The 144,179-nt window shown below is 39.9% G+C and overlaps 1 protein-coding gene and 1 pseudogene across 3 annotated transcripts; one reads left to right on the top strand and one right to left on the bottom strand.

Moving 5' to 3' along the window:
* The first annotated feature begins 29,622 nt into the window (after positions 1 to 29,622).
* RNF182 (ring finger protein 182) lies at positions 29,623 to 98,456 on the top strand. Of its 2 annotated transcripts, none has more exons than XM_053603521.1 (2): positions 29,623 to 29,756; positions 95,331 to 98,456. In XM_053603521.1, the coding sequence occupies exon 2, from the start codon at positions 95,555 to 95,557 to the stop codon at positions 96,296 to 96,298; it is 744 nt and encodes a 247-aa protein (XP_053459496.1). In that variant the 5' UTR covers positions 29,623 to 29,756; positions 95,331 to 95,554; the 3' UTR covers positions 96,299 to 98,456. The 2 variants fall into 2 exon arrangements, with proteins under 2 accessions (XP_053459496.1, XP_053459495.1); XM_053603520.1 differs by lacking the exon at positions 29,623 to 29,756 and adding an exon at positions 29,991 to 30,131.
* On the bottom strand, positions 68,622 to 70,456 carry LOC128594586 (importin subunit alpha-1-like; annotated as a pseudogene). Its single transcript, XR_008382600.1, has one exon. The product of XR_008382600.1 is annotated as an importin subunit alpha-1-like (transcript).
* Positions 98,457 to 144,179: the final 45,723 nt, after the last annotated feature.

Raw genomic sequence — 144,179 nt, 5'->3', positions numbered from 1 at the left:
ATTCATACCTTAAGCAGTAGGTGATGACAACCAAGGGAAATTTATCTTGAAGAACAATGCCTGGGATGGGGAACAAAAAAGGTTACTTGAGAGTCAGGATCCTGGTGAGACGAGGCAGTGGATAAGGGGTTTGTGTGTGTGCACATATGTAGGGGCCAGTGCTCAAGCTCAGATGATAATTCAAGGACTTTCTACCTTGTCCTGGGCATATCTTTTTCTTTCTTTTTTTTTTGAGACAGAGTCTCACTCTGTCACCTTGGTTAGAGTACCATGGTGTCCTAGCTCACAGCAACCTCAAACTCTTGTGTTTAAATGATCTTCCTGCCTCAGCCTCCTGAGCATCTGGGACTATAGGTGTCCGCCACAACGCCTTACTAGTTTTTCTATTTTTAGTAGCAATGGGGTCTAACTATCGCTCAGGTTGGTCTCAAACTCCTGAGCTCAAGAGATCCACCCACCTCAACCTCCCAGAGTGCTAGGATTACAGGTGTGAGCTACCACATCTGGCCTCTTTTTTCTTCTTAAATTGACCAAAAGTGACAAACGCTAGTTCAGTGCTTGTCCCTGAGGCCACATCAGTGAGAATGAAGAACCAGGACAAGTGGATTGAGGACAAAGGAAGAGAAGTTTATTAATTTGTGGGCACATGAGGAGGGCAGTGGACTACCATCTCATCATCTTGACTTTAAGCAGAAAAATAGGTTTGGTTTTTGTTTGGTTTATTGAAGATCAGATGGTGGTTAAGAGGCTGGTTTCATCTCTGGGCTTTTAATTCTGTTCCTAGAAAAACAACTGTATGCCCATATGAGAGAGTAACACAAGTATATTCAAGTAGAAGGAGGGGAGAGGAGGGAAAGGGGAGGGGAAAGCAAGGAGGGGATTGGTAAGCTCCACTTGATGGACACATTGTACAACACACCCCATGGATGAAGGGCTCTACTGACTCAACTACAGCTGAAACTTTACTTTAGAAACACAAACAATGTAACATTCGTATACTCATATTAATCTGAATTTAAAAAAAATTAAAATTAAAATTAAAAAACTGGGAAGAGGGTTGGTGGCTGGGCTCAGACCTACATGATTAGTGACACAAGTTGTGACCTCTGGCTATTGTTATGTAACTGTATAATTGGTGGTTTCATTTGACCTTATCTCCTTAAGATCTCATGACCCTTGTGACCTTTATCTAAACAATCTGTTGAGCCACCTCCTGTGGTTTAAGATACTAGAAAACAAATAGCAAAGAACATTTTCCTGCCATTTTGATTGTTGGCCTGGGGCATGAATGAACATTTTTCTGCCATTTTGATTACTGGCCTGGGGCATGAATGCAGGTTTTGATTCCACCAAAGGGTGGCAGTTTCAAAGGGACAACTTGTAAAACATTTTGTTGCCCTTTTTCAGATCTTTATCTCTGTTACACTAGGGCCTGGTGTTTGGGCCTGCCCACAAGACATTTCTAGCTAATATAGGAGGACAGTGGATCCCCAGGGGGAAATGAGCTTACAGATATCTGAGGTGTACTGTGAAATGAACGAGACAACAGGCTAAGCAAGCTTCCCTCTGAGAGCAGATAAGTGGTGCTCAGCAAATGCTTATGTGTTCCCTGCAGTGGACCGAGGGCCACCTGGTAAGTTCTAGCTAATGGGATGTGGGTGGAAGTAAGTTCTCCTCCCCTCCCATTTTGGGTAGCATTTTTCTGATTTACAGTGAAGAACTCTAAGACTGTGGAGTTGGGATGTGGAAGCAGCATGGGTCCCAGTTGGTGCAGAGCAAGGAAAGTTGTCTGACTGTGAATGAAGAAATAAAGCTTAGTTGCGTGAGCCATTGAAAGTTCCAGAATTGCTTGTTACTGAAGCATATGTTCTTCTCTCCAATTACATTATTATTGTAATAATAATCACATAGGTCAAGAATTTAAGGTAAGCATAGTAAACAACTCCGAAGAGATGAGTCGATACTTGTGACATGACGCAGACAGAAGTTATAAAGGAGAATGGTTCAAATACACCTGAGAGATGGGACATATAGTAGAAAGCATTAGTAGAAGAATTACTTAATGAGCTGTAATGTCAGATCAAGAAACACTCCCAGAAGACAAATTACCGTGGAGATAAGAAATGAAGGGTAAGGGTGGCGCCTGTGGCTCAAGGAGTAGGGCGCTGGTCCCATATGCCGGAGGTGGCAGGTTCAAACCCAGCCCCAGCCAAAAACCACAAAAAAAAAAAAAAAAGAAAGAAGTGAAGGGGAAAAACACAACAAAACAAAGGAGAGCCAATATGGATAATTGATAATCATGAACTGTGAATTGAGGTCTACAAGCAACTCAAATCTGTGCCTGAGTTGAAAAAAAAATAGGAAAAAAGAAAAACTCAAGAAAAATATATGATTGGCCTCAAGAGATCTGGGTTCAGGCCTTGACTCTGATGCAGACTTGCTGTGCACCTTGGAAGAATCATTCAGCCTTTGAAGCCTCATGTCTCTAACTATAAACTCTCAAAGAGGAGGAATGTTTAGTGAAGAGCCAGACAGCCTGGGATTGAATAATAACTTAGTCAACTTCTGACTCTTTTAGAATATTAGTTTCTTTTTTTTTTTATTTATTAATAGTTTATTTATCACTCATATTCATAGCTCAGGAACACGGGTCAGTGACAAACGTCTATGTTAATCAGCCCAAAGAAATTCTTTATATTTCAAAATTACTTTACGCTCTGAAAGACACCAGCCTTCCTCATCTCAAAATATTTCACAGAATCATAATTTCTGTAGAAATCTGCATATGCCTTCTTTCTTGGTTCAGCCACAGCATACTTATAGAAAGCTGCAACCCCCAGGGATACAACAAATGCTCCAACAATGTGAATCCGCAGGCGCCTGGACAAGAGGACACGCATCTGAGGTTTAGCCAAAGCACTGGAAGCCATGGTAGTCACTGTCCTTGATGGGTATGCCAACGCCTTGTGAGTAGCTGAAGAGAAAACCATCTTCCCTCTTCACGGGTGAAGGACTGGGCCTGATCAGAATATTAGTTTCTTTACACATCACATAAAGGTAATCATTCATATCTTATATGTTCCTGGCACACAATATTTCCTTAGGCTTCCCGTTTCCTTCACTTCAGGAAGATTCTAAGTCTAAAATTAAGATTCTAAGTCAACACAGTTTTCTCACAAGTGAAGAAACTGAAAAATAGAGAAATTAAATAACTGTCAAAAATAATATTTACCAAGTAAATATCTGAATCATGACTGGTACTCAATTCCCTTGACATTAAGATTGTTGATGCCCCAAAGAGCTATCACTTGTTACTCTTTTGTGAAGTTGAACTTAATTGTAGGAAAAATATGTCTTCTTTTGTGGAAATGTTATTTTTTTTGGTAAATTATTCAGTTTCTCACTTAGCCTAACGTAGTCATTGAATTTCACAAAAACTGAGTGGGAGATGAGTGATTTGCTCCAGAGCGTCAAAAAAGTTAGTAGCCCTGAATTTATAACCTTTTTCTTTAAAATAAAGGCAGAGGCTAAGTGAAAAAATAAAAGTGAATAATTTTATATGTCAGGTCAGTGATAAAGGAATGTTACTCCTTTTACTATCTCATTAACAGCAGTGATTGCTTTCTGCTATCAATGTAGTAGTTAATTAGAAAATCTGAAATGTATAAAGAATAAAAATAACCAAGAGTGACACCTTTAAACAACATTGCTCTCAGCTCTGGTAAATTTCTTTTTATTTTATTTTCTGTTGAGATATTTATGGAACATGTTTTGAATATATAATTTTATATTTTGCCATTTGTCCTTAACATGGTAACATAAGCATGTTATGTTATCACCTAGTCTTCTTTTTTTTTTTTTTTAATTTTTTTATTAAATCATAACTGTATACAATGATATGATTATGGGGCATCATACACTCACTTCATAAACCATTTGACACATTTTTATCACAGTGGTTAACATAGCCTTTCCGGCGTTATCTCAGTTACTGTGCCAAAACATTTATATTCTACATTTACCAAGTTTCGCAAATACCCCTGTAATATGCACCACAGGTGTGATCCCACCGATTCCCCTCCCTCTACCCACCCCCCCCTTTCCCACTTCCCCCTATTGTTAAGTTGTAGCTGGGTTATAGCTTTCATGTGAAAGTCCCAAATTAGTTTCATAGTAGGGCTGTGTACATTGGGTATTTTTTCTTCCATTCTTGGGATACTTTACTAAGAAGAATATGTTCCAGCTCCATCCATGTAAACATGAAAGAGGTAAAGTCTCCATCTTTCTTTAAGGCTGCATAGTATTCCATGGTATACATATACCACAATTTATTAATCCATTCGTGGATCGATGGGCACTTGGGCTTTTTCCATGACTTAGCAATTATGAATTGGGCTGCAATAAACATTCTGGTACAAATATCTTTGTTATGTTGTGATTTTTGGTCTTCTGGGTATATGCCCAGCAGAGGAATTACAGGATTGAATGGCAGATCTATTTTTAGATCTCTGAGTGTTCTCCATATAACTTTCCAAAAGGAATGTATTAATTTGCATTCCCACCAGCAGTGCAGAAGTGTTCCCTTTTCTCCGCATCCACGCCAACATCTCTGGTCTTGAGATTTTGTGATATAGGCTAGTCTCATTGGAGTTAGATGATATCTCAAAGTAGTTTTGATTTGCATTTCTCTGATGATTAAAGATGATGAGCATTTTTTCATATGTCTGAAGGCCGTGCGCCTGTCTTCTTCAGAGAAGTTTCTCTTCAAATCCCTTGCCCAGCCTGCGATGGGATCCCTTGTTTTTTTCTTGCTGATGCGTTTGAGTTCTCTGTGGATTCTGGTTATTAAACCTTTGTCAGAGTTATACCCTGCAAATATCTTCTCCCATTCTGAGGGCTGTCTGCTTGCTCTGCTTACTGTGTTCTTAGCTGTGCAGAAGCTTTTTAGTTTGATCAAGTCCCAGTAGTGTATTTTTGAAGCTGCTTCAATTGCCCGGGGGGTTCTCCTCATGAAATACTCACCCAGACCAATTTCTTCAAGGGTTTTCCCTGCATTCTCCTCTAGTATTTTTATAGTTTCATGTCTTAAGTTTAAATCTTTAATCCAATGAGAGTCTATCTTAGTTAATGGTGAAAGGTGTGGGTCCAATTTCAGTCTTCTGCAGGTTGCCAGCCAGTTCACCCAGCACCATTTGTTAAATAGGGAATCTTTTCCCCACTGAATGTTTTTAATTGGCTTGTCAAAAATCAAATAGCGGTAAGTAGCTGGATTCATCTCTTGGTTCTCTATTCTATTCCAGATATCTACTTCTCTGTTTTTGTGCCAATACCATGCTGTTTTGATCACTATCGATTTGTAGTAAAGTCTGAGGTCTGGTAGTGTGATTCCTCCTGTTTTGTTTTTATTTCTGAGTAATGTCTTGGCTATTCGAGGTTTTTTCTGATTCCATATAAAACGAAGTAATGTTTTTTCAAGATCTTTAAAATATGACAGTGGAGCTTTAATAGGGAGTGCGTTGAAATTATATATTGCTTTGGGTAGTATGGACATTTTGATAATGTTGATTCTTCCTAGCCATGAGCATGGTATGTTTTTCCATTTGTTAACATTTTCAGCTATTTCTTTTCTTAGAGTTTCATAGTTCTCTTTATAGAGATCTTTCACGTCTTTTGTTAGGTAAATTCCCAAATATTTCATCTTCTTTGGCACTACTGTGAATGGGATAGAGTCCTTAACTGCTTTTTCAATTTGACTGTTGTTGGTGTATATAAAGGCAACCGATTTATGAATGTTGATTTTGTAACCTGAGACGCTGCTGTATTCCTTGATCACTTCTAGGAGTTTTGTAGTAGAGTCCCTAGTGTTTTCCAGATACACAATCATATCATCTGCGAAGAGCGAGAGTTTGATCTCTTCTGACCCTATATGGATACCCTTGATCGCCTTTTCTTCCCTAATTGCGGTGGCTAAAACTTCCATTACAATGTTGAAAAGCAATGGAGACAATGGGCAGCCTTGTCTGGTTCCTGATCTGAGTGGAAATGATTCCAATTTAACTCCATTCAATATGATATTGGCTGTGGGTTTGCTGTAGATAGCCTCTATCAGTTTGAGAAAAGTCCCTTCTAGACCAATTTTCTTGAGTGTTCTGATCATGAAGGGATGCTGGATATTATCAAAAGCTTTTTCTGCATCAATTGAGAGAATCATATGGTCTTTGTTTTTTAATTTGTTTATGTGCTGAATTACATTTATAGATTTACGTATATTGAACCAGCCTTGAGACCCTGGGATAAAACCAACTTGGTCATGATGTATAATTTGTTTGATGTGTTGTTGGATTCTGTTTGTTAGGATCTTGTTGAATATTTTTGCATCTATATTCATTAGTGATATTGGTCTATAATTTTCTTTTCTTGTTGGGTCTTTTCCTGGTTTGGGGATCAGGGTGATATTTGCTTCATAGAACGTGTTGGGTAGTCTTCCTTCTTTTTCTACATTTTGGAACAGGTTGAGTAATATAGGTACTAATTCCTCTTTAAAGGTTTGGTAGAATTCTGACGTGAAACCATCTGGTCCCGGGCTTTTCTTTTTAGGGAGGTTTTGTATAGTTGATGCTATTTCTGAACTTGATATGGGTCTGTTCAACATTTCCACTTGATTCTGGTTAAGTCTTGGAAGGTGGCGTGCTTCCAAGTATTGGTCTATTTCCTTCAGATTTTCATATTTCTGAGAATAAAGTTTCTTGTAATATTCATTAAGGATTTTTTGGATTTCTGATGAGTCTGTGGTTATTTTGTCTTTGTTGTTTCTGATTGATGATATTAGAGATTTTACTCTTTTTTTCCTGATTAGGTTGGCCAGAGGTTTATCTATTTTATTGACCTTTTCAAAAAACCAGCTTTTTGATTTATTGATCTGTTGTATTATTCTTTTGTTTTCAATTTCATTTAATTCTGCTCTAATTTTGGTTATTTCTTTTCTTCTACTGGGTTTGGGGTTGGAATGTTCTTCCTTTTCCAGTTGCGTGAGATGTCCCATTAAGTTGTTAACTTCCTCTCTTTCCGTTCTCTTGAGGAAGGCTTGCAGTGCTATAAATTTCCCTCTTAGAACTGCCTTTGCAGTGTCCCAGAGGTTCTGATAGCTTGTGTCTTCATTGTCATTTTGTTCCAAAAAATTGGTGATTTCTTTCTTAATCTCATCTCTGACCCAGCTATCATTCAGCATAAGGTTATTTAACTTCCATGTTTTTGTATGGGTATGCAGATTCCTGTTGTTACTCCATTCAAGTTTTATTCCATGATGGTCCGAGAAGATGCATGGAATAATTTCTATTCCTTTAAATTTACTGAGGTTAGACTTGTGACCTAAAATGTGATCAATTTTGGAGTAAGTTCCGTGGGCTGATGAGAAGTATGTGTATTCAGTTTTGTTGGGATGAAATGTTCTGTAGATGTCTGCTAAATCTAAATATTGGATGGTTAGGTTTAAATCTAAGATTTCTTTGCTCAGCTTCTTTCTGGAGGATCGATCCAACACTGCCAAGGGAGTGTTGAAATCTCCAACGATTATGGAGCTGGAGGAATCAAGTTACTCATGTCTGTTAGAGTTTCTCTTATAAATTGAGGTGCATTTTGGTTGGGTGCATAGATATTAATAATTGAGATCTCGTCATATTGAGTATTACCCTTAACAAATATGAAGTGACCATTCTTGTCCTTCCTTACTTTTGATGGTTTAAAGCCTACTGTATCTGCAAATAAAATTGCAACACCTGCTTTTTTCTGATTACCATTTGCCTGAAATATGGATGACCATCCTTTCACCCTGAGTCTGTATTTGTCTTTTAAGTTGAGATGTGACTCTTGTATGCAACAAATATCTGGCTTAAGTTTTTGTATCCAGTCAGCTAACCTATGCCTCTTTAGAGGACAGTTTAAGCCATTCACATTGATGGAGAGTAAGGATAAGTCTGGTGGAATTTTGGGTATTGAGTTTTTCAAAGGTCCAGTGGACATTTTTAATCCTTTCGCCAGTGTGGAAGTTGGAGTTTGATCCGAAGTTTCTGAGTGAGTTTACTTTTGTGGTATAGGATTGGGTTGGTCATTGTGGAGGATAGGTCTGAGAACATCCTGAAGAGCTGGTTTACTTATGGCAAATTTTTTCAACATATGAATGTCATTGAAGTATTTAATTTCTCCATCATAGATGAAACTCAGTTTAGCTGGATACAAGATCCTGGGTTGAAAGTTTTTTTGCTTTAGGAGATTAAAAGTTGATGACCAGCCTCTTCTTGCTTGAAAAGTTTCAGCAGAGAGATCTGCAGTTATTCTAATATTCTTACCTTTGTACGTTATAGTTTTCTTTCGCCGGGCTGCTTTGAGAATCTTCTCTTTCATGTTAACTTTAGTGAAGCTAATTATGATATGTCTGGGAGATGGCTTATTGGGGTTGAATCGTACTGGGGTTCTGAAGCTGTCTGCTATCTGAATTTCAGATTCTCTAGGCATGTCTGGAAAATTTTCTTTCATAATTTCATATAGAAGGGCCTCTGTGCCCTTGGCTGCAACTTCATCAGTCTCCGAAATTCCTATAACCCTTATGTTATTTTTTTTCGAATTATCTGAGAGCTCTCTGAGTGAGTGATCCGTTTTTGCTCTCCATTTCTCTTCCTCTTTGAGAGATTGGGAGCGTTCGAAGACTTTATCTTCAATGTCAGAAATCCTTTCTTCTGCTTGCTCCATTCTGTTACTGAGGGATTCTACTGTATTTTTCATATCTTTGAGGGCTGTAAGTTCTTGTTTCAGTGTGTCTAAGTCTTTGGTGGTTTTGTCTTTAAATTCGTTAAATTCTTGAGACAGTTTTTGAATTTCTCCTCGAATTCCTAATTCCATTTTATTAATCTTGTCTGCAAACCAAATTCTGAATTCGACTTCTGACATCTCAGCCAGTTGTTTATGAATGGGATCTTCAATCATATCTGCCGTATCTTTTCTTGGGGGGGTTGATCTATTCTGGTTATTCATGTTACCAGAGTTTTTCCGCTGATTCCGCCCCATGGTTTACTCCCTTTGGTTTTTCCCCTGGGGTTTTATCGAGGGCCCGTACAGTGTTGTGGCCTGAGAAACTGGGGCCCTGTCTGGTGTGGTGGAGCAAAGTGGTTCTGTCTTGTTTTCAGCTGGTTTCTGTTCGATCCTATTGCAACTTCTACTCTGGCTTGAAGTCTCAGCTGTGTGGAAAAATCAGCAATTAAGTCACCCCGCCTGCCCACCTCTGGCCCCAGTTGGAAAAGGAGAATCAAACCTTCCTACAATCGCACACCCAGGGCACCACCTGAAAAGTCCTCAGTCTATTAGCCCAGTTCAAAAGGTCCGAATCAACTGTCTCAATCGGCACTTGTCTCAGGTGGAAGGGTTCAAGAGGTCTCTGGGAACTGGATCACAGGGGCCTGGTGACTCCTCTGAGACAGCTCACCCCAGTGCAGCGTGGAGTCAGGAGGAGCCACCCCGCAAACAGAGCAGTCTGGGAAGGTTGACGTCACCTTCCCCACTTTGCCCCTCCGTGGACCCAGTCACTGGTATCTCTGCAGATGGCTAACCCAGTTGCCTGCAGTGAACAGACACTCCAGGGGTTTGCACCTGCCTGAATCGCGAGGAAGTCTGCCAGGCCCCCGCAGACTGCCGCTATGTAGCAGGAGGAGATGGGGCCTGACATCTTTGAGTGTTTGATGCAGGTGATGGGAAGGAGGTGTTCACTCAGGCTTAGCCCCGTCCCTGATGGATGCTGCTAACAGAACAGAACAGAACAGACAACTTTGTGAGGTTCTGTCTCTGTTCCTGTCGTCGCCTACAGGAGACGGGCTGTTTTGAGTTCAAACGTCTTTGCTGCTGGAGAATTGCGTCTGAACACCTCTCTGGGTTGGCCCCGCCCTGGAGGCTTCTGGGTTTGTGAGCCGTGTCACCGGTGGCCTCCTCTGGTTGCCCAGGGAGACAGGGGGTGTGGCCTCAGAGTATCCAGAAGTGAGCGTTCTTCCGTTAAAGAAAAAACGGCTGTTGATCTACCTCCAGGGAACTGCTGCTCTGGTGTGGGCACTCAGGCGACCCTTTTCTCCTCTGTCCCGCGCCCCAGAGTCAGCACTGAGCGGCCGCAGTTTGTGCTGGGTCCACACCCCTTAAGAGATCCCCCAAGAATCAGAACTCTTGGGGGATGGGCCCCCAGAGCCGGATTGGGAGTGGGGCGGGGGGAAGCTAGAGTTTCATTCAGTTTCACGCAATACTACGGTCCGGGGAGGGCTCCTGCACTGCACCGCAGGGAAGTGCCGCCAAGGCTTGATTTCCCCTCAGCGGAGTGCCCTCTCCTCGCTCACGTGTCCCAGAGTCAGCGCTGACCTGACGCAGCTCAGGCACTGTGCACTCCCCTCGAGAAATCACCCAAGGAGCCGAACTCCTGGGGGATAGGCCCTCAGACCCCGAGTGAGAGTAGGGGCTCTCAGCTCTCAGCGGGGAAGCTAGAGTCTTATTCAGTCTTGGGCCCCGTATGCCCGGGGAGGGTTGGTGCACTGCACCGCAGGGAAGTGTCGCCAAGGCTTGATTTCCCCTCAGTAGAGTGCCCTCTCCTCGCTCACGTGTCCCAGAGTCAGCGCTGACCTGACGCAGCTCAGGCACTGTGCACTCCCCTCAAGAAATCACCCAAGGAGCCGAACTCCTGGGGGATAGGCCCTCAGACCCCGAGTGAGAGTAGGGGGTTCTCAGCTCTCAGCGGGGAGGCCAGAGTCTGATTCAGTCTTGGGCCCCCTATGCCCGGGGAGGGTTGGTGCACTGCACCGCAGGGAAGTGCCGCGAGGCGTGACTCCCCCTCAGCCCGGTGCCCTCTCCTCACTCGGCGCGCCTCAGAGTCAATGCTGACCAGTCGCAACTCGGGGACTGTCCACTCCCCTTGAGAAATCACCCAAGGATCTGAAGTCCTGGGGGACAGGCCTCCAGACCTCAGTGGGCGGGAGGGGAGCGCCGGGGATTCAGGGTTGCCGGCAAAGGATTCCCAAAGTTTTATTCAGCCCTATGTCCGGCAGGAGAACGCCACGGCACCCCAGTAGGGGAGGTAGGTCCAGTTTTTAGAAGGTCTCTCCCGTGGAGTGTAGTGGGAGGGGCTTTAATTTCTGCCCGCTTGTTCAATTGTGGGGCTCCAGAGCTGGTCTCATGGGGGAGGGGGACTCCCGTCCGCTTGGTGGTGGATTTTGTACCTTTTGTTTGCGTCCTTGTGATCACAACTTGCCTCAGCGGTGTTGATGTGCGTTCTTCAGCCTTCTCTCTTGGTGAGGCTCAAGTCCACCAGAATACTTACTAAATTCCTGTCCCTTAACTCTCCTTCTGGACGGGAGCCTTTGTTGAAAGCTGGCTTCAGTCCGCCATCTTGTCTCCCCGGCTCATCACCTAGTCTTCTTAACACAATGGCTATGTAATGTTTATTGAGGATGGCAGTTTATTTAACTATATTTCTGTTAATCACTGGGTTGTTTTCAACTTATTGCTATTATATCAGCAATGTAGCAAATATCTGTATGAGTAGAATTTTTTTGAATTAAAGATTACTGGACGAAAGAATATAAGCAATTATTATTCTGTGACACACAGCAATTCTCCAAAAGGATCATATTCATTTTACATATAAACTATTGTTTTAAACTTTCAGGTTACTTATTAATTTTAAATTTAATTATGACACTTATGTATATTTAAAATGAAATCAAATAAGCATTTAAAAATTACAGATGTAATATACAATCATGGCAAATATATTACATGCTGCAGAGATATGTAAAATTAAAAGTGAAATTACCCCATAATGTTATCTCCCAAAGTAATTACTGTTTATAGTTTGTTGTATATTCTTCCAGATTTTTTGATATGCATATGCTGACATTTATTGCAGTCATTATCAGCATTAAAAACACGCACAGTGTTTTTCATCTTGTTTTTTTTTCGTTTATTGTGATATCTTTGACATCTTGTCATACTGGCATACGCAGAGCTACCTCATTCTTTTTAATAGCTGCCTGGCATGAACATAACACAATTTCTTTATCCCATTTCCTTTGATGGACATTTGGGTTAGTTCCAAGTTCTTTTCCCGTTACAAACAATATTGCAATGAGAGTTCTTGTATACATGGTTTATGTTTAATGAGCATTTACTGCTGTGAAAATTGTAACTTTGAAAATAATTGTTGGCAAGATGTTTCTCACTATGCTGAAACATACAATATTTAAACAGCATTTAAAATTTTAAATTTGAATTGAGTCATTTCCATTAAAACCAGGTTAAAATCACAATGATCTTTTCCTCTTATATAGGAGTGAATGCTCTTGCTCCAGATGGAACATAAAGCTCCTTAAATTGAAATTCATTGCATGGGGCTCTGATGGCCCTTAACAGATGGAAGAACAATCTCATTTGGGTGGTTATGTAATTCAGTGATTATCGTGGAACCCTTCAGATAGCATGAGACAGAAGGTGGACAGAGTGAGGTTCTGTGGCAAAGGAAGGGGTTGAGACTGTGGATTCACTATACTTGTTTCTTTGTATTTATTTGCAAGGTCAGTAAGACTAGAATCTGAGATCAGAGCAGTGTAGGTGGTTTGGTTTAGTGACTAACCTTGTGATCTCAGAAATGAAACATCGGGATGCCAGTTGGAATTCAAATAGTTTCTTGTTAAATGACTGTTCAGAGGGTCGTTCCGTCTCTCTGAAAGCCTCATTTTTGTAAGTATGCCAGATGATGCCTCTAGTAGGAGGGTATGAGATTAATATTTGATGGCTATTTATTGAATGTTATGTGCCAAGAAATATTCTAAGTGGTAGAAATACAGGCGTAAATAAATAGATGAGAATCTATTTTCATTTTCCTCAAAGGTGATCTCGTTACCTTTCTTAGCTAAAAGTAATCAACTGATATATTTAATCAACATACTCCACAAAGTTTAGCCTTTATATATGTCATCTTCTTGGTAACACAGGCTTTCACTATGGCAAATTTGTTACCCAAATCAAAAGACCCTTCTTTGGGCTTATCCATTCAGGAAGGTCTATTTAAAAAGGGGCTGCCATGCTAAAATCAGAAGTCATCATTTCAATACACATTGAAACTCTCCCTCCTTTTTTCCTTCCTTTCTTTTCCTACAACAGTACCCAGAACAAGCATCTAGAAAGCAATGGGTATATAAGTAGGTATAGAATAAATTTTGATTGATTACATTTCTGCAAATGTTTATTGTCTAAATTTTAGTCACTAGGATAGCTTTTGAGTGTACAAGGATAAATAAAATATGATTTCTACTTTCTAAAATCTCATATCTAGTTAAGAGATCAACACATCAACCAGAAATATAACCAATGCCATAAGAATTATGTGCTCCGGGTATCTACCTCCATCTCCCCAACTAATGTTGCTATTCCCTCTTTCCTTTATTCTATGAAACCTACCTCAAACTTCTAAGTTTATCTAAAATTGGCAGACCAAATAAGTCAAAACTAATCTGTGTGTGAGTTTGGGTTTTTTTGTGAATCAGAGATTACATTTTCTCTCCTTTCAAGAGTATGCTTCAGAGGTAGCACTGGTAAATGTTTCATACTTGTTTGCAAAGCTGATATAAATATTTCAGGACACAGTTGAGCTTTTCTCACTAAAGCCCATTTTCCTGTTTTTGTATGCAGGCTGTAGAGAAAAAAAGTACTATTTAAAATAATTGTGGAGATTTTATTTTATTTTTTTTGTGTGTGTGGTTTTGGCCAGGGCTGGGTTTGAACCCACCACCTCCGGCATGTGGGACCGGTGCCCTATTCCTTGAGCCACAGGCGCCGCCGATTGTGAAGATTTTAATTCCATGGCAACCATGACAAACAGACATTTTCTGGTATAATAGGTTTTCATGAGGTTACTTTTAGTTAAAACAATAATAATTTTTGTTATTAAAATCACTTATAACCTAATTTTATCTCTATTTTTAAACTTGTTCCCAGTTAAAGACTATTGTGAGCTAGACAAATCAGAATCAATTTATTTTTCAAACCAGTAGCACAATCTGAATCACATTCTCAGACAGATTTGATATTTATAGTAAAGTTGCTAGATATCCTAAATCTTCCTCCTTATATTTCTGCATGTTAGGAAAAACAGTAAACAACACGCTTCTGTAGTACTTTCCATAGAATTACATTTAAATGGGCCATAATGGATATATGAAATTTTAATTTCCCCTTAGGTCACTTTTAATGTTTTACCCATAGATGGCAGCAAGTGACCAGGCTGCTAAGCTACCCGGCCTTCTTGTCAGTCCTTACCATGTAACTTTTGGTAAAACCTTAGTAAAGGGAAAATGTGGAAAAGAATAGGTCACCTCATTCAGCTGTTTGAAATGTGGCTCTTTTCTTTAGATCTGGAAAACTTTGTTCTGTTTCGATTCTTCTGTCTGAGGCTTACGAGAAGAATCCCAGTAGCATCCAAGGAATGTCCAAGTCCGATCAGGGAAGACATGAGGACTGCGGTGTCCCTGCATTGCCCAGTGCTTTCCGCCTTAGTTCCATCACCTCTGAACATTGGAAGTTCTCCTGGAAATTTGGCCTTATTTGTTTTGTCCCTGTGAGTCTGCAGTTCTTCTCTCTTATGTTTCAACTTCACAGCAAACTATATCCTTGGGCAGTCCATATCTTGAGTCCTGCTATGCACCGTTGGGCCCAGGCAGTTGGAGAATCAACCTGCAGATGACTTTCAACAGGATGACTTAAGGGAGCATAAACTGGTTAACAGGTTTATATACATTTATTTTGTGCTTATTATTTGTCTAGCTCTGTGCTATATATCATCTCATTTGCCCCTCACAAGAACTTTACAAATTAGATATTATGAATCTCATTTGACTAGTGAGGAAATGGAAGTAACTTAATTTGTTCACAGTCATAAGCCCAGTTTAAACTGCTTTGGCAGCTTTAAAGAGCATCCTTCTTAGGATGAGGTAAGCCTTTGACCTTTTCCACTAAGGTAAGGAACATTCACATCTCTTGGTAAACTGCCATGTGTATATCAAGAGATGTGAATGTTCCTTACCCTTGAAGACTTTACAGTGGGAAGGCCTACACACATGAAAAAGACATTAAGGCAGCAGAATGTGAGAAAGACCAAACTATGATAACTGGGGCCTTTGGAAGATACTGGAATAAAATGGTTTCTGGGTTTTCATAGGAATTGAAGAAGCCTGGATAGAAATGGAAGCCAAATGGGGTCCTGTAATAAATAAAGATGTAATATCTGACTCCTCCAGTTTCCCTCAATTGGTATAACATCAAGCACTTGAATAATATCCTCACATTGCAAGGGCCAAAGATGTAGTGAACTGAATTCTCAAACTCTTCAGAAAATCTGGGATCTGGATCTACTTTTAGAGTGTCTATGGCTTTATAAAATGTCCTGAAGCATCAACAATAGATACTTTACAAGAATTCATAGTTTACGGGTGGCACCTGTGGCTCAAGGAGTAGGGCACCGGTCCCATATGCCGGAGGTGGCAGGTTCAAACCCAGCCCCGGCCAAAAACCACGAAAAAAAAAAAAAAAAAGAATTCGTAGTTTACAAATTGCCTATAAGCACATGCAAAGATACTCAACATCATTAGTCATTAGGGAAATGCAAATCAAAATCACAGTGGGATACTACTTCATATCAACTAGAATGGCTAGAATAAAAAATCAGATAGTGGCTCAGTGCCTGTAGCACAGTGGTTAGGGCTCCAACCACATGCACTGGGGCTGGTGGGTTTGAACCCAGTCTGGGCCTGCCAAGCAACAATGACAACTACAACAACAACAACAACAGAAATAGCCAACATTGTGGCGGTCACCTGTGGTCCTAGCTGCTTCAGAGGCTGAGGCAAAAGAATCGCTTAAGCCCAAGAGTTTGAGGTTGCTGTGAGCTATGACATCATAGCACTCTACTGAGGGTGACAAAAGGAGACTCTGTTTCAAAAACAAATAAATAAATAAATGAATAAAATCAGATAGCAACATGTATTGGTAAAGAAATGCAAAAACTGGAATCTTCATACATTCCTGGAGGGAATGAAAAGTGATGGAGCCACTTTGGAAAATAGGTGATTAAACATAAGAGTTGGCTGCAATTCCACCTCTAGGTTTATACTCAAGGGGAAGGAAAACTTATGTCCACACAAAAATTTGTACTTGAATGTTTATAGCAGCATTGTTCACAATAGCCAAAATGTGGAAACAACTTGAATGTCCACCAGCTGATGAATGGGCCTGTCTATATGATGGACTGCTACTCAGCAATGGGAATGGGTAAAATACTGATTCGTGCTACAACATAGATGAACATTGAAAACATTATGCTAAGTGAAAGAAGCCAGTCACAAGAGACCACGTACTGTATGATTCTATTCATATGAAATCTCCTGAGTAGGCAAATCTCTAGGGATAGAAGTTAGATAAATGGTTGCCTAGAGCTGGGGGGGTGGGGTTGGAGGGATAGGCAGGTGCTAGCTTAATGATAGGGTCTTTTTGTTAGTTGATAAAAAAGTTCTAAAATTGTGGAAAGGATTGCCTATTTCTATAAATATACTAAAAACCATTGAGTTACATACTTTAAATGGGTGAATTGTATGATATGTGAATTCTATCTCAATAAACCTGTTAAAGAAAAAAGGAGCCATAATTCATTACAGGTAATCACTTACATAGAACTTATTTGCCTGGTACCGTTAAGCACTTTGCATATGTTAACTCTTTAAATTTTCCCAACTATGTTGCCCAAGTAGGCAGTTTAATATTGCCTATTTTACAAATGGGGAAGCCAAGACACAGGAGCATAAAGAATCTTGCCCACTGTTACTTAGCTCACAAGAGAGGCTAGCTTAGAATCTCTTGTGTAGAAGTGGGAAGCCTCCAGAATTTCTGCTCTTAATTATAGGTCATACTGCCTGTGAGCTAAGAGATCTTTGTGTGTGATCACCTAGTTAAACTCTTCCTCATTTTATACACAGGAAAACAAGGCCCAAGTGGGGTGAGCTTGCACGGAGTCAAGCCTACTGCTCCCAGCCTGGAACTCCTTCTATTTCATCACAGCACCTTGTGCTAAATGGTTGTGCAGGACCAATTTGGGGTCATCCACAGACAGAGGAGACAGTCTTTTTCTTAAAATTAATTATTATTATTTTTGGATCTGGGAGATTGAAAACCTGGAACCCCCATATACTGCTGATGGGAATGAAAAGTGATGAAGCCACTTTGGAAAACAGGTTCCTCAAATGATTAAACACAGAGATGGCTGAATTGCTCCAAAATGCATAGATGGTAGCGGTGGGGGTGTTAAACAGAAGAAAATGAAGGAGCAGACAATAAAATTGGTTGGAGATTTTGGGGCTTATAGATATAAAGAGAAATAACATGCAAGCATGACCATGAATATTGCCTATTTCATTCTTTATTATGTACCATCAGATGATTTCAAAGGAACTAAATTTGCAGAAAAATCTTGCTTTATGTTAGAGAGGTTCTTTTTTATATGAGAAGCTTTTATGTATTCCACATTCTACTTCTGTTTCCGTGTTAGTCTAATGAGAAAGTGAGTGGGAAAGCAGGCTATGAAGAAAGGTTGAAACAAACTAGGAGAAAGGCAGAAACAAACTAGGACATTCTATGAAAGTGACTTAAAGTCACAGAGTATCAAAGCAAGCCTTCAGAATTAGCATATGATTGGATTCTCCACAGTCGTTTTTTTTTTTTTTTTTTTTACTTAAATCAGTCTTCTTCAACAGACCTCCCTCAGCTTTCAGGTACCTCCAGTCTCTTTACAGTCCTGGTGGTTAATTTGCCCCAGGGTCCTCTGAGTTTTCTTTGAGGCTGAGCTGTCTTTCTGTTTCCTGACATTTCAGTCATCCTTCTTGAATTGCTCAATTGCTCTGTTCAGTCCCACTGCTGTCTCTTAAATGGCTCAAAATGGAGCACAGCTTCAAAGAGCACTCTGATATTTGTAGTCTTACATGTGATTTGTAACCTTGAAGGTTTACCTCAGAGGAATTGATATGTCTGTGGGCAACGTCAGATTGTATAACATGTTCAAAAGAACATTGCAGTGAATGTGTGAATGTGTGGGGAAGAGCAAGTCTATGCAAAAATAAACAAAATAAATTTGAGGTGAGAAAAACCAGCAACAATAAAAGCTAAGGATACAAGGAGGCCTTCTGTGAAGCAGTGATAGATAAATGACCGCTGTAGTCAGGCTAGCAGGAAGTGATCAAGGTTGGGTGACTCAGCTTGAATGAATGAAAGCTCATAGTGATGGACGGATTGAGAATTTTCCCATGAATCAGGACAAGGCTCTAGGTCCAATAATTATACATCAGCCCCTATTTCATTTAGCAACAATGTATAGTGATTGCTATCTGTTGCAATGTAAGCTGAAAGTGAAATTAAGCTGAAAGTGATAGCCTTTCAGCTTAATTTTGGTGAAAGTAAGGTAAGTGTTTTCAGTAACTGTGTAAAAATATCCAGGACAATAAAGCAAGCTACATCTTAAACCATGTTGACAATTTTGGTATTTTAGATTCAGCCTCTCATCATCATCCCTTGTGATGAAACTAATAACAATGACAACCGTAGGTTATTACTATTAAGTGACTGGGTTGGGATTAGTCTATATAGAAAGTCCTTCATTTACTTCCCTGGTACTGATTTACTTACTTATTGCTATTAAGTGCGTTCTCAGTACTGAACTAGATGGAAAGCAGCAGATAGCACTGAGCAGGAAGTGGGATGCCTGCCCAACAACCATCCGCCCCTTTTCTTACTCTCAGAACTCCTTTATTTTCTTAGCCTGGCAGCATGCCCAGCCCTAAGTAGTGATGTGATTGCCCTATGCCAATCATCAGTTCAGAACTTCCCTTTGACAATGATTGGCTCAGGAATGAGCATGTGACTCAGTTTAGTAAATGGAGACTTCAGCCCCTGAGAGATTCTGGGGAAAAGGTTGCTCCCTGATTAAACAGCACGGCATGATGAGAAATGCACTTCGTCACCTTCCATTTCCTCCTGTTTGAATGTAGTTGTGTGAAGATGTGAAGTTTGCAGTCACACCAGTCATTTGGGGGTGATAAGTGGGGTGGGACTGGGATCCTGCCAACTAACTGAGAGATCAGAGCAGAAAGATAGCGAGAGATTCCAGGAGCTGCTGGAATTGCCTCCATCCAGATGTCTTGTGAAATAAACACCTATTATTTGGGTTGTTTTTAGTCATTTATTTCCTTCTGCATAGTTAAAAGCATCCTACCTGATATGAGTACTTTTTTTTTTTTGGAGACAGAGTCTCACTATGCTGCCCTCAATAGAGTGCTGTAACGTCACAGCTCACAGCAATCTCCAACTCTTGGGCTTAAGCAATTCTCCCGAGTAGCCTCCCAAATATAACCCACCACAATACCTGGCTATATTTGTTGCTGTTGTTTGGCTGGCCTGGGCTGGGTTCAAACCTGCCACCTTCAGTATATGTGACTGGCACTGCAATCACTGTGCTATGGGCACAGAGCCCTCATCTGAGTACTTTAATAATTTAATATTTGCTGCTACAAATATGAGAACAGCCAAAACATCTGTCTGGGATGTATGCAGTGAGTTTGTCCCAACATCCTCTGAGGCTGAGCTGGCTTCCTTTTCTCTGGCATTTCAATCATTTTAATCATTTGATTTTGCATTACAGTTTTACAAATCCAAGTCCCTGAAGAGAAAAACAAAACCAAATTAAAAGTTTGCTTACACAAATTGATCCTATCAACTCCTTTTGGAGTAAAAGTGCTAGGGTGTTCAGGACTGTTAAACAGGGCACGTGTCCAAGAAAGCAAAAAAAAACTTCCAACAAAAGCAGCACACATGAGTAATTAGGGACGCAGGAAAGGACGCTCAGATAGTGCCTCCAAAGCTGTGCTTCCGTGCCAGTAAGAGGCCCTTCAGAGTAGTGAGGCAAATTAGTTTCCAGGCCACAGTTTACAAATTGGCACCTCTTCAGTTTGCCTTCACCCCAAACAACCACCTCCACTTCCCATTCAAAATTGAAAGACAAAACAAAGCTTTGATATCCCTTAGGAGGACATAATGCCACAGCAGTGTCCTTCACGGAAGTTACACCTGGGACGGGAGTTTCACGCTAGGGAAATGCCTCAAGTTCAGGAATGAATTCAACAAACTAACTGTCAAAGGAGGGTAAGGCACCACACTAGGGGGCTACATGGGATTCAAAGATAAGGCACCAAACTCTGTAGTATAGGCATTTTTATTCTTGACCTATGCAAATACCACTCTGGCACAAATTGTAGAGATTCCATCCCACCAAAAGAATGAGAGATTGTTTAATGAAAATGTGGGCATGTGAAGTGAGCTTGGAAGAGCGGGTAGTATTTGAACCTGAAAGAATCAGAGAAAAAGGACACTCTAAGAAGAATGTTGCTATAGAAGAAAACTGCATTTTAATTTAGCCGGGGCATAAAGACAATGTAGTGGATGTCACCATGGGAAAAACATAAAGAGCAAAAGAGCTGGGTAAGGCTGTCATTCTATAGGCAGTGGGGAGTCATGGAGGGTTTAGGGCGTGGCATATTCGAAGCTGTGTTTTAGAAAGATCAAACTAGCAACAGTGGTAACTATGTCCCAAAGTGGGGGAGACTAAAGACCCCGTGACCACTTGAGAAGCTGTTAGGATATTTCAGGTAAAATAAAGTTCTTACTAGGATTATAGAAATGAAAGCAAGTAGGAGGGTCGATTTGAAACCCAAATAACAGAGTTGATGGGATGCAGCAAATGGCCAGAAGAGGGAGAAAAATGTTCACCCAGGCTTTTGTTGGTAATGTGAGTAAGGACCTGACCAGCCTAAAATGTTTCGTTTTCCTTAAAATCAAACTGTTCTAGTGAATATCTTTCCTGCTAAATAAAATTAACTGAAGCCCCTTGTGATTCTAATGTCTCTGTCAGCCTACTCAATAGGCAGCTTTGGGGAATTCCTGGCCCACTGCCTCTGCCTGGCCAGCTGTCATTGATGAGGCTAACAATGGCGCTGGTCTTGGTGACACTATATCCATCCATGGGAACCAGGAGTCTTCTTTTTTAATTATTATTAATTATTAATATTAATTAATTAATTATTAATCACATTCAGCTTTAATATTTGCTAAGCTCCTTTGAAGGCAGTCTCATAAACAATATCAAAGAGCCTGTGAGAAAGGGTGTGTGCACGTGTTTCATCCCTGAGCGGGTAAAGCCCCAGCTCCTCAGCTCAGAGGAGTCCCCCCGCCAGCACAGGAATGGCAGAAAAAGTATCGAGAATTTCCAAGGGGAAATCCAGGAGAAAGCAGAGCCATATTCTGGTTGCCACTGAGAACCTGGTCACCAGTGAAGTATTTTTCCAGGGCTAGATTTTACTGCCCTGGGTTTTAATCTTACTAAAGAAAATGACTTTTCCTCGCACAGGTCCAGGCAATCTTAGTCCTTGTTCCCGGCTGGATATCATTTCCTTCCATCAGCCCATGAACACCCTGGATTCTGCCCCTTACGGAATCGAGCCCCTGAACTTGATATGCGGGCTTGGCATCTCCACGCCTGGCATCTGTTGCGCCCTCTACCTGGAATGACTTCCTCCCTTCTTTTGCTTTCTCAAAGGCTGGTGTGGACATTACCTCCTTACTGCCCCACGGGCCCCAAGCGTGATCTGCCACTGCCGCAGAGCACTTACCAGCTGCCATTAACTGTCACCCTTATCTCTTCTGCAGACTGTCTTCCCCTGTCCTCATTCATGTCTGGATCTCTGGCCTGGCCCAGAGACTGTACGCAGAAGGGAGGCAACACTTACTGCATGAAGAAATACAATCTTTGAATTGGCTAACGTTCATCAGCAGGTAGTAGGCTAGTATCTAGCAGGTGGGTTTTCCCTCCTCTGACATGTCTGTTCTAATGTTTACAAACCTGTGGCTTTCTTATTAGAGGAGGCCGACCTAGATGGTACATTCCCTGGCCTTCTTCCAGCCCTTCTGCTGACTTAGATTCCTACATGTGCTCTGGTTCAGCCTTTTGTTGGTAAAGGAAAAGAAGCCACTCATAGAAGATGAAGGAAAAGAAAAAGTTATTTTAAGAACATAGCTATTTTATAACCTTCAAGGGCAGAAAACAGTGGACAGCTGGCTCTCTGTGAACTAGAACTAGGAACTGGGAAGCCGTCCGGTCACTACTGCGGCAGGTGTTTACTGAGTGCCCTTTGTGCTTCCTGCCGTTCGAGAGGCTGAGAAGTCAGCCTTGAAAATGACCGGTAAGTCCTTGAGTTGGGCAGCTCACATTCTGGAGGCTGTGGTTGTGGAATGACAATACGAATGTGAGTAGAGGACAGTGTCAGAAGATGGTATTTTGAAAACAGTAAAAGAGGGTTAAACAGTAAATTGAGAAACTGTGTTATTTCACATTGGGAGTCAGAAGAGTTCTCTTTGAGTTACTGACATCTGAGTGGAGAGCTGAGAGGCCCAACAGAGACGGTCTTGTGAAGATCTGCAGGGAAGAGCATCCCAAGTTAGGGAAGAGAAGGGCAGGAGACTCAGAAAAGAATGTATTCTAAGAACAGAGAGAAAGCTCGGGAGGCTACCCTCTCGGGTTCCTGGCGGCCATGGAGCGCTTATCTGTTTCTGTCCTTGTTGTTGATTATCTTCCCCCAGCCCAAGGATCAGCGTGGCGTCAGCTTTATCTGCTGCCTGACATTGCCACCATATCCACTTCTACCAACTGACCTCAGTTTCCTCCAGGAATGATCTATGAATTCACTCAGCTTTTCCCCTTAACACAGAGTCCCGCATGGCAGGCCAGAAACCCAAGAGGGATTCTCGGACCTTGCCCTGGGGGAAGCCACTTATCATGACCTCTCCCCTCCTCCTCCAACTTGCTTCTTCAGTCTTCCTACTTCTCCCCTTCTTCACTGCCCCCCGAGCCCACCCTCCCTGCCCACCAACCCATTATCGTCTCTCACGATAATGAGTCTGTTCTGTTCATGGGTCTCCCCGTCTTCATCTTGCTCCTGCAAATCCGCTCTCCACAAAATAGAGTGGTCTTTTCAAATTGCTAATTGGGGGGATGGTCGTGGTGGGGTGCATATTTGAGGTGGATTTTTTAGATTCTACCTCCTTGTTAAGAAATTTGATATACCCCTGGGATATATAAAGTGAGATGATACTGATTAGTGAGTTTTTATCTGTGAATAGTGTGGAGGCAGAAACCACCCCTTTACGCCCATTGTTTTGGGTCTCACTGTCCATTTGCTCTTGCTAGCATGACCTTGATCTTGTGCCAGTATTAGAGGGGGAGAGGAAGAGCTCAGTTATTAAACCTCTGCTGACCACTTATCTGCACTACTACTATTAGCCTTTGACCGTTGTGTTGATTTTGTTCTGCTCACTAGAATAGGTATTTCCTAGGATCTGTATCTGTATCTGTTGAAATCCTCAGTGAGCTCCCTGTTGAGGGTTGTTTGATTTAGCAAATAATAACACAGGATGCCCAGTTAAATTTGAATTCCAGGTAAACACACAAGATAAATGTTTTAGTATCCGCATGTTCTAAATATTGCATGTCTTGTATTTTATCTGTTCAGTCCACCCCACCTCACTGAGCAGAGTTTGTTCCAGATCTACACTCTGGCCTAATTCGGCATATCTGGCTGCCATTAACAAGGCTATGTCTTGGTATTTCCTGTGATCTGTGCCTATCTAGCAAAGCAAGGTACACTCTGAACTGGATGGGCAGGTGTCAGTGGAAAATGCTGCCAGGTATCTTTCCCTTGACACATTGAGTGCCTCGTCCCCAAAGAGTCGGTCTGGTCCCAACACCCTCAGCTTGCCTTTGATGGTATAGAATTCTTCATTTATAGTATTCAAAGACCTAGTCATAAGGAAGGCCTTTAAAATAGTTTTACTGTTATAATGATGTGTACAGAATGCAATTTCCCTTTGATAGCCCTTCTAGTCTTTCACTATAATAGTTTACATCATTAGAGTCTCATAGAGCTTTTGATCAATGAGTTTTACTGAACAATCTCATTCCAATTTATGAAATCTTTACAGGAGATAAGGACAGGCGTCAATATCCTCATTTTATAGATGAGGAAACTAGAAATGAATCATTTCCATTCTGCTAGGAGCTAATTTGCAGCTGTGTCAGGGATCAATAAATAAATAGATAATGAAATTTAAAACAGATATTATTGGAACTTGTCCATATTCTCACACATTTTTGCCACTGAGATAACATCTGCTATGAGTGTGGAGAAGGTTAGGTGCAGAAGGGCTGTGAAAACAGATGAACAACTCTGCTTAATGACTGAAGGAAAGGAAATGATATCTTTACACTAACTCTCTGAATACAACATTTTTCAAAGTTGTTTAAAACAAGAAGTTTTTTAAAGACAGATTACAGTATATCAGGTTTACCCGAATGTGACCTGATCAATATCAAATTATACTTTCAGCTCAGATGTTATGTTGGATTTATCCACAGGGAGCTCTTAGAGGAGAAGGGTAATGCATTCTTTAACTCTGTTTCCATGCCATTTTCCCTACTGGCAACTGTATGTATATATTTTTAAATAAGCTGTATAATAAACACAAGGGACTAATAAATGATGAATAAGACAGTCCTCCTAGATCTCATTTACTACATTATTGGCTATGTTTTCCAGGATCTTTAGAAGATATATTTCTCTAATTAGTGGCAACTTTTCTCATACTCTGATGTGCCAGATAGCTCAGTGGTTAAATGCATCTTCACTACCAATCATTGACAATAGTTTTCAACAACTGGTTTAGTAGCAAGAATATGTCAAAATTCATCTTATCTTTCAGAATGGATTGCAGAGAGAGGTAGTCTTCAGTTTTATGAACAATTATGGGGATGTTTAGCATTGTGAAGAAAGCTGGATGTCCTCTAACTTCTTTAGCTAAAGCCCTTAAGATAGACCACAGTCTTTTGTAAACCAACACATCACCGACAGAGCTTGCTTCGACTTAGGTAAAATTCTTGTGAGTTGGATGAATCTTTTATTTCTCTAAGAAATTCACTATGAGGAAGGAACTGAGAATGTTAATTAGGTACCTCTTGGAGCCTTTGAAACAAATATGATTTAAACTTCCCTCTGTGGTCACAGGTTATTGCGTTCAAGGGACCAACATATCTTCTTCAAGCAAGGATGTTCAAACCCCTTAGGAGACTTGTGTAAAGAAGTACATTTTTCTCTTCTTGCAGGGATATGATAGTCAGTATTTGGCTTTTAGATTTGGCCACCCATACCTTAGGGGGGCTATTGAGAAGAGAGGAAATTGTGAGTTCCGAATTTCTAGCTTCTGTAAATTCAGCTGAGAATGTGATTTTCTTTTTCAACCTTTCCCAATGGCTGAGGATGGCTTTTTTTCCCAGTGAAATTCAAAAACTATTCATGAAGAAAACTAATTTTAAGACATAAACAAGTAATTTCAGATAAAATCAAAGACATAAACAAGTATTTTTTAATGTGTTTGGAGTGTGTTGCTATCACCTCATTAAGCAATGTCAGAACATGGCCAGAAGGCAAGGGTCGAAGGAGTCGCTGCTTAATGAGATTATAATGAGCGAACATTGAAGCTTGCTTTTTTCCCTCTGTCTACTCCAAAATTGATAACTTAATGGGATAAAGCATATTTGAGCTCAAACTCTCAAATAATTTAAAGATATTTCTTAGGATAGTTGCTTTTCCTGTTAATTCTGATTGTGTCAAGAAGTAAAGGTTAACAAATGTTCTTTTCCCTGGTAGTGAAGCTGTAGTGTGTAGTGGTTAAGAGTCTAGTAATTCTGCTGCTAAATAATATGACCTTGGACACCGTGTGCAATAAATATCAGCTATAATTATGATTTACTGTGAAAAAGCAGATATTAGGATAGACTTAATTCCAAATCATAGAATAGGAAATTTTTTATACAAACACTTCAGTAGGGATTTGGCTACAATAAACTGATAGTAAATCCCTTGAGGATGTTTGCTATATTTTTTCAAACTTGGAAAATTTAATATTTATCAAGATGAAATTACTATGAGTGCTGCTCTGGTCATAACTTTTTGATTAGTGTGTATATGTGTCTATATATAATCACACACATACACTGACCTGAATTGAAGGTTAATAAAACAGGTGAGCGAGCCAACAAAGTATAAAATAGTGAAAATTTGTTCACATTGTATAAGGTCAGGCATCCTGCTTAGAGCTTTACCTGCATTCATCTACATTTTTACAACTCAGTGAAGTAAGTACTATTACAATCCCTATTTTACAGTTAAGGAAACTGAGGAACAGATATGCTCAATTGCTTGCTGAGGTTACATAGTTGACAAAAAGTAGAGCTAGGCGGCTAGGGCACCAGCCATATACACTGGAGCTGGTGGGGTTCGAATCTGGCCCGGGCCCACTGGACAACTACAGTTGTCAACTACAAACAAAAAATGACAACTACAAACAAAAAATAGCCGGGCATTGTGGAGGACGCCTATACTTCCACCTGCTTGGGAGGCTGAGGCAAGAATATCTCGTAAGCCCAAGAGTTGGAGGTTGCTGTGAGCTGTGATGCTACTGCACTCTACCCAGGGTGACAGCTTGAGACTGTCTAAAAAAAAAAAAAGTAGAGCTAGGATTCAGGGCCCAGATAGCCTGATTTTAGTGTCTGTGCTAAAGTCTTTCTAAAATACAAGCACCCGAGCTAATGTTTGTATATATAGTTTTAATAAATTGAAATTATTTAACATAAATTGCCATACGTTTATGAGTTTAGGGAGCATTAATGAGTTGGATTAATGGCTTTTTTCCCAGGGAAATTCAAAAACTTTTTGTTTCATTTTAAGTAAAGGTTAAGTAGAATAGCTAACTTTGGATCTTTTAATGATTTTTGCTATAAACACTAATTCTAAAACAAACTTATATGATATACCACATACATAATTTAAAATTTCCTAGTAACCATGTTATAAAAGTGAAAAGAAAATGTTAATAATTTTAATAATGCATCTTATTTAACTCAATATATCCAAGCTCTTATTTCAACACGTGATCAATATAAACATTATTGAGATATTATATTTTAAAGTTATTGTTCTGAGTCTTTAAAACCTGGTGTGTATTTTGTACTCACTGAATGTGTCAATTCAGATTAGCTGGTGGCTACTAGCTACTTCACAAGTGCCTAGTAGCTACTGAGTTGGACTATGTAACTTGAGAAGGTCTTTTCAGGAAAGTAAATATATTATTTTAATCCTATTTCAAAAATGGTGAGAGTAAAGAGCTGTCCTAAATCCATACATAATTTTAAAGCTTTAGTACCTTTGTTTTCAATTTAGCTAACCAGACTAAAACCTGCCTCTTCACTTGCTCAAACGATATCCCTTAGTAAGTAAGGTGGCACATTTTAGAAGGCTGGTTTCCTTACATTATTTTAATTTTGTCTAAGAGATAGAATGGGAAAACCTTCTTGGGAAAAAATGAATGTCTAGAGAATCACAGACTAAGGACCAGGTCACTAAGGAATTCACTAAGCAGGAATCCAATCCACACTCTGCCTGATGGCAGAGATGGCCAACACAATGGTCTATGTTCTGCATTTATCTTCAATCAGGTAGTAATATACAGGTCAATGAATATTTATTAAGGATCTTTATATTTAATTCTTCATCAATAAATAAATGCTCATAAACCCCCGAACCACATACATAATACTGAATTGCATATAGTAACAAATAATAGTCCTTTCAATGCTTACTCTAGTTAACAGGTGACCATTGTTAACAATTAGGTAGGTATTCTTCCAGACCTTTACCTATATGTCTTTTTGTTTTTTCTGCCTAGAATTTTTTTGTACAGTATGGGATTACCCTATACATATTTTTCTGAGCTCCTTTTGCATTCAAGAAGAAATCAATTATCTTTTGATATATTTTGTGTAAGTTACTATTTCTGATGGATATGTAGTAAGTATTACATGATACGAATGTGCCACATTTATTTAAGCATAACACTACTGATGCGCATATAAATTGTTTTAAACTTTTACTGTGACAATATTGCTTCAATACACATCCTTTTATATTTACCATTACACGTTTGTGTATTTCAATATGACAGATTTCTAGAACTGAGACAGCTGGGAAAGATATGTGCCTTCTGAATTTTGATAGGTATTGCCTAATTGTTTAATGGCCTGTCAGAAAGACCTTGTCTTTTGACAACATCCCGAAGTACTAATATTCTCATAACAGGAAAATGGGCAATCTTTCTTGGGAAAAAGCTGTTTTCAGATTCTTCCATAAAATAGATCTTATATTGTCATTAGTTAATATGCGTGGCTTCAATTGGCAATAACCTTGTTCTGCTCTGTGGCTTCTCAGATCGGTTTCAGAGAACATCACCTCCCCAGGATTTTACTAGAAGTTATTGATATTCCTTTAGTGATTCACAAATGCCAGAAAATAAATGCCACGTTCCCCGGAGTTTAAAGAAAAACATTGCACATTTTGGATCCAGTACCTGATCTTTCAAGAAAACGGTATAGAGAGAGTGATGGTACTCACCCCAGGGTGGGTGCCCTCTAGCGCTGTCCTTGAGGACTCAGGGTCTGCTAGTACTTTTCCCTCCCCCTCTAAGAATTTCCTTAGGAGAGGATGCCTAGCACGTACCAAGGTTAGCCCCCCTTTCTCCTCTCCTGAGCGCTGTGGCCTGCGGTACAGAGCCGGTCCTTGGCACAGTCCCTCAGCGCTCACGGTAGATGCCAGTAGCTGCGCAGTGTGGCAGCAGCTGAGAGTCACACTGCAGCCTGAAAGTTGTGATTCAGCTTGTGAGGTTACAAGTGTATACTGTGTTTACAATCAGAGATAAAGCCCTCTTTCCCCCTCTCCTACAGGAGTACTCAACAAGACAGAAAAACGATTTCGGTGGCGTGAGACCAGATTAGTATAGGCTAAAGCTTGGTAAAAAGAGGGAGGAGATGGAGGAGGAGGGGGAGGAGGAGAAGGAGAAAAAGCGGAGGAGGAGGAGCGAAGGCGTCCCTTGGCAGCTCCGTGCCTGCTGCGGCAGAGGCAACAGGAGCACCCAGTACCAGTTGCTAAACACTTTATCACTTTGCACTGCTCTTTCTTCTCCCTTAAGTGAAATCCACAGAAGACAGGTGTGGTGGCGGCGGCGGCGGCGCGTGCAGTCAAAGGGGAGGTTTGGAATGTCCAGCGTGGGAAAGCGAAGGAGTGCCTACTAGGATGGAAATAAAAACTGGCCCTGGGCTGGTTTCTCTCTTGTAGCTTCCCCTCTTGCTGGCGAGAGAGGCGATTTGTGAGGGAGACTGAAAGGCGGCTGTGTTTGTGCTAGTGGCGGCTTACGGGGGTCCTTGTCCCCTCGGAACACCCAGACTGCTGAGGGGAAGGGTCGGGGCCCCGGCCAGGTCTCGGACCTTTGGTGCCGGGGGAGAGGGGGTCCCCCAGCTGGTCCCCCGGCCCCCGGCGGTTGCCATGGTGACGCAGGGTCGGCGGCTCCGCGCGGTGGAGACAAAGCCGCCCGCCCGCCAGCCCGCTCGCTCCTCGCCCGAGCTCCTCCTCCGCGGGCGCCTCCCTCCCCTCCCAGGCGCTGCCGCCGCCGCCGGAGCGGCTCCCGGGCCTTCGGTCGCGGCCGGCCAGGTAAGGCGCGCGCGCCCGCGGCCAGGGAGGGTCGGCCGGTGGCGGGGAGGGAGGCGCGCCCGAGTCCCCGGGGCGCGCGTGCCCGTCGGCACACGGCGGGTGGCCGCCCCCGACGCCGCCGCGGCCTCCCCGGCGACCCGGAGCCGCCCGCCCAGCAGCCCTGGACGGCGCCGGCCGCCCGGGCGCGCGAGCGGAGGGGCGGCAAACTTGGGGCCGAGCGGCGCCGGGGCGCGCGGGGGCGTCGTCCAGGCTCCAACTTGAAGGGCCGCGCGGCGGGGGCTGCTCGGAGCGGCGGCGCCGGCACCTACTTCCGAGAAGTGTCCTCCTCCTCGCTCTCTCTTTTTGGCATGTTATCGAGGCTTTTAGAACACAAAGGTATGAAAATGTACTTTCGTATTTTATAGTTTATTCTCTTTGAGGAGAGGATGAAGGGCAGTAGGGGGAAACAAACGAGAGATTTTTAGAAATCTCTGAAGAGTGAGCCTGTGACCGAAGCTTTCTGAGGTGGCTTCTGAAGTTGGTTTGGATTTTGACTTTAAGGACCTTTTATCTTTGGAGGTTGTAGTTGCACCTGTAACTAGGTGGGAGCGGTAGCCGGGGTTTCCCCAGCCTCCGGCAATATCAGAGTTTATCGCAGGACTTTGTCAATGCGCTGCTTGGCACCGATATCATTGCTTTTGTTTCTGGGAGGTCTTGTGTTTATGCTTTAAGGAACTGGAAAATGCCTTGTGTTTTTATGTGCAAGGGAGCAATCCAAGGCAACTCTGAAGCAGGCAGCTGGGCGGTATTTGCATCGGTGTTTATGAGTGTGTTGACTGAGGTCACGATGCAGTTGCCAAGGGCACTGGGGTACTGGATAGGGAATTGCTCAACTTATAGGTACCCCTTTGCTTTCTGAGTGGCCCCAATCCTTGCATTCATTTCAACATATTTAGTTTGTTGCAGAGATAGAGAATAAAAATGTGATTGTGAAGACTTTTTTGGGGGGGGTACTTAGATACAATCTTAGGTGTAATAATGTAAAAGAAAACATTCATTTTCAAAAATACAGCTGATCAATTCCGAAGGAAATTGTATATATGTTAATATGATTTGTTTTAAATCAGTTAAGAACATGAGGTGGCATATTGATAATTGGAATGAACGGCTAATTGAATTGTGTAATCAACTTGGTACAGTAATGTATAAGGTGGAATAGGTTAGAGAATATTATATGGAATGGAAAAAATTATATTTTTTCTAGAAACTAATGAAAGGAAACTGGCACTGATCGTTTTGAATTACAGTTAAGTTGATTGAACTTCTGGATATTACAGCTACTTGAGGTGTCAGGCATAGACTGATTATCTAATATTCCTTTTCCCTCTTTTGGGATTTCAACACCTGTTAGCCTGCTGATTACTAGATTTCTCAGTCTGTTCATATTTGCTAGCAATTTTAAGTAGTGTCACTTCATTAGAAAATTGTATTGGAAACTAAAGGGTTTAAGTTGCAATAACAATCTGCAGACCCAGTTGCAGATTTTGCAATTGGGTTTGTTTTTACCCTTAATTTTACCTGCTGAGGATTCACAGATGCTCTGCTAAATAGTCTCTGATGATGGTAATGAAATGGTACATTGATTAAAATGAAGTAGATCTGGGGCGGCGCCTGTGGCTCAAGGAGTAGGGCGCCGGTCCCATATGCCGGAGGTGATGGGTTCAAACCCAGCCCCGGCCAAAAAATAAAAAACAAAACTGAAGTAGATCTGTTTTGAGAAGATGACCAGGAGACAAAATAAGTATTTTCTCATTTAAGTGTAAAAGGCAACTAGGACATTGAAGCCTAGGTGTGTAATAGAGACATAGAATATAGTTTCATATTTTGCACTACAGATAATTTTTTTGTGTGTGTTCTTCCTGAGGGACCAACAGTGCAGTTTGCTTCAGATCTTTGTTAGCAAATCTGACATTCAAGTACAAGGATTCTGTACATGCTTCCAGCCACATGAAACCCACACCATGAGTTCTAGTCTAAACACTTGTGTTGTGGCTCTTAGTCTGAGTGTTGAAGAATGGACAGGTCCCTTGTTAATTTAGCACTGTAAAGACTGGTGTTTTGCCTTTGCTTTTAGCTCCAACAGGTACAAAATTCAGTATAGCTTGGCATCGTCAAACCCATCATTTTCTGCCAAAAAATAAAGTAAACAGAAACCAATAGTCATGTATTGCACGCATTGCTTTGTTGTAGTGGTTTATTTGTAAAGCTCTGAAGCATGAAATGAAGCTTGTGTCAGTGTAGTGAAAAGCATTAATTTGGCATGTTTATTTGTGTTACTAGTGTTTTGAGGTATATGCTTAACCAGGTAATGAAGGGAAAAATGCTATGATATCCACATATCTCCTTAGAACATGCAAATGGAAAGTGTGCTTGCTTTATGTCCATGGTTCAGATTAGCCACCTGGTGGAAGCGGGCAATAGCACTGCACATTCCCAGGTATAAAATACTAGTCATACTCTTGCTGATTCACAGTAGTGTAAGTCTTTTCTTGTATTTCTAGGCTTTAGAGTCTTAATTTTATGCAGTAAAACTGATCCTGATTTTGGTATAGATTATAATATCCAGTCTGATAATTGTCACTGTAGTTGTGTTCTACCTGAAGAATTCTGTAATTTAATTTATGAAGCATATCCAAATGTGTAAAATGAATCAAGAAATGTTGATGTTAGGATTAATATTATATTGTGCCATTGTAAATCGGTTGTTTGTAACCCATATAAGCTTGCCTGGGCAGCCTAAAGCCACTGAAGCCTTTACTGGCTGTTTCTGGGTCAACATTCTCTTGCAATTTCTAGTTGCACTGTGATAACATGATTACTGGTTGGTGATTTAGTATCTAGTACAATGTGTTGTAGCATTTATAAAAGCACATTTGTGAAGGACAGTAATTTTTTTTTAAATGATTTCTTCATTACCAGAACATTTAGGTTTAGATTTTGTGGCTGGGGAAAAATAATGTGGCTCTGAGACCTTGAGGAAAAATGCTGTAAATACAAGGTATTGTTAACTGACCTGCTGTGCATGGTAGGTATTGATTATAACTACTGTGTTGAGAAAAGGCACGGGAACCACATGGCCATGGTGACAGGAAGGGGTGTTTAGAGACATGTATTATTAATAGGGATTGATAGAGGTTTAAAAACTTTTATGGGCATGTGTATCATTTTTTTATGCTCTCAATTAAAATGAAGACAAGATAAAGCCATTTTGTAAGCTGGAAGTACTTTGGAAAAATGTATATATTTATACTGTCTGGCACATAATTTGAGTGATATAAACGTAGATCAGGGCAAATGATTCATTTTCTTATGTGCCAGTTATTTGTAGCAGTTATGTAATATACTTTTGGACATCAGTCAACAAATACTGATCAAGTGTTTCCTTGTATCTATTTCACATTGGTCCATGATAGTTATCTCTGAACTGTAGAGTCAACCTCTTATAGTTGAAAAATTACTTGATTTCCAACTATTATGATAATTTCTTTTATGTGTAACTCTTAACATACTATACCTAAATATTCTGCTTTGGTCTACATTTCAGCCTTCCCTTTTTTTTTTTAGGGGAAAAGTTACCAATTAATTTTATAATGGTTATAAAAAGTTTTTATGCATGTATACCCAGAGCTTATTTAAAAAATATGATTTGTTTAATTTATAATTCAAGTACTAGAAACTTAGATAGTTTATAATAGTGTGCATTTTAAAAATACTTATAATCCTTATATTTCACATTTTGAATGTTTACGGAGGTAGTATGTTGGATAGGAAAATTTGGATCATGTTAGGTAATTACTGATTTCCCTAAGTGTTCTAAACTTCATCCCTGTTTCCTTACTTTATAACCAGTTGAAGTGAAAAACAAAAGGACTAGGAAGTGGAGGTGGCAGAGAGTTAAAAGGGCTTTAAAAGGGATCAGTACATACCAAGAGGCTACAGCTCAGTGGCCAGGGGGATAGGGATTTGGGGGAGAGATTATGATGGCTCTAAAAATCTCTTTGACACTTGATGGTATAGACCCTAAAGCAAGTTACCTGAGGCCTGTTTACCTAGTAAGTTTCCAGAGGCTGGCGGGTCATGGAACAGGGATGCTGGTCCTCTCACTCAACCCCACTTTCCTCCCACTTAACTAAAAAGTGAATCCTTGAACTGTGGCTTAAGTGCACTTTGAAGTTGGTAAGCTACAAATTAAGGCCCAAGAATAAAGGTTTTCTGCACGGGTAATCTAACTGGTCACATACACGATTTAGATAATCAAGGTGGTAATGGAACTATAAAATAAAGCTGTATGTTTGTCTGACATAGTTGATGTACTTAAATGAGAAGTCGTGTTCCTGAGTATTTGTCTATTTTGAGACAATTTCCCTCTCCTGTAACTATAATCATTCAAAGCAGATATGGTGTTTTACAATTTGATTACCATATGATCTGTCAGGCACAGTTATATTGAAGAAATCCTCTTTACTCAGACTCCTGAATTGCAAATCTATAATAAAAGAGTAACTATGGTGGTCTTATTTGGCATTTTCTCTTGTTATATATTGGTTTTCTGAAACGCTTCTTAGTGTGATTGCAGTAATTTTGATTTCTATCTCTTTTCTATCAGTCAAACGCTTACTAGTGCTTCTTGTGAGCTAGGCGCTGTTCTACACTCTTCACAAATAGTAACTCATTTAATCCTCACAAGAACCCTATGAGGTAAGCACTATTATCTCTATTTTATGAATGAGAAAACTGATATGATCTATCTCTGTTATGTTAACCTAAAGGTACAAAACAGATATCAGAATCCTAGGTTTATGTCAAGGAATGTAGCAAGCCTTATTTCCTATTCACTTATGTAATAAGTGTAGAAATAATGGCACTAATTATTATACTTAGGCTTCCCCCCCTTATCTTATTTCTTCTGTTCTTTTTAATAAAAAGAAATAAAACCTAAAATAATAAAATAAGAAGCATTTCTTGATAGCATATTTTGACATGTACCAGTATTCTTTTCTGTATGTAGAAACTAGAATAGATCAATTTACAAAAACAATACTTTCTGAAAGTAGTTCTTTCATGTACTATTTGTATTCATGTATTAAAAGAATGCAGTCAGCTCTCCATATCTGTGAGTTCCATATCTGTGGATTCAACTGACCATGGATCGAAAATATTTGGAGAAAAAACTTAAAAAAAAAACCAACCCAATACAATAAAAAATAATACAAATAAACCCCACAAGTTTTGGCTTGTGATTATCTTTCACATTTTTTTTCCTGGCAATTTTTGTGAAGCCACAGATAAGTTATTGTGTTATTTTTGAATGAATTCCATCATGGAACCAATGCAGCACAGACAGCTCTAAATATCAATGGAGTGTTTGGAAAGAATGTGGCTGATTAATGCACAGTATGTCTGTGGTTTGAGAAGTTCTGTTCTAGTGATTTTAATCCTGAAAATGAGCCACACAAGCAACCTGAGACCAAAGTGGATAATGATGAGCTGAAAGCTTTAGTGGAAGTGAATCCATCTCAACCTAGCTGTGAATTATCAGCAAGATTTGACATTACCATTCCAACAGTATCGGACCATTTGAAACAAACGGTCAAGGTAAAGAAGCTGGATAGATGGGTTCTGTATGAGTTAAATGAACATCAGAAGAGAAATCATCTCAAAGCTTACCTTTCTTTGTTGTCATGACATAAAGGTGAACCATTTCTACACTATATTGTTATATGTGATGAAAAACGGGTTCCTTTTGATAATTGCAAGCATTCAGCGCAATGGTTGGATAAAGATGAAATGCCAAAACATAATCTAAATAATATTAATCAACAAAAACTGATGTTGTCTGATGTGCTAGTGCTGATATTATCCATTACAGCTTTACGAAACCTGGTCTTTGATTACTGGATGTCTACTGCATCAACTGAATGAAACAAGGATACTTGTGATTAGGTAGCCAAAATTAGTCAATAGAGACAGGCCAGTGGTCTTGCAAGACAACACTGTCACACAAACAACGCTGCTCAAACTACAGAAGCTGGATGGAAACTCTGTCATCCACCTTATTTACCAGGCCTTGCACCAAGTGACAACTACGTCCTCCAGGTTTTGGACCGCTTCTTATATGTGAAATATTCAATTCTTAACAAGCTGTGGAAAGTACCTTTCATGATTTTGCCACTTGCTGTCCAGGCTTCTTCACTGCTGGCATAAATAAGCTACATTTAAGAAGGCAAAACTGTGTCCATAGGTTAGGCACATACTTTGATTAATTGTACTGCTTTTTGTTTGGGCTATAATAAATGAAACTTTTTATTTTGAAATTGGACATTTTATATTTACTGACCTGATAATTCCAGGAACGTTCTTATGTAAGCTATATTGAAAAGTCGGGTAGAATATAGGGGTATATGGCACACCTTCTGGGTGAAGGGCTCAATGGACTTTACCTAACAAACACAAACAATGTAGCCTAATTAATTGTACACATTTATTAATCTGAAATAAAAAAAGAAAAGTAGAATTAAATAAGAGAGATATCTATAAAAACAGGAAATCAAACATGGTTCTGTAGGTTATTTTAATAATAAATATTGTGATAGCTATCGTTTATTGAGCATTTACTTGGTGCCAGGTACTGTATTAGGTGTGCTACACAAGCTGTCTGTTTTGGTTTTCATTATAACGTATGTTTCTTCATCTAGAAAAGGCTAATAAATAGCTTATCCAAATTGTAGAGTTGGTAAATTTAAAAACATGATTTGTGTGGATACACCACAATCTGAATTTGACTGTGATTGTTTTAATTACTAGCAGACAATGCCTTCCTCCTGCATTAAAGATGATTTTGAGATTATGTCTGCTTTGGAAAGACTGGCAGTTGAGGACTGTCTGGTGGGGCAGATTCAGAGCAGCAGGTATGGGTTGCTTAAAAGGGAGAGAAAGTTCTTAGGAGGTAGACAAAAAAAAAAAAAGACATCCTTGTCTACACTATTGTTGGAGACTTCAGGTGGGGTTTTGGAGTAGGAGGAAGAGTATCTTTATCCTACTTTTCAAATTAAAAACCAAGTTAAATGGTGTTATTTTCTATCTTTTGAATTTATTTCGTTTTATTTTAAACTGTTTCCTAGATTGATTAGGACTGAATATGGAAAGAGCTACATACATGAGGTGGTATAGGATGAAAATAAATGCAATGGAAGGTAACTTAGCAAATGTCATATACCCTAGGCTGGAATTCTCTGAGGATCAGGTCAACATGTCTTTGTTACAGAGGGAGAGTGCCTTGTCTTAGAATGCTGGAGGTCTAGGGTATGGGGTCAGGGAAGAAGTTAGAAATCTAGAAAGCTGTTTTAGTTTGGGTCATTTTCCCTGTACAATGTGGGGTTTTCCTGGAATTTTTGGTGCAGACCTTTCTTGATAACTACTGAGAAAAAACGGGAATAAAAGATTTAGATAGAATCTTAACAGCATGCAAAAACTTGCTTTTATGCATACCTAATTATTTCTGTCAAGTGTGCTTTTTCATGCTCACAGGCTGTATGAAAAGTCACGCAGTCTGGATTTGAATTTTGGCTCTGCCACTTTTTAGTTGTTTGACATGGGGGAAACTACTTAATCTCTTTGTGCTTTTATTTTGTTACTGCAATGGACTGAATGTTTAGGGCCCCCTCCCCAATTCATATGTTGAAATTCTAAATCCCAACATGGAGGTAAAAGGAGGTGGAGCCTTTGGGAGGTAATGAGATCGGGAGAGTGGAGCCCTTATAGAGGACACTGAGGAGGCACCATCTATGAACCAGGAAATGATCTCTTACCAGATCCCTAATCTTACTACGTCTTGATCTTGGACTTTACAGCCCCCAGAACTGTGAGAAGAAAGTTCCTGTTGTTGGGCCATGCCTGTGGCTCAGTCGGTAAGGCGCCGGCCCCATATACTGGGGGCGGTGGGTTCAAACCCGGCCCTGGCCAAACTGTAACCAAAAAATAGCCGGGTGTTGTGGCGGGCGCCTGTAGTCCCAGCTACTCGGGAGGCTGAGGCAAGAGAATCGCTTAAGCCCAGGAGTTGGATGTTGCTGTGAGCTGTGTGAGGCCATGGCACTCTACCGAGGGCCATAAAGTGAGACTCTGTCTCTACAAAAAAAAAAAAAAACAAGAAAGTTCCTGTTGTTTATAAGCCACACTGTTTTTCAATTTGGTTTTTGGCCGGGGCTAGGTTTGAACCTGCCACCTCCAGTATATGGGACTGGTGCCCTACTCCTTGAGCCACAGGTGCCGCCCTGTTTTTCAATTTGAACAGATTAAAACAGTTACCTATCAATGGAAAATAAGTCAAACTCTGTAAAATAATGTAAAGAGGTTTATTCTGAGCTGACTACGTGCAACCACGTCCTAGAGAGCCATGCCCAAGAAGCCTTGAGCACGTAGTCTTGTGGTGGTTGGGTTACAATTTGGTTTTGCACATTTCAGGGAGACAAGAATTACATGTAAAGTCATAAATCAGTACATAAAAGGTGTACATTGGCAGGGCATCTTCAAGCAGAGGATTATAGATTACATGTGGGTTTAAAGATTCTTTGATTTGTATTGGGTTAAAGGCTTGGAATTTTTTTTCTTTTTGAGACAGAGTCTTATTCTGTCACCCTGGGTAGAGTGCCATGGCATCATTGTAGCTCACAGCAACCTCAAACTCTTGGGATCAAGTAATCCTCTTGCCTCAGCCTCCTGAATAGCTGAGACTACAGGTGCCTCTGAATGCCTGGCTAGGTGTTTTTTTTTTTTTTTTTGGTAGAGACTGGGTCTTGCTCTTACTCAGGCTGGTTCTGTACTCCTGAGCTCAAGCAGTCCACTCACTTGGCCCTCCCAGAGTGCTAGGATTATAGGCATGAGCTACTTCCCCTATCAGCTTGGAATGTTTTAAGTTAAGATAAATCTGTTAATCAGAAACAAGCATATAAGGACATACGCTCAGACTTAAGTCATTTGTTAAGTAAATTGGTGACCTGCAGGTGTGATTTAAGATTGTTTTGTGTAGCCTTAGGAGTATTAATGAGTTACAAAGGATATCTCCAAGAAGGGAGTTGGGCTTGAGAAGGCACATCTGCCCTTCTTTCTCCTGGTCAGCAACTCAGCTTTAGGGTATGTCCTGGGTCCCCTTGGCCAAGAGGGATGTCTATTCAGTCCCCTGAAGGGCTTAAGATTTTATTTTAGTTCACATTGCTTACTTCACTTGGTGTTTATGAGGATTAAATGAATTAATATTTGTAAAGTACTTAATTATTAGTTGTTACGGATAAGTTTTGTGTAGGGAAAGGAAAATTAATATTTAATTTATTCAGGTAAAAATAAAAATCCAATTTTCTTTAGGCCTTTGAGTTCAACTTACATATCTTATTATTCTGTTTATATATCGGGTAAATTAAATGGGAGCAATCACCTTCATCTTTTCTTTGACTAAATTTTAATTTGCATTGAACAGAGTCCTTAAATAATCAGTCTCATTTATGAATTTACTTAAATGTAAACACCTGTTTAAAATTGCATAAATAACTTTAATGTATTTGATTTTCTGTTTAAACAAATGAGATGCTTATTGGGCAGATTTATGACCCAAATAAGTAAAACTTTCCCAGATTAATAGCTGAAGTTCCTTTGAATATTCTATCACTTATAAAATTAATATTGTGTAGACATAATGGAATATTCTTAAACATTTCAATCAAAATAAATCACATGTCTAAAATTTGTCACATTTTAAACTAGAATCACAAGGCTTCTGTCAGTTTGATGTCAGATTCTTTTAAACATTCAAAACATGGCAGTTATGTATAGACTGTTCCATTAATGTAAAACATAATTGAAACTTAAAAAAATATTAATATAAGTCTGATATTCTTTATCATCTCTGTATTTAATTCTAAACCTTCTCTAGATTGGAAGTCACTTGCCCATGAGAAGGAAGTTTGTCACCTTAGCTAAACTTGGAAGTACCAAAGCGGGTGAACTTTTTGTTATCATACTATCCCAAATTGATTTGAAGTTGCTGCTTGACCATTTTTTATTAAAATATTATTGGTTATTGATCACAGATTTAAGGCATACATGCTGCACCTGGACTGCACACATCTTAGGTAATTCTTCCTGTGACGTTGACAGACAGGTTTGGCCCTCTCTTATAGTTACCATAACAACAGGAGGCTCCAAACCTTGTTTTTCAAATAGTTATTGGTTTTTTTAATCTTCAGGCCAGGGCTGTCCATTAGGTAATTTTAAGTTTTGGGTAGTGATATTAAAAAAGTAAAAAGTAATTAATTTTAACAGTAGATTTCATTTAACCCAAAATGTCATCATAATTTCAGCATGTAATAACTACAGAATCATTAATGGGATATTCAACATTTTCATGTTACACACAGTCTTCAACATCTGTATTTTACACTTAGAAAATACCTCAATTTGGATACTGCATTTTCAGCCATTGTAATGTCCTACCAAAAGAGTAGTGTTGTTTTTGAAGGAAAAATATTTTACATTGTTTCAGTTTCTAAATTTAAATTAATTGAAATTAAATAACATTAATATTTTAGTTCTTTTAGTTGTACCAGTCACATTTTTGAGTGCTCAGTAGCCAGACACGGCAGGTGGCTGCCATACTGAGTAGTGTGGTCCTGTGCTTTGCATTCAGATTCACTCCTCACCCACATTTCCCCTCAGCCTTAGTCTGTGCCCCACTACTGCTTCAGATACCTTCTTCACTCAGATGCATTTTACATTTCTTTAGCTCACAGCTCTATGCAAGTTTTAATGACATCTGTTTGGTTTGAAAAGCACTTTAATGTTATTTCACTAGATCTAGACTTTTGCCTATTTTTCTGAGTGAGTTTCCTAGCAATTTTTGTTTGTTTACAGCAATGGTAGTAATTCAAAGGAGGTATAGTGGGGTAAGATTATATCATCTCTGTTTCCTCGTAAGTAGTTTTCCATTGAGAGAGGACTGTGGAGACTGCAGTGTGATGCACCTGGGAGCTGACTGTGCTGACTGGCTCTCCTGCTCTTTTTTTCCTGGTTTGTATCCTGCCATCCTGGAGAGCCATTTCTGTCTTTTTGTCTCCCTTCAAACCTGCCTTTTCCTCCTCTGCAGATGACCTTGGCTCCAGAGATCTTCCACAGGCTTCCACTCCTGCCCCTGGCACCCCACCAACCCACCCCACTGCCATCTATCAGTGACCCCAAGTGGCCAAGTTCCTCTCTGACGCCACCCCTCTACTTTGACACTGTGTACCTCCCCCTCTTGCCCACTCACAGTTGTCTTTCTGTATCACCAACTTTTCCCCACTATTAGGTCATTTCCATCAGTTTTCTAACCAGGCAGAACTTCATAAGCTGTAATAGTGCTCTTCTTAAAACAATAACAACAACAAAACCCCCCAAACCCCCAACAAACCTTCCTTGAACCCTGCATTTTTCTTTAGCTCTTATATACATTTCTCTGCTCTCTTTTATAGTAAAAATTCTCAAAGGAGCTGTTGTGACTGCTCTTTCCTATTCTATTTTCCCATTCTTGAACCTGTTCCATTTATGCGTTCAGACCCACTACTCTGTGAAAGTGCTTCAGAGTGACCTCTTCCTTGCCATATCCAGGATCAGTTTTTAGTCTTCATCTTGCCCAATGTGTCAGTAGCACAGTAATATTTGACAGTGGATAAACACCTACTTCTTAAGAGATTTTTCTTTGTTTTATATATTAGCTATTGGCTTAGTAATGCTATTCTATATTCTGGCAAGCAGGTAAGAATTATGCATTTGGTAAAACTGAAGACATCTGTAATTGCTGAGACATGACTATCTCCATGGCAGAGACTTTTCCATATAGCTGAGGGCTTTGAATAAAAGATGTACTATGTGGTTCCCTTCTTTCCTCAAAGCTTTGTAAAAATGGATATGGACTACTTGATAATTTTTGAAGCCTTGCTAATTTCTTATGTATAATTTTAGGGGTCTAAAAAATGAAAGGAAAACACCTAAAACCTGCCTCTCTATCAGCATGAATTAGCAGTTTGTTTGCAGATACCTAGTACTAACGATAATAACAAATACTTTTAAAAAATGCTGTTCCAAGAGCCAGAGACTGCAAAATCAGATATTTTTAATAGTTCTTTGATTATCTGTGTTTTTAAGTAAAGCAAATGCATTCTTGGGGAAGGGGCTGGAAAGTTGTATTTTGTCAAATGTTCTTGTTACCTCTTAATCACTGAAATATGAAGTAGGCTGTAGAAAATATGAAATACATTTCCATTTAGCCTATGAATTAAAAAGACTTCTGCTGTTTCTTATATCCTAGGATTTTTGCATCATTTATAACCTTTTTCCTTTTGAGTTAGTGCCTAGGCCTCCTGAGAAAGTGAACAGACTTACTGAAATTAGTAGTTAGTAAAAGACATAAATGAAATCAAGTTATTCACTGCGAGTGACCCAGTTGGCTGGTTTGCCATGGTTATATTGTGTGCATGTGAAGAGAGCATGGGCTTCCCAGTAGTCAGTTCTGGGTTCCAATCCTGAGTTTGCCCATTATTAAATTGTGGGAGCTTTCTGCCAGTTACTGAACAACCCTAATACTTTCTTCCTTACAAAGTGGAATACTACTGTACCTATCATAGTGAATTACCTGAGGATAAAAGGATTGAATGAGGTGTTATATGTATTATCAGCTTATTCATTATGTAATATTATTAGCTTGGGAAGATTATAATAGAATTGGGTAGTAGTGTTTATATTTTTATGTGGAAAGATGACATGACCTTTGACATAAACTTTTCAAGTATCGGCAGTTGATTTTTGTTGATTAAAAACAGTTTTGTCACTTAGCTCCCACATGAGTGATAATTTTATTGGAATTAGACTGCATGAGAATTAGGATGCATGTTCTTACAACTGATACCAGTCTGTAGGTGGGAAGTAATTAGATTTAGCTCTACCTCTGAAGACATAGCTGATACTGAATAATTTGGAGGATGTTGAGAACAAATAAATCTGTTAGGATAAGGTAGGAAGTTCTTCCTCCTACAAATGATAATGTTATGAAGTTTTAAAGAGCAGGTTAACAAGTCCTTTTATTAAAGCTGTTGCATGTATAGTTCTGAAGGTGTCAATCCTACACTTAGCTTGTGAATTTTTTGGTTTTAAAGAATAACATGTTTTATATAGTACATCACACAGGTAAAATAAGTGGCACACAGGAATTGGTGGGCCCCAACCTGTAAGATGGTATAATACTGTCACCTTATAGGGTTATTGTTAGGGTAAATGAGGGTTGAGTGGGGAGATGTGAAGTATTCAGCATATATGATAAATACAAAGTCCTCAGTAAAGAGTGATTCTCTGCCATTTGGCTTGTTTTTCTCCATTGTGTGATCTGTTGTTTTAACCTTTTTCTCCTAAGATACAATACTTGGAAATCACTTTTAGTCATTCCTTTTTAAAAAAATAATTCTGACATTTTTACTTTTTTTTTTTTTTTTTCAAGCTCTCTAGTTTTTGGTCACAAAGTTCTTTACACCTCTTGTCAGATGTGTATAATCTCATCAAATGTAATTTAAAACTCTGGGTTCCTTCTCCCATGTAACTTGCATTCTAGTGAGGAGATACACAAAACAAACAGAATACAAATAGATAAACATGAATACTAACAGAGATAAGTAAAATTCAGATAGTTAAGATAAGGCAAGTGAGTAGATGGCTCCCTTAGATTAGGGAAGATATTAATTAAATTGAGATTTGAGTGACATGAAGAGCCTTGAATACAGTGGTATCAGGTGAGGTTAGAAAGAAAAGGAGCCACCAGATTGCCTAAGGCTTTATAATTCTGGGTAAGGGCTTGGGTTTTATTCTGTCTGCAATGGGAAGCCATTGGCAGACTTTTAGTAAAGGTGGCCTGGGAAAGATGGGAATTACTTGGTTTGCATGTTAGACATTCCTTCATGTAGAATGGGTCTACTGGAGGATGTTAGGGGGCCAGAGTGGCACCAGGGAGACTCCTTAGGAGTTAGTTGCAGTAGTTGATAGACAGTGTACTTACTGCAATTGTAATTTTCCATTTATTTATGTGATTGTTCACTGGACTGTAAGCTCCATGAAGGCAGAAATAATGAATTTTTTTTTTGCTTAAAGTTGTATTCCCAGTGTTTAGTCCAGAGCCTGGCACCATATGAGCACCTAGTGCTTGAATGACTAGGTTAGTATTGTTTCCTTATCGTAGGAAACAACAGTGAGTAAGATGTGGTCCTTATATGTTGATTTAACTATCCATTCACTGTTTTCCTTATTTCCATATAGAAGATGATACACACACACACACACACACATATATCATGGACAAAAAAATTATTATAGTTAGCAGGAAAAATTCTCAAGTCAGGTACTTAGAGTTGGCAGTTCTTTACTCTTGATTTCAACAGTGGAACCATTACAGGTCACACACTAATAAGTGGAAAATACTGTCACGGAAAATCTATAAGAACATTTGGTAGTCAGAAAGGTAGCACATTAGTCAAGACCATCTGATGTCACTGAAATTGTTGAAATTGTATGATCTTTTGGTAATGATTATATATGAATAGAAAAGCATATCAGCTTATCTTGTGTTAAATACATATAAGAGATGTTTAAAAATGTCTACTTTTTAAAAGTGAGACACCTTACTGTGATTCTTTTGAGATAGACCTCACTATAATGAGGCATTAGAAATGGACCACACTGTGGACCATGCTATTGATTGATACAGTTTTGGTAAAGAAATTGCAACATAAAAAATTTAATGTTTTCCCTTTCTCTATAGGACAGTGATAAAAGAGTTCAAAATCTTTAAACAATTCTATTTCAACAGTGGGACACATAATTAAGAGAAGCTTAAAGCATTTTAGAGCTTACAATTATATCTGGACTGAGATTCAATTATTCTTTGGTCTGCAGTAAATTTTAGTGGTCATGGTTGATTGGTCTATAAATGTAACTTTTTCTTACACAGAAAGTCAGTTTAAAAAGGAGAAAACATAGATAGCCATATAAAAACCTCACATTGTAGAGTAGAAAATTTCTTGAGTAAATGTGTTTAGGTATTCTGCTGACTTTATTATTGCATTTATTCAGTTAGTACTTATTGAATATCCATTGTGTGCAGGAACTGTGCTAGACCAGGAGCAGGCAATCTTTTCATGTTGGAAGGACACATTAATTTAGCTGTACTCTAATAAAGCCGCATTCAAGAAGCTTCTATTAGTTATACTTAAAAAATGTACATTATTTTGTAAAAATCTAACTGCTGGGTACTTAATAATTTCAGAAAATGAAACTATTTGTTAATTTTAAAGTTAACCTTTTAATGACTTTGTTGTGTCTGCTTTTTGTTGGAAAGCATTTGAATTTTTGGTTGTAGCATGGAGGTCTGCAGTTTTAGTTGGTCCCCTAGCTGGATATTAGTCATTTGTGACCTTAAAGGCATTGTTGTGATTTGGGTTAGGTATGAGAATGTACATTCTCAGCAGTAAGTGGCTGAAAAGCAAGAAAGGTTTTTTCAGACATGTTGCTGAAGGTGTGGGCATTCTGTATTTTTCCATATTTCAACTGAATCTTTCTTAGCATCAGACAGTGACTTTAAAATGTCATCTATCGAGAGCTCCATCCATTTCATCTGTAGTTCTTTAGATGCCTTGGTGATATCAACTAGGTGAAGCTGAAATGCTATTATAATGTGATGTCACGATTCTCAAAGTTAGTGACCCTCTCACTATATTCTCTAATTAACAGGTCTATAACAGCTGCATAGTCTTTAAATGATTTGCATATATTTTCCTTTTCATCAGTGACCTTTGTTAACGAAGAAAATGTTCATCTGAAATTTCCTTTTTGAAGAAGTGTTTTGAAAAAAGATAACTTTTTTTCAGAAAAGAAAGCTTTTTTTTGAAATGCTTGGATTTTTTTTGCCACGTGTCATGTATAGACCTGGTTTTACCTTGCAAAAAAATATTGACATTATTTTGATTTGACATATCATACAGAAATGCTGCATTGCTATAGAAATCTTTCAATAATTCACGTTGATGATTTTATTCTTAGTAAAATTTAATTATCTGCTGTCACAGAAATAAAATTTTGACTAGCACCTGTCCCTGTGATAGCCAACAAACTTTCAAATGATATAGCAAATCCACACTGAATACCTCATTGTTCCACTTCAATGTATTATGAAGCGGGAGATGTGATGTTGCATTTGCATAAATGTAGTTAACAATATTTATACCTTGTTGCAAGGTCACTTAAAATAGTCGGTTTAGCACAGAGATTTTGCTGATGCCAGATGCAGTGAAAAGAAATGAGAGCATCTGGATCTGTTAATCCTTTTTTTATCTGTGCAATAAATCCTTCATGTTTCCTGTCATGGAAGGTGCACTGTCTGTACATAAACTGAATAAATTTACCACATTCAGTCCAACTTCATGACATTTATCTTGAAAGTTGTTGAAGATATCTATTCCCCATGTTCTGTTTGCAAGAGTACCCAAAGCAAATAACTTCGTAGCAGAGAAAATCTTCTGTTATGACCTCAATGAAAACCTGTCCCATGTCAGTAGTATCAGTTGATTCATCCAAAGCAATTGAATTATAATTCATGAATTTTCCTTTTGAAGTATTGTATGAAGTTGTTCCCTTAAATTGGAGTCTAATCCGTGCTACTGATCAGTTATGGTTCTCCTTGAAAGAAGCGGTCATTTGTACTTTGCAACATTCTTGGGATCTGAGCAGCCTACAAGTTGACAATGGCTTTCCTTTTTTCTCAAGTATATAGGCTACTTTGCAAGTTGCTTCAATAGCATTATTTCCAGATCTTATTGCTGCTTGAAAGAATTATCTTTGCTTTTGCTGTTCATCTTTTAATTTCTGCAATGCAACCTTTCATGCCTCTCCCTTAGAATATTGCAAATCCTAGCAATATTTGTGGTCCGTATTAGTGTTGTAATGCTGATGAGTATTGAAGTTCTTTAATGTTGATATTGCACTGTCACAGGCGGGCAAATTATCTTATCTTTAGGAGAAACAAGACAGTATTCCCCATCTTCATTAAAAAATCTGTTTTCTTCCTCCACTGTTCTCTTGGTCTTCTTTGACATCATGGGCTGTTATGCAGACAGGTTAAAAAAATACTGTTGAGCTGTGCAACTATTCACAAATTCCACTTCAAACAGAAACACAGTGCACCATCATCAAAAACTGACAACCTCTCAACGCCATAAAATCTCGCCAACCAGCCTTGTGTGGTAGTGGTGCCAATCAGGTAGGGGAAGTTAGGACTACTGATAAATCATAAGCATAACACCTGGTCAATCTGGGATTATATGATTTTATTCTTTGATATTTTATTTATTTTTTGAAGCAGAGTCTCACTTTGTCACCTCAGTAGAGTGCCATGGTGTCATACTTCATGGCAACCTCAAACTCTTAGGCTCAAGCAATCCTCTTGCCTCAGTTTTTAATTTTTTGTAGAGACAGGCTCTTGCTCTTGCTCTTGCTCAGGCTGGTCTTGAACTCCTGAGTTCAAGCTATCTACCTGCCTTGGCCTCCCAGAGTGCTAGGATTACAGGTGTGAGCCACTGTGCCTGGCCTTATTCTTTGATATTTTAAATATGTTCATTTTAAAAATAAAATAAAAATACAAAAGATGAACACAAATGTATCAATCAAAAGAAAAGGATGTGTTCTGTAAATTTTAGATTCAGTCAAAAAGCTGCATGTAAGGACCTAGAATGTCACGTGCAGCCTTACGACGGCTGCAGCTTCCCCACCCCTCACTGAAGACGTTTTTTCTTTTCTGCTATAGGCATTACTGCTGTAAAATTTTGTCTGAGCTTTGCTTTCACTTCATTTCATACATTTTGATATGTTATACTTTCATTTTCATTTAATTAAAATACTTTAAGTTCCTTTTTATTTTATTTGATTCTTGAGCTTTAAGAAAAAGGTGTTGAAATGTTTGCTTTCCAAATATTTGATGTTTTCCCAGATTTCTTTGTGGATCTCCCAATTCCACTGTGATCAGGAAATATTATATTTTATATCATTCTAAACTTTAATTTCTTGAGACTGATTTATGAGGCCTGGTATACATTTTACTCTCAATGGTATTATAATTATTGCTTTATATAATCTTACTTGTTTTAAGGAAGATAAGAAAAGAAATAAGAAAATTGTATTCATTTGTAGAATGAATATACATAAATACTATTTGTATTTATGTTTATATTTAGCTTTTGGGGTATTCTTCATTTGTTTCCATTGATTCAAATTAATGTCTACCATTATTCTTTTAGTAATTCTTGTAAGGCAGGTCTGTTAGCAATAAATTCTCTCAGCTTTTTAAAATCTGGGAATGCCTTTTTTGTTTTTTTCCCTACTTTCATTTTTGGAGGATAGTTTTGCTTATTTGGTTGACAGCTGTTTTTCCAAAATGTTGAATATGTCTTCCTACTGGCTTCAGGCCTTCGTTGTCTCTGTGGAGAAGCCAGTTGTTACCTTATCGTTCCCTGTTTGTGATTGATTTTCTCTTGCTGCTTTTAAGATTTTTTTTCTCTTTGTCTTTAAATAGCTTATCTGTGTGTTGTATCTTTCTGTAGATCTCTGTATTTATCATGTTTGTGGGTCATTTAGCTTTTAGATCTGGTTGAATTTTTATATCAAATTTGGGATTTCTTGGTCAGTGTATTTTCAAACTTCTCCCCTGCCCCTTTCTATGTGAGACTTCCATTACATACATGTTGATGTTGTCCCAAAGGTCTCTTGGGTTTTATTTATTTTTCTTTGATCTTTTTTCTCTCTAGTCTTCAGGCTGGACAGTATTTCTTTATCTTGATTTTCCTGATTTTTTTTTATTTTACCATCTGAAATGTACTGTTGAGCCCTTCTGCTGAATTTTCCATTGCAGTTATTAGAATTTACAACCCCTGAATTTGTGTTTTTAAAATAATATTCTTTACTGAGATCCTCTATGTGTAGAGTTGTTATTGTTGTATTTCCCTTTAATTACTTAAACTATTTTTATTTAAGTTCTGTAAATGTAATAGGTGCATGAGGTCTTTGCTAACTCCAACCTCTGGGGAGACTCAGAGACAGTTTTTATTGATGTTTTTTTTTCCCCCTGAGTATGGGCCACACTTGTACGTTTACATGTCTTACTTTTCATTGCTGTTAAATACTAGGCATTTTGAGTGATACATCTTAGCAACTGTGGATTGTGATTTATTGCCTCCTGGGGGATGGGGATTTGGGGTGTTGGAGAGAGGGAGTGTAGGTTGTGATTGTTTTATTTTGTTGACTAGCCTAAACTAATTCCCTGGTAAAATCGGTAGCTTGTCATCTACTTTGAAGTCTGTTTCCCCATAAATGCAGCTTCTGGTGTCTGTGCTCAGTTCTTTTCCTCATTTTTAAGCCTGACTTCCTAGGGCTCTTTACTGCATAGCTTAGGGATCAGCCAAAGATTGGTTAAAGGTTTTGTTTGAATATCTCAAGTCAGTAAGGCTTCTGCTTTGTGGATGTATCTGCATGTGGGCTGAGGAGTGCACTCCAGTTCAGGCTATTTTCATGTCTGGCCCAGTTTTTACTTGCACTGAGTGCTTTCCTGTCTTCCCTGTGCATGTGATCAGGTCTGCTGGCCATGGGTATATGGATGGCTCAGACTCAGACAGGTTTCTACTGTGTAGTGCTCAGCCTCTGGTCAACCCTGCCCATGTGCAAAGCTTTTCAGGTCTCCTTTCACAGTTTCAACATCTGGAACACACTGTTGCATATCCTCCTAGTCTTGTGCCTTAAACAAGAACGTAAGCTTCCAATAGTGGAGCTACTGTCTTTCCCTGTTAGCTTAGATGAGATAACCCAGAATGCTTCATGTCAAGGTGAGCCTCCTTGACAGTGGCAGTGAAGCTGTTGGTGCTCAGTCGGCTGTGTCTTGATTGAATCACAACACTGAAGGTGGGTGGATGATGGGTGTGTGTGTGTGGTGTGATGGGAGCAGCCCCAGGCAAGAGAACTGCAGCCTTGTTTTAATCTTACAGAAGTTTAGTAGTTTCTATGAGTAAATGCTTCTTAGTTTGTTGTATACTGAGATTTCCAGAGTGCTGAAAAAATTGTTTTTGACAGTTTTATCTAGCTTTTATAATTGCTTTGTGCAGAGAGGATTTGTTTGTTGTCCTCCTCAGTTCATCCTGACAAAGTAAATCTGTTCTAGTTTTTGTATTTTTGAGTTTTACAATTTTTATTTGACTATCTTTTTTCTTTCAAAAATAAGTTCTAATTCCCTGGTAAAATCTGTAGCTTGTCATCTACTTTCTTGAACATATTAATCATAGTTCTTTTAGTGTCCATGTCTGATAACTTCAGTATCTGGACTGCCAGAGGGTCATTTTGTTTTGTCACCTCACCCCCAGGTTTTAGTCATTTGGCCTTGTCCCTTAGCATGTGTGATATATTTGACAGAATGCCAGCCAGAGCACTGGAAAAAATGGCAGAGGCTCTGGCTGATGCTACTTTCTTCGCGTGCACTTAATTTTCTTTTCAAAGACTAAGTAGGGGCAGCTCATTTTGATTCAGTCAGGGATTGAAAAGATTTGGTTCTGGGTTTTATTCTTTTTGAGGAACATTTTACTTTTGGGTTTTCTTTTTTCCTAGGGCATACCCTTTTAGACATTACAACTAAAAACCTGAGAAGTTTCTAGGAGGGCCTTTCTCTTTGGTGAACCTGAACTCCACTTTCTTCGTAGTCTTGTAAACCTATCAGAAGCTCTGCTCAGTATTTTAACCTCATGTATATGCCATCTTATCTTTGGTTTTCAATTTTCTCATGTAGTGCCACTTAGCAATCTTGAAGGGAAATGCTATTTAGAATGTTGGTCTTTTCCACACTTGTCTTTTCTTTGGGATCTTGGCTCCTCCAGGTTTAACTGCTTTGGCAAACCTGAATTCAGAATTTTGAGTGCATAGCAAAGTCCAAAATATTTGAACTGCTGCTGTCTTCTTGGCTTCTGAGTCCCTAGGCATGCCTGAAATTGGCAAATTCTTTGATGAACAAAGTGACATAGAATATGAAGCTCATTTCAATGCTTTTCTCTTCTTTTGGGGTTTTATCCTCCAAGTCATGGTTGTTTTGGTTGCTGTCCAATGTCTTAAACAGTTTTTGCTTTTTTTTTTTTCTTGAGACAGAGTCTCATTTTGTTGCCCTCGGTTGAGTGCCATGGCATTATAGCTCACAGCAACCTCAAGCTCTTGGGCTCAAGCAATTCTCTTGCCTCAGCCTTCCGAGTAGCTGGGACTACAGGTGCCCGCCAAAACACCCAGCTATTTTTAGAGATGAGGTTTCGCTCTGGTTCAGGCTGGTCTGGAACCTGTGAGCTCAGCCTCCCAGAGTGCTAGGATTATAGGTGTGAGTCACTGCGCCTGGCTTAGTTTTTGCTTTTGTAAATTTTACCTATCTCTTCCTTGTGATACAAGATACTTCATTATTGCTGGATATAGAACTCCAAAAACATTCTTTGGTGTCATTACTTTATTTGACCTAGGTTTGACAAAGAGATATTTAATCATGAAAATTTCCCCTCTACATTTAGTTATCAATCTTGGAATAAACAAGCAGTCTTTTCAAAACCCAATGACTAGATAGGAAAGGTTAAAAACATTATTTTGTGAAATTTCAATTAGGGAAATTCTGTTCAATATACACGTATTAATAATGAAGAAATTAAACTGTTCTCTATACAAGGATAAACTTGCCAGCAATGTTATTGTAATCTTTTTTTTTTTTTACTTTTTTTTTTGTAGAGACAGAGTCTCACTTTACTGCCCTCGGTAGAGTGCCATGACGTCATACGGCTCACAGCAACCTCTGGCTTTTGGGCTTACGCAATTCTCTCGTCTTAGCCTCCTGAGCAGCTGGGACTACAGGTGCCCGCCACAACACCTGGCTATTTTTTGGTTGCAGTTTGGCTGAGGCCGGTTTTGAACCTGCTACCCTCGGTATATGGGGCCGGCGCCCTACTCACTGAGCCACAGGTGCTACCCAATGTTATTGTAATCTTAGTCTTTGAAAAAAAAAATTTATTTTGAGATAAAGTCTCACTATCATCCTGGGCAGAGTGCCATGGCATCTTTATACCTTACTGCAACCTCAAACTCTTGGGCTCGAATGATCCTCCTGCCTCAGCCTCCTGAGTAGCTGGGGCTACAAACAACCCCCCACAAAGCCTGGCTAATTTTTCTATTTTTAGTAGAGATGGGGTCTTGCTCTTGCTCAGGTTGGTCTCAAACTCCTGGCCTCAAGTAATCTACCCACCTCAGCCTCCCAGAGTGCTAGGATTACAGGCATGAGCCACTGCACCCAGGCTGAAATGTTTTTTTGACCAGTAAGTTTTTTTATTTCTCATAGTAAAATAAATATATAAGGTAGTTTTATGAATATCTAATAATGACTTTGATGTAGATCTTTATTTTTAATTTGTAGAATATTGAGACAAATTTTATTTGAGTTTGTTGTTAGGACAACAAAATATTTCACTAGGTTAATAATGTCATGTTCTAATTTTTTGTGAAATAGCACAGAATGTTTAATTTTTATGCTTGTTTCTTTAATACTTGTTAATATAATATGAAGCCTATAAAGCAGACTTGAAATAGTTCTTAAGAATTATTAGATCCATGGAGATCATGCTGGTGCATTCTGATATACCAGTGTAACTCAGATATTCTGCGGGATAAATAAAGACCTTTAATTATTTATCCTAAGTTATTAACTTAAATATTTTAGGTCCTTTTTTTCTATATGCCACTGTAGTAAGTGACCAATGTGGTAATGAACTATAATGACTTTCAGTTTGTGTTTTTGATAGACATGGATTTTGAATTAATATAAGTTCACAAATTGAGCTTATATTTTTAAATCAAATTTTTTTTTTGTTCAAGACATTTATTTTATACATACTCATTAGTACACTGAAGAATTAAAAAGAGAAAATCAGTTGCTTTCTAGAAACATAGGAAATTCCAAAACCCTGCTATTCTTTGTCTTTTTCTGAAATTTTTATTTGGTAGATTAGTAGATATAAACAGCTTTAATAGAGCTGTAATGATTTACTTACACTTAGGGAATAGTACCTAATAGGTATCTAAATAGGTATTCCTTATAGGTATCTAAATAGTGAAAGTAGCTTCTAAATTATGAAGTGTTATACACTTTTTATTCATCCAAATAAGATAGTATATAATAGCATGATGCATATCAAAACTCTTGATAAAAATAAAATGTTATGCGATGTAAGGCATTATTACTAGGCACATGGATCAATCTCGTTCCTGCTTTGAAGTTTGGGAGTTTTTGATAGAAATTAAGAAATAGGGCTTTTTATAGTAAATCAGTTATGCTGCTGGGTCAATGGATACTGTAATGCCAGTAGAACTTTATACCATTGGCACTTACCTCACCATTGTAAGCGCCGTATCTTGCATACATGTCATTGGATAATGAACTCTTTGAGGAATGTCTGGCTCCTTGTTGTTAGATGCATGGTACCTAGAACATGGAAAGTATTCAATAAATGTTTGCTAAATTAACAATGCCAAAGAAAAATTTTGCACCAGATACTTGATAAAAATCGGCAAGGCAGGTTTTATTCAGTACTACTGCAGTAGAGAGAGAGAGATTTCAGTGTAATCAGAGCATACTGCGTACAGCAAAAGGCAGGAGCCCTTTTAATTGCTGGGGTTTGCTAAACAAAAGGTAAGGAAGAGCCGTAAGTGGGATTGGTCTGTGTGGTTAGGTAACCATATTTGTTAATTGGTAACCAGAAAAAAACAAATTTCTCATGTCTTTAGGACAGGAGGTAGTTTAGCAAATTGGAGCAGGATGCCCACCAAAGTTAGGCTCTTACCCTCCCACAAGAACTGAGCTGCTGGAGAGGTAGCTCTCTGGAGGTTTGCATTTCAAAGATGTGGTTCCTTGGTCCTGGAGGAGACATTTCTGGGTGGTAGAAGATTTACATCTCAAAGACACAGGAAAGGAGTTATAATTGCAAGCTTTTAACAGTAAAACGCTTTAGAACAGTGTTGGTTGGAGCAAACAGTAAATTGGTTTAGTTTGAGCTTTTGCAGGAAGGCATTTTAAGGGAGGTGGAGTAGATGACATGGCCTTGAGCTGATAGCATCTATGCTTATGTTTGTTCAAGTTTCTTAGTGCAGAGGATGGGCGAATGGTTTGCACTGAAAGTTGTAGTTCTTACAGGTTAAGGCTGAAACCTGGTTGAGAAGAGGACTCAGAGAAGACTTGACTAGAGTTTGGTCAAAGAGAGATTTATTTTGGTCCATTATACAGGGCAAGGAAGGGTATTTGTGAATGGAAATCTAGGATGAAACCAGAAATGGGGTGGAAATTTAATCAGAATTTAATGTCCTGATTTAGCTAGGGCAGAAGGAACTATTGTTTGTTTAAGCAGGTGTGTTGTATCTGTTATTTATTTATTTATTTTTGCGGTTTTTGGCCCGGGGCTAGGTTTGAACCTGCCACCTCTGGCATATGAGGCCTGCGCCTTACTCCTTTGAGCCACAGGCAACGCCCTGTATCTGTTATTTTTGATCAGTCCTTCCCACAGACTTGGGAGGTCAGTAATATGGCTGTGTTACAATCAAGATACATAGCTTAGATGTCTTACATCACATGTTCAAGGTCATATAGTTAGTGATTGGTAGAGTTAGGACTCAAATCCAGATATATATAATATATCCAGTAATAATATATATATATTATTACTTCAAATCTCCATTCTCTGATCATCAGCATGTATTTTAATATATACAGCACTTTGCTTTCCTTAGAAGTAATTTACTTTAATAACAGTTAACAATGGAAAGCTGCTTATTATGAGCCAGATCCTCAGAAGGGTGCTTAGCCAGACTTAATAAACCTTGAGTAGGGATAACATAAGAGTGTTATTAGAGCTTTGCTTGGTCAGGGTGAAAATGCTTTCAGTTGTCACTTGAATTACTGCTAATACTTGATACATATGGAAAGGCTGCTTTTAATTATAGAGCTCTGCAATGTTGGTGCTGGAAAGTCTTCAGCCATCAAGCCCAAATCTTAATGTCTTTTTTTTTTTTTTTTTTTGGTAGAGACAGAGTCTCACTGTACCGCCCTCCGGAGAGTGTCGTGGAGTCACACGGCTCAGCAACCTCTAACTCTTGGGCTTACACGATTCTCTTGCCTCAGTCTCCCGAGCAGCTGGGACTACAGGCGCGCGCCACAACGCCCGGCTATTTTTCTGTTGCAGTTTGGCCGGGGCTGGGTTTGAACCCGCCACCCTTGGCATATGGGGCCGGCGCCCTACTCACTGAGCCATAGGCGTTGCCCCAAATCTTAATTTCTGAGATGAAAGAGCCGTGACCACCCAGAAAGGTTAAGTGATTTACTCAAGATCCCAGAGCCTCTTCATTACAGAGACCTGGGATTGGTTTAACCAAAAATAATTGTGGCCCAGTTTGGGGATTTACTGTCAGATGTTGTCATCACAAAATATATTTATCAAATGGCAAATGTTAAACTGAGATAACCTTAAAAGTTGGTATTACCCTTAGAGAGGGATGATGGTAAATCAGCATTGCTGCTTGGAGCCCAGTTGGGTGATTTAGCAGAGCTTTCTGTTTCACACACATATGTCTGAATCCATAAAATCTCAACATGACAGTACAGAACAACCAATACGGATAAATAAATACACCTTTAAAATGTTTTACCTAAAATTCTCTGCTACAGTATTTTAAAGATTCAAAGATTGATGTATACCACGTCTCTTAATGTATGTTGCAACCTATGCTGGTTGGGGAGTTGAACAGTAAGCTTTATTTTTCCCTTGTATGAGGTCAGATTAGGATGTGATTTAAAAGCTTCCAAATGAGAACTTCCTGAGAGAGCTTAGAACTTTTATGAGGTCTGACAATTAAGTTCGTGTACTCATCCGAGAAAAAGTGCTACATACCTCATTGCTGAATATCCCTATGGATGGTCACCTTTGATTTTCTCCCCTTGGAAAGCTATGCATCAATAAGAGAACCTAGTCCACTTTTAAAACAATTTCAGAACTCTTTCTGGAATGGCCATCAGAGCTGTCATCATATGAGGGCAGACAGTTAAGTTTGTAAACACATTCTAGAAGAAGTGTTACATGCTTTATTGCTGAATATCTCTATGGTCATCTTCAGAGTATTCTCCTTGGCCTTCTGGTGACTGTAGTGATATTTAGCAGTGAGGTATTGTAGTACTTTTTCCAGGATGAATTCGTGAACTTAGTAGTCTGACCTCGTATTCCCTCTGTGCCTGAATACAGTTTTCCTCTGTCCTTTTGGCATCCCATTCATTTGATTACACTGGTGGATCCCTGGGTGTGGAAACAGTGTGTGGCTCTTCCCCCATTCTGTCCCGTAGTGGCCAGGTGGGTCACTAGTGAAGGCTTAGAAGAAAGGGTTAGCACTGCACTGGATGTGTGTTCACATGAATGTGTGTGAGGCATTAGCCATCCTTCATGTACAAAAGAATATGTGCATTAAGGAGTGGGAATGAGGAACCCAAGAAGATATAGCTGCCCCTTCTCCCATTCTCTCAGCACCCTTTGGAGACTGCTCTTGCAGCACTGGCCAGCGAGTGCTGTCATAGCTGAGTTACTTATTGGGCTCCCCCTCTAGACTGCACATTTCTTGAAGGTAAGGCCATCGCCAGCACCTAGGCCAGGACTCATGATGTGGTAAGCATTCAATAAATGATTTGGCTAATGAATGAGTATGGGTGGTGGATGGGCAGGGGGAGAAACAAAGCATCCGTGAACAGATGTTGGAGAATAGAGACAGAAAGCTTTGCTAATGGCTTTTATTTTTAACTTTTTATTATGGAAGAATTTTAAACATATTCAAAAGTAGAGGAAATAGTATAATGAGTCCCTTTTTACCAATCACTCAGCCTCAACAATGATCAACATATGGCCAATCTTGCTTCATTTATCTGTCCCCTCCCCATTGGATTATTTTGAAACAAAGCCCAGATGTCATATTATTTCATCTGTGAAAACTCCAGTATGCAGCTTTAAAACAATGGAGAGACTTGCCTTTTTTAAAAAATATAAGCACAGCACCATTACCACACCAGAAAACAATGCAGTAATTCCTTATTGTCATCAAATATTTGATTGGTATTTAAATTTCCTTTATTGTCTTATAAATTTTTCCCCCTACTTGGTGGGTTAGAATTAGTTGATAAATCTCCTCTTTTAGTCTACAGGTTGACTCTTATTATTTTTCTTTCTGTACAATTTTTTTATTGAAGAAACCGGATCCTTTGTTCTGTGGAAATTCCTAACAATCTGAATTTTAATCCCCATGGTGTAGTTTAATGTTTCTGCCCCCTATATTTCCTCAGGTTCTACTTACCTGTTTTTAAAAAATATAACCACAGCACCATTTCCTGAAAATGGGTAAGTAGAACCTGAGGTTTGATTGGTTCTCAGATTTTTGGCAGGAAGAAGGTGGGGGGAGGGGATACACTTCCTTTGCGCATGGTGCCTTGCCTCGCTCCCTTTGTCATGTGACGCTCTGTCAGTGAGCACGTGTGTTGTGAGCCTGACCCATAAAATACCCACCTCCCCATCTGCTTTTTGCCTAGTAGTTTTAGCAACCATTGATAATTATTGTCTAGATTAGGGGTTAATAAATTTTTTCCGTGAAAGGCCAGATAGTAAATATTTTTGGCTTTGAGGAGATTATAGTAGGAAAGCAGCCTACTGCTGCTGAATTCGTAGGACTGTGTACTTATAAAACTGTTTATTTATCAGACCAGATTTGGCCAACTGGGAGTAATTTGCCGAAGCTTGATTTATATGAATTATTTTGCTAAAGGTTACAAAATAATATTAAAATTCTATCATTCTTTATTAATTGAAATGCTTCTACAAAGAAGAATTTTACTTTCTCAATTATTTGGTTACCCTAAAGGTACAACAGAAAGGAAACTATTTATAAAGGAAGGGCAGAGTAGTCTAAGTCTTTTCCTTGATTTATCCATTTTCAGAATGATTTGGTTTCCCAACATGTGCCAAAGGTGATCAGTTTGTTTTTTTAAAGTATCATTGTGGACTTAAGGCTTTTTGACATAATAGATGTTTCAGTCTCCCTAGAATTAGGACCTCTAGGTACTTGGGAGGAGACCTATAGTTGGTGCCTGGCCAGTCATCCTGCAGCCCATGGTACTTCTAAGGCATGGTGTGCTCCGAGGCATAGCAATGTGTGTCCATGTCTCAGTTGTACTATTGTTATATCAGTGGTCTGTGTCTGCGGCTTTAAAATCCACAATGCTACTGCTTTCAAAGTTTTATTAGGTGAGAAAACACATGTTTTTCAAATTTAGAAATTTGATTCTTTGTTACAGTTTTACATAATTTTTTAAATTCTGTGTTAACATACGTGTTTTTATCATGCCTAGATCAGGTATGTTAAACAAAATTGACAACTGTGTAAGCAATATTATTTAGTTAGCCTACAGTCTGAAATTTGATTTAATACCCTTTGGTTTTTTCTTTAGTGCCAAGTGAAAAGAAATGGACAGATTCAAAGAGTCCAAGTGAAAAAAAAGGGACATATTTAAAGAGTCCAAGTTTAACATTATTGAATGTGTCAGAGCGCTCTCTCCTGACTTATCATCCATAGATCATTTAGATCAACTGACTCTTCCAACATCCTTCTTATTTCTTTTCTCTCTTATTTTAGGTATTCAGATTTGTCATCTGCCTTTTTTTTTTCTGCCCCTGCCAAACTCTTGTCCTAAACTCATTGCAGTCTGACTTCCCTGCTGCATTTATGGTTATGTGTGGCCTCTTTGAAGTGTTTTTATATTATCGACATTCTTGCTGCTTTTTGACACCTCTTGGTTACCCTTCCATTTTGGATTTGGGGATGACCCTTTTTTTTTAAAATTTCAAATTAATATGAGAATACCAATGTTTAGGTTACACTGTTTTCAATTCTAAGGTGAAGTTCAAGTTGTAGCTGAGCCCTTCACCCAGTGGGTGAATGAGGATGACCTTTTTATTTCTCATCTTCTAGATTACTTTTCTCTTTTCTTTCTTCCCTGCGAATTATCTGTGTTCTCTGAGTCTTCTTTACTTTCTCAGGTTTTCTTCCTTTCTTTCTCTCCAAGCTTCTCTAGCCTTCTTGGGAAGCTCATAGTTTGTCAGTTTTATTTTCATGATTCAGTTGTCACCCATACGCAGATGCCTTTTAGTGTTCTGTCTCTGATTCTGAGCTCTGATGTTTCTGTTTCCATATTTACACAATATATAAGATGTGTAAACTTTGGCACTTTTTTACAACTGGAAAGAAAACCCAAGAGAAGAGATTGTGTCATTTTCTTGAGGTACCTTTCAAATGTATTCATGTTATATTTATGGACTCCTGGTTTGATCAATGAAGAAATTTTGAAGATGAGTTTAAAGCCTTCTAAAAGTTATCTCCCAGCAACTATCTGATTTTTAAAATGGGAACTTATGTATGTAATTTATTACTTGTTTTCCTTTTATTTTTAGTTAGCATGTTATAATTTTAGATATTTATGGGATACAGAGTGATATTTCCATTAAGTGTGTTCAATGCGTAGTGATAAAATCAGAGTAATTAACATATCCATCACCTCAAACATTTATCATTTCTTTGTGTTGTGAGTATTCAAAATCCTCTCTTCTGGCTTTTTGAGAATACACAGTAAATTATAGTTAACCATATTCACTCTGTAGTGCTGTAGACCTGGGGTACCCACCCCTGGGGCTACATATTGGTACTGCTCTCTGAGGCATGTTGGGAAAAGGGCTGCCCAGCTGGAGGTTAGCCTCAGACCAGCAAGTGAAGCTTCATCTGTATTTACGGCTCCACTCCATTGCTGGCATCACTGTCTGAGCTCTGCCTCCTGTCAGATCAGCAGTGGCATCAGATTCTCAAAGGAGCACTAATGCTATTATAAACAGCACATGCAAGGAGTCTAGGTTCCATGCTCCCTGGGAAAATCCAATACCTGATGGTCTGAGGTGGAGCTAAGGTGGTGATGCTAATGCTGGGGGAGTGGCTGCAAATAGAGATTATCATTAGCAGAGATTTGACTGCACAGAGACTATAATAAATCAATTGCTTGCAGTCTCATAGCAAAATCTCACCTTTCCCCACTAGCATCTGGAAAAATTGTCTTCCATGAAACTGGTCCCTGGTACCAAAACTGGTCCCTGGTTTACCTTTAAGACCATTAGAAACCATTAGAATACCAGAACTCATTCTTCCTCCAAACTGTAATTTTCTGTCCATTAATCATTTTCTCCCCATTCTTCCCTCTCCCACACCCCTCCCAGCCTCGAGTACCCACAATTCTACTCTCTATTTTCATAGGGTCAATTTTTTATTTTTATTTTTTTGCTCCCGCATATGAGTGAGAACATGTGGTATTTATCTTTCTGTGCCTTACATAATGTCCTCCAGGCTCATCTATGTTGCTGTAAATGACAAGATTTCATTACTTTTTGTGGCTGAAAAGCATTTATTTGTGTATGTACACCATATTTAAAAACATCCATTCATCTGTTGATGGATGTTTAAGTTGATTCTATGTCTTAGCTGTTTTTGTTTTCTGCTTTACACCCTGTCTCCGCACTGGTCTAATAATTTCCTGACTGTCTTTTGTCTTGACCACTCTGTTACATTCTCTCTCTGCTTAATATATGTTGGCTCACCACAAGTTTCCTAAGTTTCACTTCATTCCTTAATGATTTTCCAGGCTAATTATGACCATTTTCAAGGATATCAGCATCTGAGCTCTTTTTCTCTCAACCATAAATATAGGAAGATTTTTTTCATAGTTTAAAAGCTCCTCACGAACCCATGGTTTCCTGGGCTGAGAAGAAAGCAAGCAACGCTCTTCTGAGGTTGCCTTTGGGGATTAGAGTATTAGAATGTCTGTCACACAGTAAAATCACTTAACCTTTATGTAAGTAGTATAAAACTATCTTTCCTGTCTTCTTGTTTTATACAAGTATCATTTTTATCTTATTAAAAAACATTGCTGCTTTTTAGTTTAGTTGAAGATATGTCAATCAATAATGCCACATTATGCAACTGTATTGGAAAGAGACACATTCATTAAGATTGACTCTAAAAAAGCCTGTTGAGAAAAACCATTCAGGCAGGGCAAATACATTCAATAAAATTTAATCTATATTTCTTTTTCTTCTTGCCAAATTTGGATTAAAGCATATGTTAAATGTGGTGGAATTCCTTTAAAAATCTTTTTCTGAAGCTCTTCCCTGAATCCCTAGCCTGCTGGGCTAGTCTGTCAGCTTTTGGACTCACCAAGACTCTATAATCATAGGCTCCCATCCAGAAGGAGAGTTAAAGGACAGAAATTTAGCAAGTAAGCCGATGGTTTGGAGCTCAGCCAAGAGACAAGGTTGAAGAAGGCACATCAACCTTGCTGAGGCGAGCTGCGACCCCAGGGATACAAACAAAAGGTGCAAAATCCATCGCCAAGTGGATAGGAGTCCCCTCCCCCATGAGAAGTGCTTGCAGTATACTCCATACAAACAAGTAAGCAGAGTTCAAGCATCCTCCCATTTTATCCCACGGGAGAGACCCTCTAACAAACGGACCTCCTTCCCCTACTAGCACTAGTAGCTCTAGGGGACCTCCTTCCCCTAGAGCACCATGGCACTCTCCTGCCAGGCATAAAACTGTATAAAACTGTATATGTTCTCTACCTGCAATTCTGAACTCCCAGCACTCCCCTCCACTCTTACCCCGAGGTCTAGAAGCCTATCCCCCATGCAGTCCAGATTCTTGGGCATTTTTTCTAGAAGTGTGGACAGGGCATGTGCTATTGCTGGTCTGTGCTGATTCTGTGGCATGGGAGTAAGGAGAAGATGGTCAACTGAGAGGGAACCATACAGGTAGTGTCCCAAGGCATAGAGCAGCAGCTGCAGTGGTGGGAACAATAGGGCTCACACCCCTGGGGATACTTTGGAAGGACACTCCCTGTCTCTCTGGGCAACCAGAGGGAGCCGGGCATCTTCTCCGGTGGCAGTCACTGGCAGAACAGATCTGGGACAGAAACGCAGGCCCCGTGAGTAAAGGGTATGCCTGAGGTGGTACTGGCCTGGGCAGAGCACAGGGACTAGAATATGTGCGCACAGAGACGGCAGACTCCCAGGCGGGGCTGACCCAGAAGACTGCTTTACTGAGCCTAAGATGCACCTGGCCCTTAGGGGATCATAGCTGAGACAAAGGCAGGCAGGCAGAGGATGGAACTGACAGTTGAGTGTGAGCTCTAACTGCATCTGCCCCAACATAGATAGTAGCCAAGACAGGGCAGCGGCACAGACCGGGGCAGAATCCCAGTTTCTGTGAACCCAAACAGCATCTGATCTGCAGGGGAATATAGCCAGGACAGAAACAAATTCTGCAAAATTGTTCTTTCCTGTCAGCAACATCAATCAGGGGTGGGGCAGGAACTGAGTGAACTGCCCCAGCCTCCATTAAGGACCAAAGGTTGTCAGGCCTCACCTCCCCCTGCTGGATAATGGCAGAAAGAGGCAGCCTGGCTGAGGAGACATAGATCTCCTGTGACTCAGACAGGTGCAAATCCCTGGAGCATCTGCTCATTGGAGGGAACTGGGTCACAGCCCTGCTGGGCTACCAGTAACTGGGTGTGACAGAGGTACAAGGTGGGGAAGGAGACATCAACCTTCCCAGACTAATTTATTTGCTAGGTGGGTCCTTCTGACCTCACAGAGCACCGGAACGAGTCATACTTGAGTTACAAGCAGACACCTGCTATCTAGTTGCCGGAGACTTTTTGAACTCTCGCACCTGAGACCGGTGCTGACTGGGACAATTGATTTGGACCTCTTGAACTGGGCCAATCACCGGAGGACTATCCAAAGTGGTACCCTGGGTGTGTGGTTGTGGGAAGGTTTGATTTTTCTTTTCCAATTATTGCCTGTGGGTGGGGGCAGGGACTTAATTGCTGGTATTTCTCCACAGCTGAGTCTTCAACTCAGAATTACTGATTCACTAGGGTAGGACAGAGACAAGCTGAAAACAAGACAGAGCCACTTACCCACCACACCAAGCAGGTCCCCAGTTTCTCAGGCCGTAGCACTGTACAGGTCTTTGGCAAAGCCCCAGGGGAAAAGGTACAGACACCAGTACCAGCTTTTGGGCAAAGGGCTGGTTAAACACTACTCCTGGAGCCCCCAACCCAACTTCTCCTTATCTGCTCATCTAGCCAAAGTGTGTAAAATAATTTTGGGGCAGAATCAGTGGAAACTCTGGTAACATGAATAACCAGAGTAGATTAACCTGCCCAAGGAACAATATGGAGGACACAACTGAAGATCCATTCATAAACAGATGGCTGAGATGTCAGAAATTGAATTCAGAATTTGGATCGCAAATAAGATTAATAGAATAGAAGTAAGGTTGGAATTAGAAATTCAAGGATCATTTCAAAATTTGTCTCAAGAATTCAACAAATGCAAAGACCAAAATCACCAAAGATTTTGACACATTGAGACAAGAATTTGTAGCCTTCAAAGATCTGAAAAATATAGTAGAATCTCTCAGTAACAGAATGGAGCAAACTGAAGAAAGGATTTCTGACATTGAAGACAAAGCTTTTGAAAACTTCCAAACTCTCAAAGAGGAGAGAAATGGAGAGCAAAAATGTATCATTCTCTCAGAGAGCTCTGGGATAATTTGAAGAAAACCTAATATTCACCTCATAGGAATCCCTGAAGGTGACGAAGTTGCTTCGCAAGGCACAGAGGTTCTTCTTCATGAGATTATGAAAGAGAATTTTCCAGACATGCCAAGAAATTCTGAAATTCAGACAGCAGACAGTTTCAGAACCTCAGCATGACTCAACCCAAATAAGACATCTCCCAGGCACATCATAATTAACTTCATTAAAGTTAATATGAAGGAGAAAATTCTGAAAGCAGCCAGAAGTAAGAAAACTATAACCTACAAGGGGAAGAATATTAGAATGACTGCAGATCTCTTTGCTGAAAACTTTCAAGCTAGAAGAAGATGGTCATCAACTTTTAATCTCCTAAAACAAAATGACTTTCAACCCAGGATCCTGTATCCAGCTAAACTGTGTTTCATTTATGATGGAGAAATTAAATACTTTAATGATATTCATGTGTTGAAGAAATTTGCCATAAGTAAACAAGCTCTCCAGTTTGTTCTCAGACATATCCTCCATAATGATCAGCGCAATCCTCCACTGCAAAAGCAAACTCACTCAGAAACTTTTGATCAAATTCCAACTTCCACAGTGGCAAAAGGATCAAAAATTTCCACTGGACTTTTGAAAAACTCGATACCCTAAATTCTACCAGGCTTATCAATATTCTCAATTAATGTGAATGGCTTAAATTATCCTCTAAGGAGGCACAGATTGGCTGACTGGATACAAAAACTCAGGCCAGATATCTGCTGCATACAAGAATCTCATCCTACCTTAAAAGATAAATGTAGACTCAGCGTGAAGAGATGGTCATCTATATTCCAGGCAAATGGAAATCAGAAAAAAGCAGGGGTTGCAATGTTATTCACAGATACAATAGGATTTAAACCAACAAAAGTAAGGAAGGATAAGAATGGTCACTTAATATTTGTTAAGGGTAATACTCAATATGATGAGATTTCAATTATTAATTTTTTTTTTTTTTTTTTTTTGTAGAGACAGAGTCTCACTTTATTGCCCTCAGTAGAGTGCCGTGGCCTCACACAGCTCACAGCAACCTCCAACTCCTGGGCTTAAGCGATTCTCTTGCCTCAGCCTCCCGAGTAGCTGGGACCACAGGCGCCCGCCACAACGCCTGGCTATTTTTTGGTTGCAGTTTGGCCGGGGCTGGGTTTGAACCCGCCACCCTCGGTATATGGGGCCGGTGCCCTACCGACTGAGCCACAGGCGCCGCCCTCAATTATTAATTTTTATGCACCCAATCAGAATGCACCTCAGTTTATAAGAGAGACTCTAACAGACAGGAGCAACTTGATTTCCTTCAGTTCCATAATGTTCGGAGATTTTAACACTCCTTTGGCCGTGTTGGATGGATCCTCCAATAAGAAGCTAAGCAAAAAAAATTTTAGATATAAACTTAACCATTCAACATTTGGGTTTAACAGACATCTACAGAACATTTCGTCCTAACAAACCTGAATACACATACTTGTCATCAGCCCACGGAACATACTCCAAAATCAATCACATCTTGGGTCACAAGTCTAACCTCAGCAAATTTAAAGGAATAGAAATGATTCCTTGCATCTTCTTGGACCACCATGGAATAAAAGTTGAACTCAGTAACAACAGGAATCTGCATACTCATACAAAAACGTGGAAGCTAAATAACATTATGCTGAATGATACCTGGGTCATAGATGAGATTAAGAAGGAAATTACCAAATTTTTGGAACAAAAAGATGACGAAGACACGAATTATCAGAATCTCTGGGATACCGCAAAGGCAGTCCTAATAGGGAAATGTATAGCACTATAAGCCTTCCTCAAGAGAACAGAAAGAGAGGAAGTTGAGAGATGGAGCAAGATGGTGGCCGAGTAACAGCTTCCCTGCAACTGGGCACTGTGAGTCTGGGGAGATAAGACTCCAGGCATCTCTGGCTGGTGGGATCTGCTTATAATCATCCCTTTGAGGACACAGGGAGTAAGCAAGAGACTTCTGGACCCCAAGAGGAGGACAAAAACAGTGGAAAACTGGCAAGTGGTTGCATGTGTTCGATCAGTCTAATACCGCTGGCAGCTGTAAGTACAGCAGCAGTGAGACTGCAAACTGGAAAGGCCTTACCTGTGAACGGTTTTGGTGTTTTTGGACTTGGCACTCAGTTGAACTGCCTTGGGGAGAGCCTGAGCAGGAGTGTGGAGAACTTTGGGTGTTGTCTAGGGCCACAGGCTGAGCCGCTGAGCTGGACAGAACTAATGGTGTTTGGCTGTGGGCTGCAGGGAGCCATTGTGAGAGAACTGCCCAGGTAAGCTCCGCCTTCAGGGTTGCAGAGCTAGGATCGGATGGGAGCTCATAACCTAGTGACTGAGCAGCCTAAAGGGGGGGACTGAGCTGCCTTACAGCCTTAACTCTCAGGGCAGAGTGAGACTGGTTTTGGCACACTGGTCCACAGGTACGGGAACTTAAAGAGCAAGAGGAAGTGAAAGGAAAATTAGGGCAAGGAAACAGATAAAAGAAATCACCCGTGCGGAAGAACCAGCAGAAAACTCCAGGCAACATGAAGAACCAGTCCAGAACAACCCTGCCAAGGGACCATGAGGTAGCTACTGCAGAGGATTCCACCTATACAGAAATGTTAGGAATGACAGAAAGGGAATTTAGAATACACACGTTGAAAGCAATGAAAGAAATGATGGAAACAATGAAGGAAACTGCTAATAAAGTGGAAAATAACCAAAAGGAAATCCCAAAACAGAATCAAATCAGAGATGAACGATATGAAGAATATAAAAAGGATATAGCAGAGCTGAAGGAAATGAAACAGTCAATCAGGGAACTTAAAGATGCAATGGAAAGTATCAGCAACAGGTTAGACCATGCAAAAGAAAGAATTTCAGAGGTAGAAGACAAAGTTCTTGAGATAACTCAGATAGTAAAAGAGGCAGAAAAGAAGAGAGAGAAAGCAGAACGTTCACTGTCAGAATTATGGGACTTTATGAAGCGTTCCAACATGCGAGTTATAGGAATTCCAGAAGGGGAAGAAGAATGCCCCAGAGGAATGGAAGCCATACTAGAGAATATTATAAAAGAAAATTTCCCAAATATCACCAAAGATTCTGACACACTGCTTTCAGAGGGCTATCGGACCCCAGGTCACCTCAACTCTAACCGAGCTTCTCCAAGACACATTGTGATGAACCTGTCCAAAGTCAAGACAAAAGAAAAGATTCTGCAAGCTGCCAGGAGTAAGTGCCAGTTGACCTACAGGGGCAAGTCCATCAGATTGACTGCAGACTTCTCTAATGAAACTTTTCAAGCAAGAAGACAATGGTCATCTACCTTTAATCTACTTAAACAGAACAACTTCCAGCCCAAAATTCTGTACCCTGCTAAGCTAAGCTTCAAAATTGACGGAGAAATCAAATCATTTACGGATATACAAACATTGAGGAAATTCGCCACAACAAGACCAGCTCTACAGGAAATACTTCAACCTGTTCTGCACACTGACCACCACAGTGGATCAGCAGCAAAGTAAGAACTCAGAAATTAAAGGACAGAACCAATCCTCCACACTGATGCAACAGATAAAACTAAGCAATGGACTCTCACAAAATAAGACGAATAGAATACTACCACAGTTATCAATTATCTCAATAAATGTTAATGGCTTGAATTCCCCACTGAAGAGACATAGATTGGTTGACTGGATTAAAAAACACAAGCCATCCATTTGCTGTCTGCAAGAAACACACCTGGCTTCAAAAGACAAATGAAAGCTCCGAGTCAAGGGTTGGAAGACAATTTTTCAGGCAAATGGAATTCAGAAGAAAAGAGGAGTTGCAATCTTATTTTCAGATACATGTGGATTTAAAGCAACTAAAGTCAAAAAAGACAAAGATGGTCACTTTATATTGGTCAAGGGAAAAATACAACAAGAAGACATTTCAATTCTAAATATTTATGCACCCAATTTAAATGCTCCCAGATTCTCGAAACAGACCTTACTCAGTCTGAGCAATATGATATCTGATAATACCATAATAACAGGGGACCTTAACACTCCTCTTACAGAGGTGGACAGATCCTCTAAACAGAAATTAAACAAGGATATAAGAGACTTAAATGAGACCCTAGAACAACTGTGCTTGATAGACGCATATAGAACACTCCATCCCAAAGATAAAGAATATACATTCTTCTCATCACCCCATGGAACATTCTCCAAAATTGATCATATCCTGGGACACAAAACAAATATCAACAGAATCAAAAGAATTGAAATTTTACCTTGTATCTTCTCAGACCATAAGGCACTAAGGGTGGAACTCAACTCTAACAAAAATGCTCGACCCCACCCAAAGGCATGGAAACTAAACAATCTTCTGTTGAATAACAGATGGGTGAAGGAAGAAGTAAAACAGGAAATCATTAACTTCCTTGAGCATAACAACAATGAAGACACAAGCTACCAAAAGCTGTGGGATACTGCAAAAGCAGTTTTGAGAGGAAAATTCATCGCTTTAGATGCCTACATTCGAAAAACAGAAAGAGAGCACATCAACAATCTCACAAGAGATCTTATGGAATTAGAAAAAGAAGAACAATCTAAGCCTAAACTCAGTAGAAGAAAAGAAATATCCAAAATCAAATCAGAGATCAGTGAAATTGAAAACAAAAGAATCATTCAGAAAATTAATGAAACAAGGAGTTGGTTTTTTGAAAAAATAAATAAAATAGATAAACCATTGGCCAAACTAACGAGGAACAGAAAAGTAAAATCTCTAGTAACCTCAATCAGAAATGATAAAGGGGAAATAACAACTGATCCCACAGAGATACAAGAGATCATCTCTGAATACTACCAGAAACTCTATGCCCAGAAATTTGACAATGTGAAAGAAATGGATCAATATTTGGAATCACACCCTCTCCCTAGACTCAGCCAGGAAGAAAGAGACCTCCTGAACAGACCAATTTCTTTTTTTTTTTTTTAGACTTTAATCTTTATTTACAGGACACTGCAAGATATGAAATTCCACATAGAAATAAGAAACCCTTTCAGAGGATAGGCTCCAGACAGTATGTATGTACAGTTTGGAACTGTTCAAGTATAGTTTTGTTGTAAAAAGTGCTACAATAACAAACCACGTTTAAAAAGAGTTCGTAGTAGAGAAATAGTTAAGACAAACTTATACCAAACGCAGTACACGACAACTTTGTGCCTCAGCTATACAATCTAAAAGTTAAAAGTCCCAGGAGTCCCATCCTGAACTTGGAACGTATAGCCTTCAGAGGTAGTTTCTGGTACTACATTTTGATCCTCCTCTTCCTCTACAGAGAAATACTTCTCAATCAAGTTTAATGAAGCCTTGTACACAGACTCATTTTCATGGTTTTGTAGAGCTTCAATTTTGTCCAAACCTCCACATTCTTCAATCATTATACTAAGTTTCTCAGTTTCACCTAGTTTTTCAGCAGCCTGAAAGATATTTGAAATGGCATCCAGAATAACCAGAATAATTTTGGTATCTTTTGCAGTTAAGAGGTTCATCAATGGTTCTATTATGCCACAATGAACAAGGTATACAATCTGTTCAACTGTTCCACCACTTGTATAGTTGGTCACAGCCCATACAGCTTCCTTCTGTGTCTTAAAGTCTGCCTTAGAGAGAACCCCAACAAGTAATGGGACTAGTCCATGATTCACAACTTGCTGTATCTGGTCCTGACGGCCAGCTGTGATGTTTGACATTGTCCATGTAGCTTCCTTTTGGATGTTAGTTTTGGGGTTGGTCAGCAGGCTGGGAAAGACAGTAAGTGCTCCTGCATCAATTACAACCTGAGTCTGTTCATCTGTCCCAGTGACAATATTCCCTATGGCTCTTAGTGCAGGAGTCACAATTGGCAATTCAGTAGCTCCCAAAAGCTTCACAAGTTGGGGCACAACTCCTGTTTTCACAACCATTTCAATCCGTTCGTTTGGACCATCAGTAAGGTAAGAAATAGCCCAGCAAGTATCTGCTAATACCTCTGGATCATCATGATGCAGGAGACGCACTAAAGTAGGAAGAATCTGTTCCACAGCATCTAATGGGGGTGCAGGATTCTTGTTGCGACAAAGGTTTGAAAGTGTCCAGGTAAGATTACGTAAGTAACCACATGATAAAGATGACATATCAGGAATAGCTAGAAGAGCCAACAGTGGGTCAACTGCACCATACTTAATAACCAAGTCTCGGAAAACTGAACCATCACCTGCAATGTTTCCTAGAGCCCACACAGCTTGTTCACTGATATGAGCATGGGGAGATGCCAACAGAGAAATGAATGCTGGAATAGCACCTCCATCTACCACAGCCTTAGTCTGTTCTGATGTCCCAGAAGCAATGTTAGTTAGTGCCCATGCAGATTCAAACTGAATGGGACTACAATCAGTTCTACCCAAGAGGACACAAATTTTGGGATCAAACCAGCTCGGATTATATTGTCGATGGGAGGCTGTTTTTCTCTAGAAAGTAGTTTCCTGGCAGCCTGAGTAGCCTGGAGGTGGTTTTCCATATTGGTGCTGTTTATACCTTTGACAATGTCATCCACAGACCAATTTACAGTACCCTGGTTGTTTCGGTTTTCCTGCAGTGGAGAAGTAGCATCATCAGGAAAAGAGCTTACATTTCTCCTTTTCAGCATCTGGTCATCTTTCTTAGCTTTCCTCAACTCCACATTAACTTCTATTCGGCGTCGCCTCATTTCTGTACTGTCTTTTCCCTTGTTCTTGAACCTGTTAAGTCGGGCAGCTGGTGAATTAGCATTGTCATTGGTGGACATGGTTATGAGACAAAGGGAGATAGCTGCACAGCTAGCTCAGGCTTCCACAGGAGGTGGTGCAGGACTCAGAAGATCTGGGTCGGCTGCCCTGGAAACGTCCACTGCAGCTCAGGCAGAACACGGTGAACAGACCAATTTCAAGCACTGAGATCAAAGAAACAATAAAAAATCTTCCAACCAAAAAATGCCCTGGTCCAGATGGCTTCACTCCAGAATTCTATCAAACCTTCAAGGAAGAGCTTATTCCTGTACTGCAGAAAGTATTCCAAAAAATAGAGGAAGAAGGAATCTTCCCCAACATATTCTATGAAGCAAACATCACCCTGATACCAATACCAGGAAAAGACCCAAACAAAAAGGAGAATTTCAGACCAATCTCACTCATGAATATAGACGCAAAAATTCTCAACAAAATACCAGCCAATAGATTACAGCTTATCATCAAAAAAGTCATTCATCATGGTCAAGTAGGCTTCATCCCAGGGATGCAAGGCTGGTTTAACATACGCAAGTCTATAAACGTTATCCACCATATTAACAGAGGCAAAAATAAAGATCACATGATCCTCTCAATAGATGCAGAAAAAGCATTTGATAAAATCCAGCATCCTTTTCTAATTAGAACACTGAAGAGTATAGGCATAGGTGGCACATTTCTAAAACTGATTGAAGCTATCTATGACAAACCCACAGCCAATATTTTACTGAATGGAGTAAAACTAAAAGCTTTTCCTCTTAGAACTGGAACCAGACAAGGTTGTCCTCTGTCACCTTTACTATTCAACGTAGTGCTGGAAGTTCTAGCCAATACAATTAGGCAAGACAAGGAAATCAAGGGAATCCAAATGGGAGCAGAGGAGGTCAAACTCTCCCTCTTTGCTGACGACATGATCTTATACTTAGAGAACCCCAAAGACTCAACCACAAGACTCCTAGAAGTCATCAAAAAATACAGTAATGTTTCAGAATATAAAATCAATGTCCACAAGTCAGTAGCCTTTGTGTACACCAATAACAGTCAAGATGAGAAGCTAATTAAGGACACAACTCTCTTCACCATAGTCTCAAAGAAAATGAAATACCTAGGAATATACCTAACGAAGGAGGTGAAGGACCTCTATAAAGAAAACTATGAAATCCTCAGAAAGGAAATAGCAGAGGATATTAACAAATGGAAGAACATACCATGCTCATGGATGGGAAGAATCAACATTGTTAAAATGTCTATACTTCCCAAAGCAATCTACCTATTCAATGCCATTCCTATCAAAATACCAACATCGTACTTTCAAGATTTGGAAAAAATGATTGTGCGTTTTGTATGGAACCGGAAAAAACCCCGTATAGCTAAGGCAGTTCTCTGTAACAAAAATAAAGCTGGGGGCATCAGCATACCAGATTTTAGTCTGTACTACAAAGCCATAGTGCTCAAGACAGCATGGTACTGGCACAAAAACAGAGACATAGACACTTGGAATTGAATTGAAAACCAAGAAATGAAACTAACATTTTACAACCACCTAATCTTTGATAAACCAAACAGGAACATAACCTTGGGGGAAAGACTCCCTATTCAATAAATGGTGTTGGGAGAACTGGATGTCTACATGTAAAAGACTGAAACTGGACCCACACCTTTCCCCACTCACAAAAATTGATTCAAGATGGATAAAGGACTTAAATTTAAGGCATGAAACAATAAAAATCCTCCAAGAAAGCATAGGGAAAGCACTGGAAGATATTGGCCTGGGGAAAGACTTCATGAAGAAGATTGCCATGGCAATTGCAACAACAACAAAAATAAACAAATGGGACTTCATTAAACTGAAAAGCTTCTGTACAGCTAAGGAGACAATAACCAAAGCAAAGAGACAACCTACACAATGGGAAAGGATATTTGCATATTTTCTATCAGACAAAAGCTTGATAACTAGGATCTATAGAGAACTCAAATTAATCCACATGAAAAAAGCCAACAATCCCTTATATCAATGGGCAAGAGACATGAATAGAACTTTCTCTAAAGACGACAGACGAATGGCTAACAAACACATGAAAAAATGTTCATCATCTCTATATATTAGAGAAATGCAAATCAAAACCACCCTGAGATATCATCTAACCCCAGTGAGAATGGCCCACATCACAAAATCTCAAAACTGCAGATGCTGGCGTGGATGTGGAGAGAAGGGAACACTTTTACACTGCTGGTGGGACTGCAAACTAGTACAACCTTTCTGGAAGGAAGTATGGAGAAACCTCAAAGCACTCAAGCTAGACCTCCCATTTGATCCTGCAATCCCATTACTGGGCATCTACCCAGAAGGAAAGAAATCCTTTTATCATAAGGACACTTGTACTAGACTGTTTATTGCAGCTCAATTTACAATCGCCAAAATGTGGAAACAGCCTAAATGCCCACCAACCCAGGAATGGATTAGCAAGCTGTGGTATATGTATACTATGGAATACTATTCAGCCATTAAAAAAAATGGAGACTTTACATCCTTCGTATTAACCTGGATGGACGTGGAAGACATTATTCTTAGTAAAGCATCACAGGAATGGAGAAGCACGAATCCTATGTACTCAATTTTGATATGAGGACAATTAATGACAATTATGGTTATGGGAGGGAACAGAAAGAGGGAAGGAGGTGGGTGGGGCCTTGGTGTGTATCACACTTTATGGGGGCAAGACATGATTGCAAGAGGGACTTTACCTAACAATTGCAATCAGTGTAACCTGGCTTATTGTACCCTCAATGAATCCCCAACAATAAAAAAAAAAAAAAAAGGAAAAATCCTTCATTGTAGGGAGAAAAAATAAAGCAGTGCTAAAGGGAGAAAATAAAAAAAAAAAAATGGAGACTTCATATCCTTCGTATTAACCTGGATGGAAGTGGAAGACATTATTCTTAGTAAAGCATCACAAGAATGGAGAAGCATGAATCCTATGTACTCAATTTTGATATGAGGACAATTAATGGCAATTAAGGTTATGGGGGGGAGGAAAAGCAGAAAGAGGGACGGAGGGAGGGGGGTAGGGCCTTGGTCTGTGTCACACTTTATGGGGGCAAGACATGATTGCAAGAGGGACTTTACCTAACAATTGCAATCAGTGTAACCTGGCTTATTGTACCCTCAATGAATCCCCAATAATAAAAAAAAAAAAAAAAAAAGAAAGCAAGAAAATATGTAAAGTTGATGGATACATTTAGTACCTTGGTTGTGATGGTATCCCAGGTGTACGTATACATTCAAATGCCAATTGTGTAAAATTTTTGTCAATTATAGATCAATAAAGCTTTTTGTTAAACAAAACAAACAAACAAAAAAAGAAATAGCTGAGGATGTTAACAAATGGAAAAACATACCATGCTCATGGCTGGGAAGAATCAACATTGTTAGAATGTCCATACTACCAAAGCAATATACAATTTTAATGCAATCCCTATTAAAGTTCCACTGTCATACTTTAAAGATCTTGAAAAAATAATACTTCGTTTTATATGAAATCAGATAAAACCTCGAATAGCCAAGACATTACTCAGAAATAAAAACAAAGCAGGAGGAATCACACTACCAGACTTCAGACTATACTATAAATTGATAGTGATCAAAACAGCATGGTACTGGCACAAAAACAGAGAGGTAGATGTGTGGAACAGAATAGAGAACCAAGAGAAACATTCAGTGGGGAAAAGATTTTCTATTTAACAAATGGTGCTGGGTGAACTGGCTGGCAACCTGTAGAAGACTGAAACTGGACCCACACCTCTCACCATTAACTAAGATAGACTCTCACTGGATTAAAGATTTAAACTTAAGACATGAAACTATAAAAATACTAGAAGAAAGTGCAGGGAAAACTCTTGAAGAAATCGGCCTGGGGGAATATTTTATGAGAAGGACCCCTGGGCAATTGAAGCAGCTTCAAAAATACACTGCTGGGGCCTGATCAAACTAAAAAGCTTCTGCACAGCCAAGAACATAGTAAGTAAAGCAAGCAGACAGCCCTCAGAATGGGAGAAGATAATTGCAGTTTATGTCTCCGACAGAAGTTTAATAACCAGAATCCACAGAGAACTCAAAACATATTAGCAAGAAAAGAACAAGTGATCCCATCGCAGGCTGGGCAAGGGACTTGAAGAGAAACTTCTCTGAAGAAGACAGGTGCAGAGCCTACAGACATATGAAAAAAAGCTCATCATCCTTAATCATCAGAGAAATGCAAATCAAAGCTACTTTGAGATATCATCTAACTCCAGTAAGATTAGTCCATATCACAAAATCCCAAGACCAGAGATAGTGGCATGGATGTGGAGAAAAGGGAACACTTCTACACTGTTTGTGGGAATGCAAACTTATACGTTCCTTTTGGAAAGATGTTTGGAGAACACTTAGAGATCTAAAAATAGACCTACCATTCACTCTTACAATTCCTCTACCAGGTATATATCCAGAAGACCAAAGATCACCTTATAACAAAGATATTTGTACCAGAATGTTTATTGCAGCCCAATTCATAATTTCTAAGTAATGGAAAAAGCCGAAGTGCCCATCGAGCCGTGAATGGATTAATAAATTGTGGTATATTTACACCATGGAATATTATGCAGTCTTAAAGAAAGTTGGAGCCTTTACCTCTTTCATGTTTACATGGATGGAGCTGGAACATATTTTTCTTAGCCAAGTATCTCAAGAATGGAAGAAAAAGTATCCAATGTACTCAGCCCTAGTATGAAACTAATTTATAGCTTTCACATGAAAGGTATAACCCAATTATAGCTCAAGAATATGGCAAAAGGGGAAAGGGAGGCGAGAGGGGAGGATGGGTAGAGGGAGGATAATCGGTGGGACCACACCTACAGTGCATCTTATAAGGGTACATGTGAAATTTATTAAATGTAGAATATAAATGTCTTAAAACAGTAACTAAGAAAATGCCAGGAAGGCTATGTTAACCAGTGTGATGAAAATATTTCAAATTGTAAATAAAACCAGCACAATGTACCCCATGATTGCATTAATGTACACAGCTATGATTTAATAAAAAAGAAAAAAGAACAATAAAGGTAAAAATCTTTTTCCCATTATTAATTGAAGCATTCCTTTAATTGGATTGGTCACAGTTTGCTGAGTCAGAGTACAGTTAGACCTTAGAAAATAGAAATATATTTTATTTCATGAGGTGTTTCAGCCATTTTAAGTAATTAATGTTATAGAGGAGTTGATGTATTCTTTAGAATTATGGGAAGTGAACAAAATAGTTTCAGGAGTGATAAAATGGAAAAGCATTTTGGTTTGTGATTTTTCTTTTCAGAATAACTTTTTTAAAAATAATCTTTCTAACCTTTAGCAGATTTATAATTTTGAGAATGTTGTGAATATTGAGATATTAGTGTGATAACTATTTTGCTTAGTATATGAGGAAATACTTAAAGAAAAAAGCCTTAAGGGCAAAGTATATCTCCTCAGGTTGATGTCTGGACATTGCAAAGAAACAATCCTATGGGAATTTTGTCCTCTGAATTTTATGGGTAGATATCTTTGATGAGTTTAAAACCTAAAGGTGATTGTGGGAAATATTTATCAAATTGGGGATTTAAATGATGAAGAATGGAATTTATATATAAGTGGGGGTTACACAGTGTGTTCACTTTGTGAAAATTCATTGCACTTATACATTTCTGATTTGTATGCTTTTCTGCATATATGTATGTTATGCTATAATAAAATTGTTCATTTAAAGGAAAAAAGGTTTGGAATTTATTCATTTTGTTATTGTGTATTGAGGGCTTCCCAGATGCTATGACTTACAAATTTTTGTTACATATTATATTTTATATTAAGGATTTCTTGGGAAGTTTAGCTGATTGAATATTTCCAAATTTTGGAGTATTAAATTAAAAATCTAAGTTATAAAATGTATAGCTTCCAAGAATATTTATCAAGACAAAGGGCTGCTTCATCACACTTAGAAGGGTGTGGGGAACCCTCACAGGCGGTGGGCGTGGGAAGAGTTTTGGAGATATTTCAGTGCATTTATTTACATGACAACTATTTATTGAATATCTACTCTATGCTGGTTTATGACAGGTGCTTGTATTGTAGTGGTAAGCAACATGTCAGTAGTTCTTGTTGTCTTAGAATTTACATTGTAGTAGAGGAAATTGACAAAAAATTATTTAAATTGGACTTGTGGAAGTTGTTGAAGGAAGTAAACAGGATGCTATAATAGAAAATAAAGTGTAAGGGATGTTGAAAAAGATGTAATTACGGAAGTCCTCCTTGAGGACTTTCTATTTGAAATGTGCTGTGGTTTGGACGCTTGTCCCTTCCAACTTCATGTTGAAATTTGATTCCTAAAGTTGGAGGTGGCACCTCATGGGAGGTGTTTAGGTTTTTGGGGATGAGGGAGTTCTGTCTCTATTAGTTCCCTCCAGTGCTCGGTGTTAAAAAGAGTGTGGTACTTTCCCCCTAGCCATTTCCTTCCTTCTCACCAGGTGATCTCTGTACACACTGTGGTTGGAGGCAGCCTGAGGCCCTTCCCAGATGTAGATGCCCAATCTTGAGCTTTCCAGCCATCAGACTTATGAGCAAATTAACTTTTTTTCTTTATCATTTATCCAGCCTCCCTTCCTTTATAGCAACAGAAAATGGACTAAAACAAGATCTATAAGAAGGAATGAGTTTATTATGACATTTTATACTGAGGGAATGGCCAGAAGCTTTAGAGTTTGGATTGTTCATTGAACTCAACAAAGGCCAAATGTGGCAGTGGTTCACATTGGGGTTGGAGAGAAGGTGGAGGCTATTACCTTGCTGTATAGAACTTAGATTTCAATCTCTATATAACAGAAAACTATTGAAGTGTTATAAGCAGATGATAGATATAATCCAGTTTACATTTTTAGAGGCTTGATTTTGGCTGTTACAAGGAAAGTAGTTTATAGTGGGACAAGATTAAAAGCATGAAGATAAATTAGGCAATTTATTAATGAGGAAGATCAAAATGTGGATTAAGATGTTGGTAATGGAGAAGGGGTGAAGCTGGAATACTGCGGACATATGTTGGAGGAAGAATTGGCTGACTTGATTGGATGTGAGGAATGTAGTGTCATATAGCATCAAAGATGACTCCTACATTTTGGCCTGAAGGACTGAGATAAGGCTGGTGTCATTTATTAAAATGGGAAAACTGTGTGAGAAACAAGTTGGGTGGAGGTGAGAGGCGAGGAACAAAACTTCGGTCTTAGATGTGATAAATTGACATGTTTATGGTAAAGAAGAACTCAAGGGAAGGGATGGGCTACAGAAATGACTAAGTGCAGTCAGTATTTGATGATATTGAAAGATATTGGAGTAGATGAAATAATCCGTGGAAAACAGAGAAGGAACAGTTGCTGGAGATGAAGGGCCTAGGTGCGCCATCATTGAGAGATCCACTAAAAGAGGAGAATGGGTGGTCAGTGAGGTAGGAGGAAAACTGGGAAAGTCTGATGATGTGGAAGCTGCGAGAACACAGTTTCAAGAGGAGTGGGTAGTTACTGCGAAATGGGTAGTGAAACAAGGGGAGGGCAGAAAAGGATCCATTTGCCTTTACAATCTTGATTGTGTTGGCATCCCTAGCACCTTGCACGTAGACTGACACGTAATAGGCATTAAGAAAATACTGTTTCAGTAAAAAAGAGGTAACAATTCTATCACTGGGCAAGAGACATGAAGACAGGCAAATGGCTAACATATGAAAAAATGCTCATTGTCCCTAATCATCAGAGAAATGCAAATCAAAACCACTCTGAAATAATCACCTAACCTCAGTAAGACTAGTCCACATCACAAAATTCCAAAGTTGCAGATGCTGGTGCAGATGTGGAGAGAGGGGAACACTTTAACATTACACTGTTGGTGGGACTGCAAACTAATACAGCCTCTTTGGGAATAATTACGGAGAATCCTCAAAGAACTCAAGTGAGAGCTGCCCTCTCACTACTAGGCATCTACTCAGAAGAAAAAAAAATCATTTTATCATAAGGACATATGCACTAGATTGTTTATTGCGACTTAGTTTATAATTGCAAAGACATAGAAACAACCTAAATGCCCATCAACTCAGGAATGGATTAACAAACTGTGGTATATGCATACCATAGAATACTATTTAGCCATAAAAAGATGGTGACTTCACATCTTTTGTTTTAACCTGGATGGAGTTGAAACACATTTTTCTCAGTAATGTATCACAAGAATGGAAAAGCAAATATCCCAGTGTACTCAATACTAATATGAAGCCAGTAGACCATCTAGTTCATGCCCACATAGGAGAAAAACTCAATTCAAGTTGGGAGAGGGGGAACGAAAGAAAAGGGAGGCAGGGATTTGGGGTGCTCCCACTGAATTGGCACATTGTGGGGGTGTGCCCTTTTGGGTGTTCTGCACCCAAAAGGGCACAACTTTTGGGTGCAGAACATAATTATAGGAGGGACCCTACCTAACAAATTTAAATATTTTGATTTGGTTGTTTACATTAACCCGAAACAAAAGAAAAATATTGTTGAGTAATTATATGAGAGTGATAGTATCAAAAGAGGACTACATCTTGAGTCTATCAACAATTAAAACCATACTGTTCTTTTATGTGAAGGTGACTTTTGTATCTACCACCAGTATATTGATGAAGGACAACCTGCGATTTTCAGCCATGGCTTCAGAAGTATCATCATGTATTGTTTTGACCAATGAATCAGTTACCTCTGTCTTCCAAAAGAAAGACAAGAACTGTAGACAGTGGTTTTGAAGGATAGAAAATGTGTGTGTGTGTGTGTGTGTGTGTGGTATATGTTTTATTTCGTGATGCGTGCATCAAAATAGTTAACCTGCTTCTACCTAAGTTTGAAATTGTTAATTTCTAGTTTAGACATTTTATTTTTTTCTTGCTAACGTTAGAGTTTTATTAAACTGTGGCCAAGGGAAATTAGGGAGGAAGGAATTAATAGGAAAGAGATTAGTCTAATGGGAAAGGGCTCAGTCATTTTTAATAAATGTAATTTTTAGGCCATATTTCTATCAACCCAGGATCTTCTTAAAATATATCTTTGCCTCTTCCAAGAGCAAGGTACTGAGTACACATTCTAAACTTAAAAGACATATATCATTTTTGGTGTTCTGTGTAGATAGTATAAAAAAAAGAAAAACAATAACATTTGTCTCTCAACTCATTAGGTGGAAGAAATTATTACACTATTGCAAAATTGGTATATATATGCTCTATTTTCTTTTTACTATCTGGTGTATCTATACACAGAAAACCTGTCTTCCTTCTGATACTGTGTTCAATGCATGTTCTATTCACTGCCAGTTCAGAATACTGAAATACATTCAAAATATCAATGAGTAAATAACTATTAAATTTCTGGTAGCATCCTTATAGTACTTATTTATGTACAATATACCTAAATAATTTCATTGAATCTTCACAATTTTGTGAGGCAAGTGTTAACCTCTTACTCTGAGATCAGGTAACCAGTCAGTTTGACACAAGTCCCAGATCTGGGTCTCCTGACTTAAGATCCTATGTGCTTCTATTTCAAGATTGCCTGCAGGTGGTGGTCATACTTCTGGCTCCACACCCAGGTTCCTGAGGAAAGCAGATGAAGACACATGGACACCAAGTGGGGACTACTTATTTTTTCTCCCTCATTTCTGGACATTGATTCGTTTAAAATTGCTGGCAAACAGCACATCATAAATGACTACTCCACATATATAAATAGTGGCTTTTGTTCCAAAATTAATAACCTAGATTTCTAGATCATTACCTTGGCTGTATCTTAATAAATAGATTATGATTCCCCATCAAATTAAGTTGCATGGTCTTGGAGGAGCAGTGAAATAAGAGTTTTAATTTCTGGAGGAGGCTTTCTGGAATTGGCCCTTATGCTGTCAAGCAACATTAGAAGTTATTGATATTGCAAGTTAAATTCTTTTAGTGTCAGCTGTTGGTCCTTCAAAAATGAGTGCTTGGCATCTGTTGAGCCTATTCTCTTAGAGTTTTCTAAGTTGGAATCTTGTATTGCTTTAAATGAAAACGTGTAGTAAAACCCTCAATTCTGAGACTATCACCTATACAAAGTTCAAATACTATTAATGTCCTTTAAGGGAGAATTGTAACAATTGGGACTGAGACCAGCATATTATTATGATTAACAGTAACGTGAGTCTTTCAAGTGCTAAGTGGTAGTCAACTTCTGAATCTCTAGGTGGAAAAATTGGGCTTTCTTGGAAGTAGGTGTCACATTTGTTGTTTAAGCTTAATTCGAGACTTGTACCATAAATAATAAGTAGAGTTTTGTGAATGAGTAACTTGGCATCAGAGAGATAGCAAATGTATATAATTTATAAATAGCTCAGCTTAGAAACCAGTGTTCTGCCTTGCTGGTCACAAAGAAGAATGATGTTACAAGAATCTCTCACATATTTTAGGGGATAGAGCTATTAGTCAGAGAGTTTAGGACATCATAAAAACTGATGATAAAGAAATGAAAATGTCTGGAGAGTGATGCGTCATTTTGCACAAAAATAAATTGAACATAAAGGTCCGTATTTAGCGAATCTCTAAAACAGAAACCATAGATAATGAATGTAACAGTACCTTAACTCGTATCAGTTTTCTTGTTAGAGTCTTTTAAAATATATTATATTGTCTACTCATCTAGAGAGTGATGTTTATTTATCATATTTATTTTCCAGGATGGAAGGAGGAATGTCTAGGAAATGAGAGTTTAAACTTGCCTATAGTCTTTTTTGTTTCTTGAGATAAGAGTCTTGCTTTTTTGCTCCATTTAGAGTGCAACCTCACTCACAGCAACCTCAAACTCAAACTCTTGGGCTTACGCCATCCTCCTGCCTCTGCCTCCCAAATAGCTGGAACTACAGGTGTGTACCCCTAGGCCTGGATAATTTTTTCTATTTTTTTAGTAGAGACAGGATCTTGCTCTTGCTCTGGCTGCCCTCAAACTCCTGACCTCAGGTGATTCTCTTGGCTGGGCCAGAATGCTGGGATTATAGGTGTGAGCCACTGTGCTTGGGATTACAGGTGTGAGGCATTGTGCTTGGCCTACAGTTGTCTTTTTATAAGGGGAAAAATATAACCTGTCCTGTTAATGCCAAATTAAAATGGCAGATGCACTTTGTGAACATTATTTAGTCAAAATGAAACCTGTATTTGAAATATTTGAATGAAGTTAAACTCACTCTAAGATGTATGAAATAAATTCATGTGGACAACGGAATATTACACAGTATAGAACAGTGGTTCTCAACTTTCCTAATGCCGCAGACCTTTAATACAGTTCCTGTGGGTCGTGACCCATAGGCTGAGAACCACTGGTATAGAGGATAAAGCCCTGGGTAAGCAAATAATGGGATCACAGTGATGATTCTGGTTTTTCTGAGCTCTATTATATTTTAGTTCCTTTTGTCCTGACTTCTTATGTAATCTTGGGAAAAATGCTTAACTTTCATGGATATTCAGGTATCTGTTAAGTAGAAATTATAATCGTCTCTCACTATGATGGAGGGTATACAGTATTTCCAAAATTTATGAGATTTGTCTCCTTTAGAGATTCTTAATTAGCAACAGTTATAATAAAAATTTTTAAAAAAAGTTTTTTTTTTTTTGAGACAGAGCCTCAAGCCATCGCCCCTGGGTAGAGTGCCGTGGTGTCACAGCTCACAGCAACCTAACTCCTGGGCTTAAGTGATTCTCTTGCCTCAGCCTCCCAAGTAGCTGGGACTATAGGCACCCGCCACAACACCTGGCTATTTTTTTTTGGTTGTAGTTGTCCTTGCTGTTTGGCAGGCCCAGGCTGGATTTGAACCTTCTAGCTCTGGTGTATGTGTCTGGTGCCTTAGCCATTTGAGCTACAAGTGCTGAGCCAAAATTAAAATTTTATGCATGGAAGGATATGCAGAAATTTTGGCCAATAATTTTTAAAACAAACAAAAATTGTAAGAGCTTCAAAGAAAATCTTTTAGGTAGGAATAATACTTACTGGTAAATATAGAAAATAATTATCTTTGGATAATTATTTTGGATAAGAGATTAGCTTTGGATTAGTTTGGAAAGAGATGGTTTAGCAAGTTATTTTGGTTATCTATTGTTTTAAAATTTAATGGCTTTAAATAACAGTCATTTGTTAGCTTGTAAATCTGGATCAGCATTTTCTACTGGGGTCAGTACAACTGATTCTTCTACTGGTCTGTCTTGGGATCGGTCATTCAAATAGGTGCTGTCCTGGGTGGTTCATTTGAATCTGGATGGTCTGTGATGGTCTCTTTCACTTGACTGGTGTTGCTGCTGGCTTTTGTCTGGGCTTCTCTCTCTCTTTCTGATTTTTTATTTTCAGGGAGACTAGTCTGGGCTTCTTCACATGGAAGTCTCAGGTGTCCAAAAGGGCTAAAGCAGAAACTACAGGGCACCTTGAGGGCATGAGGTTGAGGCAACTTCTTTCTGTTTGTCAAAGCATGTCACAGGCCAGGATTTAAAGGGTGGGGAAACAGATTGATGGGTTGAGAAGAAAGTCACAATGCAAATGCTGTTTGTACAGGCTGTGGAGAATTATTATTGCCTTATTTGCACACAACTTACAACACATAAGCGGGGATAAGGTAAAGAATTAGGTAATATAGTTTACTAGTAATTTTAAAATTTAACATAGAAGAGTTATATCATGAAAAAGGAGTGAAGATGACCCTAAACAGTTCAAGATATAAATAGGAAAGACTCAAGACAGTTTAAGTTTTAAAAAACATATGTATACATTTTTGGAATGGAAAAATATAGAGAATTCTTATGAATGGCTTTTTGATATAACTGATAAAGTAGAAATACACTGTGAATTAAGAGGTAGAACTTAGGAAAGATAGCCAATAGAAAAGTAAAATGATTCTTACATCTTCAGGTATTCAGTTTATGGATTCTTGGGATCAAATGGTTTTCTATAAAAGAGAGAAAGCAAAAGAATTTACAAAAGGGAGAATTCTAAAACAGGAATTTTTAAGGTAGTTATGAAGTGAAGGATGAACATCATTTTGATATACATCTTTATGTAATAGTCACTGGCCATTAGTATTCCTAATGTTTCCCCCAGTTTAAACTTTTATTGCGAAATTCTCATGTTTCCCATCTGGATAAATATTTGGGGAGGGGAAATAACCCAGTAATTGTAGTTGGTGAGGATTCTGGGAAGATGGCAAGTGACAGTGGCTTGCTCTCCTGCCCCTTTCAGGTCTACTTTATCTTCCTCTTTCCTGACCCAAACCACTCCTGAGTGCAGGTGAAATCCCAAATGTGTGGAAGTTTAGGGTGGGGAGCTTTCTTCCGGGGTGGGGTTGGGCTTATGCTGAGGGCTGACGTCAGATGAGTCCCATGGGAGGATGAGAATGCATTGAACACACTGATGAGCTTCACTGCCACATGTTGGGGGTCTCCTGGGAGGAAAATTGAACATTGCCTTCACCACCTTGGGTTTGCTTGTGTGTGTGTGTGTTCCACAAGAGACCAAAGAGAAAATCAACAATTAAATTGTCTCCGAGGCTGGGTTCTAGCAGCCTGCTTGCTGTTGCATTACTAGGTCACAGCAGTGGAGACCACTGTGCCCCCCACCACTCACAGAACTATAGTTGCATGGGCTCTCAGCAATCAGACCTGAACCCCCATGATGTAACAAAGCAAAATGACGGCACCGCAGTTGGGGAGAAGGCAGTCCACGAGAACAGATAGAACGTGTGCTTAATGTGATCAAGCAGTAACCAGAGACAGATGACAATCTGACAAAAAATAGAAAGAGCACATACGGATGTAAATGCAGCCCAAGAAGACTTTCTAGAGATGAAACACGTAATTTTCCAATGAAACACTTTAGTAAATGAATCAAAGGAGATGATGATCATTCTTGAGACTTGAATGAGTAGCTTAGTTGGTCTCTCCTAGTGGGAGACTTTGAAAATACAGAACAAAAAATATAAAGGATGGAAATCATGAGAGAAAAATAGATCCAGGAAATACAACAGGTAATAATTTAAATAAATATAAAGAAACAAATTTTCTGAGCTTAAAAAATCAGGACTAGAATCTGTAAATTCAGATAGCTCCTTAAGTTCTAGGTAAGTTTGTGAGAAAAAGATATCGCTGCATATATTAGAAAAATTCTTGAATTCAGAAGTATAAGGGGTAAAAATCTGAAGAAAGAGAAAAATTACCTATCATGAAGAAGTTTCAGACCAACAGTAAATTTTTCATCTTGTGACACAGGAAACTGGAGAGTAATGGAGTAACTACCATAGACCACATGGAGCAAAACTAGCAGCCTGGAAATCCCATGCTTAGCCAAACTGTCATTTTCTCTGTCAGGAGGGAAGAAATTTATTACTATGTAAGAATTCAGAGATATCATCACCCAATTTCTGACAAAAATACTCAAGAAAATAATACCAAACAAAAGTTAACTGAACAAAAAGTTAACTGGAACCACTAGATCTTGAAGGAAGATAATAGGAGGGAAAATTTTTGAATTTGATCAGTTTCAAGTGAAAAGGAAGGAATAACTTCAAATATAATCTTTACATTAAGTGTGAATAAACTGGAAAAACTCACAAATTTTTATAATTCATTAAATGTTTTTATTGGATTAAACAATTGTTAGACTGAGTTAAAAAGCAAAATCCAGTAACATGTCATTTATGAGAAACACTTGAAACCAAGTGATTGAAGATGGAAACAAAGGATAGACAAATGTCCCAGGCCAATGCAGAGGGTTAGTAGAACTAATAATATTAGGTTTAAATTAGGTGGTATTTGAGTTAAAGGCATAAGTAGGATAAGAAAGACTTTATATAATGATTATAAGAGGTAGAGTTTTTTTTTTTTCTAAGAGGTAGAGTTTTTAAAGATAAAGCTGTATATGTAAAATTACACAGGTACTAAATCTGTTAAACAAAACTAGTAGAAATGTGGATGTAGTTATGGTGAAATACTTTAATAAACTCCTCTCATTTGTTTCAACCTGTTATAACTTTGTACATACCTTGAAGATAGAAAAATTGAATAAACAAAAAGTCTATTAAATAACTATACTAGAACTTTATACCCCTTGAATACAGAATATTCTTTTTGAAATACTTAGCAAAATTTATAATATATTTGACTACAAAGAGTAGTCAAGTAAATTCAAAGGAAAAGATATACATATATATGTGTATATATATCTTTATATGTATATATAGCTAGATTTTGGTTCTCTGATTACAATCCATTAATATTAGAAATAAACAACAGAAGGTAGTAAAAAGGAATCTTTACTATTTAGAAATCAAAAGTTATGTCCAGGTAGGGTTTATTCCAGGAATATAAATTAAAGAAGTCAATAATAGGAGTATAGTCTATTCTACAAGCTATGGGATAGATAGTGGAAAGTTTACAGCCCTTAAATATTTTTGTTATTTAAGAATAATGACAAAATGAATTCTTACTATGAAATGAGGAAAAAGAAAAAACAAAATGAACTAAAATAAATTAGAAGAAATAATGAAGATAAAAGTAGAACCTAAGGAAATAAAAAATAATAGCAAGGATAAGTATGTATAATAACTGGTTCAATAAAGTACAATAAAATAGATACAAAGATTTGTGTCAGATTAGGAAATTAATAAAGAGTAAAAAACGTGGAAGACTAGAGAAATGTAATCAGAGATATAGGAATGATGCAAACAAGATAACAAAGAATCTATTCAGCTCTATGGCAATGAATTTGAAAAACCAAAAGAAATGGATTTTTTTCTTTGCTAAATACAAATGTCTAAAAGTGACTAAGGATGTAAAGGAAAATTTGAATAGGACAGTAAGCACAAAAGAGATGGAAACGTGATTAAAGACCTACCATTGAAAATGGTAATGGGATTATATGGGATTATAGTTGAGTATTATGTAACTTTTCACAAACAACTTATTTTGTCATTATTTAAACTGTTTGTGAAGAAGATGAAAAGTCCCTGATTAATTTACAAAATAGGCGTACATTTAATACCAAAACCTGACACAGCACAAAAATGTCTAGAAATCAATTTAATTTTGAGTGTGGATCCAGAGATTCTAAATAAAATATTTTGTATATTTCTATATTGTGTATTTGAGAACCCAGTAATGTCCAGGTAGGGTTTATTACAGGAATACAAATGAAAGTTAGAAAACCACATGATCACATCCGTAGATGTTGAAATTAGTAAAATGTATAGACACTACTAATGAAAACTATAAGAGAAAGGTAGAAAGAAACCAACCCTTTAGGTTGGCAAAAACGTAAAAGTTTAGTGATTATTGATGGTAGAGAGAGGAAAAAAAATTGTTCTCTTAAAGAAACAGACACATCCACGTGTAAGGATATGTATTACAAGGTTGTGTTTTACAGTAGTGTTCGCTCTGGGGGGAAAATGAAGATAAATGAATGCTCAGCAGGAGAGGAATGGTTAGATATATTACAGTACAGCCAAATGGTGAAATGTGCAGTGGTTATAAAAAGGAATTTAGGGCTTTATCAGTTGAATTGAGTTTTTTTTCTTTTTTGGAGACACAGTCTCACCGTGTCACCCTCGATAGAGTGCTGTGGTGTCATAGCTCACAGCAGCCTCAAACTCTTGGGCTTAAGCGATTTTCTTGCCTCAGCCTTCCAAGTAGCTGGGACTATAGGCACCCGCCACAATGCCCGGCTGTTTTTTTATTGCAGTTGTCATTGTTGTTTAGCTGGCCCTGGCTGGGTTCGAACCTGCCAGCCTGGGTGTATGTGGCTGGTGCCCTACCCATTGAGCTATAGGCAATGCCAAATTGAGAGATTTTAATGAGTTATTACTAAGTAGGAAAAGCAAGGTATTGAAAACTGAGTAAAATATACTATTTAATAACAAGAAATAGACAAAGATTGTGTTTATTTGTGTCTTTACAATTAAATACCCATGGAGATACAAAGACACTCTTCAAGTTATGATGAGGGTTATGTCCTGAAACCTACTGAAAATTGAAAATACTGTTAAGTTGAAAATACATTTGATACACCTACCCTGCTGACCATCATAATTTAGCCTACTTTAAATGTGCATGGGACACTTACCTTAGCTTACAGTTGGGCAAAATCATCTAACAGAAAGCCTCTTTAAAGTGCAGGGAAAACTCTTGAAGGAATCGGCCTGGGTGAATGTTTTATGAGGAGGACTCCCCAAGCAATTGAAGCAGTATAAAAAATACACTACTGGGACCTGATCAAACTAAAAAGCTTCTGCATAGCCAAGAACATAGTAAGTAAAGTAAGCAGACAGCCCTCAGAATGGGAGAAAATATTTGCAGGTTATACCTCTGATAAAGGTCTAATAACCAGAATCCACAGAGAACTGAAACTCATTAGCAAGAAAAGAACACGTGATCCCATCTCAGGGTGGGCAAGGGACTTGAAGAGAAACTTCTCTGAAGAAGACAGACGCACGATCTACAAACACATGAAAAAAAGCTCATCACCCTTAATCATCAGAGAAATGCAAATCAAAACTACTTTGAGATATCACCTAACCCCAGTAAGAGTAGCCCACATAACAAAATCCCAAAACCAGAAATGTTGGCGTGGATGTTGGCGAGAAACATCCCAAAACCAGAAACATCCCAAAACATCCCAAAATCCAAAACATCCAAAACATCCCAAAATCCCAAAACCAGAAATGTTGGCGAGAAAAGGGCGCACTTTTACACTGCTGGTTGGTATGCACACTAATACGGTCCTTCTGGAAGGATGTTTGGAGAATACTTAGAGACCTAAAAATAGACCTGCCATTCGATCCTATAATTCTTTTACTAGGTTTATACCCAGAAGACCAAAAATCACAGTATAACAAAGACATCTGTACCAGAATGTTTATTGCAGCCCAATTCATAATTGCTAAGTCATGGAAGAAGCCCAAGTGCCCATGGACCTACAAATGGACCAGCAAATTGTGGTACATGTATACCATGGAATATTATGCAGCCTTAAAGAAAGATGGAGACTTTACCTCTTTCATGTTTACATGGATGGAGCTGGAACATATTCTTCTTAGCAAAGTATCTCAGGAATGGAAGAAAAAGTATCCAGTGTACTCAGCCCTACTATGAAGCTAAATTATAGCTTTCACATGAAGGCTATAACCCAACTATAGCACAAGACTATGAGGAAAGGGCCAAGGAAGGGGAAGGGAGGGGGGAGGTTTGGGTAGAGGGAGGGCAATGGGTGGGGCCACACCTATGGTGCATCTTAGAATGGGTACAGGCGAAACTTACTAAAGGCAGAATACAAATGTCTACATACAATAACTAAGAAAATGCCATGAAGGTGACGTTGAACAGTTTGATGAGCATATTTCAGATTGTATATGAAACCAGCACATTGTACCCCTTGATTGCACTAATGTACACAGCTATGATTTAACAATAATAAAAAAAAAGGAGTGAAGTGCTTGTATCTGGTATGACATGGATAAACCCTGAAAACATGCTTCATGAAAGCAGTTGGACACAAAGGCCATGCACAGGTGCCACTTTGATGAGCTGTCCAGAACAGGTGAATCTGTGCAGACAAGGCTGGGAGTGGCTCCCAAGGCTGGGAGGCGGGAGGGCCTGTGAATAGGGCGTCATTGCTAGAGGGCATGGGGTTTCTTTTTTGGAGTCATTAAAATGTTCTAAAATTAAGAAAAAAAAAAATAAAGTGTTGAATGTCTCATGTAACTTACTGAATACTGAAAGTGAAAAACAGAATGGTTTTATGGGTACTCGAAACACAGATTCTACTGGACATTTATGGCTTTTGCATCATTGTAAAGTTGAAAAATCATGAAGTTGAAACATTGTAAGTTGGGGACTATCTGTATGTAGAAGAAGACATACCAGGTAGTTAATACAGCTTCCTGGGGTGGGTTGCAGGGGGAAGGGGTGGCAATCAAGCTGATACCTCTGGAGGAGGGAAGAATCAAATAAAAAAGAACCACACACAAAGATCACTAATAAATGACAATATTCATGATGACTTTTGTGTATTTATGTATGTGTGTGTGCTCACACATGTGTATGCACATGTGCAAATCAAATCTTGAAAGTAGGGAATGCTTATTGCTTTTTGTTCAATTATTTATTTATAGTTTCTCTAGTACTAAGTAAAAGCAATGAATTCTCACCATCCACAGCATGGTAACTATATTAGGGCTTTTTGGGTGGTAAATAACAGAAATCCAAGTGAAAACTAGTGTAAACTAAAAGTGGGGTTTATTGGCTCACAGAAGCCTTCATACATCATTGTATCTAAAAACTTGCTCTGTTAGGGTCTCATCAGGCATGTCACTGTTTTTTGCCCTCTGCCTGCATCTTTGCCTCTGCTTTCCTTTACTTCTCTTTATATTATTTGCTTTATTCTTTTTTATTCTCTCTCTTGAGGGCATGGTAGTTTCTTGATAAACCTTCTTCTGGTTCTGTGCCCTCTCCTTTGGTCCCTGGCTTGTCCCTCCCTCTTCAAGCTTCAGATATAAAAAGCTCTAGGCAGGAGCTTGGACAGGGCTGGTTTGGGTCACATGCCCATCAGACTAATCCTTGTACGCAGCTGAATAGTAGACAGCTGTCATCAGCCAGGCCTGAGGGTCCCAAGTCCACAGCTTCGGGGAGAAGGGAGGTCCTGCCATTAGCACAGCTCAGCCATAATAATGTGACTTGAGTGTGTGGGGAGCAGCACCCCAGGAAGCAGGGACAGTTGAGAAGGGAGTGATGCGATCTAAAGGAGTTAAAGATATTAGGTAGACACAAACATCACATGTCCACAGGAGGGATTTTGCTTCAAAATATAAGCCAAGTTCGCATCTTCACTGTCAAAGGAATTAAGTAGCGGAGTTAAGTGGATTTGAGTCAAATAGCTAAGTGTTGTACATTTAGGGCAGTGAACATAATCATTTGTTCAGAAGTCCAGGAGCTTAAGTTGATTTATGAGAATTACAGCAGGTAATTATCCATTTCTGTAGTCTTACCCACAGATGATTTGTGAAAGAATTAAAGACTGTTAAGTGGTTAGTAGGGAATACCAGCTTCGTATATGTGAAAATTTATGTATTTTTCTGGGAAAAAGAAACCTATTCATTTTTATTTTTAAGGCAGTTTTACTGTACCAGATTTTTTCCCCAGTGAGACATAGTTTTAAAGCTTTGTCTCTTCGAGGAATGCTCTAGACTTACTCATCCCAGAGATCCCATCCATTTTTTCCCTTTTATTGATATGTAATTTAATCCCTCGTATTAAGGGATACAAGTGAGTGTTTGTTACATGCAAAAGAATGTGTAATAATCAAGTCAGGGTAATTGGGTTGCCCATCACCTTCTGTGTTTATCATTTTTAGGTATTGGTATCATTTCAAATCTCTTCTAGTTACTGTGAAACACCTATAATTGGTTGCTAAGGATAGGTACCCTGGTCTGCTATCAAACATTAGAACTTGTTTCTTCCATCTAACTTATGTTTATACCCATAAGCAACTTTTCTTCCCCTCCCCTTTCCCCACACATCCTCCCCACACTCTGGTATCTGTCATTCTGTTCTCTGTGCCATGAGATCAAGTGTTTTAGCTCCCACATGTGAGTGAGAACCTGTGGTATTTGTCTTTCTGTGCCTGGCTTATTTCAACTTAATACAGGGTGTCCATCAAGTTCATGTGCAATTTAAAGTAGTTTAACAGTAAATTGCATGCAAACTTGATGGACACCCTGTATAAGGACCCCTGTTTGTAGCCATAGGTTGGAAGTGACATAGTTTCATTCTTTTTTATTGCCAGGTAGTAGTCCTTTCTGTCTGTGCACCACATTTTCTTCATGCATTTGTTTGTTGACGGGCACTTAGGTTGACTACTATGCTTATCTTGGCTACTGTGAATAAAGCTGCTATAAACATGTGAATGCAGGTGTTTCTTTAATAATGCAGACTGATTTCTTTTCCTTCAGATAGTTACCCAGGAGTGGGAATGTAGAATCATATAGTATTTCTAGTTTTAGTTTTTTCAGAAATCTCCATAGTTTTTTCCATAGCGGTGGTAGTAATTACTTCCCCACCAACAGTACTGATTTATAGTAATGCCTGATATTAAGGTGATAGATGATCAACTGACACTTCAATTTTGTGAAAAAAAAATTAATAGACTTGCCTACAGATTGTATAGAAAAAATAAGTTGCTTCAAAATATCTGTGACAGGGGCAGCGTCTGTGGCCCAGTGAGTAGGGCGCCAGCCCAATATACAGAGTGTGGCCGGTTCGTACCCGGCCCCGGCCAAACTGCAACCAAAAAATAGCCGGGCCTTGTGATGGGCACCTGTAGTCCCAGCTACTCAGGAGGCTGAGGCAAGAGAATCGCCTAAGCCCAAGAGCTGGATGTTGCTCTGAGCTGTGGTGCAACGGCACTCTACCGAAGGTGACAAAGTGAGACTCTGTCTCTAAAAATAAAAAAGAAAAAGAAGAAAAGAAAATATCTGTGACAGAAAAATCTATAAGATTTTTATGTATATAAAATCTGTATAAAAATAGCTAAAATATTTAGTCATAGATTCCTTGTTTCTTTTTAAACTTTTTTTTACTGTGAAAGGTAACACTAGAGCAGGAAAGTGCCCAGTGCTGTGTGATGGTATAGCATAAAGTGAACGCTCACTAAGCACCAGCCAGGTCAAGAAAGAGAACATTGTCAGCCCCTCTGCAGGCTGTGCTGGCACCTGCCCCTCTGTCCCCACAAAGGCGTCTGCTGTCCTGACTTGTAAGCTAATCACTTCCAGGCTTTTCTTCAGAGCTTTACCACTTTCTCTTGTGCTCCTTAACAGTCTAGCTTAGTTTTGCCTTCTCTTTGAACTTTATGAAAATGGACTCATATTAAGCACACTTTGGGGGGTCTGGCTTCTTTCACTCAGCGTCACGATGATTGTCCACAGCTTTTGACAGGAGTGAAGGCAGGGTAGGAATGGGCTGGAATGAGTATCTTTTAGAGGACAAATAAAACTCCAACTAATTGTAGCTCTGCAAAGTTATAAATTTTAGGTTATCGTTCAAGATCTTTGAGCAATCTTACAGTCAGTGAGATAGATAAAAACAATTTTTTCTTTAAGAGCTCTAGCAGTTGGTAGCCTTTGACAGAGGAACAATCGCTATGCTGTTTTGTGCCATTATAGAAATGCTCATGCTGGCTGCATTACCAAGGCTGTTTGCAGAGCTCAAGCCTATTAGCTGGGTCTGCCCAGAAGTGCCACTCTTAGAGGCAGAACTTGATGAAGGCCTTTCAGCTGGTGGAGTGGGTTTGCGAGAGTTGGCCTTGGAATTAGAGTAGGTACCTTTTTTAGTGGATATTTAAACATTTAGTATTTTCTTTGCATGTTATCAAGATGTTCCTTTTTTGTCTACTTATGTGACAAGAGCTTTGTTTTAAGTAATAGCTCAGTATTGTCAAGCAAATAATTTAGGTTCACAGAATTACCAGCTAGAAATTGTGGCTGCCCCAACATAGAGTGTTCCTGCTACTCTTCTAAGGGTTGGAAGCTTGGCCCAAAAATTGTGAATGTGACCAGCAAACTGTCAGATGCTGACAATATAATGTATTCTCACACATAAACCTTTTGCTGGTGTTTCTGTGTGTCTCCTCGAGCTTTCTGTACCTTGAGATGTAAAGTTGCGTAGTAAACATTGGATGTTTTACTTTCTCTTCTCTTGATGTCTTTATGTATGTGTTCACATGCTTTCTTTTCCCTCATTCACATGACTCTGCATACCTCAGTCCTTTCTACTCCATGGGGCAATTGCTGCTGCCAGTCTTACCATTATCATCAGGTTGGGTATACCTAGGTTTGGGAGGGCAGTAAGGCTGGATGGAAGGTGGCTGCAAAGAGAACATGACATGTTCCGTTTGGATGCGTTGGCTGGTGGTTGGTGTTGGCTTCCAGGAGGGTGTTCTAAGATCTCTGTGTTCAGCAGGAATGATGGGAGCTGTGAACCCCTCTGAGTTGCCCAGGCTGAGAGGCTGTTCTGTGAAGGCCACTGGGACTGGGAGTGGTGGACAGGATAGAACATCTTGTTCTTCGGCTATCATCCTGATGATGTTCATCCCACAGGAGGAAATAAATGCCAGCTTTGTGGAACCATGGGCAAGACACAGGCATGGTTTGCAGTGACACGGGTGTGTATATCCTGAACTGGGTTAGGATCAGGATAAAGAAGTTATTAGGGTGCTTGGAAGGAAAGCGGTAGAAGAGTTGATGTTTGTGTCTGTCTTTTTTTGTGTGTGATACTGGATCAGAGAGATTGGTTCATGATAGCGGTTTTGAAATACAGGCATTTATGCACAAATTCTATTTTTAAAATTCCTCCCTACATTTTTTGGCTTACCACCAAAGATTCTGATTGACTTCCTTTTGCCACCAAGTGTACATCTTGCGTGTGATACCATTATACCTTATAGAATAAGAAGTAAATTTAAAAATCAGTTAAAGACATAAATAAAAAGGAAGATAATATGCATTTATATAAGTCAACTATTTATGGTTTTTAAAATTATCCAAGCTTGGCTACCCGTGGTGTCTTCTTTATTAATACAGTATGGTCCGCAGCAATTTTTAATTTCTAGCATAGTTACACTCTGCTTCTCAGAACTGTTATGACAGTTTTCTATTATTGCTTGAGGGTGTGCTTGGAAATTCAGCTACATCTTGATGTTTTTCAAAGCAAAACATAATTGAAGTTGAATCTATTACCAAAAATACCACACAGATATTAAAGCTAAATAGAAATGATTTGCAAATTTCCTATGTTACTGCTCCCTTCCATTGTACTGATAATTGAGAACTGTGTGTATGAAATCAGTCTTCAGCCATTTGTCTAAAGTTGGTTATGGCCAGTAGTAATAATATTAAGGACTGTAGATTGTATTACACTTTCTGTTTACCGTAGAGTTACATGAAATTAAGTGAGTAGGTGAACATTGAGTATTTCTTGATAGCCATGCGTGAGTGATGAATTCTTCATATCTAGATACATAACTGTATACGTGTTTACAGTAAACTGTGTTTACTTCTTTGTCTTGGGCATTAGACTTGACTTGTTTGTAATGCTTGTATATCAGGTGTTATATGCCTCATTCTTCCTTGAGTGAATGTGTATGCATAACTATGGTTTTCAGGATGAGCATTGAAACAAAAAGTTTGAAATTGAATAGTCAAACAATAAGGGCACTTACATAACAACTTTCCTTACACTGCGAAAGTGAGAAGAGTCTGTTGTTCTACTGAAATATGCTCTCATCTCTGTCAAAGCTCTCTGAAAACACACTTTTAACATTTATCCTTAAGATTCCCTTATTTGTGTGTTCCTAAGCACTATTGAGAGTATTTAGACACCTGGTATTTACACCAGCAATCCTCCAAATTAGACAACTATTTCTGATGCATGTCCCGTTCTATTTTAAAAGAGGCCAGAATTCGTTATAAGTTTCAGAGTGAAAACATCTTGTATCTAGACTAAAATGTGCTCTAGAGCACACAGAGAGCTCTGTAGGGCACTTTGTACCGTTTGGAATTCTTAATTCCTTCCTCACTGTCGTATTTGTGGACTGAAACAGCTCAGGAGGAAGCTAACACTTTGCTTCCTGGAATGTAAATGTGTGAAAAGATGAAGGGGATTTAACTTTTATGTCCATTGCTTCTAATCCTTGAAGCTCAGAAAATTCCATAAAGCACTTTTCAAAAATGCCTTTTCCATGAACTGCTCATTATACTAGAATCTCTTTTTTTCTTTACAGACCCTTCACAAGAACCTGCACATGGCCTTTATAAATATGTGTCTGAGACAAGCATTCAATACAGAAGCTGAAAATGCCTGGAAGATTTCTTGTTTGTCTCACTGCTTTTCCAGCCCTTTTGTGTCTCTGCCTGATTTGGGTGATATGATATTCAGAGGGGCCCTTTAATTGAAGCCTTTCCTCAGTGAGACACATCTGGCGGCAGATTGGGTAGGTAATTTGAAATGGCCAGCCAGCCGCCCGAAGACACTGCGGAGTCCCAGGTCTCCGACGAGCTCGAGTGTAAGATCTGTTATAACCGATACAACCTGAAACAGAGGAAACCGAAAGTGCTGGAATGTTGTCACAGGGTTTGTGCCAAATGCCTCTACAAGATCATAGACTTTGGGGACTCCCCACAAGGCGTCATCGTCTGTCCTTTCTGCAGGTTTGAGACATGCCTGCCAGATGATGAAGTTAGCAGCCTGCCGGATGACAACAACATCCTTGTAAACTTGACTTGCGGAGGCAAAGGGAAGAAGTGCCTGCCAGAGAACCCCACCGAGCTGCTGCTGACCCCCAAGAGGCTGGCCTCTCTAGTCAGTCCTTCCCACACGTCCTCCAACTGCCTGGTCATAACCATCATGGAGGTGCAGAGAGAGAGCTCCCCATCTCTGAGCTCCACTCCCGTGGTGGAATTCTACAGGCCTGCAAGTTTCGACTCTGTCACCACTGTGTCACACAACTGGACTGTGTGGAATTGCACGTCCCTGCTTTTCCAGACATCCATCCGGGTGTTAGTGTGGTTGCTAGGTTTGCTGTACTTCAGTTCCTTGCCCTTAGGGATCTACTTACTGGTATCTAAGAAAGTCACCCTGGGGGTTGTCTTTGTCAGCCTCGTCCCTTCGAGCCTTGTTATTCTTATGGTGTATGGTTTTTGCCAATGTGTTTGTCATGAATTTCTAGACTGTATGGCACCTCCTTCTTAATCAATATGCAAAATAACAAATTCGATACACATTGCCATGTTTGAAGTAAGGTGATCTATTAGTTTCCTTTATGTTCTTTCTGGTTAGTGTTCATGACATTAACAAAGCTCTGGGCCACATGTTTGTGGTCTGTTTTTGATGAGAATGTTGATTTAATTGGTTTCCCTGTATGCTGGAAGTAAACATTTTCATTTCTACTTAGGTCTTAGCAAAAGCAAAGCTAAGACAACTCAGCCTTCATGGAGCACTGACAGCTGAGAGTCTTCTCAGAGAAAGGGCAAGGTGTCACTTGGCACTTCCAGCCAGACAGCAGGGGTGTGGTGTGTGTGTGGTAGAGGTCCGTGGGAAGTTAGCAATGAACTGATTCCTCTTTTCAGAGCCATGGTTGTTCTACGATGGCAGGTGGACATGGAAGACAGTTGCTCCGAGACACATCCATTTGCAAAGCGTGTACCCTCCCGTAGATAGTCCTAGTGTTGGAGCTCTCTGGAATCATCTTCAGGTCTTTTTCTCTTAAGTTAATGTCACTCTCTGTGGTCGGCTGTGCCTCTTGAAATGGTTGCCCCCTCTGAACATTCTGGCCAAGAGGAAACTCTTGGTTGGTTTCAGCCGAATAACTGTTCTCCCATGTTACTGGAGATAATGAAAAACGTTGAGAAGTCTTCAAGGCGGAATATGGTGGTTTATTTTCATGTTTAATTTCCTCTTTCCTCAGGCTTCTCTGAGAAGAACTGAGGTGAGTGAACTCATAAAACAGTTATTGTTCATGGAAACTTTTTGTTTGACTCTTTCCTTAAAATAGTTTTTTTTTTTTAACCATATTGCTCAATCAGTCTCACCCCTTATCAACAAGGTTGCATTTTAGATTAGTTGCTAGAAATTTATGAGGACTTCCTTTTTTCCCCATTGTATTTTAAATTCTGTTAGGATTGACTTAATCTTAAAACAGTATGGGGGGGATTGTGGCAATGAATACCCAGAAATAATTAACGTGTGGTAGAGGTCTAGCTAGCTCACAGTTTGAAGTGATGAGAACGTGAGTATTTTGTTGTACTGTACTAAGTTGTACTAAAATATAATGGTTTAGGTTTATGCGCAAGACTATGTTTTATAGTAGTCCAGGCAGAGGGTAGACAGGAGACTTGCCAGGTAATGTCCTATGTGAAAAGACCTTTCAAGAAACTATAGTGAGAGGGCAGAGTGCAGCTTAAACATGTTGCAGTCCCTATTGTCCTTAAAGTGGTTTTGGGATGGATTCAAGTTCTTATACACTTTTTTCTCAAATGAAAGAATAAGCTAGGTGACTGGAGTTAATGAACTTCTTTTCATAATGTAGGGGAAGTTGAATGTATATATTTATGAGAAAAATTGTTTAGCAGATTATAGTTTGGGAGAATAGAATGTTCACAGAAACTAGGCAACAAAAAGAAAGCATTTTAGTCTCTAAGACCCATGACTGATGACTAACATTACAATAATTGTAAGTCTTAGAAAGAGGTATTAACTAAGACTAACTTGTTTGTGATGAAATGTTTCTTGTGCGATATAGTTTCAGCAGGCCAATTCCAATATCCTTATTCAGGGAAAATTGACACTTATAACTAGAATAGCAGTTTGATTTTAATGGTGTAACTATTAAATTTGAGAATATGTATGCCTAAGCTAAGTATGATGAGGTAGTATATGTGGGATGTGGTCCAATGAATTTAAGCCCCAAGATACAGCTAAATACATTTATGGTTTCATAAAATCTAGTTTAGATAGCATTGTGAATGCAATTTCCAGAAATCCATTTGTACTTAGAGTAAATACAATGTTTAGGAGATGTTTTGTGGTTTGGATTTATATATTTATAAAGTTTTTAAAAAATGCTCATTTTGTCTGAAATGTAACATGGAATAAATTGGTGAGTCATATGGTGAGATTTCTCAAAAGCTCTGGACATGTATTTTGCTTACTTGTATAATGTCTGCAGTGCTGAATTTGTGTCTCTGTCTTGTGGCAGTCTTTTTTTTTTTAAGTTGTGGCTAAGTTAATTTGGTTTTAAAGAATTATAAATGTATGACAACAATCTCTTAGTGTTGTCGAATGAAAAAGGGACAATGATTTAATATTTTATTCACTGTGATAATGTTTTGTTTGTCTATTAAATTGTTATTATTTCCAAACTAGAAGTTTGATTTCTCTGATTCATGGCTGAAATTCAGTTATTTCTTTAGACCTCTGTTAACATTAGATAACTGCAAACATGAACTTTCAGAACCAGTGAATAAACTAATGGCTTTATCACGTGCACAAAGATTCCAGAACTTTTCAGCAGAGGAAATCTAACCCATCACACCACTAAAAGGCCCTTACACTTCTTTTTTAAACAAGGAAGAAAAATTAGGGGAAATGAAATAAAAATGTCTTTAGAAATACATTTTTTTGGTTTTGTTTTATTTCATTCTCAGGTTTTGCCTATCTGCTAAAAAACATGGCATCCAGTTTAGCAGGGGAATCATGGGGTGGGCAAATTTATAAAATTACCTGGTATCTAAATATGACCATTGTTAGGCAAAGTAGAAATAATTTGGGGATATGTAGTAGTTCTATTCTTATGATAATTAGTGAATTGGCACCATATGTTAATCAAGAGTGATTGTTGCATTCACTTCTGAATCTTTACATAAATGAGATAAATCTTTACATAAAAGAATCAGGTTAAAGAAAGCAGTTACCTGTGTTAGTCATACCCGACAGTGTGCCTCATGCTTATTTATAGAGACCTGAAAGTGATGAGCATTTGCTCAGTTGTAAACAAACAGTCGGATTCAAAGATACCTTGCAGAAAATTCTTAGCATGTCAGCCAAGTAAACCCAAAGCCAGAGGAATCCTGGTGTTGATAGGGTGACATAGCAGTTTTAAATATGAACTCTATGAGTCCTGGGATACCCATGAGAGGTACAGAGAGTAAACTGGAGAGTGTAATCGAGGGAAACTATGCTTTTATACATTTCTGCATTCTTTGAGATTTGCTTTTTGCAAACTCTTCTCAGTAAAAAGTAATATTGCTGCCTGCCTTGATTCTTGGGAAACACCCCGTAATTACAGAGCTTCACTCACAGCCAGTGAGAGTCTTCTGTTAAAGGTAAGCTCCTGAAAGAGTTGAACCATTTGCTCTTGAAATTTGGGTTTTATGTGCTTCCACATTTTTGCCCCTCTGTTACAGCTCTATCTTTCAATGTCCTTTCTAAGTTTATTCCTTTATGAGGGTCTTTCCTTACAAATTTACCTTTGTGTAAAAGAGATTTTTAAAATGTGGGTAACTAAATGTTGAAATTCAAGTAAATTCCAAGTGAGTCCTGGAGCAGTGTAGTTCAGCCCAATTCCTATTATCATTTAAATCTGTGATATAATCCAAATACTCAGTTATAGACATTATATAGTTCTGACATTTATTTTGTTTGATGTGATTTTTTTCCAAGATATTCCAGTCAGAACTATGTACTTCTATGATTAAATTTATTGTCATTACAAATTTCACTTTTGGTTAGAGTTTTTAAAATTACAAAACTATTTCCAGTCTATAATTTGGCCAACTTTTAATCGCCAGGTGCTTAAAGCTTTTGAATAAAAAAATCCAAAATTAAGTTGTGTCCTGAATAGGATGTATACTAAGCAGAGTTGTGTGCTATTGTATTTTCAAAAATGGTTGAACCTTTATGTAATGGAAAACATTTCATTAATTGAAACAATTACTCTGCAAACATTTTAGTTAGGAGTTTATTAGATTTGCAGCATATTAACCCTTAAAATGGAAAAGGCTGGAATTTCATAGGAGAAAAGATGGTGCTGTGGCAATAGGTCATTTTAGATTTTGGTTTTCCCATGAAGTGTAAGGAAAGAAAGTTTCTTTGTCTGTTCATGTCCATTTGTTTCAGATAAGAGGTCAGGCCCGGAGACACAGCTTTGGGAGTCTTTGCGTTTTACTAGCAACTGAAAGTGAGGGGGAGTAGAGAAATGCTGAACCCAAAGAAAGAAAAGAGAAAAGCTGCCCTTTCTGAGGCTGCAGCTTTGCTGCCTTGGAGTACCCAGGGAGAAAGAAACAGAAGCTGGGGACAGTGCAGTCACGAGGGCCAAGGAAAGGAGGTGAGGTAGCAACTGCTAGGTCAGTGGAAGCAGATTCGGATTGGTTTATTTAAAAAAAGTTTCTTCAGGCTTTTTTCATGAAGATATTCAAAGACATAGAAAAGTTAAAAGAATAGAAAAATTATTACTTATACATTTTCCATGTAGAACCAGCAGTTAACCTTTTGCTATATATGTTTTTTCTCTCTATCCCCTAAAAATAAAGGACTTCCTCTAATTTGACTAGAGTGTCATTATATTATCTCAATTAAAAATACTTTTGTCGTATCTTTTAATGTGTAGCTTTCTCAAAATTTTTTTATTTGTAACCAACATATCTTTTATTGCTTACAAAAACAACAGCAACAACAATAATCAGAAAAGCAAAAACTAGGTCTAATCAAGCTTCACACATTGCGTTTGGTTGTTATGCATCTTTGTTCTGTTATTTTGGAAAAGTCATCCCATCTTGCTTTGCCCACAGCATTGAATTCTTGAAGAAAGTGGGACAGTTATCTCGTACGATGTCCCGCATTCTGGATTTGTCTCTTTCTTCGTATTGCCTGTATTTTTGTACACTGAAAGTTAGGTCTAGAAGCTGGATTAGATTCCAGTTTGGGGCAAGAAGTTATCTTAGTCACCTTTATATTGTGCCCTGTCAGGAAACATAAAATGAAACATTGCCCTACAATTCAAAATCCTTCGTTTGATTGCTCTCTTAAGTGGTCTCTCCATTTCCCCTGTGCAATTAGCAAGTAATCTGTGCAGTGACACCGAAATATCCTCTTCCTTACCAGTTTTTACCTGATAGAGTTAGCAGCCAACAATGATCCTTTCCTGAATTAATTAGAGGTTCCCAATTTTCCAAAGATTTAAGATACATAATCTATGAGAACTAACTTCCCCTTTGCTGAAGGTTTTCAAGCGAGGATGGTCCAATTATATCCTGGAGGGTATTTAATGGAGGAGATGGAATCATAAAAGCCAAGACCTATCTAACGCTCAGTAAATCTTAAGGTTGGAATGGATCGTAGCAGTCATCCAGTTATAGTAGGAATAAGCTGAAATGGAAATAATCTTTTTCTGTAATCACAGAGAAGGAATAAATCCAAATCATTTATGAAATAACTTTTTTTTTAACCTGTAAATAATTCACTGGACTCTACCCTTGAACCGTCCACTTTTGTTTCTTAACCACCCATCTCAACCGGGCGGCTCTTGGTTAAGTTGCGTAAACAGGTCTCTGGTCATCTTCCAGTCCAATGTTTGGACTACTTGTCGTTTCCTTTAAGACTCCGTCCTCCTTCTCTTCAGTCCTTTATCTGAGCTTCTTGAATTCTTCACTTCAGATAGCTGTTTTCGTGCTGTTCTAGTAGTGCACCCCTCAGTCTGTTTTTCAGAATGATCCTGTTTGAGCAGAATAACCTCTTGCTTATTTTCTGGCCGCGTCATCCCTTCTCAGACCCCCTTGTAGGCTGTAGCCTCTTCACAACGTCCACTCTGTGTTTCCAGTCTTGATGCCATTCTGGAGCTTTTCTCTAGGTGTAGTTCTTTTATATTATTTTCATTCTTCATAATGGCTATTGGGATGCATGCAGAGCTTTCTGTGAGCTCACACAGTAAATTCTCTAGTCTTAAGATGTTTGAAGACTTTTTACTAAGAATATCACTTAAGTAAATGGCTGGGCACAGTGGCACACGCCTGTAATCCTAGTACACTGGGAGACCGAAGTGGGTGGATTGCCTGAGCTCAGGAGTTGGAGACCAGCCTGAGCAAGAGCAAAACCCCATCTCTAATAAAAATAGAAAAACTAGCTGGGTGTCGTGGCAGGTGCCTGTAGTCCCAGCTACTCGGGAAGTTGGGGCAAGAGAATTGCTTGAGCCCAAGAGTTTGAGGTTGCTGTGAGCTATGATGATGCCACTGCATTTTATCCAGGGCAACAGAGTAAGACTCTGTTGCAAAATATATATATATATATAAAATACTAAAGTTAAGGTATGCTGTAAAATTCTAAACTTAACATTCCCCCCTAATGCTTGCCAATGTAATCCCAATTTAGTTGAGCCAATTATGAATTATCTTTTTGTTGATAGATGTATTCTGGACTAAGGTCAGATAATTCTGAGAACTGGCTTAATGTTAAATCCTTCTCAACAGTTTAGAATAAGTTAAGCTTTTTATTGCTCTTTATCTACAGATAAGAAAGCTTATTTTCCAGGATGGAATTTTAAACAAAAATTACACTTGAGTATGAAGTGTTATTTTTAATGCTAAATGACATAATTCATCACTAAATGAACATCTGTTTTTGTTATGTGCTGAGCCAAAACCTCTCGCACTCTTTCTTCTCCCCCCATTTTCTCTGATTTCTTTACTTGCCATTTACGGAAGAACCTGGCATACTCACCGACACCCTCCTTGCCTGCGCACACACAGACACTCCACGCCCACACACACATTCCACACCCGTGCATGCACACACACACATTCACATTTTAGGAAACACAGATCTGTGAAAGAGAACCACATTAGTCTTCCACTGGTTGGTAATTATACATTTAAGTACTATTTAAAAGTATTTTTGTAACTGCCAACAACTACATTTATGACCTATCAGAGAATAACGAATTCAGCTGCTTGTCCCCGTGGCAATTATTTCCTCTTTTATGGTATTTACCATTACCATTTACAACAATGGAGATTATCCTTAGCTAAATGATGGACTGGTTGTTGGCATTGATTCTGTTTGATGTGATATTTTTTTTCAAGATATTCCAGCCAGAACTATGTACTTCTATGATTAAATTTATTGTCATTACACATTTACTTTCAGTTAGAGTTTTTAAAATTACAAAATTATTTCCAGTCTATAATTTGGCCAACTTTCAATCACCAGTTGAGGAGAGCAAATAATGTACCCTAATTTTGTGGTGTTTTTCTGCTTCTGGAGTGGAGAGTAGAGAAGTGGTAGTGGGAGACGAGAGAATACAAAATTCTGTTCTTGGAACTGCTAGAGGAAGATTGCACTGCTGATTATTTAACCCTTGCTGAGGTTTGGATATTTGTCCCCCCAAACCATGTTAAAGTTTGATCCCCATGTGGGAGATGGGGCCTTGTGGGGAATGTTTGGGTCATAAGGACAGATGTCTCAGGAATTGATTCTCTTTCTCAGAGTGAGTTCTCATTCTATTAGTTCCTTGTAAGACCTGGTTGGTTAAAAAAGTGTGGCTCCTTCCTCTCTCTTTATTGCTTCCTCCCTTGCCAGGTGCTCTCTGCATACTCTGGCTCCCCCTCACCTTCCTTCGTGGGGGCAGCAGCCTGACACTCTCACTGGAAGCCTGGCGAAGCTTCTTGTACGGCATGCACAACCGTGAGCCAAATAAACCTCTTTTCTTTGTAAATTATCCAGCCTTGGGTCTTCCTCCATAGCAACGTGAAATAGGGAAGACAGCCTTCTTCCCTATTAACAGCTTTATGTCCAAAATGGGAACCTTGCCTAGATTGTTTGATGTGAAACTTACAGATTTTATTATTTTGACCCATATTATTGACTACCTATTAGGCACAGTATACAAATACTGCTTGAATTTCTGACACATCCATGAGCATCACACCTCTTCCTTTGAGAGATTCTCATTAAGCATGAGCACCGTAGAGTGTCTGAGAAGTCCATCAGTTAATGAAACCTGTTTTGCAGTATAATTTAGTGTTTTCCCAAACTCATGTGTCTGTAGAACTCATTCTCAAAACATCTGTTAGTCTGTGGAATTGGTTTTCTATGGAGCACATTTTGTGAAATCTGCACCAGAAAATTGGTAGTCAGAATACAGAATCTGAACACACACGTAAATCACTGACCCCGTGCATGAATTACAAGGAGAGCCAAGAAGAAAGTCATAGTTGGGCAGTGGGTCTGGGAGGAATGGCAGTGTGTAAAGGGAGAAAGGAATAGGCTGCTGGTAGCCTGGACAGTAAGAGGTTGTTGATAGTTTCACTTGTTCCCAACTTAAACAATTTATATCCTTGTCAGAGTTATGGAATGACACATCCAAATTTTGTCTCTAATCCCTACAAAATATCGAAATAGATGCACATGGAGGTCTCAAGTGGAATAATTAGATACTAGTTATTTTTCGAGCCTGTAAAACTCCACAGTTAATTCTCAAAACAGTAGACCCAAATATTCCAACTTTTGGAAAACATAGAATAGATGTAAAGTTTTGATCATTACATTGACTAGGTACTGGAAAGATTTTATATCTGAGCCTAACTGCCTTATTTCACAGCTGATGAAGGCAACACTTAAATAATTGAAGCAGTTGCAGCACAGGGGCTAGGATAGTTTCTAACGAGGATCACTGAGATCTTTGTTAATATCTGTCAACTCATTTTTTCCACATAGGTTTCTGAATTATGGGCAACACAATATGCAGTTAGAGCTTATGTTATCCCTGGAAGCTATATCTAGCTACAAAACATATATAACAAAGAAGTGAAATAATCACTTGAATTCAGCATTGCATTTTGTTCTGGAGAAGTGAGGTCAAAGCATCTAAGTACTGAAAACTTCTTTATAAACCAGACACTAAGCGCTTTATCATCCACAAGCAGAATGCCGTCACCATCAGGAAAAGGAAGAGAGATGATCTGTTAATATTTTGTGGCATTGGCCTTCTATGGAGCACATTTTGTGAAATCTGTACTAGAGCACTGATAAGTAATAGTAACAGACTCTGACTACACACGTAAATCACTGACCCGCTGCATGAATTAAAGAGAGCAGGTCAGTACCTGTGTGATGATTGATCAGGATCGGGAGCCTCCTGCTGTCTTTCCTTACCATACATGGCACCCTCCTTTAGTCCCTCACCGGGGTAGTTGCAGTCAGCTTTGAGGCAGTCCCCCTGCATCATGTATAGGGGATCCCACGCCGTGCCATTCTGCCCTCCTCACATCCTCAGCCTGCTCCATCCGTTCCAGACCTCCACTCGGGCCTTCGGTCTCTCCCTTCACACCCCTCTTCCTCACCACTCATCCATGCTCTTGAGCAGCTCACATGTTGGCTCCTATTGCATTCTCAAAGGGACGGATACATTTTTTAAAAGTAATTTCTATTTTTTCAAAGTTATGCATGTTCGTGGTGTTCAAAGTTAAATAGAACTAAGGACATTTAATGAAAAACAGGTGCCTCTGACCCATCATTCCCTGTCCTCGAAGGGCAACTGCTTTCAACTCTTAAAATCTTTCTTCCTCTCTAGATTTCCATATTTCTGAAAATTGTACTTATCCAACAAATTCTCGTCATTATCTACTGACATTCTATTGCAGAAAATGAGGATTTAATTTTACTACCTTCCATCCACACACACGCACACACACTTCCACTCCTTCCATCTTCCCAATATAGTCCAGTCTTGGGTAAAATCAACATCTGGTGTTAATATTGTTGTGACTATATCATGTTGTTCATAGTTGAGGTTATAGTGTATTGTGACTACATTTTCCTTCTTATACAAGTTTCTGTTTTCCCTGGAACTAATTGCTTCATTTTAGAATTTACTTAGATTTCTTTGTACCTATAACTGAAGCATCCCCAGAGTTTCTGGTTACTGAAAAAAAACTTTCCTTCCTGTCCAACATGATAGATAATCTTCCAGTTTACCTGCATCGGGATGGCCCTCTGGGAGCCCTTTATTCTCTTGATTTAATCCGGCTTAGTTACTTTCTGCATAGCTGCCATTCAGGGAATTCCCATCCTCCTGGGAATTCTCTGATCCCCTTTTCTTGGATCCCTTGCCATCTTCTTCTTGGTTTATTCATTCGTTGACAAAGCATATTCTCTATCAGCTTGCTGGGGAAAAAAAGACGCATGAAGGGAAAAATTGTCAAGATCTTGCATGTCTGAAAATCTTTCTTCCAGCTTTAGGCTTGATTGATGATTAGAAATTATTCTCCCTGACTGCCTGGTTGCCTCTCATCCCCTGGAGAAGCTCTGTAGCATTCTAACCTCTGATTCTTTGCTTGTCATCATTTTTCCATTTTGGAATCCATTAAGATCTCTTTGTCCACAGTATTCTAAAGTTTCGCAAGGAAAAATAGTTACATAGCTCCCCCTCCTTCCCATTTATTATACTGGGCCCTTTTATTATACCTAGCAGGCCCTTTCCATGGAAGATCAAGTCCCTCAGTGCTAGAAATATTCTTGTATTAATTTTTACAAAATAGCTTTCCCTCTCTCTTCTGTGAATAGTTTCTGAAACACCTATCGGTCAGCTGTTGAACCTTCTGGATTGATCCTCCAATTTTCTTTTCCTTTTTCTCCTATTCCTCATCTCTTTCATATTTGATCTAATTTCTGAGAATTTTTCTCACATTGATAAATCAATATTTCTCTTTAATATTTATCATGCTTACCATTGTTTTAAATTTCTTAGAATGCTTCTTTTCCTCTGAATGTCTCTTTTCTTTCTTTTTCTTTTCTGAGTGATATTTTCTTCTTGTTTCCAGGAAGGCAGTATCGTCTACCTTTATAAGAGTATAAATTCTAGGATGTTTGTGTGTTCTTTTGCTACCTGTGTTGTCTGTTTCCTCCGAGTTCATTTTATCTGTTTATTTTTGTCTCTACCTTTCATGGAGATCCACATATTTAGTCTTTAGCTGTCTATTCAGGTTAGTGAGGAGCTAAGCAAACTCTGTATGGGGGACTTGTCAAATGACGGGCCTCTGGGGAGGCTCCTCCCGGTTTATTGGCAGATGCTCAGTTCTCATTCCATGTAGGTCTTTCTGTTCATTTGATGCATTTCCCCGTAGAGGGTAGGCCTGGCTGCCAGTGTTTTGGAAGCTGGGGGAAGGAGGGTGTCAGACTTCCTTCTCCATATGCAGCCTGTCATTTAACACCAGGAGGGATCTCATTCCACCCTGAGGTGTGCCTGCTGTCTCTGAGGACAGACCTTCTCCGGAGTTCAGCAGAGCAGGGAGGAGAGGTTGCCTGGCTGCACAGAGCAGGCAAGAGGATCTGGGAGGCTCCTTTCCTCTGAGCCAACTCTCATCGACCTTGTCTTCCTCGGATTCAGAGGGAGTTAGTTGGCCCCTCTAATTCTCGAGCTTTTCCAGGGTTCTGAATTAGTTTGCTTCTTCGTGGTACCCTTCCCTTCCTCCCCATCTCTCTACTGGCTCCTCCTGCAGGCTTAGGGGCGGCATTCGGCAAAGTGTGTGCTCACGACGTTCATTAGCTGTGGTGATTCAAAATGAGCTCCCAGGGGTTCCAGACCTTTTAGAACTATTTCTTATAGTGTATATAAACAATGCAATGAGGGTTAAAAATGTTCCCAAAGCATACTCAGTGCCATGTACTGGTTCCACTTGAAGCATGGATGGGTTCACTTGGAGTTCAGACTTACACATTCTCGGTAGCAATCTCACCAAAGAGAAAGAATAAATGAATTCTTCATAAATGAATCTCAATATCAGATCACTACTTTAGGGTATGAAAAAATGTACAGGGCAGCCTGGTAGATTTCTTTTTAAACTTACCCTAACATTTTTTATATTTAATGGAGGGATGGAAAAATGGTTCTTGGTTTAGAAATTATTTTTAATAGAATTTGAATAACCATGAGCAGAAATCATTTTCTTTTTTCAACTTAAGTCTAATAAACATGCCATGGCCCTAAGGTATAAAATAACTCTGTAGCAGAAATGAAATGTAACACTTGGAATGATTAATGATCTCATAATCTGAAAATCTCAGATCATCAAAGCCAGTTCTTTTAAAATTCTTTTAAAGGATTTATTGTGGCCGAGTTATTCATATATTTTACAAGATGTGGATGTTGTTCTAATATAAAATTCAGAAATAATTAAACATTTGTCAGGTATCATTTGTTTTCAATTGTGCAGGTAAATGTGAGACTGGAGTCTGTTGTCTGTACAAGTGTCTGACATTGGTGCATTAGCCAACTACTGCAGAAGGCTGGGTTGCAAAATTATAGCTGCCACACAGTAAGCAGTGATCAAGCTAAAGTGATGTACTCTGCTGAGCAACAAAGTGTTTCCTGGACTTTAAAAGTTACTTGTGCTTGTGAATTGCAAGATCCCTAGGGAATCTTGAGGTTCTGTTCCTTCTTTCTGTAGTATCCATTTACCAAAGCTCTGCAATGATCATACCTCAAAGATTTACTGAGCACTTAACCACACTCTAGATTCTGGGCCAACTGCCTTAAAGGCATTACCTCAGCCCCTCAGTGCGGCAAACCCATTATCCTCATCCAGCCGCCAAATTTGGGATGCTGCCAGAGGGAAAAGAAAAAATTTTCTTTGCTTAAACCCAGCTCTACTCCCTAAAGGAATTTCTTTTAAACTGTTTATTATTATTACTATTAATAATGTATGTACTTTGCATAGAACCTCTAGATCCCTCTTTCTGAGAGAAGAAGTATTTGACTCATTACCTCACACTTCCTCTTCTTTTAAGCTTTGTTGGTTATGTTATTTGTAATCTTCTATTGATTACCTTATAACTTAAATAATATTCTTTAACCCCAATCTCATTTCTCCCTGTCTGGACGCCTCTTTCTGTTGCCAGAATTCTGGTTCTGAGATCCCAGCTTTCTTTGATTTGGGATAGAAAGCCTGAGAATGGCAGCCATAACCCACCATCTAAGCACATAAGTGTTCAATTCCAGTGTACATGCCTAGTGGTAAAATTGTTACGCTATACCCCCAGGTGATACCACTGATGGATTAGAGGGCACTGCTTTTGTACACTTCCTTTTGCCTTTGGTCTTATGATGCCATTCGTTTGCTGAGTCATTTACGTCAGCACCTTTTCTCTTTACCTTCTTCTGCAAGGTTGTTGCAGAAATTGCACTTATCTAATGAAAATGATGTACATCTTTTCCTATGCTTATTTGCATTTATATGTCTCCTTTGGTGAGATAGCTATTTAGATATTCTGCTCATTTTAAAATTAGGTTGTGTGTCTTCTTTTTCTTTTTCTTTCTTTTTTTTTTTATTGTTGAGACAGAGTCTCACTTTGTTGCCCTGGGTAGAGTGCCATGGCGTCACAGCTCACAGCAACCTCAAATTCTTGGGCTCAAGAGATTCTCTTGCCTCAGCCTCCCAAGGAGCTGGGACTACAGGTGCCTGTCACAACGCCTGGCTATTTTTTTTTTTGGTGCAATTGTCATTGTTGTTTTAGCTGGCCCAGGCCGGGATCGAACCCGCCAGCCTCTGTGTATGTGGCCAGCACCCCACCCACTGAGCTAAGGTTGTGTTTTCTGATTGAGTTTTTTTTTTTTGAGACAGTCTCACTCTTTCAACCTGGGTAGAGCGCCTTGGCATCATAGCTTACAGCAACCTAAAACCTCTTGCCTTAAATTCCCAAATACCTGGGACTACAGACATGCACCACCACACCCAGTTAATACCAGAAACTGTTCGAGCCAACAGGCACCCAAGGAGTCAGGACAACTAAATACAACATAGTACCCTGGACGGGATCCTGGAACATACAAAGGACATTAGAGCAAAACTAAGGAAATACCAATTAACCCAGTTAATTTTTCTAATTTTAGTAGAGATGGGGTCTCACTCTTGCTCAGGCTTGTCTCCAACTCCTGAGCTCAAGCAATCCACTTGCCTTGGCTTCCTGGAGTTCTAGGATTGCAGGCATGAGCCACCACACCCAGCCTCTGATTGAGTTTTAAGAGTTCCTTATGTATTTGGGAGACAAACTTTTTATCAGAAACATGTTTTACAAATAGCTTCTCTCAGATCTTGGCTTGTCATTTTATTAACAATATCTTTCTCAGAGAAGAAGTCTTTTAAAGCCCAATTTATGAATTTTTAATAAAATCTAATTTATTGATTTTTTTTTTCCTTCATGGATTAGGGTTTTGGTGGTGTATCCAAAAAAAAAAAAATCACCGAACCTAAAATCACCTAAATTTTTCCTTTTGTTTTCTTCTAGAAGTTTTATAGTTTAGTGTTTTACAGTTTAGTTTATGATCTATTTTTAGATTAATTTTGTGAAAAATTTAAGGTCTGTATATAGTTCATTTTTGCGTATATGGACATCAAGTTGTTCCCGTATCATTTGCAGAAAAGACTTTTCTTTCTACATTGCTTTACTTTATTAAAGATTGGCTGACTATATTTGTGTACATCCATTTCTAGGAGAAAGCTTTTAGTCTTTCAACATTAGGTGAGGCTTTGTAGATGCTCCCTATCAAGTTAATTCTCTTCTCTCCTTGTTTGCTGAAAGTTTTTATCCTGAATGGGTGTTGAATTTTGTCAAATGCTTTTTCTGAATCAAGTGGTATGACTGTTTGATTTTTCTTCTTTAGCCTATTGATATGGTGGGTTACACTGATTGATTTTCAAATGTTGGGCCAGTCTTGGGGCTATGGGTTTTGTATATTTGGATTAAATCCCACTTGATTGTGGTATATAGTAATTTTTATACGTTGTTGGATTTGATCTGCTGATATTTTGTTGAGGGTTTTCCTGTGTTCATGAGAGATATTATTGGTCTGTAGTTTTTCTTTCTTGTAATATCTTTGTCTGGTTTTGGGGATTAGAGTACTGTTAGCCTCATAGAATGATTTATAAAGCATTCCCTTAGCTTCAATTTTCTGAAAGGGATTATGGATAATTGGTATAATTACTTCTTTAAAAGTTTGGTAGAATTAACAAGAAACCCTCTTAACATGGTGTTTTCTTTTTTGGAAGGTTATTCATTATTGACTCAGTTTCTTTATTAGACAGTAGGGTTATTCAGATTATCTGTGCCTCCTCATGGGAATTGTGGCCGTTTGGTTGAGAGCTGGACTTTTTGTATTACATAATATGAACTGGGGTGAATAGGCCTTTAGTGTGAGAAAATGTGTTAATCTGGCTAACATTAATAATTTAAAAATTTATATATGAAACATTAAAAGCTGAAAAATGCGAGTCTTCAAGAACTTCCTGTTATCAGTAAAATTGAGTTTGAACCCTTTTGCCTGGTAGTCAAAGGCCTCCACATATTGCCTTCAGCCTAACTTGTCAGCTTTTTCTTTAAGTAATAATGATTCTAGACCTTGTCTCTATAAAAAATGAAAATATAAAAAAAAAATGAAAAAATAAATTAGTTGGGCATGATGATGTGTGCCTGTAGTCCAAGATAGTTTGAAGGCTGAGCCAGCAGGATCTCATGAGCCCAGGAATTTGAAGTTGCAATGAACTATGATGATACCACTGCATACTAGCCCCAGCAACAGAACGAAATCTTGCATAAATAAATAAATAAATAAAATAGAGACGGTATCATTTATTGAATACCTTCTATTCACAAGAATATAACAATAACACTGCAAGGTTATGTAAGTATCTCCATTTTACAGATGTAAACACTAGATACAGATAAGTGGAAAAACTTGCCTGTGGTCATATAGATAGTATATGACTCAGCCTGGTTTGAGTCCCAGGTGTGCCTAGTTCTGAGTCCATCCCTCACGTTTTTTCATTAGATCAAAACACACATTCCCTTTACCAAGTCCGCTCTTCTAGCCCAGTCAAATTTGCTTATCATTCCCCATCCTCCACAGAATCATCACAGGTATCATCTCTACATGTGAATAGCCTTAAATAATTTATTTTGTATTGTAAGTTTTCTTCAGCTTTGCTGCATCTCGCACATGTAGTACATGGTGGACACACACTGAATGTTTGCTTGAGACATGGAAAGTGCTCTGGTTGCACGATCACCCAATAGGCTACATACTTACAGTTCCCTATCTCTTGGATATCTAGGCTTATCATTCCTCTTCTCAACAAATAAAAGGAAGATTTGAGAAGTTAGTAGGTAGTTTTGAAAATGATAAACATATACAATTGTTTTTGTAGTACATGATATGCAGATTGAATATCAGTAGACTTTGAAAATAGAGCCTGATCATCTGAGGTCAAGAGAAGACTAATTCATAAGTAAGGAAATTTGAAAGACTGGCTTTGGAATATGGCATCTTGCTTTCCAATTAAAAAAAAAAACTATAAAAGGAAAAAGAAAGCATTTTTCATTTATCACTTTGATGATGTTATTTGACACATTGAGATAATGATATCAGTTAAAAGAAATATTGAGACTCCATCAGACCAAGTTGTTGGCTGAAGAGCTGTGTTTTGGGTATAAATATGCAATTGTGGCTTTTCAAAATTCCAAGCATGCATTTAAATAAGATGGGCTGAGAAAGCAGCAAGATTATAAGCTGGTTCAGAGCATAGTCAGTGGGTTGGAAAAGAAGAGATGAGGAAGACTGAGTGGGGCATCAGGTGGGAGACAGTGTTGACAATGTTCAGCCCACTCCCGTGATCTGAGCAATCTGCTCCATGCTCATGTCTTATGAGGTCATACAGGAGAGTAACTGATTTTTACTGGAAACACATCAGAATTTTGTTCATCAATCTTAAGGAGGAAAATCACTTATATTTACTTCTATACATTAGATACTGTACTGAATAATGCATACATCAATGTTTTATATTTCTTTTAGCAATCCAACAAAACAGGTGTCATTATTCCAGTGTACTGATGGGCAAATTGATAGCGTAGTTGGTCAAGATGACAAAGCGGCAGCAGACCTGAGATTCTTCCCCAGAGCCTGCAGATTCTAGAACATGTGTTCTTTACCCATTTTTCTAAAATGGTTCTCTACCTTGGGGGCACAATGGAATCACTTGGAAGCTTTAAACACACTTCCTGCCCACGCCACACCCTCAACCAATTTAATCAGAATATTTGAGGTGCGTCTTATGAGGCCTTGGAAAGTCATAAATGGAAAACAAAAACATTGTTTATCAATGGAAAAATACAACATAATGAATATATATGAACTCATCTCCCAACTGTATCCAATCTCAATCTAATCTAAAGTTGTGCTCTAGTAGGTTCATTTTTTTCTTAATAATTAACTTTGCACATCTTCCTGACCCATTATCTGCTCTCTCCAGGGGCGTTTAGCATTCTCTTCCTGCTTTAATTCTCTTACTAAATATATATGTATCTATTAAAGTATAGATGATTTCTAACTTAGTATAAATGGTACATAGCTTTCTGCCACGTGATGGCTTTTGACGTTTCCTATTGTGGTTTTGAAATTTACCCATGTTGACGAAAGCAGCTATGTAGTCTCCTACTCCATGCACCACAATGACCTGCTCTGCTGGTTGATGGGTATTTGAACTGTTTCCAACTGTTTGCCATAAACCCAAGAAGAATGCTTCTTATTATATCTCCCTGTGCAAGTGTGCAGAGAAGGAAATACACTGAGAAGAATTATTATTACATGTATTGGGTTGAAAGGTAAAGAGTCCTCAGCTTCACTCAATTTGGCCATAGTGCTCCTCAATGTGATTTGACTAATTTTTCACATCCTCCAATGTTTCTGTTTCTTTAGGTCTTTGACAATCCTGGTATTATCAAATTTTCAGTTTTCACCAAACCAATGATGTGAAATAGCTTAAATTGCCTTAATTTGCATTTCCTCAATTATTAAGTGATTTCAGCAGTTTTCCATATGCTTATTATCTTCTCATGTATTTTGCTCATTTTTCTTTTGGCTTGTTTGTCTTCTCTTTATTGATCTTTAGGGTATTATTATGTCTGCACTACACTAATCTTTTGTCAGTTACACACGCTGCAAATATTGTTTCCAATTTGCGGCTTATCCTTTCATGTCGTGGTGTTTATTGGTGAATAGAAGAATTTAAAGTAGATGCAGTGAAATACACTGATCTTTTCCTTTATGGCTTAGAATTTTAAGGAATCATTCTGTACTCAGAGGTTATAAGAGCTATTTGCCTGTATTCTTTTAAAATATATGTATTTTTTATTATTTTACTTTTAATGGGCACATAGCAGTTGTATGTCTTTATAGGGTACAGGCATACGATGTGAATGAATAAAAGTAAGGTAATTGGAGTATCCCTCACGTCAGTCATTTAACATTTCTTTGTGTTAGGAATAGTTTAAGTGGGATTGGTACTAGTTCTTCATTGAATGGTTGGCAGAATTTAGTAGTGAAGCCATTGGGTCCTGGGATTTTGTTTGATGGGAGACTTTTTGTTACCACTTCTATCTTGTTACTTGTTACTGGTTTATTCAAATTTTAGATTTCTACCTGGATCAATCTTAGTAGTTTGTATGAGTCTAGGAATTTATCCATTATTTTGTAGGTTTTCCAGTGTATTGGCATATAGTTGCTCAGTCTCATGATCCTTTGGATTTCTGCAGTATCAGTTTTTTGTTTTTTTTTTTTTTGGAGAGAGTCTCACTTAGTCACCCTTGGTAGAGTGCTATGGTGTCACAGCTCACAGCAACCTCCAGCTCTTGGGCTTAGGCAATTCTCTTGCCTCAGTCTCCTGAGTAGCTGGGACTATAGGTACATGCCACAACGCCCAGCTATTTTTTTGTTGCAGTTGTTTAGCTGGCCCAAACCAGGTTCGAACCCGCCACCCTAGATGTATGTGGCTAATGTGGTAACCACTGTGCTATGGGTGCTGAGCCTTCATTACTGATTTTATTTATTTGGGTCTTCTCTCCTTTTTTTCTTAGTCTGGCTAAAGGTATGTCTTTTTTTTCACTCTCTCTCTAAAAAACAAGCCTTTTGTTTTGTTAATCTTTTTAAAAATTTTTATTTCAGTTTTATTTATTTCTGTTTCTTTATTGTTTCTTTTCTTTTACTAATTTTGGGTTTGGTTTGCTCTTATTTTTCTGCTTTGTTGAGATACATTGTCAGCTTGTTTATTGGAAGCTTTTCTACTTTTTTGATTTGATACTTATTTTTATAAATTTTCCTCTTACTATTGCTTTTCCAGTATTCCATAGGTTTTGATATCTTGTATTTTCATTTTCACTTGTTTTGAGACATTTTTTAATTTCTTTCTCAATCTATTCATTAACCCATTGGTCATTCAGGAGCATATTGTGTAATTTCCATGTGTTTGTATATTTTCTAATGTTCCTGTTACGATTGATTTCTAGTTTTATTCCATTGTGGTCAGAGAAAATTTTTGATATGATTTCAGTTTTTTTTAACTTTTAAAGACTTGTTTTGGGGCCTAACATATGGTCTGTCCTTGAGAATGGTCCATGAGCTGAGGGGAAGAGTGTGTATTCTGAAGTCACGGGATGAAATGTTTTGTAGGTATCAATTAGGTCCATTTGGTCTGTAGTGCAGTCTAATTCTAATGTTTCTTTGTTGATTTTCTGTCTGGATGGTCTGTCCAATGCTGAAAGTGAAGTGTTTAAGTCTCTTAACAATTATTGTATTGGGTACTATCTCTTTCCCTAGCTCTGATAATATTTGTTATATATATATATATATGTTTGTGCTCCTGTGTTGGGTCTATTTATATTTAGAATTGTTATATCCTCTTGCTGAAATGACTTCTTTTTTGTCTTGAAATCTATTTTATATGTTAGACAGCTAGCTACTCCCTATTTTTCTTAGTTTCTGTTTACATGGAATATCTTTTTTCATTCCTTAATTTCTAGTCTATGTATGTCTCTATATATGAACTGTGTTTCTTGAAGACAACATATAGTTGGCTCTTTTTGTTTGTTTGTTCCCATGGAGCTGCTTTATGTCTTTGGGTTGGAGAGTTTAGTTCATTCACAGTCAATGTTATTGTTGATATTCTTTTCTTACTACTGCCATATTATTATTTGATGTCTGGTTATTTCCCCTTCCTTCCTTTGTTAAAAGTGATTGTCTCTGGTAGTGTGTTTTAATTTCTTGCTTTTTATTTTTTGTGTAACTATTGTAGGTTTTTTGATTTGAGGTTACCATAAGGCTTGCAAAAACACTTCCTAATCAATTATTTTAAGTATGTGACAACTTTATTTATAAGCAAACAAATACAGAGAATTCTAACAGAAATTCTACCCTTTAATTCTACACCCCTACTTTTTAACTTTTTGTTTCCATCCATATCTTTTTATACTATCTGTCTCTCAAAAAGTTGTTGTTACTTTCCATAGGTTTGCCTTTTAGTCTTCCTACTCAAAATATAAGTGGCCTAAACACTGTACTTACAGTAATAGAGTACAGTAATGGAGTAGTTAGATTTATACCTTCAGATGATTTCTTACTGGTTATTAACATGCTTTCCTTTCAAATTGAAGAACTCCTGTTATCAGTTCTTGTAGGACAGGTCTGCTATTGATGAAATCCCTCAGCTTTTGTGGGAATGTCCCTCTTTCTTTATCATATTTGAAGGCTATTTTTGTAGGATATAATATTCTAGGGTTAAGGTTTTCTTCTTTTTTTTTTTTTTTTTCTTTCAGCACTTTGAATATGTCATGGTACTCTCTCCTGGCCTGTAAGCTTTCCACAGGAAGTCTGCTACCATGTCTATTAGAGCTCTTTTATGTGCTATTTTTTTTTTCTTGGTTCCCTTAGGACCTTTTCTTTATCTGTGACCTTTGGGAGTCTGATTATTAAATGCCTGCCGGTAACCTTGTTTGGGTTAAATCTGCTTGATATTCTATCATTATTTTGTATCTGAATATTGATTTTTTTTCTCTAAGTTTGGAAAGTTCTCTGTTATTATTTCTTTGAATTAACAATCTACCCAAATGTCTCTCTCTACCTCCTCTTTAAGGCTAATAATTCTTATGTTTGCCCTTTTAAGGGTATTTGCTAGATCTTGTGGGTGTGGTTCATTCTTATTCTTTTTTCTCTCCTGACGGTTTTTTTAAATAGCCTTTCTTCAAACTCACCAACTGTTTCTTCTGCTTGGTCAATTCTGCTGTTGAGAGATTCTGATGCATTTCTCAGTTTGTCAATTGAATTCTTTTTTTTTTTTTTTTTATTGTAGAGACAGAGTCTCACTTTATGGCCCTCTGTAGAGTGCCATGGCTTCACACAGCTCACAGCAACCTCCAACTCCTGGACTTAAGCGATTCTCCTGCCTCAGCCTCCTGAGCAGCTGGGACTACAGGCGCTCGCCACAACGCCCGGCTATGTCAATTGAATTCTTAAGTTCTAGAATTTCTTCTTGATTTTTCTTTTATTATTTTGACCTCTTTGTTAAATTTTTCTTATAGGCTTCTGATTTCCTTCTGTGTGTTTTGTTGAAGTTCATTGAGCTTCTTCAGGACCGTTATTTTTAATTCTTTGTCTGAAAGATCACCCATGCCCATTACTCTGGTCACTGGGACCTTATTTAGGGCATTTTGTGAGGTGATGTTTTCCTGGATGTTCTTGATGCTTGTGTATGTTTATCAGCATTTGGCATTGAAGAGTTAGATAATTTATTTAAATCTTAACAGTGTAGGCCTGTTTGAACCTTGTCTTTCTTGACAAGGCTTTCCAGTTATTCAAAGGGAAGTGAGTGCTGTGGTCTAAGTCTCTGTTCTCTGCAGCTATAATAGTGCTGGGGGTGCTCCCAGCACATTAATGCTATGATTCTTGAAGTCTCCTGGGAGTACTGCCTTGGTGAGCTTGGGTAAAATACAGGGCAATTTTCTGGATCACCAGGCAAAGTCTCTCTCTCTTTCTTCCTTCACTCTCTGTGCTGGGCTGCTGGAGTTGGGGGAGGAGTGATGTGGGCACTCCCTTGTGGCTACTAGCACAGGTCACACCTGAAGTCAACTCTGTCTTATCCAAACCCTGTGGTGACTGTTGCTTGGCTACTTCTGATGTTTATTCAAAGCCCAAGGGCTTTTAGTTAGTAGATGGTGAATCCTACCAGGACTAGGTCCTTTTCTTTAGGACAGTATGTTACCTTCTGGCCCAGGTTGTGTCCAGAAATGCCATACAGGAATAAGGCCTAGACTCAGGGATTTCAGGACTCTGCTTAGTATTTTATTTTACTGTGACTGCACTGGCACCTAAGTTATGAAACCAAGTCCTTTGAGCACTTCCTTTTCCTTTCCCCAAATGGAAGAAGACTCTCCCTGAGTAGTGCTGCCTGGAGGTGGGGGAGAGCTTGGTCACAGCTACTGCTGTCCTTCTGGATAATGTACACCCCCAGTCCACAGGCTCCATGGACATGAGGGCCACTGGCATAGCCACAGGACTTGCCCAAAGACTGCAGCCTTTGTGGCCCAACTCCCTTACAAATTTAGCCCAGGCCCCAGGCTACTTTTTATCAGCTGGTGGTGGAGCTGGCCAGAACACGTGTTCCAGGTAGAGGATTTCCCTCAGCTGGGCTGCTCCCATGGTGGGCTCTCGCAGAATTCTACCCTGTGCTGTGTTTCACTGTGCCAGAGTGGCCTTGAGTTTCAGTATAAAGTGCCCATATCTCTTCACTTTTCCTCCCTGAGGCACAGAGATTCTCTCTCCACTTGGAGTGCAGCACTGCTGAGGTGTGGGGGTGGGACAGTGCAGGCAATACAAGACTGTATTTTCTGCCTCTCTCAGTGCTTCTTCCCTTGATATAATGTTAAAACCAGGTAGTGTGATTGCTCACCTGAGATTTGGTTCTTCTGAAGCTGCTTGCTTGCGTGGATGGTTATTGAATTTGGTGTTTGTGGAGACAGAAAATTGCTGGAGGTTTCTATTCAGCCATCTTCTTCTGCCCCCTTCCGTTTTAAAAAATTTTAGAAGTTTTCACATGCAGATCTTTAATCACTTGCACTTTATTTTGGTTTTGTGTGTGTGTTGGACAGGAGAGGTTAGGTTATACTGCGGAAAATAACCCAAATCTCAGAGGTATCACCCCAGTTTTTGTCTTATCTACACTGCTTGTCCATCATAGGTTTGCCGGGGTCTCTGCTCATAACATTCTCTCTGGAATCCAGGTTGATGGAGGCTTTTCTGGATGGTGCATCTCAGAGGACTGCAGAAAGGAGGATGTGGTAAGTCACATACAGGTGCTTCTGCTGAAAGGTGACATACTTTTCTTCTCATCAGTTTCAGTGGTGAAAGCAAGTCATATGATGATGTCTAACTTCAGAGAGGTGCAACCCTATCCTGGGCCCAGTAGGAGGAGATAACTGGAGTATTTGGTGACTAGCTTTAGTGACTACTCATAACTTAGAAGTAATAAATTAATTTTTTATTGGAATAATCAGTTGTGTCATCCCCATTTGTGGAATTATTTGACTTTACATAGTGTATAACTCTACCTCTGTCCCTTACAAAGTTTTCATGCTGGTGTTAGTTTATTTTTGGCTTTCTCTTTTGTGTCATTGTTTTACTCATTCAGTCTTACAAGAACACCACACTGTTTTAATCACAGTAGCTTCATGCAGCCATTAATCCAATATTTTGCAATGAAAGACCCCCAACCTTGGTCCTTCCCTTTAAAATTGTCTCAGCTAAGTCCAGATCCTTTGCTTTTCCTATGGATTTCTAAATCAGTTTGTCAAGTTTGATTAAGTCTCTCTTAGAATTTTGTCTAGTGCCCTACAGTAAGCAAGTATCAGTACCCAAATATGAACTGAGGTCTTTCTGGTTCCCATATGAAAAAGGAGAAATGTCAGCCTCTAAGAGAGAGAGAGTAATTGTCTTGCTTTCTTTCCAAGCTCCTTCTGTCTCCAAATACATGGGTCTTATTTTTGTAGCTTCCACAACCATTGGCATGGAGCTTGCCCAGAGAAAATGCCATTTGGTAAATGTTGGTTGGGTTTAACTGAATGTGGATGAACAAGATAAGAAGTCTAGATACACCCAATAGAAAGAGGCTTGGGACATTCTTAATAGCGCTGGTGGCTGACAATACAGAATCTGCTTCTTACATTGAGGGGGCTTGATCTCATCACTGGGTATTAGAGGGAGGCCACGTTGCAGAGTAGGGACAGAATTTCTTATCGGCCTCTAGATCCGGGCATTCTGAAAATGAAGTTCTGTTCGCTGTCTCTTTCTAAAGCATTGATCTCTGACCATGAGTCATTTAGCCCCCCAGCACCTCCTCGCAGCTGGCTCATAAGAATTAATCAGCTTCATTACTCTAGTTCCTTCCTGGGGGAAGTGGTCAGTATGTAGACAACAAATGCTTATTGAATTAGACTGAGGAGGAGATGGCGGGAGTCTAGCTGTCAATCTCTTCTGAAATAAGGCTAGCTGGAAGAAAAGAAATATAATGGAACTACCAAAGAAGATGTCTCTTGCATCCCCTAGACAACTCCAGGGGGGATCTTCCTATTACCAGTGTTGTTAGATGACTCATAACTCCATTTCCTTCCCTGCTCTTTTGTTGCAGGAAGGGAAGAAGCTGTGCCTTTTATGACTGAGTCAGCTAGCCTGTTAGTATTGATTTGTTCTTGGTGGGCACTGTTGGGCAGCAGTCTCTGCAAGCCACAGAGGAGATAGTGAAGTGTGCATTGGCAAGGCCAGAACTCAGAGGCTGCTTCTTGCCATCCAAGTACCTAATACTTTTGCTGCTTCTGGGTGAATGATGCTGTCTTGGTGATGGGCTATGCTGTGATGCACTTGGGCTTTTCTACACAGTGCCCTTTCATCAAGTGTAAAACAGAACTTGGAGAAAATAAAAATGGTGAAGCTTAATGTTAGCCAATTTTGCTAATAATTCCATGACAAAAGCTCAGTACCCCACACAATGTCATAACTGAAGTTATGAAAGGGATTGCCCCCAGGACAATGAGCTTCCATCCCTGGAAGTGCACAGTGGGGCTGGCTGAAAGGGACATCTGTCCGTGTTGGGAAGATCTCCATTGCATAGCAGTTGGATGAAGTAGCCTCTAGGGTCCCTTGTGGATTAGTTCCCTGAGCTGCTGTAACAAGTACCACAAACTTAGTGGCTTAAAAAGCAGAAACTTTGGGCAGTGCCTGTGGCTCAAAGGAGTAGGGTGCCGGCCCCATATACCAGAGGTGGAGGGTTCAAACCCGGCCCTGCCCAAAAACTACAAAAAAAAAAAAAAAAAAAAGCAGAAACTTATTTTCTCTCACTTTTGGAGGCCTGAAGTCTGAAATGAAGGTGTTGGCAGGAGCACACTTCCCTGCAGGCCCCAGGGAAGGATCTGTTCCAGGCTTCTCTCCCAGCTTCTGGCAGGTCCTTGCTTGTGGCAGTTCAGCTCCAGTACTCACATGGTGTTCTCCCTGTGTGTGTCTCTGAGGCCAGACTTCCCCTTTTCACAAGGACACCAGTCCTATTAGATTAGTCCTTCTCCAGCATGACCTTATCTTAGCTAGTTACATCTGTAGCAACACCATTTCCATTGTTTCCATCACATTCTTAGGTGCTGGGGGTTAGGACTTCAACATATAAATATTGGGGGGGGGCACAATTTAACCCATAAACACCTTCCTGTTCTGCAATTTGATTGATCAGATTAAAGAGATATAAAAGTATAATTAAAATTATCATCCATTTACACTCTTAACCATTTTTAGTTATTGCTCATCTAATCTTGGTAGTCCCACGTCTAGGCTTAAAGAGGACACCTCTTTTTCCTTACCTTGAATTCTGTTTACTTTCCTGGGTTTCTTTAACTTTAGGGAGGGCTCCCAGCCTAAAGCCTTTGCCTGCCACCACCCCAGGAGATTCCTTGCTTTGTTTATACTTAATGGGAGTCTAATCTGGCCTTTAGATCAGTAGTTCATTTGACTGTCTCAGTAATCCCTCTGCTGTCCCTTCTCCGCATTTGCCAGCTGGAAATACTAGAGCTGTCTTTTTCCAATCTGAAGGGAAGATGCTTCCCCATCAACATTTGTTTTTTGCCCTTTGAACCTTGAGTGAATATGTGGATGGACCCTCAACACCTGTCTCATACTCAAGATTAAAAACAAACTCACTTGAACCTCAGCTATACCAGAATATCACTTTATGATCCTTACTTAATCAGAGCATAGTGAAACTTTGAAACAAAGGCTTTTAAAATGTGATAAATAATACCAGTACAGGGGAAGGAAGGCAAAACAACTTATCAGGGAAAAAAAACAAAAAACCTTGTCCATGGAGTTTCTCCGGTAATAATAGGAATCTTCTTCCTTTAATATTACAAGGAAATAATCAAGAAATAAATGGATATATTCAGTATAATCTCAATTGGGGGCGACAGAAAAAGGGCTGGGGTGACTTAGAGGGACATGTTAATAGGGGTTATCAACAGATCATAGAATGTAGGTGGTTTTAATTTTTTTCTTTATACTTGCCAATATTTTCCAGATGTCTTTCAAATATCTCATGTTTCTTTTATCCTTTATCCTCCTTTTGTTAGTGAAGGTAGGACAGGAGTTTCTGCTCCTTAGAGGCAATGCGGTATGTCATCTAACCCGCTGGGCTTAGTTCTCTGCTGGTGGAAGATACTCACTCAATATTGATTGAATAATGATGATCTGGGCTTTGGAGTTTTGTATGAGAAATACCGTAGAATGTCCATTTTTCTCACTTTCTCATCCAATTACATTTCCAATGTTGTAGACCGTAAGGAAATTATGTTCAGGAGCCCAATTTTAGGTGAAAATGAGAGTTGAGGTTGAAGGCCAGAGAGTTGCTAGTAATGGAATCTATTTGCCCAGGGTTGCTGGGTAAAAGAAATTCGTGAATTTTGTTGCTGGAAACCAGTGAACTGGGGGCTCATAATCAGAGGGAGGTGTGAGGTGCGAGGTCATGATTTATCTAGAAAAGTGGTTCTCAACCTTCCTAATGTCACAGCCTTTAATATAGTTCCTGTGGGTCACGACCCACAGGCTGAGAACCGCTGATCTAGAGCCATGTGATAACTGAGGCCCGGATTAGAATACAATTTCTTATTTCAAATTCCATCCCAAAAGCACAAGTCAATGTGCTTTTTCAACCTATTGTAAATCTCTGTAGCATCAGAAAAAGGTGGGCCTACCGGGTATGACTGCAGAAGACCTTTAAGAAAGACACTCCCCAGTTGTCATGAACCCTTCTGTTTTGCCCCCAGTAACTAACTCATGATAAACTGTTTTAAACATAAATAACATGAAAATTCCTCTTATTAAGATTTTTCTTTATGACCTAAGCAGAGGACCCTAGGTTACTTTTAAGAATGAGTCTTGGTGGATCGCTCAGAACTCCCTAGTGGTGCATTGACATTTTCAGGGTAGTGTTCCGAGGATGACCCAGGTGTTTTCATGAATGATGACAGGCAAACAGCCATGCTTCTTGCTCTACTCCAACCCTTCCTTCTACGCAGCATAAAAATAAAGACCACAAAACATCAGCTGCCCTAAATTTGAGGGAAGCCTCTACAGTAGAAAAGTGGGCTTCTTCTCTTGAGTCACTACAATGAGACTTGTCTGTGGAATTTCAACACAGAAAGTCACTAGATTTGCCTTTGGTCCCAGATAAAAAGTATGTCCCACTTTCACCCCACACTAGATGAGTGAAAGCCCAGAGGAGGTCATTTGCACCTTCGCGTTGGGACTTTTTATGCCTAAAGCTCTGTCAGGCAAGAAAATATCCTTTTCTGTCCTCAAACCGATCTGAAAATTCAAGACTGAAACGGAGGGCAACACTGGTTGTCCACATAGTTTTGGGACAGGCTCCTCCTGTGCCTGCCACCCCACCCCGTGGTTTGCTCACTTCTTGGGTGTGTCCTGCTGTCAACTTCACATCAGCAGTTCCAGACCCAGATCTGCCTGGCGTGCTCTTTAGACAATGAGGATGTCATTCTTTCTACTGAAACAGAGCTCCAGACTCACACCGTGTTAACAATTGGCCATGATTCTTTTTACTAGTCTGTTGTTTTTTTCCTAATACAAAAAGATTTACTAATTTGTTCTTTGCTATTCTTGTACCTCTTTGTCTCTGTCTGAGCCATGCCTGGAACTCAAAACAGGTGTGGCAGCTACCTTGGGAAAGTGCTTCTAGCATAGCATTGAGTCTTCATAGGTTTTTAATTCCCTTCCTTCTCCTCCCTCTCCACTTCATTCTTTTTCTTTCTTTTGTCAAGGAATCAGTGCTTAGAATTCATGTCTGTCTTAGGGTGGAGGGAATGAATTTCTATAAGTAGATTTATTCTTATCTTGTCCTACATTCCCATTTGAATTTTCTCAGAGTAAAAGTTTCATTTCAAGAACTCTACCTTTCTCTGCATCCCCATAAACACTTTTCTGGGCCTCTCTGACACTTTTGCGTGCCTCTCTGACACTTTTGCCACTGAAGGCATTGGTGGTGGCTAGAAAGCCAGGGAGACCTTTTCAGGGTGGTTGCCTGAAAGCAACCACCATTGGAAACAGTCTACTGCCAACTGTGCTTCCTACTGTTATGTGACAGAGATGAAGTGTTTTTTTTTTTTTAATTTCTTTCTTCTATCTTTTTTTAAACTGACAATTTTCTCCTGCCCACCTGAGATCTAATTTTAACTTCATGATCCTTTATATGTTTTGACATTTTAGAAATCAAAATGTCAGTGAGATTATCTCCTAGTGGAATTAGATTGGTTATTAAACAGACTTTACCAAAATAGCGATTAGTCTTGCCTATATGTTTTCTGTTGAAGGGGTTACCTAAAAGATGGCTTAACCTTTGAGTCTCTCCACCTGAGGATTATGTGACAGAGGAGTAAGAAGGCCTGAGCTCTTGTTCGACTCTGCCACTTATGACTTCTGCGTTCAAAGGAAGCTGTTGTCCTTCTCTGTCTCAGTTTACCTATTTATAAAATAATCACAAAGGTTTCTTTCCAGATGGATGTTTGCTCCATGTCCATTTTTTACTTAATAGCAAGCCCTTTCCTGTACTTGGAAGCATCTCTCTGACATGAAGTCTAGGAAGTTGGTAAAAAAACTAGGGGTGTTGACAGATTTCTCAGCCTTGAGTCAGAGGCCTTAATTTCCCATCATTACCAGAGACATTTGTTAGGGACTCATCCGTGCTGGGCCTGGGGCTACCTGTCACCCTGTTTCTCTGTGCAGCATGCCATCCAGCTTTAGGAAAGTCTTTTATGGGTGTGTCTTTCAGCATTAGAAAGTGATTTCTACCTCCCCTACCTCATAGCTGTTATTAAGCTACCTGGGAGTGCTTTAAAATGCTCTGAGCTCATTAGAATAAAAGACTTTTCTACTTTTCTATTTTACAAATTCTTGTGGCTTGATAAATGCAGCTCTAATACCTTTGTACTCAATAGTAATTTTATGAACACTGGCATTAACAAGATCTTTGGAGTAGCTACCAGGCTAAAGACTTTTCTGGTTCCATGGAATATACCAACTGTAAACTAGAGACATAAATGCTGGAATCATTTTTTCTTAAGGAGAGAAAAATCTGTTAGTAGAATGCTAGAAATGAACATGTCTTTGTTAATAAAGATAAGTTACTTTGATGCCATTACTGTTGAGACCATTGTGTTTCTATAACATGGTTCCTGGATTTAGGTAATATATAAGTAGTTGATAGCATGGCTAACTTTGAGTATGACAGCCTTGGATCTTTTCCTGCATCTGCTGTCAGAGGCATCTTCATTCCTCCTGGTTGACACAGCTCCACCCAGAAAGATGTCCAGTTCCATCTCCCACAAAATCTGTAGCCCCCAGAGGGCTCCCATTGCTATCTCCTCCCCAGTGCTACTTCCGCTGCACAGATGCCAACAGCAGCGTTTCCGTAGCCCTGGCCAGGCCTGTTTTGTGCACACCATGGAAACACACAGACTTCGGGGACGTTGAGTCCATTCAAATATAAGCATTGCTGGCGCTCTCTGATCTATCTATGAGTGTCCTCTAGAAAATGGTGCTCTCCAGGGGAAGGTTTAGAGGCTACCCTGGATTTAGAATAGAAAAAGCATCTTCCAAGAGTGAGTCCTGCCTAGTAGTACTCTCTGCCTTCTTTACCCAAAGCCCTTTACTCCATTTTTAGTTCCTGTTGCCTGCAATCAATTATCGATAGTTAAAAATCTCTCCACCTGCCTTTCACAGGATTTTGCTGTTTGACAGTATCTAACAACCACCCGAAGTCATCAGGAATGATCCCGTCCTATGTTACAGATCAGCCTGGCTCTCCACAGGGGCCAGGTGTCACAGCATGATCACACTTAGCCCCAGTGATCCGCATCCAGGTGTGTGCTTAGGACTTCTGCACAGCATGCGAGACACCTGAATAAAAGTCTACGGAGGTGTGATAAATAGGAAACACGAGGGGCATGCGTATGTTGTACTTTTTCCTTTGCTATACTCAAAGAACAGTGACTTCATTAGAAACCTGTTGTGCACTCAAGTTGAATTAATACCGACATCTTGATGCTGATGAGCAGTAACAGTTTCATACCAGTGTATAGTTTTACAGGTTATAAAACATCCCACCTCCCTGCAGACCAAGAACTTGATCAGACAAGAACCAATTGTGCCATAATTTTTAACCAGGACCTTCTGCTGTTCACTAAGCCTTAGATGCTCATCAAATGCTCTAGGTCTTTATCCTTGCTGAATCTCTTTTGCTCCAACCCTTCCAGAAAGCTCATTGGGCAGGCTTTCATAGTTTTCAGTTGTTTTATGATTGTAGGGCCTGCATTTCTATCAATACTGCAGTCAGAATTAAGTCCTAGTTGGTTTATCTCTCTTCTGATAGGATGAGAATAACCATTGAGACACTGGTGGGACCTGTCCGACTCTCAGATTTTCCACTTGCTCATTTGATTGGGCCCTACATGGTACATGGTTTCCAGCTGGAGATGAGGTGCCCCTCACTGCAGGTATTTGAGGGTGGGTATGCCCTGTGTGTATGGATATTAACGGGAAGGACAAAACAGTATGCTAGGGAATTTGCTGGTGCTTGGCTGACTGCTCAACAAACTATTTTTTCTTCTTCCTGGACATCAACGAGGCCACCCTTTCTAAAGTTCCTTGAAGTTTCAAACTTTTATTTTGTTAAGTCACTGAGCTTTCTGTGGTTATTTGTTTGAGCAGCTAACATTTACCTAACATAATAACCTTTAAGGTTCCATCTGATTTTGAGAGTCTAGGATTATAAGAATTAACAGACAGGATTTGGTTGTGATTACTTGTGCCTTATTCCCCACTTATAGTTAATTCTTCTTGTGTTTTTCTCCCCTTCTGGTTTTCCATGGGGTATCTATTTCTCCCCTTTCCATTTTTATAGGGCTTTGGATTCACCCATGGACAGGGAAATGGTCATTGTGGGTTTAGCTTATCCAACTACCCAGCTGTATGAGTCAGGGCTCTCTAGAGAAACAGAACCAGTAATACATATATAGAGAGATGTACTTGTATGTAGAGAGAGGGAGGATATATGTATACCTATAAAGAGGATATATGTGGGATTTATTATGGGAATTGTCTCATGTGACTATGAAGGTTGAGAAGGTCTGTGATCTACTTCCTTTCTGTGAGCTGGAGAATGAAAAAAGCAAAATTCAGTCTCTGTCTGAAAGCCTGAGAACCAGGTGGGGCCAATGATACAAGTTCTGGTCAAAGACCAAAGAGCTAAAAAATGGAAGGGGCACGAAAGTCAGATAGTACAAATCTCTGATCAAAAGTCCAAAGGCCTGACAACCAGCAGTGCCAATGTCTGACCGTAGGAGAAAGTGGATGTCCTACCTCAAAAATAGGGGGAGTTTGCTCTCCCTCTGCCTTTCTGTCCTGTCCAGGCCACTCACATTGGCATTGGGGGTGGTGGTGGGGTAATCTTCTTTACTCAGTCAACTGATTCAGTGGCTAATCTCTTCAGGAGACACCTTCACAGACATCCCCAGAATGAATGTTTTACCAGCTATCTGGGCATCCTGTGGCTTAGTCAAGTTCACACATAAAATTAACCGTCACACCTGCTTGCAAGCAGGCACGTTTAATGGGTATACACTCAGCCTGCTGCAGTTTGCCACGTGAGTCTGAAGGATAGGCTGAGTACATGGGGCAAGCCTCCTCCGTAAACAAGGGTGACACAGCTTCAGGACATGGTGGTTGTAGATAGAGTTTGACAGAGCAGACTGTAGGGCCTAAAGTGGGGACTGGACAGAGATGATGGGCTCCATGGATCATGCCTGCTACATGAGTTACCTACAAGAAACAGCCATGCTCTGATTTCCACCCTAATGTACCACTAAGTTGAGTTCCAATTTTCTACAGATCTACTCACAAGAAGCTAAGTAGAAGCCCAGTAAGCAAGTGCTAAATGGCTCTCACATTCCTCTTTTGTTTCCAAGTGGGCCCCTAATATGCTACATAGTTGTTAAATAATTCACAGAAGCAGAGGCTTCAGAACTTTGGAGAAGGAGTTTAATGAAATTTGTTTTTAATGGCAATATTTATTGATAAACCAAGGGAATCGGCTCTAATTAGCATAAAAGCTCTTCCTGGGAAATTGGGTGTTAGTTTTAGAATAAATTTGAATTGAGCTAGCTTTCAAAGAGAAAATCGTTTTAAAAGTGCATCTTTCTGAAAATTCCTGGTTTTCTTTTTAAACCTCTGAAAAACTTTTATTAGCAGCAGCATCATTGCCATTGGGTTTAGAATCTGAATAAAGGTCAGAATTCTGGTTCAAGGATGTTGAAACTCGACTGATACTTTGATTCTTTTTTATTTATTTATTTTTGTATTTTTATTATTTTTTCCTTGATTCTTTTTTTTTTTTTTTTGTAGAGACAGAGTCTCACTTTACTGCCCTCGGTAGAGTGCCGTGGCATCACACGGTTCACAGCAACCTCCAGCTCTTGGGTTTATGTGATTCTCTTGCCTCAGCCTCCCGAGCAGCTGGGACTACAGGCGCCCTCCACAACGCCTGGCTATTTTTTTGTTGTTGCAGTTTGGCCAGGGCTGGGTGTGAACCCACCACCCTCGGCATATGGGGCCGGTGCCCTACTCACTGAGCCACAGGCACCGCCCTTCTTTGATTCTTTTTTTAAAAACATATGTATTACACTAGAGGGTGTTGAATGGGTCTGCTGTGTTTCCCAGCTGGGGTGGTGGAAGTTGTGTGTTGGTGAGAGAGAGAAAGAGGTTTCATTAAAGGCTTTAAAATATAACCATTTTTATCACATTATATTTGTCGATTACTCTTGATTCAACCAATGTGTGATTATATTCTGATAAACAAATGGGGATACTGGAGTGCTTTATTTAAATTAGAAGTTTGCATTTTTTGAATATATTTATTTACCTTTAGCCTTTTTTTTTTTCCTTTCTTTTTAATTGTTTGGGATTCATTGAGGGTACAAAGAATTAGGTTATGCTGATTGCATTTGTTAGGTAAAGTCCTTCTTTTTTTTTAATTTTTTTATTGTTGGGGATTCATTGAGGGTACCATAAGCCAGGTTACACTGGGTGAAGTCCTTCTTACCTTTAGCCTTTTAATGAGGTACTTCTTACATAGAATTAGATGATTTAAATAAGCATTGAGGTGAGGCAATTCAGCTCTGGCAAATATTATTTGAATTTTTCCCCCCGTTTTCCTTCTTCTTTTACTCAACTCTTTGATATTGCACAAGCTATCCACAAATATCAGTTGCTGTTGACAGTCACACCAACAAATATATTTAGCACAATACACCAGAGACTGGAAAGTTAAGATTCTAATTAACCTTTAGGGGATTTTCTAAGATGGGAGGTTATAAAAAATTAGGGGTGGGATGATCTGATAAAGGTAACACACGCATTTTCTCTTGACTTTTTGATGTGACCACAGAGCGCCTAAATAGGGCAGCAGATTATTTATTTTAAAAATATATTCATGATGTGTCACATCCAAGAAAAAAAAATGTATTTATACACTTTGAATACACACCTGCCCTGCTGAAACGTGTGACTGTGGATAAATGCAACACGATGGTTAGTTTGAGATTTTAAAAGGCCTTCGGCCCCAGGCAAGGTCGTGAGAATGTGCAATCCCTCCCTCCTTCCTTTTGACGTCTTCTTTTCATTGTAGGAGCCCTCCTTCCCTGCATCAGCAGCCTGGGCTCTCCTGCAGCTCCCTGGTTTTCCAGGGTGCCAGGGGCCCTGTGTCTGCAGGCACCCCCTGTGCTGCTCCACCACCCTGGGTCCAAGCTTACCCATTGGGACTCCTGGCCGGCCCTTGCTCTCTACTTTCCATCATGAGTATTTCCAAATTCTGAACATAGAACCATACCGAGTGTGTCCTATTAATCCCTAAGACCCTCCCCTGCGGGAGGCGTTAGTATCCCTGCTGTGTAAGTTGGAAGCTGAGGCTGCAGAGGCCAGTGACTCGCACAGAGTGCACACTTGGGAGAGGCTGATCCTTCCCTCTTGCCTTCTTTTCTTAAGGGAGGTTTCCTGGAAATAACCACTGACTTGCTTTGTTTGTTTCCAGACTCCTTTGTTGCTTAGATGCAGATGGTCATAAATTTCTCTTCATTCGTCCTTTGGCCTATCCAGTCCCACAGCCAATCAACCCAGGTCCTGCATTCTCCCCTCACCCCACTTTCTTTGCCACTATCTAATCCATTTTGTACAGCTATAACAGAATACTACAGACTAGGCCTCTTGTAAAGAACAGGGTTTACGAATGGGTTGTCCATTGTGTCTGTGGTTGCTAGGCCAGGAGGAAACAACCCTCTGGGATGGAGGCTGGAGCTGCTAAGGAAGTATGCAGAGGGGTGCAGGGTGTTGGGGGCCTGCTCTCTAGCAGAGAGGTGTAAGGACTGGAGCAAGCAGAGTGTGAATTAGCATCGCCATGGTAGATGGGCAGCACAGGTGGCCAAGGGGCCTAGCTGGGTCATGCACTTGAGGACTGTAGGTTCTGGGAGCAAGGGTGGGGGCAGCCACTGAAATCCATATTGCCTTGGGGTGCGGGGGAAGACAGCAGCAAGCCAGAGCCAGGAGGAGAAGCCCTTACTTCTGCACCCACCCAGAGGGCTCCACTGACAAAGCGTAATACTGTGTTGACTTCAAAGGAGGGATGCCTAAGTCTCCCTTACCACATAGCAGGTGCAAAGGATGGATTTGGAGCTGATGGGTAGTAGATTACTAGTTGGGTGCTGGCCTTTCCCGCCTCCACCCCCCTTCCCCCCCACCCCCCCCCACACACACACTCTGGCTCACACTGCAGCTTGGACTCTATTCCCCAGCACAAACCCTCTGGCCTGTCAGCCTGGCTTCTTCGTGGCCTCCCTCCAGGTTCTGCACACTCTGGCCTTAATGGAAAGTGTTCTTCCTTCCCTCTTCTTGGTCAAATGCTACTCATTCTGCAGGTGTGGCATGAGGCCAAGCAGACGCCTGGTGTGCTGCCTTCCAGCTAGGCTTCTCAGGTAGTTCAGCCAGCTCTGTGACAGCGACTTCTTATCCCTTCCTGATTTTGCCCCTAATCAGACTGTAAATACCTTGAGTCAAGAACTGTGTCTCTGACCCTCTATTTCCCTGTTAAGCCTGGAATAATGATTTGTCCTCTAGAACTCTCCTGCATTGATATTATGATGTGATTGATCGATGGCCTGGGAATTTCAGGATTGGAGGAGCTAGTTGAGGAATGTTTAGAGATCTCTGGAAAACAATTTCAGTGGCTGCTCACTTTCTCCTAAGTCTGCGTGCTCACTAGACACTGGACATCTCCTTGCCACGCACCACACCTGTTTCCCTTCTGGTTCTATGAAATAGTGTTATTACAGTGCCACCAGTTAATAGCATGAAACTCTCTCCTGGAACTCTGCATCCTGAGTGAAGGAGATGTAAAATGTCAGGAGCAAATGAAATGATTTTGCCTGCTCTGATCTGAGTCTGGTTGGGAAAGAATATCTTCCTCTCTTTATCACTTTTACAAATCAGAGTTGCTTTCATAATAGAGACTTACTTCTCAAGATGAAATACTAGAGATCATAAAGAAGTAGAGAAAGAAAATGACCCGAGTGCTTCATAAGGGACAGTTTATTGGCTCAATGGCTCTTTGTCTTATTACACTGTGTTTTCCCAGATGGTCTGCAAGTGATTCCTGAATCACTGTGATCTCAGTCTCAATAGCCAGAACTAGGATATATTAAAAGCTTTGGCCCTGGCAGGGAGTCACTTGTTTATCAAACAAGGCTCCTCTACTGTCTTTGCTGGCATTCTAGATAGTCCTTTATATGTTATTAATTTTATTTTTTATCTGAGCAAGATCTTCCTGACTACCTCTTACCATTAGACTGAGTTGATGTTCCTCTTTTGTGTTTCCTTAGCATTGGTAGGCGAGGGGAATGCATAGAGTATGTATTTTATATTGTAATTGCTAGTTAACTCCTTGTCATTCTGGAATGTTCCTTTTTAAACTATGTATCTTCAGGATTTAAACCAGTGAACTACACAGAGTAAAAGCTCAGTAAATGTTGTTTGAATGAATTGATGGTTGAGTGATGAAATAGTCATGGTTCTTTGGGTGGCAAACACCAATAACCCAATGGTCTTAGGCCATTTGAAGTGCTATAGCATAATATCACAGACTGGGCAGCTGATAAGCAATAGAAATTTATTTCTCACAGTTTGGAGGTTGGGGAGTGGATGATCAAGATTTGGAATCTAGGGAAGGCCTGCTTCTTGGTTCACAGACAGATGGCCCTCCTTCCCTGGTACCCTCATGTGGTAGAAAGGGCAAAGGAACTCCTTTGAGTCTCTTGTATAAGGGCACTAATCCCATTCATGAGAGCTCCACCCTAATGACCTAATCACCTCCCAAAGGCCTCACCTTCTAATGCTATTACATTGGGGGGGGGGGAATGCGATCTTAATATGTGAATTTGAGGGGGGGAGATAAAAAGTCCATTGTACTAATTTAATTTGTTTTAAGCATAAAATATAATTGGCTCATATGATCAGGGAGTTCTCAGGGTACTCCTTCTGGCTTTATTCATGGCTGGGATCCAGGGTTCAAATTCTATCATTAGGGCTTGACCTTCCTCCTTTTCATTATATTTTGGTTCTAGTGTCATCTCGATTTGTATTATTGTTGAAAAACTCTCTCCATGTGGAATAATAATAGTAACAGTAAAGCAACAGAAGGTCCTAGGTCAGGGTTTCTCACTGTGGGTGACAATTTGGAATGAGTAGCTTTGTTGTGTGGGACTGTCCTGTGCATCACAGGCTATTTAGCATGGCTGACTTCCAGGTATCAACTGGCAGAGCATCTCCATGCATTCTGACTACTGAGTATGTCCCTCATACTTCCAACTTCCCTGTATGGCTGACTTTATAGCCACAGTTGTGATCCCAGAGAAAACAGCCTGACTCTGTCACCTGGTGTCTATACCAGTTCTTGATTAGCTCTGGATTGTGATTCTACCCCTGGGCCAATCAAAGTGTTCAGTGTGTTTAGGGGTTCTACATAGTCTGATCGCTGCATGACACAATTTATTGCAAACTTAGTAATTTAAAACATTTATTTCCTCAGACAATTTTCTATAGGTCAGGATTCTGGGAACAGCTTTTTTGGGCACTTCTGGCTCAGGGTCTGCCTTGAGGCTACAGCCCAGCTATTGGCCAAGGCTGCCATTTTCACAAGGTTCAGTTGGGGTGAGTGGATCTGCTTCCAGGCTCCCCCATGTGGCTGTTTCCAGGCATCAGTTTCACCCTAGCTGTTGGGCACCTTGCCCTGTGTCCTCTCCATAGACTGCCCAAGTGTTCTTGCTAAATGGCAGCTGCCTTCCCCCAGATGCCTTGTAGAACCTAATCTTAGAAGTGGCACCATCATTTCTGCCATTGTTGGTCACAGCTCTGGTTACAGAAGGGGCTACACAAGGAGGCAGGAGTGGTGTGGGCCTTCTCAGAAGCTGCCTACCTTAGACAACAAGGATTTAGACCATGCTCATTGTTGTGCATAGATGGCAAGGTCACAGAAACGACAGCTCTGGGAAATCACAGAGGGTGGGGAGGGGCATTTCCCAAAAGGAAGCCATGCAGGGCAGACAGAAAGTGGATCTCTGGCACAAACGAATATTGAAATGTACTTCATTAGCAACTTACAGGGAAGGGGAGGAGGCATGGTAAGTTCCAATAAAAACAGAGCTGTGAATTATTTCTTTCTATGTATAGATCTTCATTTGTCCCTTAAGAATCTTTTCCTACTGTGATGTTCCTGGCCAGTGCTTACTTTTGCAAAGGCTTTCACAAGCAATTCAATTGCGAACTTAGAGATAGGTTTCAGAGATCTAGGGAGTAGACCAATATTTGAGTGTTTTTCTCATATAAACTGCTTCTGACAGCTGCTTACTTCCTGTCCAAAATTTTCCTTTCTTTGGCGCTCTTTTAATTTTTTGGATTTATAGCAGGCAGAGGGCATCAGCTATGCCCTGGTACGTTTCCACAGGCAAGAAGCAGAGGCAGCAGGGGGGACTGCAGCAGCTCTGGGAAGAGGAGGCCGCTGAGCTCTGCAAAAGACCAGGAATGTCTGTTCAAAAGGAGCTGTCTAGATTCTGTGCATTTGGAGAGCTTGTCTGCAGCCAGTCTTCCCAGAGTCTACGTGGAATACGGCTATGTGTTTTCTTGTTTGGGATTAATGGCGTGCAAAGGTCTTTGGTTGACATACAGCCAGCTGCTGAGCCATCCTGACACGCCGCTGCTCCCAGGAAGAAGCTGCTATTTGTCTTCCCACCAGCCCTGACGTTCAAAGCCTGCCAAGTACCACATGACCAGCACCTGAGATCGTCAATGGCATATTTGGCTTCTTTGGACACTTCCCCCAACGCTTTCAGAAAGTAATAATAATAATGCAGAAGATGAGTGACTCAGGAGGTGTATTAAAAAGAAGCCTTGTTAGAGTTTAATCATCCAAATGGAGGAACCATGTTTCATTTTTCCTTCAACCAATGAAAACAAAAATGCTAAGTGTGAGACCTTGTATTACTGAAGCCGGATTTCTTACATGAATCCTTTGTGTCAATATTGGTTGCCCCACTGATAGTGCATATTTTCGGCAATGTGGGAGAAAATATCTCTCTTCCTCAGGGCAGCTCAGTAGACCACCAAGATTTGCCAGTCTTTGGGTAGAGGTTTTCAGGCACGGAGTGTATGGTGCAGTGTAGCAAAGGCACGAAAACCCATGCACTGAACTTTGCAACTGATTTTTTTTTTAATTTATTTTTTTATTGTTGGGGATTCCTTGAGGGTACAATAAGCCAGGTTACACTGATTACAATTGTTAGGTAAAGTCCCCTCTTGCAATCATGTCTTGCCCCCATAAAGTGTGACACACACCAAGGCCCCACCCCCCTCCCTCCGTCCCTCTTTCTGTTCCCCCCCATAACCTTAATTGCAACTGATTTTTTAAAATGATTCAATGTTTGAAAATGACATTCCCTCATATTAATTTTGTGCCTGACAATTCCCACACCTTTAACCTTCCAGGTAGCTGAACAGTCACTGTCATTAGTAAACATGCTCTTCTTTCCTGTGCAGTCCAACAGGGGAGGGAAAGGAAGGAGCCACACAGACTGAACTGGTCTTCTTAGCTACTTCACACAAGGCTTGATGTCTCTGCTTTGTATTTGTAATACTCAGAATATTCTGATGAAAGGTTATCTGTGATTAGAAGAACCCATGGGATATGGGCTCCTTACTGGGAACTCTGGGAGAAGTGGGGGTGAGAGTTGGTATCGTCATTGGAGGGACAGCTAGGGGATAGTTTGTGTCTCTGCTTTCCCCCTGTGTACCTAGGCTTTGGCTGCTTTGTCCAGCCATGTTTCTGCTGCTGGTCCCCCATCCAGGAGTGACCAATTCGCAGGGCTTGGAAAAGGTCTGGGGTGCCAGACTCTGGGCTCAGATAGGCTGGCTTCAAATTCTGTTAGCTGTGTGAGCTTGGGCAAGTTACTTAACCTCTCTGGGCTTCTGTTTTCTTGCATGAACGATGGAGGTAATCCTAGTGCCTCTTTAACCCACAGGGAGGTAGTGAAGATTAAAAGTCAGGTAATTCAGTGAATGGCAAATGTTGGGGAGCGTCTGTGCTTCTCGTTCTAGCCCCCAGAGTGGGCTCTCCTGATAGTTCTGTAGCTGAGAGAGTCCAGGCACAGAATGGCAGAACCGAAGTGACCTTACTGCTCACAAGGGTAGGCGCTTAAGGTTCAAAATCCAGTGTTGTTGTTGCTATTATTCTTTTTAATCAGTATTTTTCCTTGGGTTGGGGGAGGGTGTAATGTTCCCAATGTCATCTTCGGGAGAGAGGAAGCAGCCGTGGAATGACCCACCACCTGCAGCTTTGCTGTAAGAAGCAGAGCTCTGAGAAACTGCCACGTGATCTTTTCTGAGAAGGATTTTGCCTCAGTAAAACCTTACAAGGCTCAGCAATTTATCCTATCATTTGACCAGGTTTTTTTGTTAAAGGAAGAAAGGTAACAATTGTAGAATGTAGTCTATAGGGAGTCAACAAAATTCTTCCCTGCTTTATAAGCCTTCCATTCATTTCCTTAATCTCCTGCTAGGTTTTTCTCTTCTTTTTCTTTTTCCTTTTCTTAAAATGAGAACATCATTCTGTTGATTTTTTTTTTCCGCACTGAAAGACCTTAATGGGAAAAATATTCTGGGCTGGTGGTGCTCTGCCTTCTTTCTTTTCCCTAAAGAAAGCTCTGCCTCAATCATATCAAACTGGCTACAGCCAAAGCTTTAAAACACAGGAACAAAACAGGATGTAGTCAGGAGCCCACCCTGCCATTTCACTGCCTAGGGTTGCACACGGTGGGGCAGGCTTTGCCCCAGGTCTCAAAACATTGGCATTGAGTGTTATCTGCACTGGGCTTTGCGTCAGGTGCCAACATGCTTCTGCCTACTTCCTGCCCTGTGCCCCAGCAGTGGAACTGCCAGTGCCCAGGGTGTGGGGATCATGCCGTGGGCCATGCTTACTGGAGGGGGGGCATCAAGTCGGCCCTCCCAGTCCCTCCTGCAGGGAGCTCTGGCCTGCCTCTCCTGGAGGCTACCACAAATGCCAACTGACCCAAGCTGTGCAGAGGCTGGAAGCCTAGGCCTATGGTACAGACCCTGGTGTCTTCCTGTGCCTCCAGACGGACAAGGGATCCTTTAAAGTTCAATGCTGGGGAACCTGTTAAGGTGTGTGCTCTGGCCCTGCCAAATGAGCCCAGCCTTTCCACCCACGCTGGGAACTAACTTGATGATAGCATTGTACTTACCTTTGGGTTGGTTTGCATTTGCTGCCAGGATGAAAACACAGCCATTGTTTTGGTCTTTCAGCATTTGAAACACTTTCCTCTACTTCTTTCAGATGGTGTCTAAATGACACCAGTAAGTGAAATGGAAGCAGTCAGGTCTATGGCCCTGTCTGAGGTTTGCTAATGAATGATGGTGAAGTTGGCTTCCCTGGCCCATCCCTGACATTTAATTCACTCTTGTGTCAGTGAGCTCACCCCTCACCACTGGCACATTAGCAGCCTCACTCTAATATCTTTCCTGGCAGAGGCAGAAGTGACAGCCCAGCCAAAATCAATTATGTCACTCCAACCCCTGCCCAGTGTAGACAGCCTCGGGGGCTTACCCCCGCATCTGAACATACCAAGCTGCCAGCCTGGCACCACCATCTGTGAAAATCTGGCCCCTGCCCCTCTCCAGCATCCCCTCTGGGCCCCCTTCACATAATCTGTGTTTCCTGTATCATCCCACTTCTCTATTCTCTCCACAGGAATACCCTCCCCATCTCTGCCTGTTGAAATCCCACCATGCTCCAGGGCGCAGTGCAAATACTCTTTCCATGCTAAAGCCTTCTGAGGTTTCTGGGGCCAGTAGTGATTCTGGGCTTCATTATGACTTCCTGAGCTCTGTGTCCTTGCTCATCCCTGATCATGGGCTCATACCCTGAGGCTTCCTCTTTGAGGTGGGTCCTTAACTTTTTGGACCCACTTTTGTTCAATACATATTCACTGAAGGCCTACGGTGTTCTGACTATTATGCTAGATGCTGATGAAGTAAGGGTAAATAAGAGACTGAATGTGTCTTTGAGGATGTCAAAAGTCCAGTAGTCAGGCAGGCAGGTAAACACCTAATTACAACGAACAGGGAGGACATGGGGAAGCACAAGGGCCCAGAGCTACTGAAGTTCCTGATGTGTCCACGGAATGGTCCCTAGTCTTGGGAAGAACCTAGACAGGGGCATGTCAGGAAATGAAGCTGAAAAACCATGTTGATCCCAGATAGGGAAGGGTTTTGTGGGTCAGCCATTTTGTAGGCAATAAAGTATGAGAAATCACGAAGTAGTGGGGGGCTGGGTCAAAGCGGTATTCAATAAAGACTCTATGACCAGAGGAGGTTCTAGTACTGGCTCGAGGGCAGCTGTTAGTTATGGGTACCTAGCAATCTCACAGTGCCCCGTTTTTCCCTGGCAGCAGTGAAAGGGAAGGATCTCTTCACATCAGCCATCAGGATGGAGCTCTGTCCCACTCCCCACACATGCACTGTGGAAGCTGAGTGCAGGTGAGCATGTGGACTAGGAGTGCCCCTAGGCAGAGACGATGGCCCGGGCAGGGCCTGTAATCATAGTGGAGTCCACACATGGCCAGTTCAATCCTGCCCACTTACTGACAGCCATTGGGCAATGAGTTGGTTCTCCATAGGAAGTGGTGGGAAGAGCCACGATACGGCTATATGTAGACACTAAAACTATCCCACCTAGAGTGGGCGAGGAACTGGCACCCTTAGGGACTAAGAAGGGCTAAGTGGTGCTTTATGTTCATGGAGTGAGTCCAGACCAGAAGGGCAGGGCACGTTCAGACTAGAGGCTGTGCAGGCTGGCAGGTCTTGCCTGGTTGACCAGACCTGGGAGTGGGTTGGTAGCAAAGAAAATGCCCATGAGCAGGTGGAGCTTGCAGAAGCCCAGAAGAGTATGTAGGTCATGGGATTCCCCAGATGGGGGGTGGGTGTAGCGTAATCCCATGCCACACTGGCTCGCGTGGCCGAGGATGCTGTTTTATTTCCTGTTGCTGTTAGATCAGGCTCAGGCGTTGAGGGGGCCAGCAGTGGATGTGGCGGTGGGTGGCTGGAGAAGACAAAGGCAGGGGAAATGAGGCAGGGCCAACAGTTGTCCTGGTATCATGTAGACTTTCTTAAATTAGCTGTGGGGAGAGGAAATGGGAAAAAGGAGCCAGAGAGTCAGCAGCCAGACTTTTCCATACCATCTGTGATGGGAAGCAGAAGGCTGCCAAGAAAAACCATGTGCTAGAGCTAATTGGTAGAACTTGAAAGCAGAAGGAACATAGCACCCTACTAAATGAGGAGGCTTTTTCTTTTCTTCTTTTTTCTTTTTGTTTCTCTTTTTCTTTTCTTTCCTCGTCCCTCCCCTCCTTTCCTTTTCCTTCTCTTCCCTTTTCTGTTCTTTTTAAAACACATACTCTATGGAACCTCAAAGAATTGGTACTACTAAGAAAACGCAGATCTAAAGATTTGGGATCATACAAAAGGAAGCATGTAAGCTAGTGAGCCAAGATCAGCCTGAGTCACATTTGATAGTTAATGTAAGGAAGTGCTAACTTTGAGCGTGTAGGAGTTCAATTTTTAAAAATCTTACTACAAATTGGATTCCTAATATGTAACACCATTTTAAGGTATATTATTTTTAAGAGAAAATAATCACAATTGGATTATTGCGTATCTTAAGTTCTTACTTTTAAAAAAATTATTACTTGTGATGAGGAATAGTTAAGCATAGAGTCTGTGCTGTTATGTCAGGTACGACCAGCCACCCGGACTGGTGGGCATTCCACGTCTTGGGGTCTTTAGAGAAGTACCTTTATTTGTAACATTACTCAGATGCTTCCAAGGTTTCATAGAGGATGTGCACTTCTCAGGGATGAAGTGTTTCTATCTTTCCCCAAGCAGATGAGGATATTGGAGCTCTGAGAAGTTGACCCAAACACTGAGCTGAAAGCCAATGGTTTGCAAAGCCAGCAGCTAACTAGGCTTTCTCTCTCTGTCTTTTCCTACTTTCCCTCCCTTCTTCCTTCTTTCCATCCACTCATTCCTTGCATATGGCTCAAGTAAAGCCTAACATCTTTTTAATTTTTTTCTTTTCCTAAGAAATGTCAATATAAGAAGAATCCGTTCTTTCTAAAGCTTCGTGTTTGTTCCTTATTATCTAGAGATAGGGGACAGGCATCATTAATTGCAGAATAATACTTCAATAAACCTTTTGGTTAGGAACTTTATAAATTCCAGACCATCTTCTGGAATAGCATGGTTTAAGAGAATAAGGATCTAAATATTTTGCATAATTAAAATGTCTTCACTGACGACAGAACTGCAAATCTCATGATTTTTCTCCTAGAAACAGCTTTTCTTCCCCCCTTCTATGTAAACCTCAGGAAATTCTTGCCTCGACTCAATGTTGGGGAGACATGGTTCTTTGGGAGCTGAGATGGCCTCTTCATCATGACCACAGAGAATGGTGTCCAGTGGAGAACTGGAGGAAAGCTTAGCCCATGGACTCCAAGAGGAGCCAACCCTGTTATTCCCAAACCTTTACCAAAACTTCATTAATCTTTACAATCTATATTTAGAATTCGTAGCTTGGGCAAAAAGCCAGATGGCTGATGAGGTGGCCCTAACAATGAGGACAAGATCCCTTGGGGAGTCTCAGAAGTATAGGGCTTGGACCACTGTTTTCAGAGCATTATGGAACATGTGATCCTTGACACGTGGAAGAGTCTGGGACACCCTAGTGTCATGCAGATTCACTCACTAACTCTTCCCTCTTCTATGCCCATAACATACCATCCTTTCAGCAGCTGGCCCAGATTCTTGGCTAATGGAGACATCAACCTACCCTCCTGCCATCAGAGAGGTAACCAGCCTCCTTTAAGGAAAAGGCAGCCTCAGATCCTGGAGTCAGTTTGACAGAGGAGGGTGAACTTGAGCTGGGGCTTGAGCAAAGCATATGCTTCTGATCGTGCATTTGCCTGAGGATTCTGTCACCCACGGCTTGCACTCCTCCTGACCCTTGATCATATCCTTTTATGTTGAGCTCAGACTTCCCTCTCCCTGACCAGGATGAACCTCAGTGAAGGCATCCTTCTCCTAATGGGCTTTGCACAAATAGCTGTGGGAGGGCAGCCTGATGCTTCAAGTCCTGCGATTTTCCACAAAGCTTATTTGAGACACACAGAACTATGGCTTGGAAACCTGGAATCACTAAGTCAGAGAATGCCCAGTTCCTATGCTGGGAACAGAGCACACTTCAAGTCTAACCTCCTGAGAATCCACTTGTTCCTCGTTCTTCTAAAAAAATTCTGAAAGTCTGCGCAGGTAAAGAACCGGCAGGGGAGAAGATAATGCTGAAGTCGTCTCCCCTTGGCAGAAACTGTCCCTTGCTATACCAAGTCTCATTGAGAGGAAAAATTGCAGTCGTTAAGTTCACCAGTTTTAGAATCAGGACAGTCTGGGTTTGAGCCTCCCGTGTATTGCTCACTGGCTGCATGACCTTGGATCAGCTATTCTACTCTTGTAATTTCCAGAACAACTGGAGAGGGACGGGTTATTATTTCCATTCAAAAAATAAGGAGTATGAGACTTAATGAGGCTGCAGTAATACGGCGCTTAGCGCAGAGTCTGTCTGCGGTTGGCGTGTAGAATGTGTTCAGGTGCAGCAGCTACTTGCTGTTGTTAATTGTCATGGCCGCCGGCATGCATCCCAGGAATCTCCAGATGATATAAAGAAGTCTTGCATTTACATAGTTCTTCAAAATTTACAGCGTGCTTTTAATTCATGATTCTCAAGGAACCGGAACCTATCTAAGGAGTTGGTCCTGGAGAAACAGGCGTTGGCAACCTTAGAAGCAATTGCTTTTTTTATATCATGAAAGAGCGGGGCTTTCCCACTCCTTACAAACACCGATGCTCCTGTTGTGCACCACTGGACAGAGGTGTGGTCTCAGGACAGAGCCCTTGGAGAGCCTCAGCTACTTCTTCTCCCTACAGATGCCTCCAGCTGATGCAAACAAGAGATCCCAAGAGAGGCAGGAATAGGGTCTCCCTCCCCAGACTTTTTGCATGAAGGGGCTGGAATTATACCTCTAAAACAGAAGAACTTTCCCATAGACCCAAGTTCCTTATTCCTAGACCCTAAATAATTTGTAATTTCATCACTGTCGTTATCCCTGCTGCAGTGGGTTGAACAGTGCCCCACTTCCCCAGGAAGACACATCCATCAGGAATCTGTAACGTAACTTTCTTTGGAAAAAGAGTTCTTTCAGATGTAGTTAAGTTAAATCTCAAGATGAGACCTGGATTATTCAGGTTGGTCCTACATACAATGACAAGTGTCCTTATAAGAGACAGAAGAGAAGAAGCTTTGGACACATAGAGAGGGCCATGTGCAGGTGCAGGCGGGGATTGGAGTGGTGCAGCCACAAGCCAAGGAGTGCCTGGGGCCACCAGAGCTGGAAAAGCAAGGAAGAATCCTCCCCTTAGGCCTTTGGAGAGAAGTGTGGCCCTGCTGACACCTTGATTTGGGAGTTCTGGCCTCCAGAACTGCAGGAAAATAAATTTCTGTTATTTTAAGCCAAGTTTGTGCTAATTTGTTACAGCAACCATAGGAAACTAAGATGATGTCTCCCTTTCTATTACACACACACACACAATGTACACACACACTTCTGTCCCCTGTCCCCAGAAGAAAACACTAAGTAGGAGAAATATCGAAATAATTATGTGCATAGAAAACTATTATTTCCCTCCAGGTGCGGGAGAGACCACTGGAAGGAATCTCTCCCCTGCTACTCTCTTCCTCTGCTCCCTCTCCAGGACTGGAGAAAGGCTGGGTGGATTTATTCAGCTGTTTTCAGCACTTGTCCCATTTGTATTCCCTCCAAACTCATCCTTTTCTCTCAATCACAGAAGGGACTTGCCGAGCAAAGCCTGACATTTTCCAGTTCTTGGGTCTGTGCCCAGAATCAACAACCCTCACGGGGAAGGTTGAACAAATTCCCAAGATGTCGGCGCAGAGTGCCTTGGGCTGCCTGGCTGCGGCTTCTCCTCCCCTGGAGCCGTGGGCAGGGCATCTCCAGGGTCCGTGTTAACAGATGAACACTCACCAAACAGGATCGTAAATCCTGCCTATGCAGCCCTGGTGTCTTCAGGAAGAGTGGAGAAGAGTCACTTCCTTCACTCGAATGGCCACATTTAAGAAAGGTTAGAGGGAGATTATGGAGCAACTTTGTGTTGGCAAAAAAACCAGCTTATTTGATGGCCTCATGACTGCAGAAAGTCGCCTTATCCACGGGTGGTTCCCAGGCTGCCATGACTGGGAATGTTGCCCGGGCCTAGCTGATGTCACTAGTTCATCCAGGAGAGAGCAGGAGGGACGCTTCACAGTCATCACCCTTCCTTCCCCAACTTGCCCATTTCATAGCTCCTTTGACCAGTCTTAGGACTTAACAAGAAGTCTTATTTTTAGGGATAGAAAGTCTGGTTTAATCCAGTATCAAAGCTGTAGAGTCTCCAGTTTAAATCCTCTCGTTCTTCGTGGTATAGACCTGAATGAGTCATGAAAACCCACAGTGGGGTGATAACAGGGTGTTCTCCTACCCTGCACTTGTTTCCCACTCCCCAGATTGGCTCAGGGTCCAGGGGGAGGCAGGGGGGGAGAGACAATGTGTAGGAACCATCGGCCTGGCCTGTCTCGGAAAGGGATAAGTGTGCAAGTGTTGGCTCTGACCCTAGTGAGTTCTGTGAAAGTGAGACCCCTGGAGTCCTCCGCCTACCGCAGGGACACAGGTGCAGTGGTGCCAGTGATGCCTCCAGGCACAGGGCCTCTCACCACCGGGGAAAGCAGCCTGCTTTGTTCTCACACCTAAGGGGCCTTGGGTTAGTCAGGAGGGGTCAGGCACCCATCTCCATCTGGGCCCTCTAGACATAGGGGCCCTGTCACATTCTTCAAGCTGTTCCCTAAAATCCCCCTTCCCTGGTTGCAGAAGCACCCTCCTTTTCCTGATGTGG

This window comes from Nycticebus coucang, chromosome 9 (assembly GCF_027406575.1).
Source record: "Nycticebus coucang isolate mNycCou1 chromosome 9, mNycCou1.pri, whole genome shotgun sequence".
Taxonomy (NCBI): Eukaryota; Metazoa; Chordata; class Mammalia; order Primates; family Lorisidae; genus Nycticebus; species Nycticebus coucang.
This window is presented reverse-complemented; position numbering and strand designations above follow the sequence as displayed.

Coding starts and splice junctions, on each gene's coding strand:
- RNF182 (XM_053603521.1), top strand. CDS start 95,555: ATGGCCAGCCAGCCGCCCGAAGACACTGCGGAGTCCCAGGTCTCCGAC.